Source organism: Dipodomys spectabilis, unplaced genomic scaffold (assembly GCF_019054845.1).
Source record: "Dipodomys spectabilis isolate Male_0828 unplaced genomic scaffold, ASM1905484v1 ptg000075l, whole genome shotgun sequence".
Classification (NCBI taxonomy): domain Eukaryota; kingdom Metazoa; phylum Chordata; class Mammalia; order Rodentia; family Heteromyidae; genus Dipodomys; species Dipodomys spectabilis.
This window is the reverse complement of record NW_024870752.1, coordinates 4789350-4933528: the sequence shown is the minus strand read 5'-3', so window position 1 is coordinate 4933528 and position 144179 is coordinate 4789350.

The window sequence follows — 144179 nt, the reverse complement described above, 5'->3', positions numbered from 1 at the left end:
TATACAGAAGTTACATTTTATATAATATCAAAATATATTATCCTGCATGTTAATTGCAGTTGAAAAAAACAATGATGATATTATGTTAAAAACTCATCATATTCACAAAACAGGTTGAGACATGCATAATTAGATACCTGTAGGGTTACTCTAAGTATTCACAATGGCCCAAAAGTGTCACTGGCATGTTTCTGTCTTCTTTTTGGGGGCAAATAAATAAAATATTTCACATTTTTTTCAACTAGAAATATGTTGGATAGGTTCAAGTTATACTATTTCTCTCATCCCCCTTTTAATCAATCACTTGACTCACTGTACTGATATTGTAATTTTATCTCTTGTTTTGTCCACTAAGATTGATTAATTTTCTTTCAACTCTGTTATCCATGATGCTGACATTTTCAATTTCTTCTTCAACATAATCAGGTTTATATATCCTAAATTTGTATAACATGTATCTACTTGAGCATGTCAAACCAGTTTCAGTGTTTTCAAAATAAATTTAAATGAATTTAGTATGACATCCAATAACTTAATGACTGGAACATATCATTATATTCTTTCTTCATAATTCTTCAAACATAAACACAGAACTAAATAGAATGGATGGATAGATGACAGAGAGGGTAGATAGATAGGAAATATATAGATAAATGAAACTGTCATATCATTGTGGAGAATGAAAAATAGCATTTAACATAGCCATAGGCTGAAGGGTCAATGTTGATAACATATATAATACAGTATCAAGTTTACAGATTTCTAGGGAAGCCAATGATGTAATTCTGTATTCAAATTCAGAGGACTGGAAACTTCTGAGGTGAAGGTCACCTGCTAGAAATCATAGCAGTCAAAGTTCACAGTACAGATAGATAGGGTGAGGTTTGGCGTTCTGCTTACAGACATATAGAGGAGGCCATGGACACCAGGTTTCCAATGGCACACGTGGTATATGCAGGGTAGACTGACAATTCTCTGTGTATTTGCTCAGAAGGCATTTACTAGACAGGCTAGAGGCATTGTAATATTTTGACAAATAATCAGCATTTTCATATTAACATTCCCTTTGTAAATAAGAAAAATATTGAAACAAATATGCATTTCATGTATAATTTCCTGGTAACTGTTTTTACATGTTTGCAATATAGTTATGGATTGCTATCAAGAAGAATGTAAAATTGTATCAAGAAGGGATAGAAAAACTTGGATATCAGTAATGAGCAAAGAAATTAAATGACAAGATCATGTCTTTTTAAAAAATGTGACATATTCACAAAACTGCATAGTGGGAAAATTTAGTAATATAAGCCAATGTTGCTTCTGAAAATTAATTTTAAAAAGTAAGAACCTTCATAGAGTAAATATAAATAAGAACTATTTCTTTGGGGCTTGGACTTAGGGCCTTGTGGCGTATCTCATGTTTTGGTTTATATTTCTCAAAGCTGGAACTCTCCCACTTAAAGACACCTAAAATTCTGGCTATTTACTAGCTAGTTAGAGAAAAAATTCTTGAGATTTTTATCTTCTTGGAGTGGGTTAGAAGTTCAATCATCACATCTTACACTCTCATGTAGGTAGGATCTTTGATCTGACTCACCAATGCCTAATGAAACTACTTTTTATTGACAACATTAAGGAACATGGCTAAAAAGAGAATTATAATTTGACACCTGAATATCAATCTAAGTCTTCAAACATATTAAGGATACTACATAAATATTGCATTTAATTAAGTAACACTGGCAACAGAAACAGTTTAAGAAATCTCCCTGATGTATTCCATCCATATTATTATATTATCATTATTTTAATTCAATAATTTTATCCTATAATTAACATTCAGTTTTTAGATTCTAATACACAGTAATATACTCTTACAGTATATGTACTTATGACTGAGATAGCATTTATCTTAGCATAATTGATATGTTTAATTGAGAGATTGAGGTACCAGGGTATTTAGGGTAATTAAAAACGATACCCACATAGGCTGGGAAGGTGGCTCAGTGGTAGAGCGCTTGCCTTGCATGCCTGAGGCCCTGGCTTCGATTCCTCAGCACCACATAAGCAAAAAAAAGAAACAAGCCAAAAGTGGTGCTGTGGCTCAAGTGGTAGAGGGTTAGCCTTGAGCTGAAGAGCTGAGGGACAGCACCCAGGCCCAGAGTTCAGGCCCCACGACTGGACCCCCCCAAATATATATATATATATATATATATATATATATATATATATATATACATATATACATATATATACGTATATATATATACATATATATATATATACGTGTATATATATATATATATATATATAAACTGCATCTACAAGCATGGAGCCTTCTTGAAAATTGTGTTACTCAGATCTGGAGAAAAGTAGGAATAAGTTTTAAATGGTTGTCCATTGGTGAATATACCCCAATCTTTCACTTGGAAAGGATGTTTTAAAACTCGCTATCCAAGCTAGCATGAGACTGGTGACTCATGCTTGTAATCCTAGGTACTTAGGAATCTGATATCTGATGATCTAGGTTTGAAGCCAGCTCAGGCAGAAAAAGACAGTGAGATTGTGATCTCCAGTTAACCATCAAAAAGCCAGAAATGGTTCTGCATCTCAATTGATACAAGAGTAGGCTTAGGAAAAATTTCAAGCCTCTAAATTCATGTCCCATGCAATTTAGCAATATCTGGTTTGTGTTGTGTATTTGCAATGGTATACAACCTGTGAAGTAAAGTACATATTTTGAGTGCATAGTTGGTTGATTTGATCCATTAGACTTCTAGCATGTACTTCATAGAGAAGTAGTACAGAAACAAGGATGATAATGCCAAAGTCCTTTAGGCTATCTAAAAGTGTGACATAATTGCAGACACAATGCAAAACATAATAAAGTCCTAAATATTCAATTTCAAATATATTTTAATAGACTTTAATAGGTGTATTAGAAGGCTTCTGTATATTGTATATTTTCCAGAATATCATACAGTTTTCCTTTGTAAGGGAACATTTGTATATACATTAAGAGATCTAACACTGAACTATATTTTTCACAATAAATTTTGTTCTCATGATTTTCACCATATTAAAATACAGTAAACTATTTTCTAATTGTATTTATACATCTACAAACTATCTCCTTCTTAAAGTACTATATACAACAACAACAACAACAAACTTTAACATTTGTGACTACTTTTTCTGTGCAAGGCAAGTTTTGGCAGCGCAAACAACCTGCTATGCTTGCAGAAGCAGCAAAATGAGTCAAGAGAGGTGCAATAAAATTTCTGGCTGATTTGACATCTAGTAAGAAGGAACAAAGAAATGAAAATTATTTTAGATATCAAATGAGAATCAGCATGCTGGAAGCTGAAGAAAATATTTGCTGAGAACATGCAGTTCAATAGTTTTCTTCAACTCATTTGCTTCTGTTCAAATCTCTCTCTTGGCCATGAAGAACCCTTTTGGAGTAAATATTCATTCACTTTGTGAGAATGTTGTGTACTTAATTAACTTAAATTCTGTTTGAACTATTTTATAATATGTAGGTATTTCTATGCACATTATTTTTATGATATTCATAAGTATAGTAATCACATGTAAGAGATGAAAAGGGAAATGAAAAGGTTTTATTGATTCCACATGGTGTTCACTTCTTAGTAATATAATGAGATCATATTATTTCCTTTAAGAGTCACATCTGACTAGGAAAAGAGGTTAAAATTTCCTAAAATAACTTCCAAATCATTTCTTTCTTAATGTAATTGGTCCAGAAAATGTAATGCCCTGCTAGTTTATTGATCACAATTATAATGTGTCTTTTATTCTCCTGTGCTGTTGACTACCGTTCACTGGTACATTAACTCACACCATTTAAAACTCATTTTCTTTTCCCTTAACTCTATACTAATAAAATCTAACACAGTTATGAGTTCCTCCTTTAATATCTTTTCCTACTAAACACAATTACTAATATTGTCTAGTAGTTACGAGTATGGGCTTTGGGCTCAGACAAATCTATATTTGCATTCAAATGTCGTCATTTTTTAAATTAGCAAGGTTAGTAATTTAAATTTATTTGACTTTCAGAACATCAGAACCTCTCATTTTTATCATTGCACTGAGGGGATAGCATTCTATTTTAAGTAGTCTATGTGGGTGTCTGTGTAGGTGTATGTGGGTGTGTATTGTAGAATATACTTAGTATCATTCTGAATGTAGTATAACAATTGTTTTCTAGTTAACTTAGTAAACTTTTACTATTTATATTTGATACCGCTTGTACTAAATAGGCCTTGTGTAATGACAATCTTTATAGGATTTGAAGTTTTAATATGTATGTGTATATATAATGCTGTTTTATCTCAATATTACATTCTTTCTTTTTCTCTTTTCAGTTTCTTTCCTAGGAATCATATCAAGCCCTTTGTTCTGGTTTATTGATTGACAAGCATAGTGGAAACTTGATTTCTAAATGATTATTTTGTGAACTATTAATAAAAGTTTGTATGAAACACTTCCATCAAATCAAAAAAGTTTGATTTGAGTATCTTTAGTTTTTTTCTCACAAAGACAGACATTTAGAAATACACACAGAAGCAGTGAGCTACTCCATGCTGATAATGAATTCATATAAAATGAAAATAAGGTCTGAAAAATATCTTCTTCAAAAATTACATTGTCAGTTACTGATCATAAATATAACACTTGTCAACTATTAATAAATATTTTTTGTGAAACCATAAATCTACTGTTTAAGATTTTCTGTGTCTCCAAGTACCACAGACTAAACAGCTTGTAAAGAATATAACTTATTTAGCTCAGTGTTGTAGAAGATTGGAATACAAGCCTGAGAAGACAGATCTAGTAAATGAAATGGTAGATATTATTAGAGAGAGAGACAGACAGACAGAGAGACAAAGAGATGGAGTTAGAGAGACAAAAACAGACAGAGAAAGAGGCAGAGAAATAGAGAGAGATACAGAGAAATAGAGACAGAGATGGGGAGTCAGAGAGAGAACACAGGAAACAGAGAAATCAGAGGGGGGGACAGAGAGAAAGGCAGAGGCAGAAAAACAGAGATAGATGAGAACGAGTGACAGAGAGGGACAGAGAGAGAGACACAGAGAGAAAGAGAAAGAGAGTGGCAGAGGCAGACCAGAAACACTGCAGCAGTACCATAGCATCATTTCGGCACTTGTTTCTGCATTACTAAACTCACCTGCGTGGAATTATCCCATTAATAAAGGCTATTTCAGGACCTGATAGTGTTACTTCCACACACTCCTGAATTGAGCATTGCTTACACCACAAGAGCCTTGGGGAACAAGTTCAACCCCACACATGTACTTATTCTTTTATAATCTCTCAAATTTAGAACATACTGTGAGGATGAAAGTCTTGCCCTGTTTTTACTAAAAGAAACTGTCTTCTTTATCTAAATGTATAAATATAAATTTAAAAAATAGTTTCCATTAGAAATGGAAATTACCACTTATTTTATTTTTGGCTTCTAACTCTCTTTTATTTTTCTCACATTATGAGTTACCATTTGTTTAATTGCTAAAGAAAAAGAAGCTTTGCAATGTTTTTGAAGTTTTTAAGACAACTACAATTGCTTTGAACTAATTTTAATAGGAATATCATCAGATCTGCATATCTTAAAATATCTTTTATGTGTGTATATCCTTGTAGTCAGAAATATCTGTGACCTTTAGTCAGTATGCATTGGATTGCACAGGAATAACTTTTAAATGTGTCAATGTGTCATATTGTGATTGTTATGTATTTTATTCATATAAAAATAAGGTTTCTAAATTTTAATACCAATGCCCCAAATATCTGCTGGTTAATTTAAAACATAAAATGAAATATCTAATTAATGAAGGCATTTATTTCTTTAACTGACCTTATGCTCTATAGGTGGTCCATATTTGTTTATAAACAGCATAGTTTGACATAGAAAAATACAATTTATGTGTTTCTTACAAAACTGTGTTCACCACTGGCAAGCTGAGTTGGACTCAGCTGAATTTGCCTCCTAGAAAAAAAATCCATAATTCAGATTCTTCATTTTACATGAAGTAGCTTTTCAGTTGTGACTACGATCGTGATAGAGAAGGAAAAGTACGAACACGTTTCAAGTTGCTGCTTCCAATATATATGAAATATTCCACTGGGCAAAGCAAGATTCATGTTTGAATGTAGCTTCCAGCAAGGAAAACATTTCATTCCTCTCCCAGATAAAGATGGGGAATATAGACTTTGTTTGCCAGACTAATAATAAGTAGTGTGATTTGTTATAGGCTGATAATAATTCCAAAGATGTATTTGGAGAAAAATAATTATAAAATATTGTGATAGTTAAAAGAACAAAGGTATATGAATATTTTCTTCTAAAAAAATAGGAGTCAATATAATTCATTGACTTGGAATAAAAGAAAAATTGGTTAATCATTAATTAATCATTTTGAAAAAAACTATATATATTGTGGCTAGAGACACCAGCTATGAGTAAAATGGCCAGACTCTGAGTTCAGATATACATATTACTTTAAATTCTGAGTCCTGGAAGCAAAGAAAATGCTGAATTGATAATATCTTTAGTGAAATTAAAACTTTGATATATCTATTCAAATAAACTACTTTATGTTTATTATGCAGCAACAGGAACAATGTCCAAATAGAAAAGAATGATAATTTTAATATTTAATATTTTAAATAGAAGTATTAATAGATTATCATAGATAGAGTCATCAATTGGGTGATATTGGAGAAACATATCTCAGGTATCTGTTTGAGATTCTAATAGTGTAAATTTATCTTGTATTCATTTAAATAATTATATGGAGATACATAATAATGAATGAGTAAAGGATAACATTTAATGTTAGGGTATAAAAATGACTTATATATTGGCAGACAAATTGTTGAATATTTACATTTGCTTTTAAATATCTGTCAATAGCTCTGCTATTTTTTACTTTATAATGAATTTTTATTATTAATTATTACAATAATACATCCAAATCATCAGCTATTGGTCAGATATCACAACTCTCTGAGTATATCTCTTTAAAAATAAATGAATCAAATAATGATGTATGTTATTTTAATTAACTTTGAAATTAATTCTGCCGTATGTATACATTTAAATATCCATGCAGTCAAATCTTTTTTTCTATTAATTACACAGTTTTAAATATATCTATCACACTTAATTTCAGGGGAAAAATACACCTATTTTAATAAACACAAGTACTTTTTAAATAATTTTAATACATATTGGTAATTTGAGGATTTTCATTATGATATATTTATAGATCCCTTCTTCCATTCTTCCTTATCACCCCTCCTTTAAACATTTTAATAGGTTTCATGTTTCTAGTTTTATGTATGTGTTTAAAGTATTGAAAGCATCTTTCCTTAAATTACACTTCCACTTACTTTTCAAATGGTATACGTTCCTCAACAGAACCCATAGTGTATATTAATTGCAGAAACTGATATTACATGGTGTTGCAAAAATAAATATGCTTTAATCAGATTAATTATACCCATTATTCTGTTTTTATTTCTTGTTCCCACTTATCCTCTAATTCTCAACAGTTTTTGAGCTGATTCTATATGTTATCTTTCGGCACCAACACAATATATTTCAATATTACTATCTATCACTTTCTGTCTCCCCACCTTCCCACACATCCTCTCAAACATTTCTACAGTTACAATAATATCCCTTCAATTTATACTTCTAAGCATATGTGCATATATACACATGCATATACACATATAATATATGTAATGCATGCGTAATATGCATTGACATATTCATACACACTATACAATATTCTATATATAATATATGTAAAATTTATATATGTATATATTTGTATATATAAAGTACTGTATATTTGTGCATCTTTAGAGGAAATATGCAATTATCTTGAAAGTACAAATGCCAATAAGTATACAAAGATTCATGAAAATTGGATATTAAATTTAATATGTACCTTTTATATATTGGGTAATATTCAAGTATATAAAAATATATGAATTGAAACATGGTAGATTTATTTTTTTTTAATTTTTATTTTTTTATTGTGAAAAACTGTACAGAAGGGTTACAATTACATGGGCAAGATAATGAGTACATTTCTTATCAAGCATTGTAGCCTCTCCTTTGTTTCCCCTTCCCATCCCTTCCCATCCTCCCCCTGCCCTGAAACATGGTAGATTTATGAGACAACTCAAATAGTGTAATTTCTTAGAAATGGAAATGTAAACTAGTTCAACTATTCTGGAAAGCAGTATAGAGGCTCCTGAAAAGACTATGACCCAGCGATCCTACTATTGGCCATTTATCTAAATGACCACAAACCAGTCTACACTAAAGCCAACAGTGCAAACATGTTTATTATAGCAAAAATATGGAATCAACCCAGATGCTCCTCCGTGGATAAGCAGAGGAAGAAAATGTGGTATATCTACACAATAGACATCTATGCTTCCATCAGAATAAATGGTATTGCTCCATTCATAAGGAAATGGAAAGACTTGGAAAGTTGCATGTTTTCTCTAATTAGTAATAATTAGAATGTGCCTGTAAATCCTACAAGTAAACACAATGGATAGTAAAAGACTGAACAATAATTATATTGGTTACATGAAGGGAATGCACAGAAACAGTGAACAAAGGGTAGACAAATTCAAAAGCGATACTTACTCTATATAATATTGGAATTGGAAGGAGGGGACAGAAGGGGAAAATGGGAAGAAAACGAGGAAAGGGGTGACGCTGTTCAAAAAGAAATGTACTTATTACCTGAATTATGTAACTGTAACCCCTCTGTTCATCATCTTTACAATAAAAAAGAAACAAAAATATGCTAGAAATTTACACTATTTAATACTTCATCCTGAATATTGTTTCCAAATTGATATATGATTAGGAAAGTATTACACAAGAACTTATGTAAATTTTTTAGTACTCTAGCTATTTATGTATCTAAAACTGTTACATTGTTATAACTTTCATCCAATCGGTGAATTTCCTCTATGAAATTAATCATTCTTTGAAAAGATTGGAAGAGGTTATAATCAATTGTGTACAGGTGAATTGGTTTAGTACATGATGTCTGGAACGTATTCAATGTCAATTCCAAAGAATTAATAGCAAAAAATTTTTGTATAATTCATGAAATAGTGGAAATCTGGCTTTAAAACAAAGCATAATACACAAATTATGGAGACACCTTAAACTTGTTCCAGTATCAAGAGATGAACCCTGAGACTGTGACTGGACCTTTGGCTCTCACCCACAAGTTCACTGTTCAGGCCGCCAGATCTCAGTTTCCTGAGTATCCAGGATCACAGACATAAGCCACTGACATCTCTTTAATCATTTTAATAATGAACGCCAATATATTCTTTTTTTTCACTACTACAAAAGATGTTTCTGTGAGCTTTAGTTTTTGTTATACACATACCAAAGCAAATTTTAAGGAAAAATAAAAATGGAAGAAATGTCAAATTATCAAATATGCTCAAATGAACAATGAATGGTTTTTCATCTACTTTCTATACATTTAAATTTCTGTTCTCACCAACATTAGGCATTATTTGAAGTTGATAGAATATGCTAATATTTATTTTTTATTTTTATTATTTTATTTTATTGTCAGTCGTGGGTCTTGAACTCTGGGCCTGAGCGCTATACCTCAGCTCTTCAGCTCAAGGCTAGCGCTCTACCACTTGAGCTACAGCGCCACTTTCGGTTTTCTGGTGGTTTATTGGAGATAAGTTTCACGGACTTTCTTCCCCGGGCTGGCTTTGAACCGCGATCCTCAGATCTCAGCCTCCTCAGTAGCTAGGATAATAGGTGTGAGCCACCGGCACCGGCTCTTATGCTAATATTTAATGTGTATTTCTTTAATATTAGTGAGATTATGCATCTTTTTATAAATTCATTGGCTAATGTTCATAATTAGCTACTATTTATTTTACTAGGTTACTTCTATTTTCTTTATTTGTTTCATAAAAAACGTTTCTATATTCTGGATATCGAGTCTCTGTCATAAACATATGGCAAATGTTTCCACTCAGTCTGTTGTCTTTTAACAATATTTATTGTTTATTGGAACATTAACTGATAAAAATGAATTTAGCAAAGTATTTGTGATGTGCTTTTTACAACTTGTTGAGAATTTTTTCTCTTTCAGTCATAAATAAGTAAGTCATATAAGACAGAAAGTCATATTATTTATAGTTCTAAAGTTGCTTGTTAGGAAACTAATCTCAATACTTAACATGATTAGAAACACAAGGAGTTAAACCACCCTGTCAGAATGGATAATGCTAAAAGATCAAAGAAAGTAAGCGCTGGTAAAGATATGGAGAAAATGTAAATTAGTAAGTGCAAATTATCCATTATGAAAAACTATTCAGATGCTATGAAAAAAGTTAACAATTAATACTAGCATGTGTCTCAGTAATGCCACCAAAAGCCATGTAGTCAATGAATAGGAAGCCTGGATGCATCTGCAAACCTTCCTCATTTCAACATAACTCAGAATGGCCAGGATTTGGAGTCAATTAAATAGCTTATTATTAAATGAATGATTTTGGTATTTTTTTCTAAAGATGAAAAAGAAATCTATCATTTGTGACAGTATGAAAGAGTCTGGAAAGCATTGTATCATCTGAACTATCCTATTCATGGATACACCCTGAGAACATTTTAATACATAATATAAAATAAGAAATATAAATAAAAAATAAAATAAAATATAAAAAGAAATGACTTTAAAGAAACAGTTAAATGGTTGTTAACCAAGCCCAACATTTTGGGAAATAGTAAAGTGTTAGTCGAAAATTAAAAAAAAGAAAATTCTAGTTGGACAGAATAAGTTCAATAGATGGATGTGTATCATTTATTCACAAGAACAATACATTGGTAATAATATATTACACAATAGAATTTGCTTACAGAAGTGGGGCACTACTAGATCATTTCTGTGAGCCCAGCTACTGGGATCTGAAGATCATGGCTGAAAACCAGGCCTGGCAGGAATGTCTACAGTTAGTGCTAACTAACCAGCAAAAACCTGCAAGTATAGGTATGGAAAAAATTTTATAGTATCAGCATGGAGCAAGAAAGTCAATTGAGAGCGCAAGTCTCAGACTAAGTTCAAGCCACAGTGCCAGCATACATGCACAAAAAATTGCTAGGGGAATAGATTTTTAGTGATTTCACTTTGTAAAATATGGATTTGCATATGATAATAAAATAGGCTAAATAATTTTACTCTGTATTACACAATGTGTACATGTCAAACCATTACACTATGGTACATTGTACTTTGTTGTACACCACAATTATATTTAATTTTTGTTTAAATTAAAACATTTGATTTGAATTTAAATAGTTGTATAAAATTGTATCAGTTCAAAAAATAAAGAATATGATTTCAATGCATCTTGATCATGTCACCTCTTGTATCATTCTAACCACTCCTAATACTTCAATACCTGCAAGTTAGTTGGTTCTGTTTTCAAAAATGTACAATGACTAAACATTATTAAAAATCAAACATCAATACAGCATTACAGAGGAGTGATTTGAATCCTCAGTTCAACACGTGATCTAAAATATTTATGATTCAAATTAAGAAAGCTTTTGTATGGGACTGACAGGTATATATTACTATTGTCTATTATAAGCAAAAGGAGCACTAGAACCTTGGTAAATAAAAATATATACTTAACAACATGGTAGTTGATAGAATTTTAGTAAATTTACATACACAATTTGTTTGAAATAGGTATATCAGCATTTTAGTCATGTAACCTTGGAAGGCCTAAACACCACATCTGAATATTTATGTTTCCCAAGACTCTTTTGAATAGTGCAATAAGAGAGAATTAATTCTAGCAACTGTCTTTATAAACAATTTAAAAAGTCCTTTGTGATTTCATTTTTCTTTGAAAATCTTAAAAACAGTTAAAAGTTATTTGGAATTTAGGAATTAAAAGTTATCATTTAGAATATTGAAAATGCAAATGCTTATTAATGTTTTCAGTTGATTAGAAACTTGAATAAGTGAAATTATATCTCATTTAGAAAAATACTTGTCAATCGGAATAAAATAAAAACACAGGTATTAAAAGGAAATATCAGGTAGTGCAATTAAAAACATACAATTTTGAAGTTAAAAGTACTCAGTATCTTAAATAATCACAAACTATCTTAAATTTGTAGGAAATTATGCTACATTTTATTTAGATTATTTGATTAAGATTATCTAGAAGAAAAGAGAAAGTTTTTTTAACACTCATCTAGAAAAGTTAATACTTCAGTAAATTATTTTTTAATTTAACAGAAACATTTAATTACAAAGAATTAAATTTGCTTTACTTGAAATTACAACTGTTTGTATAAAAACTTGCATTGCCTATATGCTTCTTTTCTTCTCTTTTTGTTCATTTGTTTTTGCCTTGAATTCCGAAGCAAGTAATCATTTTTACTTAAAAGGAAACTGCTCTGTTTTTGTTTAATAAAATCAAAACCTTAAAGCTGTTTATGAAGTTGTTCATCACTGCCACAAATAATTCTATTTATATTTATTTGCCATAATTTCCAAATACTACAAGTAAGAAAGAGGTAATTTTCAACTTTCATATGACATCATTTGTAGCAGAAAGCAGATCATAAGAAAAGAAATCTCACAAATTTTTTTTAATTTAATTTTATTTTATTTGAGAACATACTGTACAGAGGGGTTACAATTACATGGGCAGGATAATGCATACATTTCTTACCAAGCATTGCAGCCTCCTCCTTTGTTTACCCTTCACCTCCCTTCCCAGCCTCCCCCCTCCCCCCCCACCCAATCATACCCCCCCTCCCTCCCCCCCACCGACATTGTAAAGCTGGTTTTGACATGACATTTTGTACTTCTCATTGTTGCAACAGGTCCACCTGAATCCTTAAACGACTTGTTTGTCCCCGTCTCCTCCACATGTTATACTGACATCAAATATAGTGAAAGCAGGGGTTACACTGTGGGGGAGGGACATACAAAGCAACAAACAAATAATCTTATAAATGCGTTAGAAACACATGCATGAAAGAAACAAAAACATTAAAATACATATTTGAGGGTTCATTTTCCTAACATCACATTCTCTGACTTTTTCCGCTTGACTCATACCTATACTAGATATTGCAAATAAGGGAAACCATGGGACCTATGTTTCTTTGGGCCTGGCTTACTTCACTTAATATAATGTTTTCCAAGCCTTTCCATTTCCTAACAAATGGGGCAATGTCATTCTTTCTGATGGAGGCGTAGAATTCCATTGTGTATATATACCACATTTTCTTGATCCATTCATCTACTGAGGGGCATCTGGGTTGGTTCCATATCTTAGCTATGGTAAAAAATGCTGCAATAAACATAGTTGTGCTGGTAGCTTTAGTGTGGTCTTGTTTGTAAACATTAGGGTAAATGGCCAAAAGTGGGATTGCTGGGTCATAGGGGAGTTCTATGTGAAGTCTTTTGAGGAACCTCCATACTGCTTTCCAAAGTGGTTGAACAAGATTACATTCCCACCAACTATGAAGTAAGGTTCCTTTCTGTCCACATCCCCTCCAGCATCTGTTGTTGTTAGAGTTCTTGATTTTTGCTGTTCTAACTGGAGTGAGGTGATATCTCAATGTTGTTTTGATTTGCATTTCTTTTATGGCTAGGGATGTTGAACATTTCTTCATGTGTCTATTGGCCATCCTTCTTTCTTCTTCAGAGAAGCTTCTCTTTAAGTCTTTCGCCCACTTACTTATTGGGCAGTTGTTTCTTTGAGGATTTGTTGTTGGGTGGTTTAATTTTTTGAGTTCCAAGTATATTTTAGATATGAGACCCTTGTCCGTTGTATGGCTAGTAAAGATCTTCTCCCAATCCGTGGGCTTTCTATTGATCTTGCTAGCTATGTCATTTGCCCTGCAGAAGCTCTGCAACCTTATGCAATCCCATTTGTCCAACCTTTCTTTGATTTGTTGTGTTTCTGGGTCTCTATACAGAAAATTTCGGCCTGAGCCAAGGAGACCTAGGGTTTCTCCTATTCCATCCTGTAATGTTTTCAGAGTGTCTGCTTTGAGCTGAAGGTCTTTGATCCATTTGGAGTTGATTCTGGTGCAGGGTGATATATAAAGATCTAGCTTTAGTTTTCTACATGTAGTTAACTAGTTTTGCCAGCACCATTTACTGAAGAGGCTGTCTGTCTTCCATTCTATTGTTTTAGCTCCCTTATCGAAGATTAGTGGCTATAGGTCTGTAGGTTCATTTCTTGGTTTTCAATTCTATTCCATTGGTCCTGAGGTCTGTTCTTATGCCAATACCAAGCTGTTTTGATTACTATGGCTTTATAGTAGAGTTTGAAATTTGGTATTGATATTCCTCCAGCAGTGTTCTTTCCGTTGAGGAGCGTTTTTGCTATTCGGGGTCTTTTATTGTTCCATATGAATTTTTGGATTGCCTCTTCTATTTCCTTGAAGAATGAGGGTGGAATTTTGATAGGTATTGCGTTGAATTTGTAGATAGCCTTGGGAAGTATTGCCATTTTCACGATGTTAATCTTTCCAATCCAGGAGCATGGGAGGTTTTGCCATTTTTTAAGTTCTGTGTTGATTTCCTTTTTCAAGATTTTAAAGTTTTCATCATAGAGGTCCTTCACTTCTTTAGTTAAGTTAATTCCTAGGTATTTTATTTTTTGTGGGGCTATTACAAATGGAGTTGCTTTCCTAATTTCAGCCACACTTTTCTCATTGTTGGCATACAGAAAAGCCATTGATTTTTGGGGGTTAATTTTATAACCTGCTACTTTGCCAAAGTTTTGAATCAGCTTGAGTAATTTGGGAGTGGAGTCTATGGGATTCTTTAAATACAAGATCATGTCATCTGCAAAGAGGGAGAGTTTTATTTCTTCGTTCCCTTTTTGAATCCCCTTTATGTCTGTATCTTGTCTTATTGCTGTAGCTAGGCATTCTAATACTAGATTGAAGAGAAGTGGAGAGAGTGGGCATCCTTGTCTTGTTCCTGAGTTAAGAGGAAATGGCTTTTGGTTTGTGATATACAGCCTTTATTGTATTGAGGAATGTTCCATGGATTCCTAATTTTTCCAAAACCTTCATCATAAAGGGGTGTTGGATCTTGTCGAATGCTTTTTCTGTGTCTATTGAGATAACCATGTGGTTCTTATTCTTGCTCCTGTTGATGTGATGAATAATATTAATTGATTTGCGTATATTGAACCAGCTTTACATCCCTGAGATGAATCCTGTTTGATCGTGGTGTATGATTTTTTGGATGAATTGTTGAAGTCGGTTGTCCAAAATTTTGTTGAGAAGTTTTGCATCAATGTTCATCAAAGAAATGGGTCTATAGTTCTCTTTCCTTGATGAGTCCCTGCCTGGTTTTGGGATGAGGGTTATGATGGCTTCATAGAATGTGTTCGGTAGTGAGCTTTCTCTTTCAATTTCATTGAAGAGTTGGAGGAAAATTGGTTTGAGCTCTGCTTTGAAGGCCTTGTAAAATTCCTCTGTAAAACCATCTGGTCCTGGACTTTTCTTAGCTGGGAGGTCTCTTATTGCTGTTTCTATTTCAATGCTTGATATGGGCCTGTTAAGACAGTTTAACTCATCTTGGTTTAGTTTTGGCATGTCAATATGTGCTAGGAAGAGGTCCATTTCTGTCAAGTTCTCAAACTTATTAGCATAAAGTTTTGAGAAGTATTCCCTTATAATGTTCTGAATCTTGGTTGTTTCCGTGGTGATGTTTCCATTCTCATCTCTGAGTTAATTAATTTGGGTGTGTTCTCTTCTTTTTCTGATAAGATTTGCTAAGGGTCTGTCAATTTTGTTAAGTTTTTCGAAGAACCAACTCTTTGTTTTGTTGATTCTTTCTATAGTTTTTTTGGATTCTAATTCAGTTAATTCTGATTTAAATGAACAATTAAAGACTTTGGATCTATATGGGATTTGAGGGAAAGTAGTGTTTCTTTGATAAATTTGGGTGCTCCATTGTTTGGCGAATAGATATTTAGAATTGTAATATCCTCCTGAAGGAGAGATCATTTAATTAGTATGTAGCGACCTTCTTTATCTCTTCTCACGAATTTTAATTTGAAGTCTATTTTATCTGATATTAGGATTGCAACTCCCGCCTGTTTATGGGGTCTGTTTGCTTGGTAGATTTTTTTCCAGCCTTTAACATTGAAAATGTGTTTGTTTTTACAGGCAAGATGTGACTCCTGCAGGCAGCAGATTGAAGGGTCTTGTTTTTTAATCCAACTAGACAGTCTATGTCGCTTAATTGGAGAGTTAAGTCCATTAACATTAAGAGATAGGACTGAGAGGTATTTGGGAGTTCCTGCCATGTTATCTACCTTCTTGGGGGCTGCGAAAACTGGGTTCTTCCTATGGTTCTTGGATTCTCAGTTTGGGTGCAGTTTCTTGGCCTTTGTTGCGGTCTTGTTGGTTTTCTATGTGTAGGACATCTTTAAGAATCTTTTGTAGGGCTGGTTTGGTGGAGATGTATTGTTTCAATTTTTCTTTGCTATGGAAAGTTTTTATTTGGCCTTCAGTTATGAAGGAGAGTATAGCTGATTACAGTATTCTTGGTTGATAGTTGTTTGTTTTTAGGGCATGGCATACATCATTCCAGGCTCTTCTTGCTTTGATTGTCTCTGCTGAGAAATCTGAGGTGATTCTAGTTGGTTTCCCTTTATAGGTGATTACCCTTTTCTCCTTGACAGCTTTAAGGATCTTTTCCTTGTTCTGAGTTGATCCTGTGTGGATTATAATGTGACGGTGGGATGTCCTATTCTGGTCTGGTCTATTTGGGGTTCTAAAGGCTTCTTGTATCTGAACAGGCCTATCTTTTTGCATGTTTGGGAAGTTCTCTGCTAGGATCCTGTTAAACAAATTTCCTAGACCATTAACTTCTGTTTCTAGGTGCTCCTCTACACCCATTATCCTTAGATTAGGCCTTCTGATGGTGTCTTCCAGGTGTGGGAAGATCTATCATATTTCTTGGACTTGTCTTGGATGGTTGTATGTTCTTTCTCTATAATATCTAGGCTGTCTTCAATCCCTGAGATTCGATCTTCTGCATGGTCTAACCTCCTGACAAGACTCTCTACTTTGTTTTTTATCTCTTTTCCTTCTAATTGGTCAGCTTTGATGGCTTCAAGTTCTTTGTTGAAGCTCTGTTTTACATCTTGTATGAATTTCTTTACTTCCTTAATTTGGTGTTCAGTGTTTGTCCTCAAATCACTTAGTTGATTGGTTATGGTTTCTTTGGACTCCCATTCCTTCTGTTGGGTTCCATTCAGCATTCCCTTTGTGGTCTCCCTGACTTCCTTCAGCTCTTTGTTAATGGATTCCATGAATGCCTTTAGTGATCTTTGTGTGTTCTCTACCTGGGCTCTCAATTCCTGTATTACTCTTTGATTAGCTTCCTCCCATTCGTGGGATTCCTGCAGTTCTCTTTGAGTGTTCTCAGCCTGCTCAAGCCATTCCTCCCTTTCTCTTTGAGTATTCTCAAGTTGTTCACGCAAATCCTGTATCAGTTTTTGAGTAGCTTCCTCACGCTTATGATATTCCTGTATAAACTTCTGGGATGCCTCCTCTCTCTCCCTATCATGCTCATACAGAGTCCTTTGTACATTGTCAAACTTCTCATTTATCATGTTTGCCAGCAGTGTTTGTAGAGCTATTTGGGAACTCTCCTCTGGATTATTCATTATCTGTTCTAACTCCTGATTATCAAGATTGGGAATTGAGATACCCAAATTTGCCATTTTTCTTGTGTTTTTCCGGCTTACTCTGCCCATTTGAGATGAAGATAGCACCAGTTTTGTGCTAGAACACTATCTTAAGGCAACCATCAACCAAAGTTTGCATTTGTACAGTCAATAGTCTACAGATACAATCTAGTTCAACAGATAGATCTATTCGACATCAAACAACTATATGTTAAAGGACTTCGAACTGCAGAGACGAATTTGGAAAACCAGAAATTATTAGGGTTAGGGAGAGATGTGGGTAAAAAATAGGAATAGATTGGTGTGGGGAGGCACAGGGAGAGTTAACTATGTCCTAATCACAATGCAGGAAATAGGTTGGGTAGGATGCAAGTAGAGAGAGAGAGAAAAAGAAGAAAGGGAAAGGGGAATGAAAAAAGACCAGAAAAAAAATAGAAACATAAAAATTAATGTTATTATAGAGATTAAAAGACCATCTATTTATAGAGGAATGTGAATATGTTGAGAGAAAGGGAGGGACATAGAGGAGATGTGAAAAACTTTAAAAAAATGCTTAAAATATTATATAGGTATAAAGAGGTAGTACTGCTATTAATGAATTTAAGTCTCAGGAGTTTTGAATTGAGTAATAAGTTTGTGGATTAAGTGTGTACACAATGGGGGATAGGGTCTACTAGTTAACTATGGGTTTATCTGAGGATGTGCAGGACAAGAGTTAAGTCACAAAAAGAAGAACAAAAGAGAGGAAAAGGTGGAAAGGGTAGGAAAGTGAGAAGAAAAGATCAGAAGTTCAGTAGAGCTAGAAAAAAAACAAAAAATAATTAAGAATGAAAGAAAAAGAGAAAGAAGACAAGAAAAGAAAGGATAACACACATTCATGTATTCCTAAAATAAAAATTATAAGAGGAGAAAAAAAAAAGTTACTGGAAAACAATTTTTTTTTTCAGAAGAGGCAAAAATTAAAGATTAATAAAAGTTTTAGAAAAGGAAAAAATTTTTTTTGTATATATAAGGTAACAAAAAACAAAAAAAAAAAAAAAAGAAAAGAAGAAGAAGAAGAAAAAAAAAAGTTCTTTGATTTTTTTTTTTTTGGGAGGGGTGGGAAGAATCCTGTATCTCCCTTTTGTCTGTAACCAGAGTCTTGTTGGAGTCTCTGGTCAGCTTGAGGTCCTGTGGCTTGATTGGTTTCTTAAGTCAGTTTGTTGGAACAGGCAGAAAAATGCTCTGCTTTACCCAAGATTTTGAGATCCCCCTCCCAGGTTAGTTTACTGGGAGGGTGATCTGCTTTGAGAATCACAAAAGAGGGGGATGCAGTGATGAGGCTAGGTTCTGGGTAGAGTTGAGGCTTTTCAACAAACAGTAGCTTTTCCCTGGGGCTATTTTGTGAAAAAAACTCACAGCACCCAGCCTGGAGCCATTCTCAGGGTTTCTGTTTTTCAATTGATTGTGGTGGCTGCTAGAGGGAGGGGCAGCCTCTGGCTCTGGTTACCCAGTGGAAATCTCACAAATTTTTATTACAGACATATATGCTTCTTTATTACAACACGCTAAGAAGTTCCTTTATTTTTAACTTGTAAGCATATGTAATAATACATACTTTATAAAAAAAAAAAAGTAGCTGGGTGCTGGTGGCTCACGCCTGTAATCCTAGCTACTCAGGAGGCTGAGATCTGAGGATTGCGGTTCAAAGCCAGCCCAGGCAGGAAAGTCCATGAGACTTATCTCCAATAAACCACTAGAAAAGCAGAAGTGGTGCTGTGGCTCATGTGGTAGAGCGTTTGCCTTGAGCTAAAGAGCACAGGGACAGAGCTGAAGCCCAGAGTTCAAGCCCTATGACAGACAAAACATATATATATATGGAGAGAGAGAGAGAAAATTGCATTGCTTTCATTTATATGACAATGTCTACAAATAAATGGTTTTAATGTACATCCTGGATTTAAATAACTTTTAATTTAATAAATGCTGTAAACATTAGAAATGTTTCTGAATTTCAATTAATATGAGTTTCCAAAAGGAATCTTCAGGTGAAAGATATTGAAATATTCTTTCAGAACTTTTGTCTTTGTTTCCAACAGCAAGGTTTGTGTCAACTAAGTGTAACTTTTATAAATTTCATGTCAAACTTTAAATAATATTTATTTTTTATTGTAAAGGTGGTATACAGAAGAGTTACAGTTACATGTCAGGTCATCAGTACATTTCTTTTTGAACAGTGTCATCCCTCTTTCCTCATTTTCTTCCATCCCTACCCACTTTTCCTATTTTCAACACAATGTCTAGTGAAACCTTTGAAAAGGACTGTAGTATTACCAAAGCAGCAGTGATTTGTCACTTGCTATAGTGCCTTATCTTCAGCACTTACAACTATTTCTATGTTTTATACGAATTCTGAAAAAAATTGAAAAATGCAGCATTGTAATTTATTTTAGAGATTTTCCACAAAATGCCCACACCAGGAATTTGAAGAGAATCATAATATTTTATACTGTTAGTAAGGCGCAAATTGATCTCATAGGAAACACTAGAAATTTCTTTAAGGCTAGAGTTGACATGTCACAACGTATATCTAATTGTCTTGGAAATAATTGCTGGTAATGGGTATCTAAGGTAAATTACTGGTGTTACTATTGTTTAGAGGTGCTATCAGCATTGTCCATAGTTGGAATGAATTGGAAAGGGTAATGGGTAGTATCAAGAATGTTTAAGCCTGAATTTTGGAGCCAGTGTTCGAATATTTCAAACACAAACTGATTCCCTGTAATATATATATATATATATATAAAATAAAAATATAGGTGTACCATAAAGCAAACTGTGGATTTAGGAAGGTAGTTTTTATATGTGGTAATGGAATCTTTCATATGGCAGAAGAACATCATTTTTCTTTCATTATAAATAATTCAAAACAAGTTTGACATTTGATATTACAGGTTGATTCAGTTTATTTTTCATGTAATCAGCAGGAATTCAAAAATATCATTAACTAGTTAACTTTTGTTAAACATTCCTGAAGATTTCAATGCTCGTATAGGTAACAATAGCATTTTAATTTCAGTATTGTTGGTATTTATCAAGTTTTTGGGGAAAATTTATTCTATATGACAAATAAAATGCCTAAATGTATCTTGATCTCAAAATATAGACCTATAGAACAATTGAATTGTTTCTGCTTCACAACATTAAAATAACTAACTGAAAGAGTTAGTTTATTATAAAAGCACCCTAAAAAGTTTTGAGTAAAGTTTTGAATGTTATTATTATATGTAGAAAATCATTTGAGACTTGTATGTCAGAAAATATAACAAGAGAATTGAACTAGCTACTACTAGTAATGCGAACAAGGGCACAGATAAAGAGAAAGTACATAGATCTTCCTTGAATATACATTTTATATTCCTCATTGGTCCCACATTTACCATTTTCAGTGAGAAGTCAGCAAGCAAAAATTGAATACATATTCTGAGAAACAGTTCAGTGAGAAGGCTAGGCTTGCCAATGAAATAGAATTAGCTCCATAAGATATATAAAAAAAGAAATACTTGACATATTAATAGAATAAGACATGTTTGAATAAAAGAGTATAAATGATATTGAGGTAACTGTTTAAAGGTTTCCCAAAAATTTCAACTATATTTTTATTGTCATATTGTTTCAAATTTTATTCTCTGTGGCAGCAGTTGACATGAGCTAAATTTTTCTTGCCTTTCATCTGACTTTAATTATACATCAAACAATGGGTACATTTTTTAAGGTAACATTTTTAAGACATTCTCATATATTTTAAGAAAGCATTCCATTTATCATTAGTATTTAATCAGTATTTGTAAGAATATGTCTAATTTCTAAACTTCCTATGAAAGGGGTATTTTTATCACTGACCACACACACACACACACACACACACACACACACCAAACGATACTCAAGTCCTATAGTAGGAATTAAAGAAAAAACTTTTTCAACATACCAAAGTTAAAACACTAATATATTAACAAAACCCTTGTAAAAACTCATAAAGTTTACCTACTTCAAGTTACCAGAATTAGCTTAGAACATATTCACTTAATTATTAAAACAAAATTCTGCTTAATCCGAAAGGTCAGATAACAGGACTGTCTAAAATTACTTAAACATTGGTTCTGAATTGGCTCTAAAAACTTTTATGGCTTAGGAAATGTAGCTTGAGGAATGGCCACAAAAGAATTTCCCATTTTCAAAGGGTGGTGCTACTCTGACACTTTCACTAATTGAATGTAAGGACAATTAACAGACTATTATGGGTGGTTTCTCTTTCACCTTGTAGATAAGCTCTAAGTTGTCTGTGAGAGATCAGTCACACCAGAATATCTTTCCTTCCACAGTGACTGGTTTCAGATTTGCTGGCCCCTGAGATTTAACCAGTATCTAAAGTTGACCTTTATCTCAATAAAGGTCATCCATAGTGAAATGAACAATGTTGGTAATCATTTACTTTTGAAATCATATCAGTTTGTCAAGGTTTAAAGCATAGGAACAACCCTGCATCGGCATACTTACAGACTATATAGAGTACCTTTCAGGATATTCAACCTTTTACTCATAAAGGCCTTTATTACACTCCAAGTCTCATGCCAAGTACATCAAAGGGATTATGGAACAATGCCTCCTTCAGCCATTTACTTGCAGTGCGGAAGGATCTCCCACTAATGAGTGGAACGTTTGGAAATTTATGCTAGAGAGACTGTATCTTATGTACCCCCCCTCACACTTTTTCAAATAATTCCAAAAATCATATGATTCATGATTATACTTACCTACATCGTTGAAGCCATATGATATGTAGGAAAAGAGAATATGGGATATAAAGTCTAAAGCTATTTATTGCTCTAATATTAAGATACAATTCCTTCTCTTTTTAAAAAATATTCTATGCAAATTGCACATGTGTGTCATAAAACAGGGTGTCAGAACTATGTATCCCATGTTCTACAAATTTGAAATTTCAAGTCTATTTTATGGCTATATAACATTTGCTCTTGGAGTCTTTAAAATACATACAATTTTTAGGGGAAAATCTCACTGTTAAAAAGTAAATGAATGACCGAACTCTCTGGTTAACTGAAAGCTAGGATATACATGTACTTCTCAATTGATCAAAAATGCTAAATGAAATTACAAGGTCCAGACATAAGTCTCATCCACCATGCTTATGTTTCAACACATTTTTTAACATTAACAACATACTAGTTCTAATAATGTCTTATCAAACAAAGAAGGATAGCTTGTTGTATTTTAAACCTGCACTTCAGGGTTATATATGACATATAGGAATATGAATACTGAAATAAAACTTCATAATAATTTGTACAAATCAATATGCAAGTTCACAGTCACAGTGGCCAACGAAAATATGAGATATAGAATCATGAGTGTGAATCTGAGATAAAACTCATAAAAATGCTCACACTGTAGAAAAATCATTAATGTCTTTTTGAGTTTTAAGAAAATGGCAAATTGCTAAAGTTAAAGTACACATCACTAGCTCTTAGGATTTAAATTCATTGAATAAAAGTTATTATAAATGTTGCTTGGGATAAACAGAGAATTTCTCACTCTATAAGAATGGACAGTACACACATACATACACACATACACATGCATTCCCCCGCCCCATGAATTGGTATTATACAAAGAGATTAGGATTATTTTATGTGAAATTTGAGTACCACATTTGAAAGAACTCTTGAAGTCATTATAGAGGAAAGCAGACAATTGATTATCAATAACTTATTAAATAAAGGTACTTTAATGGAATTTGTAACAACAAATCATAGCCTCAGTAAAGGTAAAGTAAAATTATACAATGATAGTTTGTCAAAGTGTTTATTTAAAAATAGAACCTTAATCTAGTTTTAATAAGTCTACAGTGACATGAGAGTAGACAGATAAACCACCAATAGAATTTAAGAACTGATATATCATTAGTAAATGTTTAAAAAGTTATTTTGCCTAAAGTCTATCTCTATTTTCATTAGGAATACTAAGATAAGCTTGGAAAACATGTTCAGGATTGTCTATTCTCTTTATATCATTTAATAACAGGAAAAGTGCAATATTTAAAATTGTTTCTTTCCTGAATTCTCCAATAAATATCAGTTAGGCAAAGTATTCTTTTAATATATACTTTTAGTATAAAAGTATACTTTTAATATATAATATGTTCTTTTAACATATTCTTTTAATTTCATTTGTAAGTCATTATATTTTAATGACCCATCTCTGCTGCCAGATTTCCAATATTTATAGAACAAGCAGCAAACACACACACACTACTAATGTTATGTATATAACTAGAACTATCTGTGTTTTACATGTTTATAATAACATTTATTAAGCAGCCACCATATTATAAGCACGTTATATGTATGATAAAATTATTTCTTATTCCTAGAATCTGTTATAAAAGATAAAATAGTAAAAATACATGTCATTATATGCAAGATATGCACCGATGGCTCATGCCTGTAATCCTAGCTACTCAGGAGGCTGAGATCTGAGGATCATGGTTCAAAACCAGCCTGGGCAAGGAAAGTCCATGAGATTCTTATCTCTAATAAACCACAAGAAAACCTATGTTTTTAACGAAAGTGACTATCAGGACAATAAGAATGCAAATTGTCCCTACATTAGGAATGAGACATCAGATAATATTGGAGAGATATTATCAGGTTAATGCATCAGCAAATGCTTAGAGGCATTATGTTCAGCCAGAGTTCTAATTCTTATTCATTAATGGTAAACCTTTCATTAAAAAAACACCAAAAGTCTGTCCTTTATTTGTTCCTGTCTAGAATGATGCATCTGTTTCTATGTTGCAGTACCAAATCTGAGAAATAATAGTAGCTTTTTAAGTATTCTAGACACTTTAAATCCTTTAAATTTTTTGAGTCTCCCAAGTGAGACTTCTTGTGGAATGTACATGAGCAATACACTTTCTAATGTTAGAAGCCACAATTTATTTATAAAACTAATCCAACAGGACTTTTTAAGCAAGACTAATTTTACCTTGTGAGACAATCTCAAGTTGTCAAGTGGCAGTATACATGGCTGAAAATATATGGAACATATATATATATATGTAAATTTTTTATTTTATACTTTTTATTTTATATCATGGAGAAAATATTTAGGCTTATGGCAATGACCGTTCTTTCTGCCCACTGAAGAAAGTAATTGGATGCAATCCTCATGCTGTAGAACTGGCCCTGAGGTTCAATATGCACAGCCCCAGAGTGGACATCATTAGGTGGCAATTTAGGCAATCTAATGGCACATCAGACCCAGATATTTACAGAACTTCTGAGAATCAAGGGCTTGTTTGGTTCAAAGTGTGGCTTCACAGAGTGTAATGTTTTCACCAAAGGGAGAGCCATCTCTTTATACAATCCTCATGGAATCTGTTTAACCAATTCAACTTCTGAAGATTCCTCTCTACTTAAAAGTTCATATGGAGCAGCAGGGTTATCATCACTGATGCAACTCCATTTCAGTCTTGAAGTACTCTGTGGATTACTGTAGAGATGCTCTTGACTCTTGGTTTCTTGAATGTGAATTTCTTTGAAGGATTCACAATAGCCTGACTCATTTACTGATTCAAATCTAGTCTGAAAGCTCTCAATGTTACATATTCAGAGTGGATGTATATCCCTATCATAGTTACTTGAAAAAAATGGTAATAAGAATTCCCAAAGATGGGAAAGGTTGGGAAGGGGAAACAAAGGAGGAGGCAACAATGCTTGATAGGAAATGTACTCATTACCTTGTCCATGTAATTGTAGCCCCTCAGTACGGTATTTTCACAATAAAAAAATCCCAAAGTTTCTATGGGTACATATGAATGCTGACTTTGAGCATAATGAGAAAATTGAATCAATGGAATAGTAGAGAGCAATTTAGAGGCCACTTGCATACATTGGTCAGTGTATGTTTTCTTAAAAATTTCTTGACAATACTCTCCTATTCCTCTTTTGAGATTTTTTTTATCATTAAACCTAAAAAGAGGCATTACTAACCATGCAACAGAAGATGTATCCTTGTACTCACCACCCTTTACTAGAAATTTGTTGTTTTACTTAATTATTCCTTCATTTATATTCTTAAAGAAACATATACTTTATACAATCTATCCCTCTTCCAAAACTATTAAAAATATGAATGGTCTCACATTTACCCTATATATAGTTAACTAGTAGTGATCTAGGAACCATGAAATCAATACTGGCATAATGTATTCAATTTCTGGGCAGAGACAAAGGTTCTGAGCATTATGGTATTTTAGTCATTCATCATGTTCTACATCCAGCCAGTCACAGGAGGGTGAAATAAATGTTCCTACAACATTCCTTGAATATAGAGTAAAATAATTCTTAAAGATGATCTGTGGTCTCAGTAAAGTTTCAAGATCTGGTAATGGCAGTAACTTTTTGTACCTGTGATTATGATGAAAATATTTTTCTTTCCTGGGACATGAAGGGATGACATATCAACCTTTCAAGGTTCCTTGCTATGGAATTTTTGTTAAAAAATTGTTTGAAACAAAAGTTTGCATTTCGTTCAGAAATAATGTTGTGCAAAATCTGCATCATTAAAATTGAAACTAGGAATTGGTAGTGGCTGAATACAGAAGCAGTAGGATTGTGTTCAAGACTGGACTTGGCTACAATATCAGACCCCATATGAAAAATAAATTAAAGGTAAGCAATGTGGGCATGGGTGAAATTGTAGAATACCCTCCCAGCAAGCCGAGGCCAAGAGTCTGAACACAATACTTTCTTCACAAATAGAGAAATATGTCACAGTATACAATCAATTTATATATTTGTGCAACTGAAAATTATTATATGATTTATGATAGCCTGTTCTGCCGCAGTGAGTATGTGTCAACAAAAGTTAACTTTTATAGGCTCATATTTACTATATGCGTATAGAAGAATCTTACCTTTATTCTCTTCTTGGAAAGTAGAAATTGTTAACCATTCATGATATATTATTTTTTAATAATTTTTTCTCTTTTAATTTTATTTCTTTTATTTATTCACTATTTTTTCCTGTGTAGGTGGTACTGAGGAATCGAACCTAGGGCTTCATGTATGCTAGGCAAGCACTCTATCACTAAGCCACGTTCCCAGCCCCACAATATATTATTAATAAAAGACTAGCTAGTTGAAAAGTGAGCAAGAAATGCATTCATTAATTTGAGGCAAGGTAAGTTCCTAAATGGTGATTTAGAATAAATCATATCTTCACACACAAAAGATCACTGAGCATTCATTTCTTATTATATCCTTAGGAATTTTGCTATGAATAAATAGAATATTTGCATGTAATTATTGTATATCTTTGAACATTTTCTCATATATTCAGTTGACAGATGTCTGAATATCAAGTTTGTGAGATTTTGTTCTAGCCTTGCATTTCTATTTTGCCTCCAACTTCAGAACAGAACAGCTTCATACTTTGAAGAAAGATAAAAGTTTTTAAAAAGCTCTGAGAGGTTTAAAGTGAAAAGCTAATGATGTTATTAAAATGATTTAATATTGCTTTCATGGCTAAGAATGTTTGGGAAGATACAGCTGATAGCTTTCTTGTAAAAGTAGAAAATACATTGATATTATAACAATGGATGATATTTAGTAACCATTTGCTTATGCTAAGACTTCACTTTGTAATTTTGTTTTAATTACTACATCATGCATTAGATCTTATTCCCCTCTCTTAAACATTAATACACTAAAACACAGAGAGATAATACAACCAAGTAAATGGTGTTTACCATATAGGCTAGAATATTTTTCACATAACCAGTACAGATATTATGAAAAAATTATATGCTTTGAGTCAACATTACATATTTTTCAATATAAATAAGATGATTGCTTTCATATGTTTAATTTACTCAGTAATTAGCTTTGATTAATTACTTGTCTTGGTGGTTCAGGGCATTAGATTAAGGCACTGGCATTTGGGCTCTATCATTTTAGCCACAGAATGAGTCATCAAGTTTGAGTTGATTTTTCAGATAGGGTTTTTCACGTTGACCCAAGCATACTAAAGTCAAAAATCCTCCTATCTCTTCCTCAGAAAGATATGAAACCAAAGGCATGGAGATCATCCTTGCTTCTTGTTTTTCTTTCTTTCTTTCTTTCTTTCTTTCTTTCTTTCTTTCTTTCTTTCTTTCTTTCTTTCTTTCTTTCTTTCTTTCTTTCTTTCTTTCTTTCTTTCTTCTTTCTTTCTTTCTTTCTCTCTTGCTTTCTTTAGTGTTGTTATTTGGTGATAATTTTGGATTGCACTTGCTTCAAATTTAGGTCCACCTATCTGGGACTACATATCCATATAGACAAATGTAATAATTATTACCATTTTAAGCATGATTTTCATTATACATAAACCAATATTCATTTTAATTTTTAATGTACAGAAAAATCCTATGACTTATGAAAAATAAATTCTTTCTAGAGAACATATTGAACAGATTTTATGTAATTTCATTATTGCAGAACTGAAAAAGTAATTAATGTATAAAGTCTGCAACTTTAATCTCTGTAATTTTCAAAGTAAATCACCAAAGCAGAGATGTTGGCTCATCCAAATAGGTATTTTCTCTCTATTTTCACAAGCTAAGGAAAGAGTAGAAAAATGAAACATATTGCAACAAGTAATTCTTTATTTTTGCATCAGCTATCATGATAGAAATACTAATTAGTTATTTCAAAATTGTTATTATAATAATAAAGCATAGGGAATTTTATGGAAATTTAGAAAAGGAGAGTTCTATGAATAGGAGCAGTCTATGATAGAAAATCTGCAAAATAGCAGAAATTTAAAATGATGGCAGGATGGCAGATTGTTCTAAAAGAAATTCTGTATTAATAAAAAGCAAAGGTGACTGAATGACTATAAATCTGTGATCTTAGGAGGCCCTCATGCTGTCACTATATCAATTGCAGTGTCTATATTTCTATTTCAGAAAAAAAACATATTTCGAGTTTCATTAATAATCAATTGGTTTTAATGGATTTGGGGGGGCTGAAATGTAAATTACATTTTAGCTCTTCAAATAGGCACATTTATAAACTTTCTATAGCTACAGAAACCTACGTTAGGTATTTTCTTCAATTTTTTTCAAAGGATTTACTTCATAAATGTACTATACTTGTAAGAGACGACCAAATTTACCAGTTTCTCTGAAATCAAAATAGGACTTAAATTTTTTCCTCCTTTTCTATGTTTCTTTTGAAATTATAATATTATATTTTTATGTCTGAGTTTACTCACATCAGACTGGATTGCTTGCTGTACCTACCCTAAATTTAATTGTTATCTATTTTACTTCTAATAAAATTTCATTATGAATTAATAATTTCAATTCTTCAACATGTTATTCTAGTTTTTATATTATTTAAAGTTATTTCCATATTCTTCATTTTGAATATTCAGTCAAAATAGAATCTTTGTATATATTGCTTCTTTAAGATCCTTGATGACATGAATTTGTTTAGGTTTTTTTATAATCAATATTCTGTGTTTTCTTTTAATCTTCTAGAGAGCACAACACAGCATAGCCCTGTATTAATTTGTTGTGTTTTAAGAATTATGTTAGAACTGATGTTAGCTTGACACTAAAGAATGAACAAATGACTTAAATGATTTAAAATAATCTTATGTAAAATAATCCCAAAAGCTTATGTAAAATAATCCCAAAACGTTATTTTCATGAAATAATTGTCTATAAATAAATGAATGTAACTTGGATAGAAAAGAATTAAATTACTCAAATATCTAGTGGTAAAACTTGGATACATGAGCAAAATGAATAATGGAATCTGTTATGTAAATTACTCCCAAATATCATTATTTATTTTGGATTTTTTCAACTAAAATCCTTCATTTTAAAGAACTGAGATTGGGTTCTTAATTTTTTTTTTATCATTTTGTAGTTCATTTCAAGGAGACAATGCATATCAAGCTCTTTATAAAAATTTGTCAAATATTTTCAAACATCAGGAATTACCCGAACAGAGTCCCAAGGTCACAACAAATTGGTGAGAGACTGGACAAATGGGACTACCTTAAAATAAAATGTTTCTGCACAGCTAAATCCATAGCAACTAAGCTAGAAAAACAACCAACTAACTGGGAAAAATATTTACCAGCAATATATCAGACGGGTTAATATCCAGTATATACAGGGAACTCAGTAAACTAATTCCTCCCAAAACTAACAAACCAATTACTAAATAGGCAAGGAAACTAAAGAGAGACTTCTCAGAAAAAGAGATAAAAATGGCAAAGAAAACACATGAGGAATTGCTCACCATCCCTAGTTGTGAAGGAAATGCAAATAAAGACAACCCTGAGATAACACCTTACCCCAGTCAGAATGGCCCACATCCTAAAGTCAGCCAACAACAAATGCTGGAGGGGATGCAGAAAAAGAGGAACCCTATTACACTGCTGGTGGGACTGTACACTTATCCAACCACTTTGGAAAGCAGTCTGGAGGGTCCTCAGAAAGCTAAATATTGACCTCCCTTATAACCCAGTCATACCACTTCTAGGCATCTATCCTGAACAACAAGAACCAGTATACAAGGACACATGCACCTCCATATTTATTGCAGCACTGTTCACAATAGCCAGGATATGGAAACAACCCAGATGTCTCACCACAGATGAATGGATCAAAAAATTGTGGTATCTATACACAATGGAATATTATGCAGCCATTAGAAAGGACAAAAAAATGGCATATGCAGGGAAATGGATGGAACTAGAAGAAATCATGTTGAACGAGGTAAACCAAGAGCAAAGAGACAAACCGCACATGGTCTCCCTGATAAGTGGATGTTAAATCCAAAATGTAAGATGATAGGACAAAATTAACAAGACTCAAGAAACAAAGGACTTCCACTCATCTGACGGAATCACTACTAAATAACCCCACGCTGCTGATCACATGTATGGTATGTATGTGCACACACGAGGGAAACCAGGAGGAGGACACAGAACTAGAGGGAATCAGGGAAAAACATACAACGGCAGGACCCATCAGCTGCACTGGACATTGATCAAAATGAACTAAGCAACTCAATGGCAGCGATGGGAGGGAGGGAACAAGTGGGGAAGAGGGGACAGCTGATACTATGCAAAACAAAAGAAATGTACAGATCACCCAATGTGGAAGAAATAACTATCGCAAAGCTCATAGAACCCATAAATTTAATATACCACGATAGACAATTTTCCCTGTGAAAGTTAGAATGTGTTTGTGACTTTAAGTAAGCATCACTATCCCACAATACCGTGAAATTTGAGAAATTATGTAACCACTTAATCACAATAAAGAATTTGAAAAAAAAAATCAAACTTGTTTTAATTGTCAAATACAACAGTATATATTTGGGTACCTCATACTATTTTGATATATCTATATATTTGAATATGATATCAAATCTTAGCACCTCCAGAAAAGAAATATAAAAACCAAAGTATATACATTTTATAAGATTTTTATAAATTTAAACATACAAATTCATATATTCTTTCAAATACTATATTCAGCAATTATTGCCAAAAATATTAATGCTGGAGGTTTCATATTATATGACTTCAAATAATACTGCTGATCCCTGGTAAATAAAATGGAATGTTGCTGTCATAAAACAGGCATACAGATGAATGGAATAGCATATAAGTTCCAGAAATAGAACTATTCAACTACAACATTCTGATATTTATCAAGGCATTAAAAACTCATGCTGTTGAAAAAAATACCTCTTTAACATACTATGTTAAGAAAACTGGACATCCACATTCAGAATACTAAAATGAAATCCCTATCTAGCCCTATATAAAAGTCAATTCAAAATGTAACAAAGATCTTATTATAAGTTCAGAAACTTTGAAAATGATAAAGGCAAACACGGATAAAATTTTTGAAGATATAAGAATTGGTAATACTTCTCTGCTTATATCCTTAGTTACTTAAAAACTAAAAGAATTGAAAAATAGAATTTCATCAATATAAAAACTGAATAAGCAAAAGATATAGTTTCTAGAATCAAAAGAGCTCCCTCAAAATGGAGAAAATTCTTTATCACTCATACTTTACCAAGAATATAAAAATAGTTCTCAATATTAAACAATTAAAATAGAAATCAAAGTTAAAAATAAAATCTAGGCCGGGCGCTGGTGGCTCACGCCTGTAATCCTAGCTACTCAGGAGGCTGAGATCTGAGGTTCGCGGTTCAAAGCCAGCCCGGGCAGGAGAGACCGTGAGACTCCTATCTCCAATAAACCACCAGAAAACCGGAAGTGGCGCTGTAGCTCAAGTGGTAGAGCGCTCGCCTTGAGCTGAAGAGCTGAGGGACAGCGCCCAGGCCCAGAGTTCAAGCCCCACGACCGACAAAAAAAATAAAAAAAAAAAAAAATAAATAAAATCTAATTAATAAATGAGCAGATAAACTGAATCTTTATCAAAAGAATAACTACAAATATCTAAATCATGCATGAAGAGACCAACACATTCTAGCCCACCTCTTCAAAATGGCTATATCTGGAAAATAATCATAAATGGCTGTAAGGATGTAGGGAAGAAGGTTGGGGAAGAATATAAATTAGTGCAACCATTATGGAAATCGATATGGAAGCTCATATTGAACAGATGACATTTAATCCTGCTATATCTCTCCTGATCATATATCTGAAGGAAGAATAACATACAATCTGATCAGTATTTTATACCACTAATATTCACAATAAACCAAACATGTATTTAGCCCATGTATGTATCAGCTGTTGCATGCATAAAGCATATATGATATTTATCCATAATGGTAAGAAGAACAAAACTATTCTATTTGCAAGAGGTGGATGAAGATAGAGATCCTCATGTTAACATAAATGAATAAATAAATAAATGTCACATTTCCCTCATGCAAAATCTAACCTCTAAAAATGAAGTACACATGCTGTAGGCTGAAGTATAAAGTACTGCCTAGGAAGCAGGAAGATCTATGTTCTTACACCACACTGTCAAAATATAGATAGATAGATAGGTAGGTAGGTAGGTAGATAGATAGATAGATAGATACATAGATAGATACGTAGATAGATAGAGGAAAGGAAAATATAACAGGTTTTGTTTGATAATGGTGAGTACCAGCAGCAGAGAGAGGCTGAAAGGAGATGTCTGGGGCGAACAAGTTTGAGAAAATTGTATTTTTATATAACATATTACAATAGAACATTAAACGCTTAATATATCTACACAAATTTCAAGTTAGAATTGGGACCATCTGAATTCAAAGACTCTTTTCTTCTAATTCTATGACCTTAGGCAATTCAGTTAACTTTTCTTTGGAGTTCATTTGCTTCATGTATAATATGATTATCTACTTCATGAAATTCTAAGACTTAATTACTTCAATTCATGGAAATGGCTTGGAACTCTGCCTGGAATATTGTAAGCTCTCCATAATACCATTGGATAATTTCAAGTTGTGAAGAGTTACTGTGGGAGGACAGTGTTTTATTGTATATTTTATTAATCAATACATAGGAATTTCTACCGTAGCACAGTCATCAACATCTCTCCCCTATGCCCTTGCAGTGGCTTTTACTCAGGTTTTGCTGAAGCTCTTGCCTTCCAGTACCACAAGTCATTTAGATATTTTTTTCAAGTGTTACCCTTTAAAAAACATGAATTGTATCATTTATTGCATCAAAATTATCCAACAGCTTCCATAATTCTACATTGGAATGCAATATCTTTATTATAATACCTAAAAGGCTATATGACTTGCATCCATCTGCATTTTGACCAAAATTAGGCAACCCTACTACTAAACGTTGTTACAACTACACAGTTTGTACTCCGTATTAGCCATATAAACAGATATTTGGGATCTTTACAGTTGATATAACTTAACTCTTCTTTTTAGCAAATCACACAATCATTACTTTTTAAGTTTTATTACAATTTACATAACAAAAGTCTCTTTAAAGAGGTCTTAGTGCAATCTTTATAAAAGTTTTGTTGCATCATTAACAGTCTCTACATTGATTTATTTTTACTAGTATGTAACACTTAAATGATCATTACTTGATTCCTTGTTTCCTTCCAGCAAGCCACAGCTTCTGAGGACATTTCCATAATATTCTGCTTGTTTCTGGCACCAAAAATAGTGACAGACAGATGGAGAACAATGCAAAGTATTTATGCATAAGAAAAACAATGAGTTATTTCTTGGCCAAAATTAAAACAATGCTTGGATTAGGTGGCAATGTCTACAAATAGGAAATGTTTATCATTGTGTTATAGTATCACAAATTTAAAGGTAGCATCTTACTACTGAAAATTAGAATTTCAAAAATTTCTGAAAACATAAAAATGCATCTAAAGATAGAGTATTTTACTTCACTTATAATAGAAATAGGAAGTAAGGACATCTGAGAAGCAGTGTTTTCTCAATTATTGCCAATGAAAAATAAATATATAACACTATTGTACACTATTGGTAAAGTGTGAAGAAAATAAATACCCATAACTCTGGGGAATTTTCAATGATCGAATTCAATAATCTTTTCTTAAGAAAGAAAATGTGCTTACACCTAGCAAATTTCTGCTCACACATTCTCTTCACATGCTGACTTAAAGATATCTCTCAAAAATACTTTTACACAATGTTGAATTAAGATATAAGCTGACAGATATAAGCTATATCTGTAAAACTGCAGAATGGTCATAGGCCAAATGCATATCCCTAAAGAATGGTTCCAATATGCCTCAAGTAGAGTAGAGCCAGAAATATATAGAGGGATAATTCCTTTAATAACATTGAAATGTTTCTTATTGGTAATATTTATATGGGTCTGGCTCTCCTTTGTGTGGATGACACTTTGGGGCCTTTTTTCAAGCAGCACCTTTTATAGCAGAGAAATTCAATGACAAGGAGATTATGTCCAGGTAATAATCAATATTATTCTTCCAAAAATTGTTAAAATATTACATAATTCTGAAGTCTTCTCAAGAATTCATAATACTATCTAGGCAGCTATCTCCAGATCCCACTCAATATTCATAACAATTGCATCATGTTGAAGACTAATTTAAAAAAAAGACTAACGGAGGAAAGACAGCAAGAACAAATGCATATCTACAATTTTTTTTGTCATACAGATGCCGGATATGTGAAAAATAATAGAATTCACTTAATATGTGAAAAATAATAGAATTCCAAAACAGGTTTTTGTTGACTTGTAACTGGAGATTCAGACAATATCCCATAGCATCAAGTTTGATACTGAGATGTTCCTACTTGATGAATTGCAGAAAGAATATATTCTACTTCTAATAGATGTAGGCAGAAAAAAGTCTGTTTTCAGTTGTAAAGCAGCCATAGTCAAAACCTTAACTCATAATGTTTGAAGAAAACCAACCACAAAACATTTCCTGAAATTCCAATTCACCTTATTTTTTAGGGGGGTGGGGTCGGTTATGGGTCTTGATCTCTGGGCCTGGGACTGTCCCTCAGCAATTCAGCTCAAGGCCAGTGCTCTACCACTTGTGCCACGTGGGACTTCCTACTTTTTCTGCTTATGTGGTGCTGAGGAATCGAACTCAGGGCCTCATGCATGCAAGGTAAGCACCCTACCACTGAGCTACCCTCCTAGCCCAATTCACCCTATTTTGGTTCATCCTTTGTTTCTAACTTCTACAGCAGCTAAGTTTCTTTATTAAAAGTTGTTTTCAATAATGATTATTTATAGAATGTGTTGATTATGATCTTGCAACCTTTTCTTCCGTGTACTATGTTGGTTCTACACTGTGTTTTTTGTTTTGTTTTGTTACCAGTTGTACGGCTTGAACTCAAGACCGGCACTCTGTCCCCCTCACTCTTTCCCTCAGTCTCCTATTCTATCACTTTGAGTCATAGTTCTACTTCCCCTTTTTCAGTGATTAATAGGAAACAAGTGTCTCACAGGGACTTTTCTGCCCTGGCTGGCTTTGAACTGCGATCCTCAGATCTCAGCCTCCTGAGTAGCTAGGATTACAGGTGTGAGCCAACAGTGCCAGGCCTAAAATGTTTTCCTAGGCTACCCGTGGTGTTCCTGTAATATGATGACACTTCACTTTTAGGTTTTTACACATTTTCGTGTGTGACCTTCATAAAGAAAAGACATGTATTCAAATGTTTTTTTTTTGCTTTCATGCGATTGTTTCTAACACATTTATAAGATTATTTTTTTTGTTGCTTTGTATGTCCCTCCCCTACAGTATAACCCCTGCTTTCACTGTATTTGATGTTGTTATAATTTGTGGAGGGGAAGGGAGAAAAACAAATAGTTTAAATGTGGATACGGGTGGACCCATTGCAACAATGAGACGTACAAGTCGTTATGTCGAAAAGGAACTTTACAACTTTGGTGGGAGGGGCGGGGAGGAGGGGAGGACAGGATGGGAAGGGGAAACAAAGGAGGAGGCAACAATGCTTGATATGAAATGTACTCATTATCTCGCCCATGTAATTGTAACCTCTCTGTACAGTATTTTCACAATAAAAAAAGAAAACATTGAAAGTTCTTTGCTTGCTCAGTTGTTAATTAAAAACTTCCCATGATTGACATGTGGGTGAATGCTGAGCAAGGGTGGAAAACTAGATATACAAAGGAATGTGTGTCCTCAATATGTTATTTGAGATGCACATTGACAGGTCTAATTTGATAAGCAAATTACTTATACCTAATAATAGATATCTGGATATGTTGCATGATAATATTTTCATTTCCATGAAAATACCCTCGCCCCAAAATCTTTAAAATTTGAGGATGCTTACACAAAAATGTAAACATAATTGTTGTGTGAGAAAGCAAAATTAAATAATGGAAATTGTAAGAACACAAGTTACTTTTGAAAATATTTATATATCTTGTTTAAAAGGTAAGCAAAGTTTTTCATATTTATTAAAATGTCAAATGAATTTGATTCTTTGGGGAGAGTAGGCACCAAGCATAGAAGGTAGTGTTGAAATTTGATATTTAAAAATAACAATGTTATTTTTAACACTTCATCTGAGTGTTGAGTACAGTTATTTGTTATTTTATTAAAAGTTGCATGTATTCTTTTCACTGTGTAAAAATTATAAAAAGAAGAAAAGGACAAGGCATCCTTAGAAAGACTATCTAACAATTCTCAAAGAGAAGTTATAAATATTTAAGAGCTAATACATATTTAAGGGTTAACAAAAGAACAAAGAGACATCAAACATACTGCTTAAGAAGTTCTCATGGTTCTTACATTTGCTACCCACAGTGAGAATAACTTTTAACTAAAAGTTTATTTTAAGTCTCCCTTTCTGGTTTTGAGCCTCTCAGTTAAAGAAAAATTTTCCATGAAAAGGAATTACACAATCCTCAGAATGAATCAAATATAAGATTCAAGACCCACTCATTAACCTCTCTAGACATAGTAGGAGTAGCTGTGATTCTGGAAGGCAATTCACAATTAAACGTTTGAGATCCAAATCAGTTTTCATAGAGATCTGGGCTACACAAATGAATGACAGAGGATTGCATTAATTAAAGAATTTTGGGAAAACTCAAGGACCTTCCTTTCAGGAAGGTTGAGTTGAGGTTAAGGTGTTAACACACACCAGAAATAATGGGTATTCTTTGTGTGTATTCATTGTGGTTTGACAAGATGGTTCCTCTTCTTGAATTGGTTTTACAGGAATACAGATAAATCATGACAATATTCTTCCACATTCCAAATACTGAAAAGAAGATATTATATTGATTCAAAGAGTAAGTCTTTAATCTTCTGTTTGGTAGTATAAGAATATTTTTGCCAACAATTCATTCAAAGAATAAGTCATGTGGTTATACTAAATTTAGGTTTGCATCAGAATCTAATACCAACCTATCCCCTGAATTAAAATAATGGACAATATATAGTCATGCACAAAATGCAACCACAAGCAAATATATTTTAAACATTTTATTTATGTGTGTCTCACACATGAACAAATCTTTATTTGTATGATTAATGTAAACATAATAGAGAGTTAATATCATGAGGAACCTTAATAGTAACTTTTAGAAAGCAAATTGATCCTAAAACATGGTGCAAAAGCAATTTTTTTGTGGTTATTGTTGGTTGTAGGGTTTGAACTCAAAGCCTGGTGCTGTTTTGCTCAAGGTTAGCATTAGAACACTTTGAGCTACAACTCCATTTTGGGATTCAAAAGTCTCACAGACTTCCCTGCCTTGGTTGGCTTCAAACCTCAATCCTCAGATCTCAGCCTCCTGAGTAGCTTCGACTATAGGTGTGAGTCTCTGGCTCCTGGATGAAAAAGCAAATATTCCTCTTTGAAACTTTTCTACATGTCTACAGGTGTAGATCAATATTAAAATGCTTCCCTACTATGAGCAAGGCCCTGTGTTAGATGCCAGGCTGTTTGAAAAATATAAATATCCATCCTAAACACTGGGCAATCTAATAAAAAGCACATGAGGACCACTATTATTACAGAATATACATTTGAAAACCAGTTTTGAATAAAGTACTTTTGGATAAACATACCTGGGAAATAAACATTTTATATGCCAATTTTTGCAAAACTATGTATGATTAGATAAAAAGTATAATTATACGTAGACTTATTATTTCATCTTTAATACATCTGACATCGTGTGTGTATGTGTTTGTGCATGTGTGTGTTTTAATAAATGATGGCACAGTATTTCCTACTTAAGGACCATAGTCATTCAAAGCACTCTCCAGTGTAAAACCTTATCATGCATTAGTAGTTAAATGACTATAATAGTGCACAGAAGACAAATTAATGTAGCATCTGTCCATCTTTATAGCAATCATTAAGTTAAAACTTAATTGTTGGCTAGTTTCATTATCTATTGAGGATAATGTCTGCAAGATTTTTACAATCCAGTTAATCATGAGTTCAATGTGCAGATTATATGTGAAGTGCTTTTATGTGATCTTAAATAAAATAATTTCAGTATTTCAAAGATCAATGTTTCTTAATAAAGCATACTGTACTTTAAGTCCATCTCCTCAATCAATAGATCTGTAATATAAAAGTGTTGAGTTTCATTTAAAAAGAGTACTTTTCTCTGTGGATAAGAAAAGAGATATTGAAAAAGATATTTGGAATTTTTGGGCTGGGAAGGTGGCTCAGTGGTAAAGTGCTTGCCTTGCATGCATGAAGTCCTGAGTTTGATTCCTCAGCACCACATAAGCAGAAAAAAAAAAAAAAAAAAAACAGAAGTGGCGCTGTGGCTCAAGTGGTAGAATGTTAGCCTTGAGTTGAAGAGCTGAGGGAGAGCACCCATGCCCAGAGTTCAGGCCTCATGAAAAAGAAGAAAATTAAAAAAAAAAGGATATTTTGAATTTTATACAATGACATTCCTTTTTATAATTCAGAAGTGAACCAGAAGTGAAATTAGGTCCTATTAGATAAAAATGTCAACTATATTCAAGAAAATTAAACATGACTATTATTTAGTTGAGGGTTTCTTTTTGTAGGGGGGTCAGGAGGGGAGGTCATGGGGCTTAATCTCTGGGCTTGGGCACTGTACCTGTGTTCTTCAGATTAAAGTGAGCTCTCTATCTCTTGAGCTACAGAGCCAGTTCTGGTTTTCTGGTGGTTAATTGGAGATAAGCGTTTCATGCACTTTCCTGCCTAGGCAGGTTTGAACTGTGATCCTCAGATCTCAGCCTCCTGGAGTAACTAGAATTACAGGTGTGAGCCACCAGCACCCAGCAGGGTTATTTTTTAATTGGTGAGAAATGTGCTTTTTAATTTTTTTCTAAAAGTAATTATGACCACATTGATGCAATGTTAAAACATAATTACAGAACTCACTTAATCAGTGTCCTGAAAAAGCCAAATGACAGAAGTAGGAAGATCATTAATACTAAGGGCATAGGACACCAGTTGAACAAGCCCGGTACAGACATTGAGTAGAAAAATTGGAGCCAATAATATGGACTGACTGAGGCAGCTAGAGTTCACAAAATTGAATAGTGGAGAAATTTAAGTGTCATTATGGCATTATCTTTTGCTATTAAAAATATATCTTTATCAGCATATGAATGTGAGAAAACAAATTCTAGCTGGAATAGGAACCACCAAAATGAAATAGTGGCAGTGGTTCTAATATCCTACAATGCCCAGGAAATGCCTGTTTCTCATAGCCAGAGGAAATGCTTTATTACAAATATTCTCAAGAAGCTCAAAATATTAAGAAAATTACAAAGAATACCATATCAAGATTCATAGAATTTAGATGCCAAAATCTATTTAGAGAAAATACTAAAAGTAGTCAAAGTAAGACATCTCAATGCTTATAGAAAGAGAATGATACAGATCATCTTGAAGCTTAAGGCCCTTTACGAAAATTAAAACTTAATTCTTGCATACAAATGAACATATATTCTGGAAATTGATAGGATATGTACTTAAAATTCCCCAGGGAATTATATTGATCAGAAATACTGTATGTGGGGGCTGGGAAGGTGGCTCAGTGGTAGATCACTTGCTTTGCATGCATGAGGCCCTTGGTTTGATTCCTCAGCACCACATAAGAAAAAAAGCCGAAAGTAGCGCTGTGGCTCAAGTGGTAGAGCACTAACCTTGAGCAGAAGAACTGAGGGAAAGCGCCCAGGCCCAGAGTTCAGGCCCCACGACTGGACCCCCCAAAAAAACAAATACTGTGTGTGGTAATAAACCCCCTTTAGTGATAATTTGAGCAATAAAAATATGAGAATGATGATTTTATTAGCTAGAAATTCTCACAAACAAGCAATTAGTAAGAGGCAGGATCCCCAGAATACATTCTTTCAAGTTGGAGTTGTTAGCCTTTCTTATTTGCATTATTTATTGGGTTCTGAATGAGATCTTTTAAAATCAAAATCACAAGACAATGGGACATGATGATCCCTAGAACTGATATGTTAATTCATGTATGAGCTGTTGAAAACGTATGACAAGCTTTTCAATTTAATAAAAATTGTGATCATCTTAATAATGATACTTTCAAAATTCATTTTCACTTTATAGAAAAAGTGATTTGGTATTAGTAAGCATCATTTGACTTAGAACGAGGCTTAAGACAGTGGACTTATAAAAATGTCAAAATCTTGAAAGTCCTCTAAAAACTTTATGGATTTGTAATTGGTAAGTGTCTTGAGTATATTTTTATAGAGTTCCTAGAATAGCTAATGCACATCAGAGTAGTACAGCTTCCTTTACACCAGAACCAGCTGAAATAGCATCAATTTAGAGGGAGGATATTTTGCAAGTTGAAAACATGTTGCTGTGCATTTTCATATGGCAGGCAAAAACACAGATAAAGTAATGATTGTTCACTGCTTCTTTCATTCCACTGGAAGACGGAATATTTTTATTCTCTTTGCTGAATATCTTCAAAAGAACACATTCATAAAATCAACAGCTGTATACCATGTATATTGTTCTTCACTTGTAAAGACCCTATCAAGCAGAATACAACAGTTAGAAACACTACCTGGTCTTAAATCACTGACAATCATCTACTTTGATCTGTCTAGATTTAGGGTGAAGACATAATAACCCAAGAATGAGAGAATAACATCATTAAGGATCTCAGTAGTAGTTCCTTCTATAGAAAAAGGGTTTTCAAATAAGGGAAACCATGGGACCTATGTTTCTTTAGGCTTGGCTTACTTCACTTAATATAATTTTTTCCAAGTCTTTCCATTTCCTAACAAATGGGGCAATGTCATTCTTTCTGATGGAGGCATAGAATTCCATTGTGTATATATACCACATTTTCTTGATCCATTGCCCATGTAATTGTAACCCCTCTGTACAGTATTTTCACATAAAAAAAAGAAAAAAAAAGGGTTTTCAACACCAACATAATCAAAAGGCACTGTTCCAGAACTGAGTTCCTTGGTGATAATAAACAAAATAAGATTAAAAAAACGGAAACAAGAGGTTATGCTTAATGAAATGAAACCTGTTGAATCTAATTATTGCAATAAGATGAGCTGTAAAACTGATAGTTGAAAGGACTCACCCACAGAAAGCAAGTGAGATATATAATGTGACAGGGAGTTCCCAGTGTCAGAGAAATGGAAACTCAGAAAGGGTATTGCTCTCTGGAACTACCAGAGCCAATTTAGAATGGATGTAGGCAGCTAACAAGTAAATTGCCATAATATCTTTTTTCATACGTAATTCTATTATCAGTAAAGAAACTATTAGAAACGTCTCATTTGAGAGCAAGACTGGCTTTCGATGAGGAAAGCTGGTGAATTATTACTGCACAGATATGCAGTAATAATTCTGTCATTAATTTTTAAAAGCTCTTTAGTCTTTTGCTCAGATAAATTTATGCCAATAATTTAAGGAGGGGAAGGGAAAAAAACAAATCATTTAAATAGGGATATAGGTGGATCCATTGCAACAAAGAGATGTACAAGTCCTTATGTCGAAAAACGAACTTTACAACTTTGGTGGGGGGGGGGGGGGCGGAGAGGATCGGGTGGGGGCTGTGGGGGGTGGGAAGGAATGGGAAGGGGGAAAAAAAAGAGGAGGCAACAATGTTTGATAAGAAATGTACTCATTATCTCGCCCATGTAATTGTAATCCCTGTGTATGGGATTTTCACAATTAAAAAAACATTATATCAAGGTGTGTGTGGGGGGGGAAACTAAAACATTAAACAATACCATTTCACATGGGTGTCCAAATAGATCATGATACCTGAAGTTTCAACTCATAATCATGTCTCTTTGCTAAAGTGGGTCTTCATGAGGCCAGGTAATATATTGGAATGTAATTCCAGGACTGATTCACATTGAGTGGGCTGTATCCATGAGAACATTTGGAGCTCATTATTTCAACACCTGAAATAACGTTGGTACAGACATACCTGGGATTTGCTCCAGGTTCAATTACGTGAACTACAAAATAGTAGAGAATATCTAAATGAATACTATTGATACAGATTCTACTTGAAGTGGAAATGAATATATAAGAAAGAAATACAAAATAAATAAAATAAAATATACTATTTGTAGAGGAAGAGAATTTCTTTAGGGGAAAAAAATCTATAGCCTAACAATGACAGAATGCAATGCAGACAAATAGACAGATATTTCTCTATCCTGATTCACAGAACCCAAAAAGTTGATGCAAACACTATTAACCAATAATTGACTGGTAATTCATACCTAGAATTAAGTACTATTTAGCCTTAAGAAAGGAAAGAAATTCTGATATAGTATAATGTAGATGAATGAGAATATTAGGCTAAATGAACAAACAAAAAAACACAACAAAAAAATTACTGAAAGACAAATACTGCATTAGAGACATATATCAAAATGTGACTCATAAAATAGCCTATAACCCTTGAAAATATTCTAAAATTAAGTATGTCATTTTTCAGCTTTCATAGCTCTTACAATTTTCAAGAGCAATAATATATTTCAACTTAACAAAATATTTAAATTTGCCTGTAAAACTGAAGTAGAGACTAGTATTTCTGTCAAAAATAGAATGCTGAGTAGTATTGCTATGTCTAAAAGCTAGATATTGCAGGATATTATGACTTAACTACTCCATTAAATGGTGATATTGTTTTATTAAAAAATTTGCATAGATTCCCAAAATGTTTTTCTTTTCTCTCTTTTTTTTTCTGCTTATGTGGTGGTGAGGAATCAAACCCAGGGCCCCATGCATGCAAGGCAAGCACTCTACTACTGAGCCACCTTCCCAGCCCCCGGCAAAATGCTTTTCTATACTCTCCATTACATAGCTATATCACTCATTCTGTTTGCCCTGATATACTAAAATTCTCATTTCCATTTTTAGGTCCAACTTTTTCGGAAATTAAAAATTAAAAATCTTGCAGAAAATCATTGTGATTTTTCTATGCTCAAAGCCACAAATAAGATTTAACCAGGAATAAATCTCAATAACTCCATATGGAATAAAAATAATTTAAGAAAATCAATTTAGAGAACTCTTCCAGGGTTCTCTAAAAGATCATGTAGAATTTAATGACTCATGACTCTTTAGATCCACATTGATTGGCATGGAATTAAAAGTTACAAAGATTGACATCAATAATTTTCTCTGTTTACTGTAATTCATTATCTAGTGTCCCCATTATTTGCCAACTTTAAAATTGAAGAAACAAATTTCAAAATGGTTCATCCAATTTATTTATATTTAATGTATGTTTAAAATAATGCCACCAGATGATAAAAAAATCAAAGCCCATATGATGCCTTCATCACTAACAAAGACTAAGTTATACATTCATAATGCTTCACTTAATATGTCTTCTGGATAAATTTTAAAAGTCTTAGCTAAAGAATTTGGCTAAAAATATTTTATTTTTTCCTTTATGCTTATAAAATCATTGAACTGTAAACTGTTTCAGAGGCACCTAAATTTATAAAATGAAGTCATTGAACTTAAAATTAATTTTACTTTAATAGCATCTTCAATGTTCTAAAGTGATAGATGGAGACAAACATTTCCCTACCAATCTAATTACAAGTAAAATTGTCCATAGAGCTTATAATTTCAAATTACAGTTTGAAATTTGATAGAAAGAAGCCTCAGCTTTATTTGCTTTATATTACACATAGTAAGGACAATCTCTTATTTCCATTCTGTACTTGCTAAATTGTGAAATGTCAAATAAGTCATAATATGACAGCTGTGAAACATAAATGGCCTTATTGTCAAAGTGATTTTTTTTTCTGGCAGTTGATAAAGAAACTGCTAATATAGGTCAGCAACATTTTGCCACAATGTTTCAAGTGATAATGCATATGCTAAACACTGAAATGAGGTTGTCTTAAGGTTAATAAAATGTCTTCTAAAGACAGTTTATAGGGTTTTCATATTCTTAAAACCCAGGTTATTAAAAATGTGAGTAAATAAAGGTTTCATTCAGTACTGTGGGCAGCTATATATCATCCTGGAGATTAGGATCAGTGAAGGCTTCATTGTGACAACCTTGAACACCCTGGCTTTTGATAGCCTAGGCAGTACAGAAATGCTTGGCACTTCCTAATGTAGCAGAACTACAACTGATTCTGCTAAATGGAGATACAGCATATCTCTGTCCACTGTCTTTTCCTGTCATTGCCACTCTCTTATCTAGTTTAATTTCCTACTTTTATATTTGTGTGTCAAAATGATTTTATCTCCAATAAAAATATGTTGCAAATATAATAAGGTTATGTTTGCTGTCTAGGAGAGAGGTTAGGCTGGCTACTCTGATACAAATTTGAGCCATTTCAATATTTCCTAGTATATTGCCAATGTCATTACAAATTTGTATCATTTGCAGTAATCAGGAATAACTTTTATCCAGCAGACTCATCTTAATAATAAGATATACATGTCTTTATGTTTAGAATATAAACATGGTGTGCATCTTGATATTTCTAAGTTGTATATGTGATATTTTCTAATAATATTCTGCAAAAGTAAACTCAAAGAAACACTCAGTGGTGAATTTTTTCAGTATATTTTAAGGCCTTTCTTTATCAATAAATTATTTATGATACAAGGTAAATCAAACTTGTATATGGGCCAATTTAGGAAAAATGAAATATATAATTATATGTTTTTTAATTTTGAAAATTATTGAGCTTAAATAAAACACAAATGACATTTTTTAAAAAAATGTAAGTAAACTACTGCATAAATCAGATTTTCACAGTGTAGAGTAGAACAATGGAAGAACTTTGTATTTGAATAGATACCAAAAAATATTAGAGAACAGCAATGCCATAACTTATAAAAATAATATGTAGGAATAGGTCACATTAAATAAAATTACAATGGACAATATAAACTTAAATATGCTTTATTTTCTTATAACTTTTTAATTAACTTAGTAAGTATAATGAAAATTAACCCAAAAGGTGCTTTATACATACATATACAGATATCATCAAAGCCAGATAATTAATATGCAAATTATTGTTTTCTCCATATCTGTCAATTTTATGACCTGCAATTTGTGTAATTTACAATGTGAAGACATTGGCCTAGAAAAATGAGTTTTTATCTTTGGACAAAATATTTCAGTATGTCTTGATAATATAGCAACATTATTTTAATTTGAAAAAAAATGTAAACCCTAAATATCCATCAATGAAATTTTTATTAAGTATGTTTTATTTGGTGTGTGATTATTGAAAACCTCTTTATTATCTTAAGTAGTTAAAATGTGAAACAATAAAATACTGTCATTTATACTAAAAAAAAAAATCTAAAACATAGCATAACAAGGGAGGATTGAAAATATAATTGAAAGTGTACAATCTAGTATCCAAGAAAAGGCCTTAGAGAACAGGAAATATTAAATAATACTTCAAACATTGCACATAAGAATAGATCACAAAAAATTGTAATGGAAATGAGTGTAGACTACTGTGCTGCCTTACACACATACTGGCAAATTGGAAACTCCAATTTGCAGGTACTTCGGTAAAAATCAGGTTGCAATAGGCATGATGGATGAGGAAAAGGTTTGTATTTTAAATCCAACATTATATTCTCTATTGAATATGTCACTGTTTTTCCTTGGAAACAAATGTCTAACCTTCTCTACTTTTTAAAGAATTTCACCTACCTTTTCAACTTAAAATGTCAGAAGATATTTGGAGTTACTTCCATTGTTTCTTCTTTCTTCTTTTATATTCTCACATATTTTCATGCAGCATGAGTACTGGTGTTCCTTTTGCTATACAAATTTTGGCTATTGTGTATTAGATTTTTATCGTGAAAGATATCATTCATCTTATATCCATCTTTCTCTTATTCCTCATTATTGGGGACACCATGCATAAGAAATGCATATTTATCACAACCAGTTATTTAAATCAACAGCAGCACATTATGTTTTAATCAAAATGATATGGGGTTTATATAAGATTATTATGTTTATGTTATTGAGTGTGTCTTTTTGCAATTTAATTAACATACCCCGGTAAAATATTTGCACTGTCTTCTTTTATTTGCATTTTCATTTGTATACACCAATCTCTGCTTCAAACTTTCTCAAGTATCTTGATGTTTCTAAAGTTGCTTTTGAAAGAATAAATTAATTTTAATTCATGAAACTTGATACAATATACTTTCTGTCACTATTGTGTAAATTTCAAAAAAAAAAATTCCATTGCTCTGAAGTAGCTAAATAAAACATAAAAAGGAGGATCTGTACAGGGAAACCCTAAAGCATCTGTATATGTTTGCTAGAAAAAAGTTTTTCATTCAAATGTGTTATTTGTATGTATGTATGTATGTATGTACGTATGTATGTGTAGTAGTCTACATTTACTTTTTTCATTAGAACAATTTAAGTTGGTTAATAGAGTAGTGTTTGATATATTGTTTTAATATGCAATATTTCTTCATTATCTTTACTTACATACTATGTTCTATTGTTTTTAATCAGATTTTGTTGCTGTTTTATAACATTTCTTAAATGATCTCCCAGGAAGTGATTCTCCACAGAGAAACTGGACAACTGCACTGTTCCTATCAGGCAGTACACAAACCTTTTCTACCCATTGGTCCCATTAGTCCTTTCTTTTCCAGGAGGATAAACCTACTGCTTATGGTAATAACTTTCTTGGTATGAACTTTACAGTTCTATGCTGGAATAGCTGGGAATTGTGCCAGATCTCAAGGTTGAGAAAGGAACATCTTGGGAATCCTGTATTTAAATCTGAAATACTTAATAATACTTTAATATATTTATGATATTAAATATGAAATTTACAAACATTGTTCATTAATAATTACTGTAAAACTTATCCTCTTCTTTGGAAGTATTTGGATACTTCAAACTCGATAACTCAACAGTTTTAGCATTTTGGTGGTATTTCTTATCTGAAGCTTTTTAAAGAAGAAAATTTATATTTTTCTAAGGAATTCTTGTGGAGAAGAAAAAACTGTTTAATGAGTAAATTGAAAAATGAATATTGATGAAATACCGTTATTATTTATTTACTTCCTAAATATTTAAAGATTGGCTACAACATAGAAGCATCTTACTTTCTAACATATTACAGTAATTTGGATGCTTATGTCTTGAGTTGGGATTAGTAAGGCATTCTGTTTTCCACTAAAGATATATTCTCTACCTATTTTGTTCTACTTCCCTGGAAAATCACTCTTAAGCACTTACTTCAATTTAGCTTCTATTGTCCTCTAGTTTGAGATTGTGTCACTTCTAAGGGAAGTCTCAGTTAGGCAAAAGGTGGTTTTGTTTAGGGCTTTTTTCTTGGGTCTTTGTTTAGTTATTGGCTCTCTTACTCCACAAGGGATCATCATTTCTGTAAGATGAATTCTATCCACCAGCTTCAGTATAATATGATTTATACTAACTGCTTTGCTCCAATAATTATTTCAAGTAATTATTGTTCCTTTGAAAAGTGTAATAACCACATCCTACCTCTGTTATTCTCAGTTCTCTTCTCAATAATCAGTTTCTTATTTTAGTTACACATTACAAACTTATGGGTTGCAACTTGAACTATTATTTTTGTTAGATTAAATTTATGAAGCTACTGAATAGTTCTAAGATCATAGGTTATATTTTTATATTGTATAATAGTGTCAAGTAAATAATGGATATATAGTTGGAACATAATATTCATAAGAAGGCAGTCTAGCTATTTTTTCTATCACATTTACAAAATTATTAGTCACAATAAATTCAAATAATTTTATAAATATTAACATATGTCCTCAAAAATCAGTCTAGGATACCAAAGTTGTAATATTCTCTACACACAAACATTTCCCATTTTGAGAACTCATGGATTATTAACTCAAACAATTCAGTAAATAGTGCTCTTGTTAAAGGATCATGTTTTCATATTGAATTTCAGGATTTGTATAGAATTTCAGGATTGAATTTAATAATTTTAGCAATATCAACAATAATAATGACACATTTTGGCAAAAATATTTTAGCACAGTCAATTTTTAAATTAATTACTCTTATTATTAAAAATAGAATAACTATGGCAGTAATGTTATTCCTGCCAACATATTCGACCACAGTGAAAGCTTTATTTCAGTTTGCTATCTCCATAACTTATTTTCTCTAAGGGACATTTTAATTCTTGAGAAATGAGTGCATGCTTCAAGGACAAATTTAAGGGCATCTCTATTACACATTTAATCTTGAGTAATAAAACGATGTCAAGGAAATAATAGAATTATGTCAAAGGAAACCTAAATTAGAATGGATTTGGATTTAGTGAATGTATGCCCAAAGGACACTAGATTTTTGCTCTATGCTTTTAAGAACCACTTACCTACATTTAACTTTGCTCTCTTGATCCCTTAAGTTGAAAGAAAAATGGCCAAATGGGAGACTGATACACTACTTGCAAATGTCAAAGATAACTTACTTATAATCAAATCAAATCTGAGCAAAAATTGCTAAGGTTCTTTGAAGGTATGTTTCACAACATTATATTCTACAGCTTCAGAAAATTGAAAATTATATTTAAAATCTTAACTAATATATATACTATATATCTATATTCATATTTTTGAAAACAGAGAAGAGATTACATATATATTTAGGGATATTCCTCTGGATTGTATAAAGTGCTTTCAATCAACAATAAAAGTAAAAAATACAATCTAAAATGTGAGACATAGAAGATGAAGTGACAAATCAGACTTTAATGCAAGTAATTTTATTTTACTAGTAATTCTAAAACTACAATATCTAAGGAACTCAAGATAATTATCCCCATTTGTTTATCTTCTAGATTAATTTTGTTTCAAAAGAGTAGAAAAGATTTACCAGATTTTGTGAGTTTTCCCCATGCAACATGAAAATGTTTCACTCTATATAAATCTATTTTCTATTACTATGATGAAATTCCTAAGAAGAGACAAATGTTAATAAGATGTACAATACACTATGTTGAAAATGAATTTTATAACTTTGGGTGGGGGGAGGAGTTGGAGAGGTTAGGAGGGAAGGGATGGTAGGGAACAAACAAAGGAGGGGGTAACAATGTTGGAGAGGAAATAGACTCATTACCTGACAGTATCTTTACAATAAAGATATCGATTTTTTTAAAAAATACAACAGTATTTAGCTCAGAGTTCTGAGAAATCTAGGACATAATGCCACCATGAGCTTGTCTCTGGTGAAGGCTTCAGTCTAAATGGAAGCAAAATGCTGGGAACTCATGCAGGAAGATGAAATTATACTGTCCAAAGGCAAGCCAGTTCTTTTCATGGCCCTGGATCATATTGATATAATTAACTCTTTTTAAACTTTCCTTCCAACCTACAAGCACTACAACATTGTAGCCACAGATGACTTCCTTCAATACCTTGTTTTTCATAATTGACAGATATTGTTAAGGGAGAATAACCATAGTACCACTAGAAGATTACTTGTTCAAAGCAACGCCAACAACAGGGGAAAAGATTACTTGTTCAAAGCAATGCCAACAACAGGGGAAAATATTCACATTAAGATTTATTTATTTACCTCCTCCCCTTTCCTTTTCCTTACTTCTCTCACCTGTTCCTTTGTTTTTCTCTGTAGTTCTAGACTTTATTCCAGATCAGCTTCTTATTGAGAGTGAAAGTCTTATCTTTTGTCCCCTTCTTGCTAACTCCAACTCCACTCCCTTCTTCCCACAAGCCTTCATTATTTTTTCCTGGCATCTTCTAGCTCAGCTCATATTTCCACTCTGGAAGCCATTGTCATCTGAGTCAGTTACCTGCCACTAAAAAATTCTAGTAGGTGTCTATATGTTTAATTTAACATATGTATAAGTCAGGAAATATTCAAAGGTTGATGAGTAAAGAAGTGTTTCCTACCTGAAAAGATAATCATTATTTGATATTATGACTTCAAGGTCTAAGTGATTCTTCAGAAAGACTTGTTTATACAAAACACAATGCAATCCAGTTTGTATGTGAAAAGCTATAGCACTAGATAATACCAATTTTTACATATCAATTTTCTACAATAAGTATAGAACAAATTATATCTTCCACTCCGATTGGCATCTTATAGTATCTTCAATACCTTGTGGAAGTCTTCTTATATCTCATGAGAAGTGACTTACCATATGCAAACGACATTTATTACTTATTGTTAAAGAAGAATTTGCTGTGTCGCCTCATTTATACTGCCAAGCTCTTGCTTTATCCATTATGTTAGCTGAGTCATCAGGCTTGGTTAAGTAGCTTCCATAGAGTTTTAAAGCGAGTGTTTTAAAATAGACAACCAGATTTCCATCACCGTTTGCCCTTTACTCCTCCTTAGTTTCTTTTTCATTGGAAATTTAAAATTTATTCCACCACTTCTGCATAAAGTGGCACCTGTACCACATAAATTAGAAAACAGAGTCAGAAAGAACTTAATTGCCTTGCTCAGGGACATAGAGTAAATCAATGTAGAATCAGCTATAAATGGATTCTTTGGTCACAAATAACCACTTTCCTACAAGAATGCAATTAGTCAGCCTAAATAATAATAAAAATATAAAATCCAATGTGTTTTAAAACAATTGCAGAGCTTCAAGAATAGGCTATTGTAATAAAATGCCTTAGATTGTTTTATGTTTTATTAAAAATATTTACAGTATTTATCCAAAGCAAAGCAGTAAGTTATATTTCCACTGTAAACAAAGCATAAATTACAACATTCATTGTACATACTTATAAGAATTGAAAAATAAATGACAGGTCACTTGTAGCTCATGTCTGTAATCCTTGCTGCTGAGGAGGCTGAAGACCTTGGTACAAATCCAGCTGGGCAGGAAAATCTGTTAATCTTATCTCCAATGAACCACCAAAAAAACTGCAAGTGTGGCTCAAAGTAGCAGAGGGCTAGCTTGAGTTAAATGGCTCAGAGACAGTGCCCAGATCCAAGTTGAAGCCCTAGCACTGCCTAAATAAATAAATAAGCAAATAAATGACAGTCAATATCCTTCATAAAAGTTAATAAGTGAATTAGTTATTAAAATTTTGTATGACTGCTGAGTTAAGCTTATTTAACAATTTGTAGGTTCATATTTTATATAAAGATGAGTTTACTTTCATTTTAATATTTTTTCATCCTAGAGTTACTTTTACCAGCCACACTTCTGATAGACCTAGAAACAGAGATAAGTAATTATCAACTAATTGAGTGCAACAGAAGCATTCTCAAATTCTGCATGAAGAAAAAATACAAAAAAAGTATTTGCGTTATTCCTATCATCACCTTTTAACCTCTATACATTTGGTCAGTGACCTATAAAAAGACCTTTCTAGAATGTCAAGGGATGAGAACTCACTTAGGCATCTGTCCAAAATTCATGTGAAAGTCTATGAGAAGAATAATTTGTTCATCATAGATTGCATACTCAAGAAAAGAGTTGTCTTTCTCTGTGCTAATTTCTCTCCATGCTTCTGTTCTTCTTCCATCAATCATTTTTTCCAGACAAAATCTTTCCATTGCCTTGCACTATGTCAATACCAGGATGGGAACAAGATCTCAAGAGATTATGTGGAGGCTGACAATGGGCTGGTGTCATGTGACTAACATTGCTATAAATATTCAGTTACCAAAAGAAAAGACAAATAGTAAGGCATGTGGAAACTATGGCTGTTCATTTATCCTTTGTTCATTTGTCAACAAGCAATTGTGAGGCTATGCCAAACATTAAAAAAAAAACTTCACACACAAATTCTCAAAATATTTAAAGAAAAATTATATGACACCTGGAAACTCAAATGTTTTCTTATCATTGATACTCTAAAATGGACAGGTACAGTATAATCTTAGTTTTATATATATATATATATAAAATCTTAGTTTTATATTTATACATTAACTGACAAGATTATCTGCCTTTGTGATATTTACCATGCAGTTGCCAGTTGTTAACCCTGTGATTATATGAAAATTGGAAATATGTCACTTATTTCTGTATACTGCTGGTTATATCTTGTGAAAGTAACAATTCAAAGACTGTTTTGCCAATAATGTCTTGTTCTTTCTTGTACTGTCTTTTTTTATACAGGGTTGCCAATCTTTTATTTTATAATGAGAGTTAATTAAATGGTACAATGTGTAACTGTTCATTACTTCTGAATATCAGAGATGATTGTGGCTAGAGGTGTTGATCAAAGGATACAATACAACAATAAAATCCTTCTATACTCAGATCAGCCAAGAGTCAATCATGGCAGAAAGGGGTAATTACCAAAGCAGAAAAGCAACAGTTCTACTTAAGGCTTCAAGTTGTAATCAGAAAAATTGATCTAATTATGTTTGATTAGTATGGTTAGAAAAGATTGGATAGTTTATATAGTGATTTTTCCTCCCAGTTAATGGAAATTAACTTATATATCATGTGCCTATTTCGTCTGCATTAAACAGGGAAATAATCCATATCCCTTTGGCAAACACATATAACAGAGAACACAACTGCATATCTAGCCTTTGTTTGAAATATAGGAAAATATTGAATGAGATTGAATTCAATTTAGCTGAGTAATTATTATCAGGGAAGAACATTAGTCATGTTGTTTTAGATGACTATTAAGAGTTCTGAATTCATTTTCACATTTATAACATCAGAATTGTAGGGCTACTATGTATCTACAGCCTCAGACTTGGCACTCTTTTTCCCATACTATATAAGGAATATGTATTGTGCCCTCATTAAGGAAATTGTTTATATATCTACATATTTTATATGTGATGCCTATAATAATCCTTTTTACATTCTCTACTTGATCGACTAGATCGATAATTGGATGATTACTTGCAAATGTGACATTTCAATATACTCATAGGATTGATATAGAAACACAGTCTCTGCATGTGTGAAGTTGCAGCCAGCAATTCAGTGTACTAGAAAAGATAATAGACTTTCTGTAATCCAGCTGCTGTAGTGATGGACTTTTTGTGTATAATAAAAAAAAAGGATACCTTAAATACTTACATTTTTTTTAAGTTGCACAAGTAGCCTGAAACAATCAAGAAGCAGAGGACAAAACTAAATGGAATAGAACTGTAGTGCCCAGGAAAAGGTAATTCTATTTATAAACTCTACAGACTCAAAACAGAGGTAAGCGTAAAAATGAGAAGAAATTCTTTGTAAACACAGAATTTGTGTTACACTGATTTCATTAGGCTTTTCTCACTTTGGCATCACAAGCAAGTTACTGTCAATTTTGGGATATTCTATGTTGATTAGTTGAACAAAAGATAATATATGTAATTTAGTATAGCATATACTGAATAGGATATATATATATATAGTGTATATGCTTATATATTATTGAGCTCCAACCAGGATTATACACATTCTACTCATTTTTCAAAGCAGCATTTTTTGACCCACAGGAAAGTAACTGTATCTTCCCTGTAATATGACAAATGCATTTTAGATGCTTTTCAGAATAATGAAAATATAATCTAAAGCATTCCCTCTTTGAACCATGATCACTTTTTTCTCAATACTTTATGTATTTATAAACATCTTTCCCCCCATTTTCTACATATGTCATTAACTTAGCTGCCACATAGCAATGCTAGTTAACTGGAGTAGAGAGTATTCAAAAATGGGTAGACATATTTTTAGTTATTACAAATGAGAGAGAGTGCTCCTGTCCTCCAGTGTCTTCTGAATTATTCAGCTCCCTAATCAACTTGAGAAATTCTTTGGAATAGAAATACATAAAACAATTATACCTCATTTATTTTATACACTGTTTCTGTTAGAAATTTGTATTAACATGAGAAGAGCAACTGTAAACACTCCTGTACTTGTGCTTTTGGTATTTAGCAATAGGAAGAATAGAGATAAATTACAAATACTTCATTAGAACATAATTCAAAATGCTCTAGAAATATCTCATTAGAATATTATGACAGAAAAAAGATAATGATATTTAAATTGCAGTAATTGTAAACTTTTTGTTGCTAAACTTGTGAACATAGATAAATTTGTTATCTCAAAACAATAAATTTAAAGATTTTAATGTTGAGTAATAGTTAATATAGATGTACTAATCTTAAAATGTCTAGATTAAGTAAAGCCTTTAAATCACATACAATAAAATATTACAAAAGTTGTTCTATTTTTATCAAGAAACTTAAAAATTACATACATTACTAGTGTCCCAAGATTTAAAGCATACATATATTTTATAGTTACATTAAACATACCTACATTTTCAAACATTTATAACTGCTAAATGGAAAGCACTAAAAATACATTTGGTGTGCTTTTTCATAATAGGATAACTATAGACATTTGAAAGCATACTACACACTGATTTCCTTATATCATCATGATATTTTATTTAACTAAACATTCTCGGGAAATAAATCCTAGTTTATCTTAATTTTAATAATCTAGTTTTACAGCTTCCATTTTAGATTTACTTAGACTCATGCTAAAATAACATGTAAATGATCATATTCAAAATGGAAGTGAAATGTAATTTTTAAATCTTGCTTATTACTCAGAATATTAATTTTCCAATGTCTATATCAAATGATTTATTTCCTAAAGTCCTTGTTACCTGAACAAAAAACTTGGTTAACTAGGTTCATATTTTGAATCTTTGATTTATTTTAGCTTTAGTTATTCTATAATAGATTTTGAAGCATTTCTATATTTACTCTACATAATTTCTCACCTTGTGTTACTTATTGGTGTTTAAAACAACTTGTCTTGAGAAAGTATTTGGTAAATGCTTAATGATTTGAGTGTTTTAAGTAATTCTCTTTTAGCTTTGTTGAGAAATTTATGGCAAAATGAAAATAATTGGTTGGAATATTTCCAAAATATTTTCAAAATGAGTTCCAATATTTGTTTTGGGGAATTCTGTTTCATTTGGTATGTTTGTTTACTTTCTGTCTGATAACAGCAACAAAGTTATGTTAAACTCTGAACTGAAATTACTGTATGACAAATAGGATGATAGGAAAACACTAAGGTAGGTGCTATCTCACTAAAATTCAGTTACACTTTACTTGACTTGTGTTGTCAAACTTGAGTAAGATTGCCACAATAGGAAAAATAAAAGTCAGCATCTGTGACAGTATTTATATTCCACATAGGTTAGTCATTTTTTGGGTGGGTGGGGGGAGGTTCAGTCGTGGAGCCTGAACGCTGGGCCTGGGCGCTGTCCCTCAGCTCTTCAGTTCAAGGCTAGCGCTCTACTACTTTAGCCACAGTGCTACTTCTGGCTTTTTTCTTTTTGCTTATGTGATGCTGAGGAATTGAACCCAGGGCCTCATGCATGTAAGGCAAGCGCTCTACAACTGAGCCACCTTCTCATCCCAGGTTAGTCATTTTTTTTGCAAATTATGCAGATGTAAATGAGTGAGGACACCCCGAAGAATTTCTGAGAATTATATGCAAAATATTTATGGTTTAACCATTTCAACAAGTACAAATTTCTGCATGTTATAAAACATACACTTTATTTTAAATTTGGCAAAAATTGTGTCCTAGCTCATGTTTTCAATATGGTAGCTTTTTAAATATACACACTATTGCATTTTCAGAAAGGTTGAAAGCACTGATATAAAATTTGAAGAGAGTTCAGTTTCAAACATTATGCTTTTTTTTATTTTAGCTAAGATTCTGGCAGGCTTTCTATGCTCTGTGTTGAATATTTATGTAAAGGCTGTGCAATCTCTTGCCTTTGAGAAGCAAATGCTAAACGATTTCGGCTTTTTGAGACAAATCATTTGTGTCACAAATATTCAGTTCTACTGCTGTTGTGAGAAAGCAATAGTAGAGAAGATATAATTACATAAGTGGGCTCTATTACAATAACCTTTAAAAAAACAAAAGCAAGCAGCTCTAATTAAGATTAAGATCATGCCATGTATTTTTGTTTCTATGCAATAATTACTAAGCTTAGAAAAGTTTTATAATTTTTCTTTATGAAACATGCACTAGTCACGTAGCCTTTATGTAATATGTTATGAATTCATGTATTGAATATGTTTAATAAACAGGTAATCAATACTAGGCAAATATAAATAATATCAGGATTTAAGATTTTTTAAAGAGTAAATACTTATTCAGTAAGAATAAAATACTGTTATTTTCCCCAAATGTAGAGCTAGGTTTCAACAAATTTAATAAAATTAGACATAATATTTAATAAGGCAAAATTTAAATAGAAGACTAGTTAATACAAGATTAGAATGTTTTGATGTCTTGGAAGGGTAGGAAGGGATAGGGGTACTCAAGGTAGTTTAAATAATCTATCTAAAAATATACTAAAAGTAACATTTTTTGAGATGTGTCAGGTTCTGGTTTTCTTTTTTGTACATTATTTTATTGTAAAAATACTGTACAGAGGGGTTACAGTTACATGAACTATATCTTATCCAGAAAATAAAACTTTATACTTAAATGATGTTTCTGAGTTACACTTATTATTTAATATTAGGCTTTATTATATACCTGAAAAGACAGTCCACATTCAAAAGATTTCAAATAGAGAAATTAAGAAATCTGATGATTACAGTCATTTCACCAAAGTAAATGTAAAATATATTGCTCAAAATTTATTTTACCGTGTAATATTTTTACAAACATAATTATGACACCAATGTTTTCATGTTTTGGCTAAATGTTTTCTATAAGCAAAGTTAATATCAGAAAAAAGAAAAATAATTGAAGAGAAGATTTGTAATTTAGAAGCAAAATATTTTCTCTCATAATCTCAATTCATAAATATAGAATACTAAAATCAGAGATTACATTATTTTCTCTGAAGATTGATTATGCAAATATATCTTTGTAGGAATTAAAGTTTCTGGTCCAATACTGAAATTCCTGCAAATCATTACTTCTAATTTAACATTTAAGTAAATGCTAAAATATTTTCTGTCATCTACCAGATAATAAAATAAAAAAAAGAAAATTGTACAGATTATAATTTATATGCAGCATTTTCTGCCGAAAATATGAGAGCATGCTTCTTTATTAAATAAAGATAATTCTATTATCTGTGAGAAATCATGTGCTATTGCACCAAAGGAGTCAAGATATTTAAGACAAGTGAATTCATACAGCTACAATGGCACTAATTAGAAAAGCAAGAATAACTGAACAAAATTCACAAATGTATGAAATTTCAACAACTATTTTGACAAATATTTCTGTAATAAATAAACTTGTATCTGAACAGAACTACAGGAAGTAAGGATATTCAGCATGTAATAAGAACTGTCCCAGAGAGTTTCTTTAGAACGCCAAGTTTGGATGTCTTCATTGCTGATTATATTTGAATATTTAAATAAAAATACTATTCCTTCTACAGCTTTTCAGAGTACTTAAGATGAGGGAATATTGCAAATATTTGCAAAATGGTTTCGCCAGACCAATGATTTAGAATGCCAAAGTCAGATGAAGCTTTTACAAGAGGAGATTATGATAAACCCAAATAACAGGACCAAACTTAGGATGAATGAGAAGCAAAAAAATACCAGTGGCATCTGAGCTGACTACATTCATTGCTAAAAATGTCATCCAGCATGTTAGGATGATGAAGTAGTATTTATGTCAGGGATGAAAAGGAGAGTTCACATACACAAATCTATATGTCTTTTATACATATTCACAAAGCATGTAATCATGCCAATACATAAAAAGCAGTTAATCATTAATTAATCATTAAAAAAGCTTATGGTAGGATTAAACTGGACATAACATTGCAAACCCATAAGTAACATTTAGCTACATGCACTTAGGAGTGAGACAGATGACAATTTTCACTGTGTTTTTCAAAATAGTATTGCAAAGAATAAGCAGAGCAGTTAGCCCAAATATAGAATGGAAAGAACAATGATCAAAAAGAAACAAAAATAATTAGCTCAATTGAGGATATGCATTTTTAAAATAAATATTTTACAAGATTCATAGAACTAATAAATTATATAAATATCATTGCAAGATATAAAATCAACATGCAAAAACTGAAATAGCTTTGCATAGGGGAAAAGGTCAAGGAGAATAGATCATTTTTAAAAGCTACCAAGTCATTATTCCCTGAAAAATTTAATGACACTTTTCTAAAAAAGACCAAGATCAATCCTGAACAATATATCATAACAGAAAAAGATTCCAATTAGTTATACCAATCTTGAGCCAAATGAATAAAGCCAGCAATAGCACAATACTATCTTAAAACATAATGAAAAGCTACAACAATCAAAACAGTATGTTAGTAGCATGAAAAGAAAGGGATCAATGAAACAAGATAGCTAGAAATAAACCCACATTTTTGCAAGTCAATTGATTTTTGACAAAAATATACAAACATAAATTAAAACATAAATTAAACACAAGATAGCTCCTTGAAAAACAGTGGTTCTGAGAATACTTTGGACAGAGAAAGTAAAATTATCCCTATTGTCACAGGATTCAAAAAATTACCTCAAAGTGGATGAGTGACATAAATATAAACCTTGAAACTATAAATCCTTCTGGTGCTCTGCATTTTGGGCATGACCCCAAAGAGCAGTAAACAAAAACAAAATGAGAGAAAATTAATTCAAACAAAAATCTTCTGCAAACAAAGAAACAATTAGTTGTGTAAAGTGACAAATTAGAGGATGGGAGATTGTATTTGAAAGTCTCATAATTGAAAATTTGAAAAAAGAAATCTCAAAAACAAACAAGGGAGGGGATAATAATGTTTGACAAGAAATGTATTCATTACCTTAATTATGGAACTGTAACCCCTCTTAACATCACCTTTACAATAAAATAAAGTAACATTTAAAAAACTCTAGCAAGAGAAGTAATGCTGTAGTTCAAAATAGCAATTGATCTGAAGAAACTCATCAAATGATTAGACAAATACGATTAACACGTAGATGATATTGTAGAATAAAGTCTACATGATCTTTTTTTTGTTGGTTGTAGGGCTTGAACTCTGGGCCTGAGTGCTGTCCCTCAGCTCTTCAGCTCAAAAGCACTCTACCACTTGAGCCACAGTAGCACTTTAGTTTTTCTGAGTGGTGTATTGGAGATAAGAGTCTCTTGGACTTCCCTTCCATGGCATGGTTTGAACCACGATCCTCAGATCTCAGCCTCCTGAATAGCTAAGATTACTAGTATGAGCCACTGGTGCCTGGCTTGAAGTTCAAATTTTAATGGTATTTTAGATAAAACACCAAAACCAAGAGTCATGATAGAAAAAAAATTCAAACGATGTCCTTGCTAAAATGTTTAGTGTTTGTATGTGTGTGTGTGTGTTCTGATTTTTTTTAAATGTTTTTTATTGTGAAAATACTGTACAGAGGGGTTACAATTACATGAGCAAGGTAATGAGTGCATTTCTTATCAAGCAATTTTGCCTCTTCCTTTGTTTTCTCCCCTATAATTACCAATACATTTGTTCAAAGATTAATAAGGTACATGAGTGAAAGAAAATACACATGAAACAAAAATATTATTTATAATGAACATTTTTGATCAACACTGTGTGTGCAAAATATGGAAATCCTTAAAAATCCAAAAGTAAAAATAGGAAAACGAACAACTCCTCACTCTCCCCCTCCCTCCTCCCTTTCTACCCTCCCCCTCTTTCTTAAACTCTTCCTCCCTCTCTACCCTGGTAGCTCCAGTCCTCCCTTCCCCCCCCCCCCCCCAATTTCTCTTACACTTGATCTCACTATCCTCACTACCTAGACTATGAGGGTAAAGAAGGCATGGGAAGAACCTTCAGAAACCAGGTATTCAAATAAGTAGAATTCCATGGTATAACCCTTTGAACATCTAAGAAAATTGGTAAAGAAAGCTAACACAGGTATTGAATGAAGGGGGCTGAGGGTTAAAAGGAGGGCCTCAGACAAATTGAAAGAAGAATGATGAGAAAATGCAGGCATGATCCATACAGAACTAGGAAATGAGGAGGAGAGGAGAGGGTATAAATGGGCAGATGAGCAGGGAGAATGATGGACCCTGGGACTAAGATGAAAATGCATTGCAAACATATATATGAAGAAGGTGAATTGGAATCCTTTTACATAGCTATTTAAACAAACTGATACAAACAGAAAAAAACTAAATACTTCCTCCATTTTTCCTTCATTTTTGTTATTTTCCCAGGATATACAGTAATGAATACAAGCTATTAATCAAAACAGTAAACATTAAAATATATATATATATATATATATATATAATAGGGGAACTACCATGTTCTAAACTGATGTTTATATTATTCATAAAAAAGAGAAATAGTTAATAGATAAAAATTTGCACATATATGCATCTGTATATATGGATATATAGATTTATATGTGACTATAATGATATATGGATATATATGTAATTCATATATGTGTATATACATGTATACATATAGATATACACATATACACACACAGACACAAACAAATATATTCAATTGAATAAAACTTTGCTGGAGAAAAATAAACCACCAGCAAAGAATGGTATAGATAGATAGATAGATAGATAGATAGATAGATAGATAGATAGATAGATAGATAATGGAATTTTATACCTCCATCAGAAAGAATATCACCCCATTTGTTTGGAAATGGAAAGACTTGGAAAAATTATACTAAGTGAAGTAATCCAGGCCCAAAGAAGCAAGGGTGCCATGGTTTCCTTTATTTGCAATAGCTAGTATATCTGGGACAAGCAGAAAAGGTCAAAAGCTACATATGACCAGATAAGATGATGTTAAGTGAAATGAAGCCCAAGATAGGGACACAAGTAGTTTTTGCTTTCTTGCTATTGTTTCTTATGCATTTGTAATATACCATTTGAATTTTTTTGTTGCTTTGTATGTTCCTCCCCCACAATATAACCCCTGTTTTCAGTGTATTCGATTGAAATTGTTTATTTTGTTAGATAGTCAGCTACCTAGATCGGCGCTCTTTACAAAGCCATATGTTAATTTTTCTATGCTATTATAATCTTTAAATAGAAAATAATTATTGAGCAGAAGTTTAAGACTTTGAATAGATTCAGTGGATTTTACAATAGCTTTTATAGATAAATTTCTGATTCTCTAACTGAATCATTTCCTTGATTTAGTGTCAGTTGTTCCCTAATCTCAGCATTCTAAGAGCTACTTACAGAAATTTTAGCTTAAATTGAATTAAATATATTGTTGGTAGAGCACAGGGGCAGCAAAGATGGCACTGGGGGGAGTTGAGTGGGCAGAGCTCGAGTAGCATTACATTCAGTGCATAACCAGCCCATGGAAGCTTAGGTGCATGATAGGGTGTGACCTTGACAGTGATTGGTTCCTCTTCCTCCCCTGCCATGCCACCTGCTCTTTTTTGCTTTAAAAAGGGCTGCTCTGTTAATGAACGAGTTTTTTCCTGTTTTACTTGACTCCTTGCTGCGTTTGATTATCTCCTGGGCTGAGGGAATGGGCTATCCACCACACTTATCTTTCCTCAGACCCTGTCTTTCTTGGGACAGTCGAAGACCCGACAATTGTTAAAATAAATAACTTTAAAGATTCTTAAAAGCTATGTTTTCTTTCCCTCTACCTTTAAATGATATTTTTATTTCATAATATTTTGGATTTTTATTTTAATAATGGAGAACAAAAGTTCTAAAAAGATGCTGTCATTTTGTTCTGCTAGGTAGCTTTAATTTCCTTGTTTAAGAACGAGAAGATATTGCAGCTGTAAAAAAAGAGTCCTTCAGAAAAAATAATCTATCTTCAGTTGATATATTAAAACATGTCCTTGTGTTCAGAAGACACAAGTGATCCGACTAATAATCTTTTCAGGTATTTTTTCTATGCTTGACAGGAATGCATCCAATGTAATTTGCAAATATATCAAAATCTCATTTTCTAAAGCACACTTTTGCAGGTCCCATAGTGCAGCCTAAAAAGGAAACAAGCAACGGGGGCCATGCAAAAAAGCATCCTCACAAATGAGGTTTCTATTTAAAATACATAACAATAGTGCAATAAAATTATGTTTGTGTGAAAAATACAAGCCCAATCAAGAGTATAATCAAATGGAATTGTAGAAGCTGAGTTCAAACATTCTAACAAAGCCCATCACAATTATTTGCTTTCTAAACTCTAAAATTTAGAAGATAAAGTTGACAATATAGTTTAAACTTTCAAATGAAATACTTCTTGATCAATTAAACATTCAAATTTCATTCATAAAAATTAAATTGTAAAGTAAAAGTTAAAAACAAAGCTGTAGACTCAAATATGGGCTCTAGTAAAATAAAACATAACATTCTTAATTGTAACAATAAATATCAACTAAATAAATGTGGGTGAGTTGTCATTACTAAGGTTTTGATTATTTTCATTTGTAAGTCCATTTTATCACTTCTTATTTGCATGCCTTTTACATCCATTTGAGAGTTATTCTTGAAGAATCTGGACTTTTTCAGGAAGTATAAAGTTAAAGCAAGGTAGATAAATAATAATGTTGCTAAAATTATTGTTATTGATTAGAAATATTAATGTTAAAAATAAAACTCTTAAAGATGAAATATTTAATAGTGTAAAGGTGCTCACTATTAGATTATATTAAAGACATAGTTGTGTAGAAAAAGATAAATGGCAAACATGGGAAAAGTACTAATTAAAAATTTAAAGTACCAGAGTATATTAAAAAATAAATGGAGAAAATGAAATATGTTAGTATTGTTGATATTAACTACCAATAATTACATATGTTATGTTGGTATAAAACAAAATATACAACAATTAAGTATTTACTAAAGCAAAATAAAATTTACTAAAATTATTGGACACAACATATCCAAAATTGAGCCACAATTATCTTCAGACTATGCTATTGCTCCCATATAACTCAAAGAGGGGCAAAAGCATTTGACCCAAGAACTAATAATCCACAAAATTCTTCCTTAGTGCAATCATTAAGCATATTCCCAAGTCAGTAAAGCATGAACTCCTCTTAAGGAAATCTCAAATGAGTCTTTATATCCACATATTTCAAATAAAGGCTACTGTTGTGACTGCATAAGGCTTTGTACAATACATTTCATTTTCACTTCAATCATTTTATCCATCTCAGTAGCATTTAAGCAAATATAATAATCATATTTATTACGTTAAACTATTATGCTGGTTCATTTTGATTTTCTGTTGACACATCATTAAGTTTGTAGACAATCCCATCCATCATCAGCAAATTTATATTTTAAAACTTTCTAATATCAGTAAATATTTCTCTCATAAATTCAATGACTCTTAATATATGACAGTTCTGCTTATTTGATATATAAAAGGTATACAATATATGCAATGTTATCTTCTTTTTTAATAAAAACAGTTTAATAGAACATCTTCAATGTCTTCACTGAGCGCTTTTTATCTTTCTAATAACAAATATAGATGTTTCTATAGTTTATTTCTCTTTTACAATAGAAATATCTATTTACTATTCTACCTTTCACATGTATCCTTATGCTAAAGTTTTAATAACATAAAGATCCAGACATAGTTATTTAGATAAAATGTAGGTAATCGTTACATTGAAATTTCTCCATTGAGTATGCTCTATTAAATTTCCGTGTAAGTAGATCTTCAGTCTTTTTAATGCAAATTTTAATATTTTTTCTCTCTCTACTAGTTACTCTTCCTTCTCTGTCATCTTAAATCCCCCAGAGATTTTATTCTTCTCATTTTAATCATTCAACTTGATCAATCCTCTTTACTTCAATTTTACTTTCCATTGTTTCTTTCTCAGGTTTCAAGTAGTTAACTCTATTAAAAATTTCCAGGGATAGGAATGCTGGGAGGGATGGGGGAACGTGATGAAAGGGGGGATATTGATCAAGATGAATTATACTTATATATAAACTGATTTGATGTATAGTAACATCTATGTACAACTATTTAAATAGAATTAAAATACAATCAAAATATAGATCTCATATTGAATCCTGATTAGCATTGTCCCTTTCTTTCCATCCAATTATTTTCATTGTGTCTGTAAGTTACATCGTATATCAGGAATGGTTATCTGTCAATTAGACTATAGAAAAAGTCATCTTAGCTGAGCACTGGTTTCTCAAACCAGTAATCCTCGCTAGTTAGGAGGGTGAGATCTGAGGATCACCTTTCAAAGCCATCCTGGGGAAGGAAATGTCCATGAGAGTGTTATCTCCACTTAACCATCAGAAAACTGGAAGTGGCTCTGTGGCTCAAGTGGTAGAGTATTTGCTTTGAGCTAAAGACCTCAGGGACAGTGCCCAGACCCAGAATTCAAGCCCCATGCCTGCAAATAATAATAATAATAATAAAAATCATGGTACTCTCCCCCAGAGCGGACTGCCTCAGTGCTCTTTCAAATTTGATTTAATTATATATATATATCTATGTATGTATATTTCATTATTCATTCTACTCTAGAACAGGAATAGACACAAAATACCAATTAGTATTGTATTAAATGTTATATTAACATCAAGTCATATGAAGTAAATGTAAACCTAGATTATGTAGGAAAACTGTTTGCTTATATCTGTTTTTCACATATAGAAATTTAAATATATGAGATCAGTTAATTCTAAGCAAAATATTTAATATTTGCTCATATACATAATAAGGAGCATATTAATATTACTCAATATTTTACAAATATAAATACTATATCTATATTTATACATCTGTTGTATAGATATGTATAGTAAGTACATGATATGAAAATATTTACCTATGTATATTTTATGATACATGTGTATCTGATTTGTTTACTTAACTTTTCTGTTTTTGAAGTAGGCTCCCACTACATAGCTCACTGTCTGGCCTTGAAATCTTGATCTTCCCATATTAGCTTCTTGAAAGATTTCAGATGTTTTCTGCCTTAACTAGTTGGAAACATAATTAATGTTTTTAGAAATGCAACATTTTTCATAGAAATTTGTTTGTTTAAATATAAAGCATGTAAAAAAAAAGCAGGCACACTGTAGGTATAATTTTGGAATCATTGTATTAGGCCATCTTAAGTATATTCTTAGAAATGAGAGCATGCCCATCCGAGGTACCCTGCTAAAATCATAGGGTTCATGCTATGCATTCCAGTCAGTCTAATCCTTATCAACCACTTGATTCTTCTCACATAAAATAACATACATTGTAAGCAGGTGTTCTTGATCTTATTTAACATTTGCTTCATTTGAAATTCAGGCCTCTGTTAACAGTCTATGTGATTTGGTCTAGATTTACCTTGACACAAAATGGTATAAATTGTATTGGATGTTCCTACTTAATAGTATGTGTATACATCACTGTAAACTTTAATATCAGGTATATTATTTTGGTTTGTATCTGTAGTTCAAAATATATGTGTCTTATTAACCATATGATATTAGAAAAATCTTTTAAATCTAAGCTTCCCATTTATGAACTGAAAAGCATTCTTGAAACTTCACAGATCATGATAAATGTAACAAGTAGGGTCATATTAGAAAAAAGGGCAAAGTAGGAGCCTGTTAAATAATATTAAGAATTCTGAGCTCTTTTATTCCAATTATTTAATAATAAAATTAATTTAAAAGGTGTATCTATTAATATCCTGCTTCACAAAAATAAATAATATTAAGGAAAGCACATGCTACATATGACTAGAAGTAGACTATCATAATACTGGTCAAGGGATGATATTTATCATGAATACATAAAGTATATAAAATGAAACAGCAGTGAATCACCCTGAGCATAAAAAGATTATACTTAGATAATAGATAGATCCATACATATAAAGAGATTTATATTTATAGATATTTATATTTAGACATATTTATAGATATTTAAAATATATTTATATGCTTACATATTTAAATGACTTTTGAAAGTATATATTGCTCTTATAATAGTTTTATATAAAAATAATAATGTGAATTGAGAAAAAGCAGCTCATCTATTTTTGTTTAAATATCTATTCTTGTACTGAAAAAATTACTTTAGCTTCACCCTGCTTTGACACCCTTCAAAAATTCTATATCCTGTGTGCTGTTCCATCTATGATGAAGGCTTCAGCGTAAAGCTGATATCTGGGCTCATACTGCTGATAACTCTGTTTTCAATGAAAAGTTAGTTTGAGAGGAAAAAATATATATAACATTCTTGAAGCTTAAATTTTACTGGCAAAGAGTAGCCTGTTTTGTGGGAAAGCAGCAGGAGAGAACATTCAGGTAATAAGTGTAAAATGTCTTTTCTTCATACATCTAAATTTTTCAAAGAGATTACAAAAGACCTACTAGCTAGAAAGCTGTTTTTCCTTTTACATCTGTGGGTCAAAAATCCTAGATATCTACATTAGATTCTAACTTTTGTAGATGGACAATGTTACTATCTTAGTGTTCTGACATTTTTATATTTTTCTGAAATCCACCCACAATCTATGTAGGGTGCTTTGTTGATGATTAATTACACACATTCTTATTAATAGTCTTAAAGGAAGAAATTGAAAAGAATGTCAAATGATTCATCATCACATTATCAGCCAGCTGTCTATCACTTATGTTCAAGGACACTATTTTTGTCTCTTAACATTTGAAACTTTTAAAAGACAGCTGAAATTTTATTCCTGAATGTGTAGAAACATCTATAGTGATTAGTATATTATTACTCTATATTATCATCTATTCATCTCTGTGGCCATTTTAGGAAACCCATCAGTATCTATTCAGCATAAATTCTTGGCTACTTCTAACCTAGAAACTATTAGATATTCAGAAGACAGTATGTCTTTTTTTTTTTTTTATTTTATTTTATTTGAAAACATACTGTACAGAGGGGTTACAATTACATGGGCAGGAAAATGCATACATTTCTTACCAAGCATTGCAGCCTCCTCCTTTGTTTACCCTTCACCTCCCTTCCCAGCCTCCCCCCTCCCCCCCACCCAATCATACCCCCCCTCCCTCCCCCCCACCGACATTGTAAAGCTGGTTTTGACATGACATTTTGTACTTCTCATTGTTGCAACAGGTCCACCTGAATCCTTAAACGACTTGTTTGTCCCCGTCTCCTCCACATGTTATACTGACATCAAATATAGTGAAAGCGGGGGTTACACTGTAGGGGAGGGACATACAAAGCAACAAAGAAATAATACTATAAATGCGTTAGAAACACATGCATGAATGAAACAAAAACATTAAAATACATATTTGAGGGTTCGTTTTCCTAACATCACATTCTCTGACTTTTTCCGCTTGACTCATACCTATACTAGATATTGCAAATAAGGGAAACCATGGGACCTATGTTTCTTTGGGCCTGGCTTACTTCACTTAATATAATTTTTTCCAAGCCTTTCCATTTCCTAACAAATGGGGCAATGTCATTATTTCTGATGGAGGCATAGAATTCCATTGTGTATATATACCACATCTTCTGGATCCATTCATCTACTGAGGGGCATCTGGGTTGGTTCCATATCTTAGCTATGGTAAATAATGCTGCAATAAACATAGTTGTGCTGGTAGCTTTAGTGTGGCCTTGTTTGTGGTCATTTGGGTAAATGCCCAAAAGTGGGATTGCTGGGTCATTGGGGAGCTCTATATGGAGTCTTTTGAGGAACCTCCATACTGCTTTCCAAAGTGGTTGAACAAGTTTACATTCCCACCAACAATGAAGTAAGGTTCCTTTCTGTCCACATCCCCTCCAGCATCTGTTGTTGTTAGAGTTCTTGATTTTTGCTGTTCTAACTGGAGTGAGGTGATATCTCAATGTTGTTTTGATTTGCATTTCTTTTATGGCTAGGGATGTTGAACATTTCTTCATGTGTCTATTGGCCATCCTTCTTTCTTCTTCAGAGAAGCTTCTCTTTAGGTCTTTCGCCCACTTACTTATTGGGCAGTTGTTTCTTTGAGGATTTGTTGTTGGGTGGTTTAATTTTTTGAGTTCCAAGTATATTTTAGATATGAGACCCTTGTCCGTTGTATGGCTAGTAAAGATCTTCTCCCAATCCGTGGGCTTTCTATTGATCTTGCTAGCTATGTCATTTGCCCTGCAGAAGCTCTGCAACCTTATACAATCCCATTTGTCCAACCTTTCTTTGATTTGTTGTGTTTCCGGGTCTCTATTCAGAAAATTTCCGCCTGAGCCGAGGAGACCCAGGGTTTCTCCTATTCCATCCTGTAATGTTTTCAGAGTGTCTGCTTTGAGTTCAAGGTCTTTGATCCATTTGGAGTTGATTCTGGTGCAGGGTGATATATAAGGATCTAGCTTTAGTTTTCTACATGTAGTTAACCAGTTTTGCCAGCACCATTTACTGAAGAGGCTGTCTGTCTTCCATTCTATTGTTTTAGCTCCCTTATCGAAGATTAGATGGCTAGAGGTCTGTAGGTTCATTTCTGGGTTTTCAATTCTATTCCATTGGTCCTGAGGTCTGTTCTTATGCCAATACCAAGCTGTTTTGATTACTATGGCTTTATAGTAGAGTTTGAAATTTGGTATTGATATTCCTCCAGCAGTATTCTTTCCGTTGAGGAGCGTTTTTGCTATTCGGGGTCTTTTATTGTTCCATATGAATTTTTGGATTGCCTCTTCTATTTCCTTGAAGAATGAGGGTGGAATTTTAGTAGGTATTGCGTTGAATTTGTAGATAGCCTTGGGAAGTATTGCCATTTTCACAATGTTAATCTTTCCAATCCAGGAGCATGGGAGGTTTTGCCATTTTTTAAGTTCTGTGTTGATTTCCTTTTTCAAGATTTTAAAGTTTTCATCATAGAGGTCCTTCACTTCTTTAGTTAAGTTAATTCCTAGGTATTTTATTTTTTGTGGGGCTATTACAAATGGAGTTTCTTTCCTAATTTCAGCCACACTTTTCTCATTGTTGGCATACAGAAAAGCCATGGATTTTTGGGGGTTAATTTTATAACCTGCTACTTTGCCAAAGTTTTGAATCAGCTTAAGTAATTTAGGAGTGGAGTCTATGGGATTCTTTAAATACAAGATCATGTCATCTGCAAAGAGGGAGAGTTTTATTTCTTCTTTCCCTATTTGGATCCCCTTTATGTCTGCATCTTGTCTTATTGCTGTAGCTAGGCATTCTAACACTAGATTGAAGAGAAGTGGAGAGAGTGGGCATCCTTGTCTTGTTCCTGAGTTAAGAGGAAATGGCTTTAGTTTTTCACCATTGAGTATAATGCTGGCTGTAGGTTTGTCATATACAGCCTTTATTGTACTGAGGAATGTTCCATGGATTCCTAATTTTTCCAAAACCTTCATCATAAAGGGGTGTTGGATCTTGTCGAATGCTTTTTCTGCGTCTATTGAGATAACCATGTGGTTCTTATTCTTGCTCCTGTTGATGTGATGAATAATATTAATTGATTTGCGTATATTGAACCAGCTTTGCATCCCTGAAATGAATCCTGTTTGATCGTGGTGTATGATTTTTTGGATGAATTGTTGAAGTCGGTTGGCCAAAATTTTGTTGAGAAGTTTTGCATCAATGTTCATCAAAGAAATGGGTCTATAGTTCTCTTTCTTTGATGAGTCCCTGCCTGGTTTTGGGATGAGGGTTATGATGGCTTCATAGAATGTGTTCGGTAGCGAGCTTTCTCTTTCAATTTCATTGAAGAGTTGGAGGAGAATTGGTGTGAGCTCTGCTTTGAAGGCCTTGTAAAATTCCGCTGTAAAACCATCTGGTCCTGGACTTTTCTTAGCTGGGAGGCCTCTTATTGCTGTTTCTATTTCAATGCTTGATATGGGCCTGTTAAGATAGTTTAACTCATCTTGGTTTAGTTTTGGCATGTCAATATTTGCTAGGAAGAGGTCCATTTCTGTCAAGTTCTCAAACTTATTAGCATACAGTTTTGAGAAGTATTCCCTTATAATGTTCTGAATCTTGGTTGTTTCCGTGGTGATGTTTCCATTCTCATCTCTGAGTTTATTAATTTGGGTGTGTTCTCTTCTTTTTCTGATAAGATTTGCTAAGGGTCTGTCAATTTTGTTAAGTTTTTCGAAGAACCAACTCTTTGTTTTGTTGATTCTTTCTATAGTTTTTTTGGATTCTAATTCATTTAATTCTGATTTAATTTTGATTATTTCTTTCCGTCTACTGGATTGGGGTTTATCTTGCTGCTCTTTTTCAAGGAGGTTTAGATGCGTCATTAAATTGCTAGTTTCAGATCTCTCCAATTTGTTGATGTAGGAGCTCAGAGCTATAAACTTGCCTCTGAGTACTGCCTTTGCTGTGTCCCAGAGGAGCTGGTAATTTGTGTGTTCATTTTTGTTGAATAGCATGAACATTTGAATTTCCTTTCTAATCTCTTCCATGACCCACTCATGATTCAGCAGTGTGTTGTTCAGCCTCCATGTGATACCGGACTTTCTTTGGTAGCTTTTGGTGTTGAGTTCTAACTTTATTCCCTTGTGGTCAGAGAGAATGCAAGGTATAACTTCAATGTTTCTGAATTTAGACAAGTTTGCTTTGTGGCCTAAAATGTGGTCTATTTTAGAAAACGTTCCATTTGCTGCTGAGAAAAACGTGTATTCTGATGCTGCTGGGTGAAATGTTCGGTAAATGTCTGTTAAGTCTAGTTGATCTATGCAGCTGTTTAGATCTGTGGTTTCTCTGTTGAGTTTTTGCCGAGTTGATCTATCTAGTGGGGAGAGTGGTGTGTTAAAATCCCCAACTATTAATGTCTTTGGATCTATATGGGATTTGAGGGAAAGTAGTGTTTCTTTGATAAATTTGGGTGCTCCATTGTTTGGTGAATAGATATTTAGAATTGTAATATCCTCCTGAAGGAGAGATCCTTTAATTAGTATGTAGTGACCTTCTTTATCTCTTTTCACGAATTTTAATTTGAAGTCTATTTTATCTGATATTAGGATTGCAACTCCCGCCTGTTTATGCGGTCCGTTTGCTTGGTAGATTTTGTTCCAGCCTTTAACATTGAAAATGTGTTTGTTTTTACGGGCAAGATGTGACTCCTGCAGGCAGCAGATAGAAGGGTCTTGTTTTTTAATCCAACTAGACAGTCTATGTCGCTTAATTGGAGAGTTCAGTCCGTTAACATTAAGAGATAGGACTGAGAGGTATTTGGGAGTTCCTGCCATGTTATCTACCTTCTTGGGGGCTGCGAAAACTGGGTTCTTCCTATGGTTCTTGGATTCTCAGTTTGGGTGCAGTTTCTTGGCCTTTATTGAGGTCTTGTTGGTTTTCTATGTGTAGGACATCTTTAAGAATCTTTTGTAGGGCTTCTTTGGTGGAGATGTATTGTTTCAATTTTTCTTTGCTATGGAAGGTTTTTATTTGGCCTTCGGTTATGAAGGAGAGTTTAGCTGGGTACAGTATTCTTGGTTGATAGTTGTTTGTTTTTAGGGCATGGCATACATCGTTCCAGGCTCTTCTTGCTTTGATTGTCTCTGCTGAGAAATCTGAGGTGATTCTAATTGGTTTCCCTTTATAAGTGATTACCCTTTTCTCTCTGACAGCTTTAAGGGTCTTTTCCTTGTTCTGAGTTGATCCTGTGTGGATTATAATGTGGCTTTGGGATGTCCTATTCTGGTCTGGTCTATTTGGGGTTCTAAAGGCTTCTTGTATCTGGACAGGCCTATCTTTTTGCATGTTTGGGAAGTTCTCTGCTAGGATCCTGTTAAACAAATTTCCTAGACCATTAACTTCTGTTTCTAGGTGCTCCTCTACACCCATTATCCTTAGATTAGGCCTTCTGATGGTGTCTTCCAGGTGTTGGATAGATCTATCATATTTCTTGGACTTGTCTTGGATGGTTGTATGTTCTTTCTCTATAATATCTATGTTGTCTTCAATCCCTGAGATTCGATCTTCTGCATGGTCTAACCTGCTGTCAAGACTCTCTACTTTGTTTTTTATCTCTTTTCCTTCTAGTTGGTCAGCTTTGATGGCTTCAAGTTCTTTGTTGAAGCTCTGTTTTAGGTCTTGTATGAATTTCTTTACTTCCTTAATTTGGTGTTCAGTGTTTGTCCTCAAATCACTTAGTTGATTGGTTATGGTTTCTTTCGGCTCCCATTCCTTCTGTTGGGTTCCATTCAGCATTCCCTTTGTGGTCTCCCTGACTTCCTTCAGCTCTTTGTTAATGGATTCCATGAATGCCTTTAGTGATCTTTGTGTGTTCTCTACCTGGTCTCTCAATTCCTGTATTACTCTTTGATTAGCTTCCTCCCGTTCGTGGGATTCCTGCAGATCTCTTTGAGTGTTCTCAGCCTGCTCACGCCATTCCTCCCTTTCTCTTTGAGTATTCTCAAGTTGTTCACGCAAATCCTGTATCAGTTTTTGAGTAGCTTCCTCACGCTTATGATATTCCTGTATAAACTTCTGGGATGCCTCGTCTCTCTCCCTGTCACGCTCATACAGAGTCCTTTGTACATTGTCAAACTTTTCATTTATCATGTTTGCCAACAGTGTTTGTAGAGCTGTTTGGGAACTCTCCTCTGGATTATTCATTATCTTTTCTAACCCCTGATTATCAAGATTGGGAATTGAGATACCCGAATTTGCCATTTTTCTTGTGTTTTTCCAGCTTACTCTGCCCATTTGAGATGAAGATAGCACCAGTTTTGTGCTAGAACACTATCTTAAGGCAACCATCAACCAAAGTTTGCATTTGTACAGTCAATAGTCTACAGATACAATCTAGTTCAACAGATACATCTATTCGACATCAAACAACTATATGTTAAAGGACTTCGAACCGCAGAGAAGAATTTGGAAAACCAGAAATTATTAGGGTTAGGGAGAGATGTGGGTAAAAAATAGGAATAGATTGGTGTGGGGAGGCACAGGGAGAGTTAACTATGTCCTAATCACACTGCAGGAAATAGGTTGGGTAGGATGCAAGTAGAGAGAGAGAGAGAAAGAAGAAAGGGAAAGGGGAATGAAAAGAGACCAGAAAAAAAATAGAAACGTAAAAATTAATGTTATTTTAGAGATTAAAAGACCATCTATTTATAGAGGAATATGAATATGTTGAGAGAAAGGGAGGGACATAGAGGAGATGTGGAAAACTTTAAAAAAATGCTTAAAATATTATATAGGTATAAAGAGGTAGTACTGCTATTAATGAATTTAAGTCTCAGAGGTTTTGAATTGAGTTATAAGTTTGTGGGTTAAGTGTGTACACAATGGGGGGTAGGGTCTACTGGTTAACTATGGGTTTATCTGAGGATGTGCAGGACAAGAGTTAAGTCACATAAAGAAGAACAAAGAGGAAAAGATGGAAAGGATAGGAAAGTGAATAGAAAAGATCAGAAGTTCAGTAGAGCTAGACAAAAAACAAAAAGATAATTAAGAATGAAAGAAAAAGAGAAAGAAGACAAGAAAAGAAAGGAAAACACACATTCACGTATTCCTAAAATAAAAATTATAAGAGGAGAAAAGAAAAAAAAAAGTTAATGGAAAACAATTATTTTTTCAGAAGAGGCAAAAATTAAAGATTAATAAAAGTTTTAGAAAAGCAAAAAAAATTTTTTTATATATATAAGGTAACAAAAAACGAAGAAAAAAAAAACAAAACAAAAAAAAAGAAAAAAGAAAAGAAGAAGAAGAAGAAGAAAAAAAAAAAGGTCTTTGATTTTTTTTTTTTTGGGGGGGGGAGGGATGGGAAGAGTCCTGTATCTCCCTTTTGTCTGTAACCAGAGTGTGGTTGGAGTCTCTGGTCAGCTTGAGGTCCTGTGGCTTGATTGGTTTCTTAAGTCAGTTTGTTGGAACAGGCAGAAAAATGCTCTGCTTTACCCAAGATTTTGAGGTTCCCCCTCCCAGGTTAGTTTACTGGGAGGGTGATCTGCTTTGAGAATCACAAAAGAGGGGGATGCAGTGATGAGGCTAGGTTCTGGGTAGAGTTGAGGCTTTTCAACAAACAGTAGCTTTTCCCTGGGGCTATTTTGTGAAAAAAACTCACAGCACCCAGCCTGGAGCCATTCTCAGGGTTTCTGTTTTTCAATTGATTGTGGTGGCTGCTAGAGGGAGGGGCAGCCTCTGGCTCTGGTTACCCGGTGAGGAGAGCCACTCCAATGGCTGGCGCCTGAGCTGGGTGACTTTTCCCTGGATGGAACTGAGTCTGTGAGGTCACTTCGCCATTAAGTTCTTGTGACCTGCTAAATGACTCGTTTTATTCCAAGGCCTGAGCTGGAGCTAGCCACTCCTCCGAGCTTTGTCGGTATCCAAGATGGAGATCACCGGTGCTGGGGGGGGGGGGGGAGGGGTGGCCTTCCGTCCTCTGCTCCCTGGGAAGGAGTGAGGAAGTGGGGCTACTCACGCCGAGTCTTGGATCCTGGGTCGTCTCTGGTCTGCAAAGTGCAGGATGAAGTTGTCTGCTCCTTGTCGGTTCTTGCTGGTGTTGAGTAGAATCCGCTCGTCTGCTGCGTCTGGCTCCTTCATCCCGGACTGTGTCTCAGGTGTGCCCCCGCGGCGGCGGTGGTCGCTGCCACGACCCTGCCGCCGCAGCAGCAGCTGCTGGCAGGCGCTCAGATGTGTCTGCTTGGCTTCCCCTCTCTTGACTAACTCTCTGTCCTGTGATGGCACACTTGGTGTGATTCTCTGGCTTGGGACTGTTCACTGGAACTCTGAAACTGTTTTCTATGCAAGAGCTTGTTCAGATTCCAGCTTCTCCTCCGCCATCTTCCCGGAACCAAGTCAGAAGACAGTATGTCTTATTTAAAGAAGTTAACCCTCACAGTAAGACAATACCAGTCACCCAGAAACAGAAAATGATATTCAGTCTAGCCAGAGAGTGATAAGCAGAAAAATATTTAAAATAAATATATGCAAACTAAGCTAGAGAAAGAACAACAGAGGCTGGAATAGAAATTTGAGATGGCAGCTATAGAGGGGAATTTGGGAATGAAATAAAAAAATTAGATGTGGGTGGAAATAAGAATGCAGATAAGGATAGGTGTTTCAGATAGTATACTCACGAAGTCAGTGGGTTAGCAAAAAACTGATATAATAATTTAAAATATTTATTTGAGAAATGCTGTGTGCAAGTAAATCAAACAACTCTGAGAGGAATAAGCATTTTGTTCTAAAAACCAACTGGAAAATAATGACTTAATCATGAACTCATTATAAGCCCAAAAATATAAATTTAAAATCACACAACATGGGAATTGACATATCAGCATAAAGTTTATTTCCAACTTGCTAACATAAAATATGAAAAGTTTGTAACCAGGTGATATAAATATATAATGTCCATGCATGGATTTTTTATTTTGAGTATACTTGAGAATCCTTAAATGATTTGTTTGCAAAATGAATGATAAATTCATATTCAGATTGAATAGAAATGTTTGTATTCTAGGAAATCATTTTTTGTGTATTCATGCATATTCTCAGTAGATACGCATGGAATATTGGTAGTATAATAGTATCCTTTTGTTCTGATTTGGAACAGTGTAAAATGAGGAGGAAGGAGATACGCTAAATTTTCTTCTGAAGGCAACAACCAATTAGAGGAAGTAAATGATATGAAGGAAGAATTGAAGGATACTAAAAATAGTGAATAAAAATTAGATATTCCCATAAATTGTATAATATATGTTCAAAGAAATTCATTGTAAAGGAAAGAGATTTTTACAACTGTACTTAGGCATGCATTTTAGACTCTGCTCAATCTACAAGGTTATGACTAAACAAGCCTACTAACAATTCTGATTAAGTACTAACTTCTACCCTGTGAGTAAAATTTCTCAACACTTAGTTTATTGAGCACACCTACACAAAGAATTCAATTTTTACTGACAGAAAAAAAAATCATGGTAGAACTGTGTGTTATTGATAATAAATTTCAGATCTTACAGCAGTATTTTGAAAAGACATTTGAAATTTCATTTTCATATTCATTTTATATTTCCCACTCAAAGACTGGTTACCTGTTATTTTTCCATTCTGCAATTGATATTAAAAGCAACATTTTCCCACAGCCCTGAAAATATGCAACAGCAATAGTAGTAAAAATAGATTAAAAATAATATGAAGATCATTGAAAGGAACCACCTACTTAGTCCTCAAAATTATTTATAGAAAGTAACACATACTTAGTTAAAATTACCAGTAGATTCCTACATTACTCCAGGGAAATAAAATGGCTTGGTATCATAATACAAGAAATGCAAATGATATGTAAATTAGCATTGCATTTGTGCTTTCTTACTATTCAATTTTAGGAACAAAAATTAAACAGTATAAATATAGGATAGAGGTGGCATTCACAGTGGCACAACAAGCTAATCAAACAAAAGATTAGGGTACGAATGCACTCATTGCAAAATTCAGTTTAATAACATTAAGCTTGACAAGTTGGTGAACTGTGTAGAACATGAATGTACTTTTCTGTGATACCATCTTTACAATTCAGTGCGTGTACTATTACACCCATTGTCATTTTTTCCTATTTATAAGAAAATAAAGAAAATATGTTTATCTCCTTCACATCAGCAATTAAAACTGTATCAAACATAAAACAATAGCATGGAAAGTTTTATATTTCCCTATCCATATGTAAAGTTGTATTTAGAAATCAAAGGTTATCAAGCCAGGTGCGGGTGGCTTATGCCTGTAATCCTAGCTATGCAGAAGGTTGAGATCTGAGGATCACAGTTTAAAGCCAGCCAGGGCAGGAAAGTCCGTGAGACTCTTACCTCCAAAAAACCATCAGAAAAATGGAAGTGGCACTGTTGTTCAAGTGGTAGAGTATTAGCCTTAAGCTGAAGAGTTGAGGAACAGCACCCAGGCCCCACAGTTCACAAAAGAAACAAAGAAAAAAATAAGAAAAAGAAAGAAATAAAGAAGGAAAGAAAGAAAGAAAAGGAAGGAAGGAAGGAAGGAAGGAAAAAAGGAAGGAAGGAAGGAAGGAATAAAGGAAGGAATAAAGGAAGAAAGAAAGAAACTATTTTGGTTTTTTTAAAAAAACAAACAAACCTTGAGTATATTTATTTTTAAGCATTGAATGTTACCTTTCATGTAAGATTACTAAGCAAGTGTATGTTTTGTACTTTACATAATTAAAATAAAATGTATGTTAAGGAACTTATTACAGTTAATTATATCAATTTCTATACGTTCTCTCCTGCAGATAAACTATTTTAATACATCACATAAAATATAATTTTAAATTAGCATAGACTTCATATCTATATGTAGTATCCATTTAAAAAGATCATTTACATAATTAATATAGTATCCATTTACATATTATAGTTACATATAATATAGTATCCATTTACATATAAACAATTAAATTTATTTTTTTTAATATGTAGACTTGCCAGTAGCTGTGGCTGTGGTAGTGGCCGCGGTGGCAGCGACAGCGGCAGCAACTGCAGCCATCATACGAACAAAGAGAGCCCAAGACAAAGGTGCCAGACATATCGGGCGAGTCGATTCTACTCACCACCAGCAAGAAATGACAAGGAACAAAATCTTATTCTGCTGATCACAGACCAGGGATGAGAATCCAAGAACAATTGGAAGAATCCAGTTATTGCAGCCCCCAAGAAGGTGGATAACATGGCAGGAATTACCAAATAACTCTCAGTACTATCTCTCAACATTAATGGATTTAAATCTCCAATTAATCAACATAGACTATTTGGATCAAAAAGCAAGTTCCTTCCATCTTCTGCTTTCAAGAGTGACACCTTGCCCATAAAAACAAACATATTCTGAAAGTGAAAGGCTGGAATAAAACCTACCAAGCAAATGGCTCCCATAAACAGGCAGAAGTTGCAATACTCTTATCAGATAACATAGACTTCAAATTAAAATTAGTGAGAAGAGATAAAGAAGGTCACTACATACTAATTAAGGGATCTCTCTTTCAGTAGGATATTACAATTCTAAATCTCTATTCACCCAACAATGGAGACCCAAATTTATCCAAGAAACATTACTTTCCCTCAAATCTCATACAGATCCAAAGACATTAATTGATGGGGACTTTAACACACCCACTATCCCCACTAGATAGATCAACTCTGCAAAAACAGAGACACCACCGATCTAAACAACTGCATAGATCAACTAGATTTAACAGACATCTACCAAATATGTCACCCAGAAGCATCAGAATACACGTTTTTCTCAGCAGCACATGGAACATTTTCCAAAATAGACCACATTTTAGGTCACAAAACAAACATGTCAAAATTCAGACACATTGAAAAGATGCCCTGCTTTCTCTCAGACCACAAAGGAATAAAATTATAACTCAACACCAAAAGCCACCAAAGAAAGTCCTATAACACATGGAGGCTGAACAACACACTGTTGAATCAAGAGTGTGTCATGGAAGAGATTAGAAAGGAAATTCAAATGTTCAGGATATTCAACAAAAATGAACACATAAATTACCAGCTCCTCTGGAATACAGCAAAGGCAGTATGGAGGCAAGTTTATATCTCTGAGTTCCTACATCAACAAATTGGAGAAATCTGAAACCAACAATTTAATCAGCCATCTGAACCCCCTTGAAAAAGAGCAGCAAGCTAAACCCCAATCCACTAGATGGAAAGAAATTAAATAAAATTAAATCAGAATTAAACAAATTAGAATAAAAAACAAACAAACATAGAATCAACAAAACAAAGAGTTGATTCTTGAAAAAATTAACAGAATTGACAGACCCTTAGCAAATCTTATCAGAAAAAGAAGAGAACACACCCAAATAAACAAACACAGAGATGAGAATGGAAACAACACCACAGAAACAACCAAGATTCAGAATATTATAAGGGAATAATTCTCAAACTTTTATGGTAATGTTTGAGAACCTGGAAGAAATAGATGATTTCCTAGAAAATATCGACATGCTGAAACTAAACCAAGATGAATTAAACCAACTTAACAGACCCATATCAAGAATTGAAATAGAAATAGCAATAAGAGACCTCCCAACTAAGAAAAGCCCAGGACTGAATGGATTTACAGTGGAATTCTACAAGGCCTTCAAAGCAGAACTATACCAATACTCCTCCAAATCTTCAATGAAATTGAAAGAGAAAGTTCACTACTGAAGTCTTTCTATGAAGCCATCATAACTCTCATCCCATAACTAGGCAGGGTCTCATCAAAGAAAAAGAACTACAAACCCTTTCTTTGATTAACATCTATGCAAACAAAATTTTGTCCAATTAACTTCAATTCATCCAAAAAAATCATACATCACGATCAAACAGGATTCATTTCAGGGATGCAGAGCTGGTTCAATGTAAACACAAATTAATTAATATAATTCATCACATCAACAAGAGCAAGGATAAGAACCACATGGTCATCTCAATAGATGCAGAAAAAGCATTTGACAAGATCCAACACTCCTTAATGATGAAGGTTCTGAAAAAACTAGGAATCCCTGGAGCATTCTTCAATACAATAAAGGCTGTATATGACAAACCTACAGCCAGCATTATACTTAATGGCGGAAAACTTTAGCCATTTCCTCTTAACTCAGGAACCGTACAAGGATGTCCACTGTCTCCACTTCTCTTCAATTTAGTACTGGAATGCCTAGCTACAGCAATGAGACAAAATGCAAATATAAAGGGGATCCAAATAGGGAAAGATGAAGTAAAACTCTCCCTCTTTGCAGATGACATGATCATGTATTTAAGAAATCCCACGGACTCCACTCCCAAATTACTCAAGCTGATACTAAACTTTGGCAAAGTAGCAGGGTATAAAATAACCCTCAAAAATCAATGGCTTTTCTTTATGCCAACAATGAGAAGAGCACAGCTGAAATCAGGAAAGCAACTCTATTCATAATAGCCCATAGGAAATAAAATACCTAGGAATTAATATAACCAAAGAAGTCTTTTTTATTTTTTTTGGGTCCGGTCGTGGGCCTGGGCGCTGTCCCTCAGCTCTTCAGCTCAAGGCTAGTGCTCTACTACTTGAGCCACAGCACCACTCCCGGCTTTTTTCTTTTTGCTCATGTGGTGCTGAGGAATTGAACCCAGGGCCTCAGGCTTGCAAGGCAAACGCTCTACCACTGAGCCACCTTCCCAGCCCATAACCAAAGAAATGAAGGACCTCTATGATGAAAACTTTAAAAACCTGAAAAGGGAAATCAAAACAGAACTTAAAAAGTGGAAAAACCTCCCATGCTCCTGGATTGGAAGGCTATCTGCAAATTCAATGCGATACCTATCAATATTGTAACCTCATTCTTCACAGAAATAGAAGAGGCAATCCAAAAATTCATATGAAATAATAAAAGACCTTGAATAGCAAAAATGATCCTTAATAGTAAGAACAGTGCTGGAGAACTACAAAGCCATATTAATCAAAATAGGCACAAGAAGAGACCTCAGGACCAATGGAATAGAACTGAAAACCCAGATATGAACCCACAGACAGACAGCCACTTAATCTTTGATAAGGGAGCTACAAAAATAGAATGGAAGAAAGACAGTATCTTCAGTAAATGGTGCTGGCAAAATTGGTTAATCACCTGTAAAGCTAGATCCTTGCATGTCACCCTGCACCAGAATCAACTCCAAATGCATCAAAGATCTTGGAATCAAACTAGACACCCTGAAAACATCACAGGATCAAATAGAAGAAACCCTAGGTCTCCTTGCACATAGCTGCAGAGCTTCTGCATAGCAAAGGACATAGCTAGCAAGATCAATAGAAAGCCCACGGATTGGGAGAAGATCTTCACTAGTCATACAACAGAGAAGGGTCTCATATTTAAAAAATACTTGAAACTCAAAAAATTAAATCCCCCAGCAACAAATCTCAAAGAAACAACTGCCCAATAAATAAGTGGGCTAACGGCTTAAAGAGAAACTTCCCTAAGAGGAAATAAGAATGGCCAATAGACACTTGAAGAACCTCTCAAGCCATGAAAGAAATTCAAATCAAAACAACATTGAGATACCACCTCATCCCAGTTAGAATGGCTATAATCAAGAACTCTAATAACAACAGATGCTGGAGGGGATGTGGCCAGAAGGGAACCCTACTATATTGTTGGTGGGAATGTAAACTTGTTCAGCCACTTTGGAAAGTAGTATGGAGGTTCCCTAGAAGACTCTATATAATGGTCCCCTATGACCTAGTAATCCCACTTTTGGGCATGTACCAGAATGATCACAAAAAAGACCATTCTAAAGCTATCAGCACAACTATGTTTATTGCAGCATTATTTACCATAGCTAAGATATAGAACCAACCCAGATGCACCTCAGTAGATGAATGGATCAAGAATATGTGATATATATTCACTTTAGGTTTTCTGAGTGGTGTATTGGTGATAAGAATCTTTTGGACTTTCCTTCGCTAGCCTGGCTTTGAACCACGATCCTCAGACCTCAGCCTCCTGAATAGCTAGGAATACAGGTATGAGCCACTGGTGCCTGGCTTGAAGTTTATTGGTATGTTAGATAAAACACCAAAACCAAGAGTCATCTATACAATTGAATTCTATGCCTCAATCAGAATGAATGACAATGCCCCAATTTTAGGAAATGGAAAGACTTGGATAAAATTATATTAAGTGAAGTAAGCCAGCCCCAAAGAAACATAGGTCCCAAGGTTTCCCTTATTTGCCATAACTAGTATATGCCTGAGACAAGCAGAAAGCTCAGGTAAGTTGATGTTATATGAAATGAACCCCAAGATAGGGACACAAGTGGTTTTTTTCTTCCTTGAATTGTTTCTAATGTATTTATAAGGTACCATGTGATTTTTTTTGTTGTTGTTGCATTGTATGTCCCTCCCCCATGGTATAATACCTGTATTTGATGTTGGTATAATTTGAGGAGGGGAAGTAAAAAAACAAATTGTTTAAATAGGGATACAGATTGACGCATTTCAACAATGAGTTGTACAAGATGCTATGTCAAAAAACAAACTTTACAATTTAGGAAGGGGTTGGGGGATGTGTAACTGAGGAGGCAGTAGGGAAAAGATGGTAGGGGAATAAACAAAGGAGGAGGAAACAGTGCTGGTTAAGAAATGTACTTATTACCTTGCTTACGTAACTGTAACCCCTCTGTTCAATATTTTCACAATAAAGCAATTACAAAAAGGACAAGTATGTACAATCCTTGTTTTAAGTTACTAAGTATTAATAACATTCCTCAGTTAAGAATCCTTCACTTTTATGTATTTTTTGAAACACATGATTTCTGAAACACAGTAATGGTACTGAAGATATAGAGTGTTAAAATGTAAAAAGTCATGTGATTGAGAAGTCAAACCAGGAAGTCAAGGTCTGAATTCCAAGTGGTACAGTTAGGATTGACAGCAATCAAACTGGTGATAGAATATAGTTCTTTTCCTAGAGAAACACCCAAATTTAACTTGTACTTGAATAAAACGCAAGAGGACTAAGGCATTTCTAATTATGGTTTTCAGAAAGTCGTTGTAGAAGCTTGTCAATAAATTTATTATTATTGATATTATTATTAACATCCTGGTTCTGATCACCACAAAATAATATATTTACTTAAAGAAATTCAGGTATATTGAAAATCATCCCTCAAGTGAAATTCCATGATCATTACTATACTGACAATAGCATCACACTACTGTGTTAGTTTCACTATATTTCTTCTTTGAAGCTACTGAACTCACATACTATCATTGGTACAATCACAAGTAGGCACAAATACTACAAAGCATTTATTTATTTATATATTTTTTTAATAAAGAAGCAACTTTATTGAGAAGGTTCCTACACTGACCAGCCAGGGCCGCAGCACAGGCTCGGGTGCTGATACTGTGAATTCAAAGCATTTATATAATAGCTGTTTGTACTACTGCTCTGTAAAATACAGATATGAAATAATTCTAGACATAAATGAAGCAAAAAGTTAACTTCGTTCTTGTAGATATTTATTATATACACTTCAAAATTAACATGATCAAAAATGCCCTGAGAGAATAATTGCTTAGCTACTGTTTTTCACAGAAATGTCACTTGACACATCTTTGGAAAGCATGTCTGAGGCATTTTATAATTGATCTCACTCTGCCAAAAACTAAGAGAAGAACACTTTGAAACTTTCAACAGTTTCCTTGATGTATGTGTTTTGCAAATCTTTAACAGGGAAAAGGTTTATTTATGAAAAATAATATGAAAGGTTCACTCCTTTTTTTATTTTGTTTTGTTTTGGCTTTGCCATGCTGAAGCTCAAACCCAGAACTTTGTGTAAGCTAATGTTCGAGCATTCTACTGCTTTTCTACATCTTCAGCCTTAAAGATACTGTAAAATATCTTCTTGTCAATCTAACAAATATATGCAGATTGTGTCCGATCCAAATTTTCCCAGAAAATTGAAACAACTAGTATATAGGATGATGTATATATGTGTGTATTCATGTATATATGTAAATATGCATGTACACATGTGTGCATGTATGTATGTATATAGATATACATACATAGATGTATAGATAAAAAGAAACAGAAACAGAGAAACAGAAAAAGGGTGAAAAGGAGACAGAAAGGTAGGACAGAATAAATGGAATTTAGATTTGTGAATCATTTATTAAATTGTGGGTCTGGTCTATCTGAAAAGTTCACTTCAGTCAGGCCTTCTAGAGATTCAAGGGGAGTCAGATGTTAGAAGCTGGGTAGCTTATCCTATTGAGGACACTGTGATTTTCATGTCTGTTCCTTAACAAACCAGATGAGGTCCATGCATATTATAGACAGGAATCTGCTATATTAAGTTTACTGAATAATATATTAGTAACATCTAATAATATCTCCACAGCAACATTTGAGTGGTGTTTGACTAAAAAGTTAGTTCCAGAGCCTACCCATATTGGTATAACAAATTAATTATCACCTATAATAACAAAAATGCAATACATTATTAAATATACATTTCAATAACTAGAAAAAAGCCCTACAATCCTACATTACCTAAGAATGCTTGTCAATATAAATTTTTCATAAAATAATTTTATCTAGAATATAGTTATTTCTATTATTCACAGTAAAGTGTCATTCAAATATGACAATTAAACAGTAAAATTATCATTAAAATGATTCTATTATTTTCCTGTTCTTTTAGTCATCCTATCATTTTCTAATCAAATACTGCTGGATGAATGTTTCAAACATGGAAAATAAGCCATAATTAAGAGCTTGAATTATTACATTTCAATGTTAATTTCCATATCTCTTTACTTGTGAAAGATACTCATAAAATTGAATGAAAATATATCAAAATGCAGATATTTTGATCATGAGTGAAATGCTTGAAATAACTTATTATCAAAATGCTAAATTTGAATATTACTTTCAAAAGAAAACATTTTATATTTTGGCCCTAGCCATTGTAATTCATGGTTGTGTGGTTCCATTCAATTGTTGTATTTGCTGATCATGATAAAAATTATACTATAAATAAACAAATCAGTTATTTAACTTAAAGTATAGATTTTAGGAAAAAAATCAAGTTTTCTATATTAGATTGTGATTTCTTTATTCATCTGTGGAATTAATCATAAACAATTGACAAACAAAATGAGTATTAAAATCAAACAGCATTAAATTGGCAGACAACAAAGTAATTTTTTTAATAGTACTTACCCAGGATGAAAGAAAAGAAGGAAACATTTCAAGAACAAGTTAAACACAGGAAAATATTCAGAAAATATTCATAAAGTTTAAATGCCTTTCAAAGTTTACAATTTGGATGATGAAAGAAAATAGAAAAGAAAAAAAGGGAGGACAAGATTTATTTTATATATGCATAAACAAACACATAGATGATCTATTTGTTTACATATTAGTTTATCTAGCAGGTCATGTGACCATTGTCTTACAATGCCTTCTAAAAACTTCACTTCTCAATACTAATCAGCAACAGTAGCTCCTACATTTCAGTACAGTTCTGCTGACCTTTCACATTTCTTCTACTTATCTCATGTCTACTTTCATTCTAAAGTAAAAAAAAAATCTATGGTGAAATTAAATTCTATTTCTTATTTCCCTGATCACTTGTCAATATATAGCATGAACTGTTTTCAAAATAAACACTCCTTTCCAGATTCATTGACCTTAGAAGTATCATCAATTTTATGTAAAGTCCATATCATTAAAATACAGTTTTCCATAGACTACTTTGCACTTAATAGATATTTATAGTAGGTATGCTAAAAGTGATGCAGAGAATGATTGAATTAAATTAGATAACATATGAAAATTACAGAATGGAAAAATATATTATTTTTTGGGGGGGTTCTGGTCGTGGGGCCTGAACTCTGGGCCTGGGCACTGTCCCTCAGCTCTTCAGCTCAAGGCTAGCACTCTACCACTTGAGCCACAGCACCACTTCCGGCTTTTTTTCTTTTTGCTTATGTTTTGCTGGGGAATCAAACCCAGGGCCTCATGCATGCAAGGCAAGCACTCTACCACTGAGCCACCTTCCCAGCCCTGGAAAAATATTTTTATTTCATATGCTCTTCCTACATAATACTTTCAGGCCTTGGGCAAATAAATTGTTATTTCTTTTAATTAATCCATATTTTTCAACATTTTCAAAATTTACTTTGTAAATTTTTAGAATATGCTGTGATAGATTTCAATGATGAATCTGGCAATTTGATATTTTCAGCAAGACAATTATTTATCTTTCTTAGCTATCAAATCTAACATTGAAATTTAATATTATGGTCATAATTATTCAGACACACACTAAGAATGTTGAATTTTTATTCTATAATAATGAATTGCAAGTGATAGCTATTACAAATATAAAAGTGGTAGGTAGATAGTATTTCTATTATGTTGGTACTTATTTGTCAAAAGTTTTTTAATGACTACAAGTAACATTACTGTTTTATTCACACATATGAGTGCTATGAAGATGAACTTACTCTATGACAAGCATAGTTTTTAGGCAGTGATAAGTTGCAGCATGGGATTTTTTTTTCAGTTTCATACTTATTTTACATGTCACGTTAGAATAACAAGGAGGAAAAATTAATACATAAATTAAGGAAAATGTCTATAGAAACAGATCGAAAATAATTTTCACCTATTCACTATTAAAATTGGCAAAACTAGAGAACAATCTCATTTTGATTTGAAAATCAAACTCATGATAAAAATTATATTATAAGTAAACATAGTTATTTTAACTTAAAATACAGATATTTAAGAAAATTCAGGTTTCACTGTATTAAACTGTTATTTCTTTATTCATCCATGGAATTAAATGCAAACAATTGACAAACAAAATGAGGATTAAAAATCAAATAACATTAAATTGGTAGACAACATCAAATGTACACTATTTCTGATAATATAGCTTGAGATTTTTGACTATTTGTTTTCTTTTTTAAATTGAATTTTAGCCACAAATTTTGAGAGTGAAAAAGAAACTGTGTAATTAAAAAAATAAAAAGACTAGTGTGACTGTGTTTTTTTGTTTTTTTATTATACTAAAGGCTCAGTAATATAGCTCTACAAGTTAGTGAGCTAGTGAAGGACATTGTATATAGTTTTAGGCTTCTAAGACTTTTATATGTTACTAAGTAAAAAATCAATGCCAGGATGCCTAAAATCAGAGTATGATATACTGAAGCTTTATTTTCTTTATCCTTAACTAGATTTAATATATGTAGGACAATGCAAAGACATTTACTCTATATGTTTATGATTGTCGCTTATTGTAGTCTATAAGCTTTTGTAGCAAAGTGAAATGTCTTTATCTGTCAGAAAGAAAACATGATTTCTCCATTTCAAGGTTCAAATACACATTTTATGAGGCAAGCAGCAAGTACATTGAAGTATTTGAAAGGCACTTTAATTTGTGAAGGGAATAAGCATTTCATGTTGCTTTTATACTTTGTCATTTTTATACTGAGATGAAAAAAAAATGATAAAACCAAGAGCAATTTCATATGTTTAGTTTGAATTTGTTTTGTCAAGGTCAGAAAAGCCACCTATATCAATGTTTGCTTTTCAAATAATTACTTTAAGCAAATGGACAAATTATAAAGCAAATAGTTAATGAAAAATAAAATAATTAAAAAATGAAAAAATACCCGATGATAATATATCCCTGCTATAGTAAACATTCTGCTTGTAGGGTGGCACAGTTACATGAATTGTACACATGGAGCCCAGTGGGAGCTTCCATGTATTTCGTGACACATTGGTAAAATATTCCCACCAACATTTATATGTATTAATTAGTCATGAGTCTATATAAACTCATAGGATTAAGTTGGCTATCATTTTGTCCTCTCATTGCTCCAAAATTCATATATTACAATTTTTAATATAATTTAATTTTATTTCATTTTGTTTGCCACTACTGGGGTCTGAACTCAAGGCCTAATATTTCCTAAGAAGTGTGGAAGAAATTCCATACTGATTTCCATAGTGATTCAAAAAAGCAGCTTCATTTTTCATAAAAATAAAACAATTAAAAAAACCTTATGGAATCGCAAAAGTCCCTGGATAATAGAAGTAAGCCTGAATCAACATTCAAATAAACATATATACAATACCAGAATACCAAAATCAAGTGAAATGAACTCTAAGACATGGACACAAGAGGTTTTTCTGTTGTTTTTAATGTACTATGTGATTTTGTTTTGTTTCTTTTGTATGTTCTTCCCTTATGGTATATACCCTGTAATTACTGTTTAGGAAAACATATTAATATACCTCTTCATATCTTAAAGGAATAATTTCTCAGAGAAAATATGTATGATTGGACTTTACAGATATTCCCATCATTTAACATTTGGGCCTTTGAAGTCTGTGACATTAGAGTAACTCAATATTTCTGTACTTCCATTAGATGAGTATAAAATATTTCGAAGAAATCACATGCCATACGACTGTTACATGTAACATAATGCACACTGGTTTCTAAATGTATTTTTATTATGTAATAATATTCATATTATGTAGTTACATAATTAGCTTAACACCTTACTTATTTCAAGGAAATATGCTTCCAAAAGGCAAAAAAAAAAATCTGTTAGAATTTTGAGGCATACCTATGCAAGTTGAGAATTCACTCAGGGAATTGTATGAGCAGTATAAAGTTTATGAAGATTCAAAAGAATAGGCCAGAAAGAAGAATAGAAACTATAATATTCTGGCATTTTTTCCCTACTGGTTTTAGCAAAAAATGTAAAAGAAAGTAAATCATATACAATGTATTGGAAAGATTTATTTATTTATTTATTTGATGTCCCTGACTGACTTAGATTATTTCACCTTAAATGCTGTCCTTTTTGATGCTTAGCAACAGGCCTTCAAAAATTGACATGCTATTTCTAGATGATAACTAGATATAACTCCTGTCAGACTTCATTTCTTAGATGATATTTTATCCGGCAGTTCAAAACAAGTTTGTTATAACTCACCAATTACTTTTTGAAGCAGTTGGACTGAAATATTTAAGGATAATAAATTAATAATTGAAGTTAATTAACAACACATTGACTTTATTGTTTTAATGGCTTTTTCATGAATGTAATATTTTCAGTGTTGTGCACTACGGATTAGAGGATAACGTTTGATTAGCATTAATGTCAGTCATGTTTTCATATAATAAAGTAACTCCATCTGCAATAAAACACAAAAGGAGTAAAAAGAAGGCTGCAATTTAACTACATTTTAAAACTATACTTATACAATTTGTAATAAAACAAAAGCTCAATTGGCACTGTCACAGAATTAAGGTATTGACCAATTCCATTAATAAGTTAATACTAATAAGGACTATTATTGTTTTGTTAGGGTATTTAGGAAATTGGCACAGTCAGAATGACCATATAGGAAATGCCAAGCATTTTTACTCAAATGATCAAAGTAGTGATTAAGTGAAAATGTCATTAGTGTTGTCATATATATCAGTTGCTTTCCTAAGCATTTTATTCTCTCAACCACTCTACAATCAGCTTGTAGTCTAATAAAATATGATTTGAATATGTAAGCTATGTAATTTGAAATTCTGTGGTTTCACAGTAGGTCAAATGTATGATAATATAATTTTTACAAATCTAAATCACAGTCAAACATTTGTAATTAATTTTGTATGGTCTTTTTTTTAATTGTGAAAATACCGTGCAGAAGGGTTACAATTACATGAGCAATGTAATGAGTACATTTCTTATCAAGCATTGTTGCCTCCTGCTTTGTTTCAACTTACCATCCCTTCCCATCTCCCCCTCGCAAACCCCACATCGTGCCAAAGTTGTAAAGTTAGTTTTTTGACATAGCATCTTGTACATCTCTTTGTTGCAATGAGTCCACCTGTATCCCTATTTAAACAATTTGTTTTTTCCTTTCCTCTCCACATATTATACCAACATCAAATAAAGTGAAAACAGGGGTTATGCCGTGGGGGAGGGACATACAAAGCAACAAAGAAATCATCATATAAATATGTTAGAAACAATAGCAAGAAAGAGAAACTACTTGAGTCCTTATCTTGGGGTTCATTGCGCCTAACATCAACTTATCTGACCGTTTCTGCTTGTCTCAGACATACACTAGTTATTGCAAATAAGGGAAACCACGGGACCTATGTTTCTTTGAGCCAAGCTTACTTCCCTTCCAAGTCTTTCCATTTCCTAACAAATGGGGCAATGACATTCTTTCTGATGAAGGCATAGAATTCCATTGTGTATATATACCACATTTTCTTGATCCATTCATCTACTGAGGGACATCTGGGTTAGTTCCATATCTTAGCTATGGTAAATAGTGCTGCAATAAACATAGTTGTGCTGGTAGATTTAGTATGGTCTTGTTTGTGATCATTTGGGTAAATGCCCAAAAGTGGGATTGCTGGGTCCTAGGGAAGCTCTATGTGGAGTCTTTTGAAGAACCTCCATACTACTTTCCAAAGTGGTTGAAGAAGTTTACACTCCCATCAATAATGCAATAGGGTTTTCTTCTGGTCTTAAACTCATAAAATATATCTCATTTTTCATAAGCATATTTTGTTCTACAGCTCTACTGAGATATTTGCATATATTTTATTTGATTGAGTAGATTGTTTTTTCATAATTTAGTACCTATAATACAGGGAACTCTAAAGTGTTGACCTTCAATCTATGACTCATACTATATAATATCTGACCTATTCTGGAAATGAATATACTTCAAAAAATGTCAAAGTAAATAAAATCAATGAAAAAAATTGAACCTGTGAAATATTGTAAATATATATTCATGGAATTGATATAATATGTTTGCTCATAAAACTAACAAATGATATTGGAATGATTCAGAAATTTCATAAATGTTATTTACAGAGCTGTTTTGGAATCATTACTAAAAATTAACTGTGAGGTTAGTACAAATAACCATGTGAAAGATTTTACATATCCTGTATATTTCTATTTATTTATTTTTTTTTGTCGGTCGTGGGGTTTGAACTCTGGGCCTGGGCGTTGTCCCTCAGCTCTTCAGCTCAAGGCGAGCGCTCTACCACTTGAGCTACAGCGCCACTCCCCGTTTTCTGGTGGTTTATTAGAGATAAGAGTCTCATGGTCTCTCCTGCCCGGGCTGGCTTTTTACCGCGATCCTCAGATCTCAGCCTCCTGAGTAGCTAGGATTACAGGCATGAGCCACCAGCGCCCGGCTTCCTGTATATTTCTAAAAAATAAATATTACCTTTTTTAACTGCAAAAACTCAATGAAAAGTTCATTTTCAATAGAGTGTCCTGTCCATCCCCTCGTCACAATGGGTCAGCCTGCATCCCCGCTTAATCATTGTGCATATCCCTTCCCCTCCCCAAATTTCAAAAATGTATACACAAGGTGCAGAACATCAGCATCAAATCCAGTGAAACAGGGGTTATACCATGGGGAAAGAACATACAATAGAAACAAAAGAAGCACGTAAGAATCGTAAGTACATTAATAACACTAGCAAGAGAGAAAGTAAGAAAAAAAACTCTCTTGTATCCCTGTCTTGGGTACATTTTGATTAACATTATCTTATGTATGTACATAGCCTTTGATCTTCTCTGCTTGTCCTAGACATGTACTAGTCACTGCCAACAAGGGAAACCATGGGACCTAGAATTTACAAATTTTTGACACCATTAATGAGAGTTATGTATGAAATAATACTGAATGATATTTTTTAAAAAACATGATTTTGAGTATAATTTGAATATACCTTATATTTATTATAAGTCTTATCTAAGATCCTCATACAGCTAAATTAAATTTGTACCTTAATAGAAGACTTGTCATTTCCATCACAAGTTTCTTAGAATGCTTAAAGAAAATCTACTTGTAATTATATAACTATTTTGGAGAAAAGTTAGAGAAAATAAAGTTGCTCCACTGTTATAAAGTACTGTTGTACTATCCTGCCTGTTATGAATGCCATTTTTAACAGTTTGTCTATTCTGATTAAAATTTGTAAAATAATGTTTAAAATACATATAGTAGTTTCTCTTTAAGATTTGTAACCTGCCTGAAAACATTTTGTCTTCTGTCATTGTCACTTGTTTGATGCATAACAGGACTAAACACAGGTCTCTAGAGAGAAATATCTTGGTGCATTTCAGAAGAATAGAAAGACAAATATGCTTTCTGGGAAAGGAAACAATAGTGGAATTTTGGACACTGTCAAATAATGTAAACATTTACTGTGAATGCATTCAGTTTTGCAGAAAAAAAAATTCATTCTCTACTGGCCCTTTACTAAAATCCAAGATGTATCAGAGAGAAAACAAAAGTATCTGTAAATTTAATTTCTTACATGTATGGAGAATGACCAGTCGGCTTTGTTGAGAAATTATAACAAATGGACAAGTACAGGAATGTGTTTTTTTTTCAAAAGTTATAAAAAGTAGTTTGGTATGAACTCCATTTCATGAGCTGCTGAACTAAAAACATCCAGATATCTGTAGGGATGGGTGATATCACTTACATGATATGATAATCTTTACTTAACGGTCATAAATGTACTTATTACTAGAATTATTATGTATGAGATTTTTTTCGTTTATGACTAATGGTATAAATTACAGATATCATGCAATATTGACAAGATTATTTATCATTGGCTTTTAAAACTCTCATTTAACGCAGCACTAGGAGCTCGCCCTTCTAAGCTACTTAGGAAGAAACCTGAGGATCACAGTTCCAAGCCAGCTGGTACAGGAAAGTACAAGACATTCTTATCTCCAATTAATCAACAAAAAGCCAGAAGTATAGTTGTGGTTCAAGTGAAAGAGCACTAGTCTTGAAGAAAAAAAGCTCAAGGACAGCCCTGAGTCCCTGAGTTCAAGCCCAAGGATTATCACAAAGGAAAATCAAATCAATAGTAGATTTATTTCTTCCAAAATTTAAATGATTATACAACATAATTATTTTATAGTATAAAATACCCTAGAAAGATAATAAAACATAATTTCTTTTGTGAAGTGAAACTGAGCTCTCTCAAAAAAGAAACTCAAAACAGAAATCTTTACATATCCAGGTAACACTTGGATGAGATAATAGGGAATTAAAATGAAAAAATGATTTATTGAGATTACTAATTTATAAAAAAACAAATCTAAACACTCCTCCAGGGCAGCTGGCCTTAGATTAATTAAGGGCAGAAACTGAAAGTAAGACACTTCAGATAAGCCGTATGGTGAAAGAACAACATCTTGTTTTTATGTGATTGTTTTCTAAAAGTAAAACTGAACATTAATAGCAGCTAATGTTCTGGGAATAAAAAAATGTCATGGAGATATAAACTGATATGGGAATAAATAAAGAAAGAAGGAAGAAAGGAAGGAAGAAAGGAAGGGAGGAAGGAAGGAAGGAAGGAAGGAAGGAAGAAAAGAGAAGGATAAAAGAAGGGAAGCAAGGATAAATGTCCTTTTAGGTATTTGTTTAGATTAGTGCCAGATTCTAATAACTGATATGAGCTAAATAAGCATTACTAAATAAGCATTCATTCTGTATTCAAGTCCAGCCTGAAGAGAGTAAACTGCTCATAATTTTTAATATGTTTTTTATTGTAAAAATACTGTACTAAGGGGTTACAGTTACATGAGCAAGGTAATGAGTACATTTCCTATCAAGCATTATTACCTCCTCCTTTGTTTTTCCCCTACCATCCTTTCCCTCCCACTTCCACAACTGCTCACAATTTTGTACAGAGAAAATATAATACATAAAAATAGGTATATTCATGGACTATAGTACAAATGATTAGCTAATACAAGTAAGTAGAAGTCTGAAGAAATTAGAGTTGTCATTAATGAGCTGCTGTTTACTCCAGGGCTGAATGATTGTTTTCTAAAAATAAAACTAAATATCAATAGTAGCTAATGCTCTGGGAACAAAGAAATGTCATGGAGCTATAAACAGATTTGGGAATGCAAAAAAGAAAAAGGCATCAAGTGCCCCTCCCCCCCACCTTTGTGCTGTATATGCAGCATACCTTGAGTAGGAGTTGACTATGCAGTCAGCCAAACTATTCTTTTCTCTGAGTAGAATGGCCTGATAACACCTTATCCAGAAAGTTCCAGAAAACCAGAAACACTGGTGAGGTGTTACTAGTGAATGAAATTCACTTGTTTCTGTACACTACCATGTACTTCAAAATCCAGGTATTCTTAAAAATACTGGGGGCTCCGCAGCTAGGTGCTATGGGGCTACACAGAATGAAGGAGCCTGTCCACTAGCACAGTGGAAAAAAGAACCAGCTCATTTTATCCTATTATGTTTCTCCACTATCTTGCTTACTAATGACAAAAGGAAAAAAAAAATATTTAAAGAGGCCAGGTCTATTTTCACAGAAAAATATAAATAAATAAATTAAATAAGAAAATAAATAAGGAATAGACATAAAAAGGATCTGAGAGAAAAAAAATGATAATTGGTATAGAATTAAGCTGAATATAAATGGCATTAAATAGAGCTTTTTCAAGTTGCCTTAAGGATTTCATCTGCATGTAATTAAAAAGACATCTTTAAATTGGAACCATCTGAACTGTGGTACATTGAACCAAAACGTGGCTCCCCAAGACTTCTCATCCTTATCTGGTGAACATAAAGCGATATCAGAACTGTGGTTATGTTATGTTACATGGAAAATTGGATTTTGCAGAGGCAATTAAGGTAATAACTCAGTTGTCTTTGAGTTAATTAAATGAGAGTTTATCACCTAAGGCAAATTGCGTCATATGATGGCAGAAAGTTTTCCTGCTGGTGCAAAAGAGAGCAGAGGAGATTCAAAAAACGAGGCTTCTTGCTGAGGAAGATGGAGGGGGATATGGGAATAGAAATTCAAGAATTGGTGAGCCCACAGATTAAAAGACACATTAGTGCTGTGCATACTGCACACTGCATTGGTCAATAGTAAGAAGAATAAGTTTGGGAATGGAGATGATTCCAGAAGACAACAGAGAAGAGACCACGTTGACTAGCACACAGTAAGTATTACAACTCAGGACAGCTTCTCTAGACATTTGACTTACAGACTAAAGGTGAAAAGCATGTAGCAACATAAGGTACTAATTTTGTCCTATTTTCTTATGTACTAATAAAAATGGAATGAAGTTATCACATTGTAGATTACCTCAGCCTCAAATGTTGCTTTTTAACACCAGTCATGGATTTCCACCTGATATAGATATATGATCTTTCCAAACTCAGCCACCTGAGTAGCTAGGATTTCAAGTGTGCCCAACTCCCTCCATTTTCCTTTTAAGCAGTGTTAAATACATGTTTAAACACAGTCAGACATAGTTGACATCAGTGCTAATCACAGGATATATTTCTGCCTATTTTTATTTTTATTTATAAACTACTTCCTTTCTGGGTGGTACTAGAATTTAAGGTCAGGGTCTTATACTTGCCAAAAAAGGGCTCCACCTTAGCCATCATCTGTAGCCAATTTTGCATCAGTTATTTTAAAAATATATTTATGTCTCCTTTTTTTTCCTGCCTGGGGAGTATCACATTGAATGATTTCTTCTATACCTTTCACCTATCTGGGATTATAAATGTTTACCACATAACTGGCTTATTTGTAGAGATGGAGTATTGCTAACTTTCTGTAAGATTGTAATGGAAGCAGGCTTTATCACTCCCTTCTTTTTGTAGCTGGTAGAAAAAAATGTTAGCCACTATATCCTGATTACATACTTTATATTTAATTGAATAGACATTATTAATCATGTTATCCATTTGGATTTATTTTGCCATTTTGTATTTCCATATTATTAATTTGTTTATATTCTTGCATTTTCAATTCTTCTAAATATTTCAATATTGTTGGTATGCTTAAAGTATCATTTTCTTAGAGATTTGTGCAGTGGTAGATAAAGCACCAAAGATCAGGTAAAATACCAACAATTCATTTACCACTGGAAGCCAAATCATGTCATAGACAGTTGTAATTCAACATCAAAGTCCCAAACTTGATTACCTGCAGTGTATTCCTTTTCAATTTGGCCATTTAATAGGCTCATTTGAATGTATATGCAATATACTTTTCCTAGATTATGATAATCTATAGATCACAGGAAACAAAATATGAATGGAAATTCCAGATGGATTAAAAAACTTTATTAAGTACATGAATAAAACTATTGCTAACCTAATCAGATACTTTCTATACATCACCATAGGATGTTAAAGCAATTTGCAATAAATGTAGTATATTGCAACAACTAAGATGTACTCACTAATTCAATCACTGAACAGTAGTAGGTGGTCCTGCTGCAAAGAGAGAAATAATACAAAAAAGCAGAACTCTAAAGAACTAAGAGAATTTGATATTTCATTTATGTTTTTTATAATGGCATACATTTGAATTGTAATAACTTACATGACTTGGAAAAGAATAATAGTATAAACTCATGCTTAGAATTACCTTGGTCATAGTTAAGACCATCATGAAAAGATGAAGAAACAACAAACTCTGAAATCAAAACCAACAAGGAACTTACATGTACGTTCAAAGTATTCTATTTTTTATTCCTAAATTCTCTTTATTCTGATAAAAGTAGTGTAATGTCTTTTCTTTTTTTAATATATACTTTTATTGTAAAGATACTGTACAGAGGAGTTACAGTTATATGAGCAAGGTAATGAGTCCATTTCCTATCAAGCATTGTTATCCCCTCCTTTGTTTTTCCCCTACCATCCCTTTCCTCCCTACCTCCTCAACTCCTCCCTGCCCACCTCAAAATTGTAAAGTTCTTTTCAACATGTCTTATACATCTCATTGTTACAATGGGTCATCAGAGTACTCTAATTGTGTTATCCATTATTTTATCTTTTAATTATCTTTATATAAATTGATGTGTACTACAAAAATGCAACACTTAATCAGATGGGATAATACCTACTTTTGACATACTATTGACTTAAAAACAAACACACTAAAATTTCTATGCCTGGGTACCTAAGAGAGAAGGTAAGAAAATTTAAGCTTAGAGATAAACTATTCAGATATTATTTTAGTAGATTTTTTAGAACAAAACAAAAACATACCATCCAGTATTGTAAAGTATAGATAAGTGTATAGCTGAAATTTGAAGTAGCTAAAAATAGCATGGTTTAAATGCAGCAGGACATGTACTGTGATAGCAAATGCGGAAGAGTGATTAATGACCGAGCCTTTGCAATCAAATAGACCTCCTTCCAAATAATTCAAATTACCTCTGCTAGCTGTGTCACCTTGGACTAACTTTGCAAACCATCTTAGTATTGGTATCCTAATTTGTAAGATAGGAATATCATTATCTGTCCCTCATGTAATGGCAAAATTTAAATGTCAGAAAATGTGTGAACGCTTATCACAGAGAAAGCTTCTGATGATTAAGTGTTAGGGCAGGCAGCTCCCAGAGGTGGAATGCAGAAAAAAGCAGTACTATAAATTGTTCATCTCCTTCTAAACAGATTTTTTTTTGGCTACTTGAATCCCACAGCATGGGAATAAGCAGTCCTTAATAAAGTTGAACAAAAAGTGAGGCATTTGCAGATTATGTAACCTGAGAAATAATACCAAATCCCCAAGTCATACTCTAAAATTCCATTAACAATCACATCTATTACATAGAGTTGAACAGACTAGCCAAAGTTTGACTGCTGGCACTTTCATTTCATTTTGAGGCTTTACAAAGTAGCAAGACATATTATGAATATCAGCATTTATAAAAAAAATATGGAATTCTAGACTATTTAAAAGGTAGAAGGAACCAGATGATCTATCCACTTTGCTCATGGTCAGGCAATGAAACTGAATGCGCGCGCGCGCACACACACACACACACACACACACACGTATAAACACACATATATCTATATATTATATCCATATCTCCTGTTTCCAGACAACCACTTAAAGTCATCTTGGAGAACATAGGAAACATTGCATTTATTCATTCATTCTTTAAAAATATATTTGGTAGTGTACTCTGAATCACTGTGAAAAAATCCAGAATTTAGCAATAAATGAAACACTAACTTCTTTCATTTGTAGACTTGGGTCAAGACCTTTGGAGCAACTCATAACTCACAAAAACATCATGATATTGACATTAATGTATATATGTCTTACTGGCCTAATTTGGAACATATTAGCTTAGGTGAACACACAGAACATTTGACTGATGCCAACTGAAGCATAGAATATTTCAATTTATGTTCCCCAAGCATTCACTCAGAAACACGTGGTGCGTGGTTCCATACCAAGCAAGGATTTCAATAAGCTTAATAGTGGAGCCCATTATGAGAAGAAACTGCAATAGATTAATCATTTCCCACAGTATCCTGAATAAAGTAATCCTTAATTTAAAAAAGCCCAATGAATCTATATTCATTTAAGGGATATTTGTCATTTTATAATTCTGAAATTGTGGTTCAATGGACATTGAGAATTAACTTGAGCTTTCTTTTTAGTGATTCTTTATAAATTTATCTTACACAAACTACCTCTTACACAGAATTTTTACCTTTGTGTCTTGCAAATTTTATTGCTTTCAAAAGTGGAAATAGAAGCTTGTACACATAGCTCATGTTCACATTCCTAGATACTCTAGGAATGAGATCTGGAGGATTGTGGTCTGAAAACAGCTAAAACAAGTCCACAAGACTGCTTTCCCAAATATTCAGAAAAAAATGTTGTTTTGAAGATATGACTAAAGTGGTAGAACACGAGTAATGAGAAAACACATTCAGAAAATGTCAAGAGAAATGAATTTGTAACAATTTCAACTTTTGCTATTATTTATAACTGAAAATGTGAATATAATTAAAAGGACAAAATGTCATAATTCCTCATACATTCTTTAATTTACCTGTGAACTTTAGAAATTTCAGTGTCCATAATTCTCATGTCCTTACAATTCATAAAGATTAATTTTTCTTTACTTCTTGGCTTGAGTTATATTTATTTTCTATCATCTTATTAGCACAATATGTTATTGGATTCTGCACTGAGTCATTTGCTTAGATTCATAGAGTTTGCTACTCTTGGCTGTTTATTAATGTCATCATTTTCAATTATTTATTTAGCTTTTCCATAGCAAATTTTTTATGATTATGTCTGCCTTGGTATACTTCTAGAGGCCAATATTTTATTCAAATTGACAAAGATGATTCTTCTAAATGCATTATTCAACAGCATCAATGTTTATCTCTTCATATTCAGTAAATAATTCCATCTTTTCCTCAATCCATTTCTACTTATGAAGAAACTGGCAGTCATGAAACATATGTATTTATTCTGACACCAAAAATCTCCTATTTAGCTTTGTTTTTACAAAGTTTCTCTAGTATGTGTTCAATACCAAGTGATTTGTTCTTAGTTAGTCTAGAATGTACATTTCTCCATTTATTTTCAAATGAATATTGGTAATATGCTTTCAGATATACTATTCCCACAATGAACTAATACCTTCTTTTCTAACAATACTATCTAGATTATGACCTTTTTTAAGGTACTAAAGTAAGAATGAAGGAACTTGTACTGGATCAGATGCTCCCCTCTCTTGGGGACTTGTTTGTATTCTTGCAAGGATCCATCTTTGCTGCTTGCTTAGAAAATCCTAAACATGAAACTTTTAGTCAACCTCCTTAAAAATAATGCTGAAATATCATCACCCAACAGATTTTCTGTTGTTGTGACTGTTCAAATGACATCTAGAAAATGTTACTGTGACTATGAAAACCATGTTCCAAACATTGTTCAAATAGTGTTTTAAAAATCAATAATTAGTCTAATAGACAAATATGGAAGTTAATTCCCAGTCAGAGACAACTCATCTTTTCTCACTCATGGATGTTTAGATGAAAAATATGTATTTCTTGGCAAATTACAATCATTAAAAAATCAAGAAAGATCACACTTCTAATAAAAGATTAATTTAGAAACTAAAAACGTTCCCAAACAACAGTTGATAGTGATAGTGAGGTTTATTTGATATTTAATATTAATTATTATTCATTAAAATATGGACAAATCTCACCAGAGTGTAAATATAAGACCCTCACAATATTTTTCATATGACATTTTTTGGGAAAATACGTACATGAACGTTAATTTTGAATTTTAAAACCTAAATGTTAACTTTTACTTCTCATTTTATCATTCTTGGTTTCCTAACCAATAACCATTCTCTGTCATTTAAAGCCTAGCATGCTGTTACTTTGATAACAGATGATCACTTAGAATGCAATCAATGTCTACTAGAAAGAAAATAGTTCAAAGCATCACTTCAGATGAAACTTAGTACTGTGAATAAATTGTTGGCTTTGCACAAGTAGCAACTGAATTAAAATCTAATCTCAGCTACAAAACAATCAATATTATCAGCCTCTGGTAGCTTCACCAGTATCTTACATAGCTTCTATCACATTTCCTGTACCATTTCTCTTCCTGTTTTATCTGGAGATTGCCTTATTTTTCTGCCTAATTGATGTTAAACGCTTCACACAGAATAATAACATAGGTGAGGTTCAGGGATTATCTATCCCAAATGGTGATGGTACTTTAAAATTTTTTTTTTATTGTGAAAATACCGTACAGAGGGGTTACAATTACATGGGCAAGGTAATGACTTCATTTCTTATCAAGCATTGTTGCCTCCTTCTTTGTTTCCCCTACCCATTCTTCCTATCTCCTCCCGCCCCACCTGCCGCCCCTGTGCCGCGTCAAAGTTGTAAAGTTCGTTTTCCAATATAATGTCTTGTACATCTCATTGTTGCAATGGGTCCACCCTCACCTCCACAAATTATACCTACATCAAATACAATGAAAACAGGTGTTATACCGTTGGGGAGAGACATACAAAGCAACAAAGAAATATCTTATAAAAATGTTAAAAACAATAACAAGCAAGAACAAAAAAAATTTAAGTCCTTATCTTGGGGTTCATTTTGCCTAACATCAATTATATGACCGCTTCTGCTTGTCTCAGACATACACTAGTTATTGCAAATAAGGGAAAACATGGGACCTATGTTTCTTTGGACCTGGCTTTCTTCACTTACATCCCAGTTAGAATGGCTATAATCAAGGGGCTGGGAAGGTGGCTCAGTGGTAGAGCGCTTGCCTTGCATGCCTGGCACTGTGGCTCAATTGGTAGAGCGCTAGCCTTGAGCTGAAGAGCTGAGGGACAGTGCCTAGGCCCAGAGTTCAGGCCCCACGACCGGACCCCCCCCACAAAAAAAAGAATGGCTATAATCAAGAACTCTAATAACAACAGATGCTATAATCAAGAACTCTAATAACAACAGATGCTGGAGGGGATGTGGACAGACAGGAACCCAACTCCATTGTTGGTGGGAGTGTAAACTTGTTCAGCCACTCTGGATAGCAGTATGGAGGTTCCTCAAAAGACTCCACATAGAGCTCCCATATGACCAACAATCCCACTTCTGGGATTGTTTACAAACAATGTTTACAAACAAGACCACACTAAAGCTACAACTATGTGCCCCTCAGTAGATGAATGGATAAAGAAAATGTGGAATATATACACAATGGAATTCTATGCCGACATCAGAAAGAAGGACATTGACCCATTTATTAGGAAATGGAAAGTCTTGGTGATGGCCCTTTTCAAAGTCTCATGAATGTGCAGCTATGGATCCAAGAGAAGCATTTGCTCTGAATTATCAAAATCCAAGAAATTATTTGTCTGCAAGACACCTTGATCTTCATTTCATTTGTCCTTTTTTTTTTTTTTTTTTACTATTTTATTTCTTTTTCTCTCATCACAGCTTTTCTCCTCCTCGATTTTTCTTGCTGAAATGAAAAGTTAAATAAACATGGAAAAAGACTGGAGAAAAGTTTTAGCTTAAAGTAGAACTTCACGACTGCAATAATTCAGTTGTATTACTCATACAAATTGATGTCATAATCTCTTCTTATTTCTGAATGCATTGGCAATGGTAAGAAAGAAATCTTTTGATTGTACTATGGTTTATTTTCTAAACAGTGGATAAATTACCTATTGTTAAAACACCCTAGAAATATGGGTAAGAGAGAAATAGACTCATTACTTTGCTGTAACCCCTCTGTACAGTATCTTTACAATAATATATATATATTAAGAGTAACAAAAAAATCACACAGTACATTTTAAATATGTTAAAAGCAACAGCAAGTAAGAGAAACACTTGTGTCTCTAACTTTAGGTTCATTTCACTTAACATCATCTTTTTAATTTTTTAATTTTTTATTTTTTTAATGTGAAAATACTGTACAGAGGAGTTACAATTATATGGGCAAGACAATGAGTACATTTCTTATCAAGCATTGTAGCCTCCTCCTTTGTTTCCCCTTCCCATCCCTTCCCATCCTCCCCCCCCACACCCCCCCAATCCTCCCCCCCCCACACACACATGAAAGTTGTTAAGTTCGTTTTCGACATAACGACTTGTACATCTCATTGTTGCAATGGGTCCACCTGTATCCCTGTTTAAACGATTTGTTTTTCCCCTTCCCCTCCACAAATTATACCGACATCAAATACAGTGAAAGCAGGGGTTATACTGTGGGGGAGGGACATACATGGTTTCCCTTATTTGCAATATCTAATATATGTCTGAGTCAAGCAGAAAAGGTCAGATAAGGTTATGTTAGGGAAATGAACCCTAAGATATGTATTCAAATGTTCTTTTTTTCTTTCATGCGATTGTTTTTAATACATTTACAAGATTATTTCTTTGTTGCTTTAACATCATCTTATATGGTAATATGTACATAGCTTTTGTACATTGCATATATGTACATAGCTTTTGATTTTTTCTGCTTGTCCTAGACTTATGGTAGTTATTGCAAATAAGGAAAACCTAATCCCTGTTTTCACTGTATTTGATATTGGTGCTTGCATCTTGCATATGCATTTTTCTAATTTGGGGAGGGGAAAGGAAATAGCAATAAGCTGAAATAAGGATGCAGGTTGACCCATTGTAACAAAAAGATGTACAAGACACTATGTTGAAAACAAACTTTACAACTTGCAGGGGAAGGGAAGCAAGGAGTTGCTGAGGTGGGGAGGGAAGGGATGGTAGGGGAAAAACAAAGGAGGAAGTAACAATGCTCAAAAGGAAATGTACTCATTATCTTACTCATGTAACTGTAACCCCTCTATTTGTAGTTTTACAATAAAAACATATAAAAAGGAAAAAATATATAGAACACAAAATAGACAGATAAGATCATATTTGTGAAATGTATTTTATAATTTTTATATTCATTTTTAAGAATTTTCTACATAATGATCACTGCAATTGCATAAAAGAATAATTTTACCTACAGTTTCCTTTTCACTTGACAGCATAAATCCTAATACTTTCATTTTATATAAACTCACCTTATTCAAAGCAATGATTTTTATTCTCTATTAGAAAATATTTAAAACAATTTTATTATTGCTTTTCCACGAACATGCTGTATGTATACTCAGAATTCAGTAACCGTTGTTGGGTTTTATAAACTTTTGTTGTTTTTTTTGGCTTGAAATATCAGTCATGATGTGTAAGACAATGCACAGAGTGGAAATTGAATCTCATTATATTCTGATAGTCTTTATTTCAGCCAAAGAAAATCATAATTTTACTATAGATGTTTCACATTTTTCTGAGTTTTGTGTTTAAGATTTTATTGATTTGCTTATTATTTCAACATATTGTCTAGTAGAATTGGCCAGTATACAAAAATTTTATTCTATCTTTACCTAGATTTTTAAGCTACTCAAGAAATAATTTGTGTTTCTAGTTATGGTATGATTGCATAAATTTGTTTGGGAAAGTTAGAATGTTGTCATTGTCTACGTTTTTAAAAAATCTATACATTTATATTAAAATTATTAAAATGTCAGTGAAATTTTAATTTCTTACCATTTATATGACAATGTCTTTAAATAAAAAATATTTTAATTTAAAATGTTTAAAAAGTAAAGAGATTCCAAATAGCTTACTAAAGTCAATTTAATATATAAAAGAAGATAATGAGATCTCATGAAAAAAAAATCTGTGTTGCACTCAGCTACATGAATTTTGCTAAATTAGAAGCTTCAGAAATAATTTTGTGCTGGTGTCTGTTCTATTTTTTAAAAAATTAAAAAAGATAGTAGATATCTGATATGCAAGCTATAACTAAGAGTGTCACCAGACTGAGTAACCATGGAAATGCTATCACTTTTGTTATAAAATTATGTTGTGGAAATACAAAAGAGATTCAGAAACTCAAATTTAGTGAAGATAGTTACAGGTTAGAATTTCTAACATTTTAGAAATAATCCTAAAATAAGTGAATTATATAATCAGTTTCTCTCATTGAAGTAGGATAATTGTTTGGACATGAGAACACCTGCATGTATTACCTTGTCTGTAAATGTTAAATAGCATGTAAAATAAAAACTACCAAGAACAAATATCATATAGGGATGTACATGTTTTACATTTATGTTTGTAAATATATCTAATATATTTACGTTTATAAATATACCATAATTTCACCAAAAGGCACTGTTTCAAAAAAAAGGATTACAATATCAAGGAAGCAAGCAAGTGCACTATAGCTAAAGACAGGGCAGGAACTTACAAATTCGTAAAATGGCTTTGCCAAACACCTTGTGAGTGTCTACCAAAGCAGAAATATCCATTCATACACTATGAACTGTCTAGTGAACTCATTGATGTGTGAACAAATGAAATAGAAATGTGCATATCTATGTATGCATGATTATTAATGGAAAAGTAAAAAAACAAAAAGTCTATTAATATATGAAACACAAATACATTTATCTTTATGACTTTTTTATCATGATGGAAATCTTATCACAAATGCACAGAATGATTGAAAGGCCTTTATGAACACTAATGAAAGCAGCCATAGACATAGGATATAGGCTCATTGTGTGCAGTCTTGTATCCTTGTCTGATTTGTTACATAAAAACAATCCACACTAATATTAATCAGGACATGGCTTATTCATTTTCATAGTGGTTAGTAGCAGGAGAGAAAGCAATGCTTCTGCTACTGTTATGATTCTAAATGTTGACATCTCAGATTTGGTTTTGTTACATATGCATTTACTTCACATGATATTAGAAGTATAACATTTTTCATTTTAAAATATTATTTTACTTGGGGTTCCTTTTTTCCTTTTCCTATACCCTGCCTTTCCCATTACATATCTCCTTATATCTTGTTTCAGCTCCGTTATTCCAATTATCTTTTGCTTAATTGTCTGTTAATTGTTTGGATCTCCATGAAGATTCGCTTCTGGATGGACTCATTTCTTTGGCAGTTTCCCTCCTGTTTAGTCAACTAAATCATGTATAGAAGTGTATGCTTTAAGTTGAAATGAGATGGGGGAAGGAACAATAGAATAGGGGAGAATGTGGGAAAGAATGACTTTGGACGGGAAGCACAGGATCCTTCGATGGACACAGTAAATTGTAGCCCTTGTACAACCTTCTCAAGTTTAGAAAAATTAAATTAGGGCTGAGAAGGCGGCTCAGTGGTAGAGCACTTGCCTTGCATGCATGAGGACTTAGGTTCGATTCCTCAGCACCACATAAGAAGAAAAAGCTGGAAGTGGCCCTATGGCTCAAGTGGTAGAGCATTAGCCCTTAGCTGAGGGACAGTGCCCAGACCCAGAGTTCAGACCGCACAACCAACAAAAGAATAAAAAGTAAAATATATAAATTAAATGCAAAAAGCAGTTGAAAAAATGGAAATCATTTCAAATAGTGTATTTTTGAGAATTACGTTAAATGAATAGAAATATTCAAATATATATCCTGAATAAAATGAGTCAAAGTTGTTTTTTTCTACTTGACATTAATAAATACCTACTATCTCCTTTTCATGCTTTTACCCAAAGATGAGGAAGAAATGGTAGTAACTCCATCACTGCATGCCGTTTATATATCAAAAATATGACTGTGCTGCCCTACAATTGGGACTAGAATATTTTCAAAAGAATTAGAGTACCTGAAAATTAGTGAAATCATAGTCTACTATGTGGAGACACATATTGGACAAGTACCTAATACATTTTGAACATGGGAGGATATTGAAACTGTGGTATTAAACTAAATATAGAAATGCATAAAGCAAATATCTCCAGATCAGTTCTTTAAACACTTATACTCAACTGTTCAATTAAACTTAATAAGACAGTCATTGCATTAAGTGTTCAAGTTGACTTTTTATTGTCTTTAAGTAGTTGTACAAAGGAGTTTTACTTTGTCATGTCAGCTTGTGAATCTAGTACATCTTGGTATATGTCTTGTAAAAATTAACTGTTAGAATCTTCTCTAACGAAAGAGTGATCATGATGACTTAGAATAAATGTCATTTGACAAATACAGCTTTTTACTTACTTTACTTACTTGAGATGCTATCAAAAAAACAGAGGACTGTGTGGCTTACACCTGACCTATATTTCTCAGAGTTCTGCAGGCATGGTTTTCCAAGATTCAAGTGTCAACCCATTCAGTTCTTTGGCACATTGTGCCCCCAACCCTTCATGGTTTACAGTTGATTACCATGTTGTTGTGTGCTTATATGATCCCTTCTTAGTACATTATCAGAGAGAGAGAGAGAGAGAGAGAGAGAGAGAGAGAGAGAGAGAGAGAGAGGGAGGGAGGGAGAGGGAGGGAGGGAGAGGGAGGGAGGAGAGGGAGGGAGGAGAGGGAGAGAGACAGAGCACACTCTGGACTATTCATTTCCTATAATGACATTAATTGCCTCAAAGAAGTTCTCCTCTCATGCTTTTATCAGTGCCACACTACTTCCAAAAGATTTTAAATCATTAGGATAGCACACGGAGGGTTAACATGCTAATAGATACATTTCACAGGAACATAATCTTTCAGTCTGCAACATTTTCTGTGGTCCCACTCATTTGTGATGATTCCCTTGAGACACTGGGCTACATTAGGAGTGGACTAGAATTGAGAGGGATGTTTAGTTTCATTAAAATCTTATTATAAAAAAATATACTCTCTAAGCAAGTGTAAAACTAAATTGAGCAATTGAGACTTTGTAATGTGAAGAATATTGGTTTCTGCTGCAATGCAAATGAAACTAATAATTAGACAAAATGAAAATTTAATATGTACCTCACTCTCTAATTGTTTGGTGTCCTTTACACATACCACAACCCCACATTTTATAGACAAACGTTTCTGTTGATGCTTTGACATTCTCAGTATACATGTGCATACTTGTAGGTTTACTCTCTGGAAGTGTAAGATGGCACTATCTGTCTTTAAGTCTATATCAGAACCAGTGTTCTCACATAAAATGAAAATTTGTCCATACTTTGTATAATCAAATTCTCTAATTCTGTAGGTATAAAAGTATACCTTCCCAAATTATATGGGATAGAAATTAGATAGGTAAATACATCTAGTATTTAAATCAACTCTCTGATGCACTCACAAAGTCCCTGTGAAAATCAACTTAAAAAGTGAATATTTATTTTAGCTCACAGTTTCACAAGATTTACTTTGTGATCATATGGTCCAACAGCTTTTAGGACGATAAAAAATTATAAGACAATCTATCATGGTGAAAGTGTATGGTGGAGGAAGGCTGAACATTTCACAACAGCCCAGAAGCAAGCATAGACAGAGAAAGGACTGAGACTCAACTTACCCTTCAAGGTCACAACCTCGTGATTTCCTAATTCCAACATCTTCCTATTTGGTACTACAATTACTACCGCTCACTTGGATACTATGCCAAACACATGAGCCTTTGAAGGCTGTTTGAGATCTACATCATTTTTTCTTTTATTTGTTTATTTATTATTGTAGAAATGCTGTACAGAGGGGTTACAGTTACATGAGCAAGGTCATGAGTACAGGTAGTTAGAAAGATTTCAATATCCAATCCTTGCCTGGGTATGCATCCTGTTAGCATTTTGACAATTAGACCTTTCAGGACTATGACTACATCATGACACTGACTTCCCAATGTAAAATGTGAGATTATATCTCAAAAATCATCAGAGCTATAGGGTGGAAACATGGTTCAAGGGATAGAACACCTTCCAACTGGTCCTAAGTTCAAACGCAGTCCAAACAAAAACAAAGAAGAAAAAAATGAAGAAAAGAAAAAAGAAGAAAAGAAATAAACAGATTTATTAATCTAGAGTACCAATTATTCTATGTAGATCCACAAAAGATTGTAGTTGTTAACATTATATTCCTGACCTGAGAAATCAGAGAACATTTGTAAACAATTAGAATGGTTTATTTCAATCAAAGAAAGGAAGACACTAGTCAAGTAAAAGGACTAATTGATAAATTCCAAGCACAGTTCTATTGTTCAAATATGAAACATAAAATGCATTGATAAATTTAAGGGACAATTAATTTTGCTTCCCTCAATAAAATTGTGTCATAATTATGACAATATGTAACAAATTCTAGATCTTTCTGTCAGTGTCTCTGTCAAGCACTGCCATTGTCAGGCAAGGATTAATATGTCAAGGGAAACATGAGAATAAAATGGGCAGGAAGAATAGGGCAAGTATGCTGAGTCTGCACCCACTCCTTGTGTCTTTCACAATTGACTGAGCCACTGTTAAAAGTTTAATGCTGTCTCTCAAGGATACAATAATATAAAGGATTTTTTTTCGAAGTCATACTAAGTGTATTAATGTTATTGGATAGAGCTATTATTTTGGTCATATTCTACACTGATAAACACAAATGTTGATCAGAGCAGGAAAAATAGGTAAGGGTTACATTTTGTATTTTATGTTCAACTGCACTTACAGAATTTTTCATAGTTTAATCATTTATAAAATTGTAGCTTCTGGTGTGAAGCTAGTGGAAATGCATTGTAAGGCACCACTGTCTTTCAATCTGCAGTACCTGGGCTCCACCTCATCCATTGTTTAAACTTTGTAGGGCGATCTCTCAGATTCTAACAGCTCTGTGCAGTAAAATTTGAAAGATGCTGGAAAAGACCTGAAAGGAGAAGAAAAAGATTTGATGATGGAATGTTTTCAAAAGTAAATTCTATGAAAAACATCAAAGCCTTTAAGAGAGATCAAAAGACTAAGGTCAGCAAAAGAATATCTGTTTGTATTGAAGTATAATAGAAGTGTTAGCCTACCACATTTAAAGGTAAATTAACTGCTAAATATATATTATTACTTATCAAAAATAGGAGGATATTTTTTGATATGTTAATTTTATAAAATGGTAGGACTGAATAAGTAGGCAAATTTGTGATAAGGGACAGCATATTCAGGCATATGAGGCAAACTTGAGAGGAATTCGTGGTGTCAATTTTTATGCCTGACATCTCAACATATAAAGCATAACACACTGGACAGGACATTTATATGTAAGTCCATATTATATGCAAAGAAACAAGAAAAGAAGGGAAAATCCATGTTCTTATAATTAATGAATTGTATTTTTGTGGGAACTGTCATAAAGAAGTTAGATTTGTATAGATTTGCTTTCTATCAAAATTATATTACTAGGAACAATTGATAAGAATGTAAGAGATGGAGGTACAGAATAAGCAGCTTATGGTGCTGAAATGTTCTAATCTACTAGAACAAGAACTCAGCTTTTGTATTAAAATGAATACATTACCCTACAGTTCACATAGACAATGGATATCATTCATGTAATGCTAAATAGTATGGTGAGAGGTCATTCAAACCAATATAGCAAAGATAGATTGTATGGAATATTTTCATGACATTCTGTAGAGAACCCCTAAAATATATATTTGGACTGAAATTTGCTGTAAAGGATATAAACTGCTTTTTTTCTCACTATTGAGATTTCCCCTGCTAATTTTCCATTCTGCATGCAATGGATATAATCAAGTAATTATTTTCTTTGTGGAGAAAATTATAAGTACCAAGAGGTAAAATGCAGAGGAAGTTTTGTTCTTATTCATAGTAACTATGGTAATTGATGATTCTTTAAGTCATAATTTTACAACTGTCTTCTTTTGCTCCACAACTTAAGCTTATATTATGATAATTTTGGTTATCATCTAATGGTCCTTGCTTCACTATGTCTACAAGTGCATGCATACAATTACATGAAAATTTTCTTGGTATATAACCAATATTTCTCCTAACAGCAAAACAAATGATTTTAATGGTTCATGAAGAAATGCAGCACAATCTATGGAAAAATGGTATAAAATACTTCTCATATACTTGTAGTTTCTTGATTATTAGGACAATATTTGAATGAATGTTATAGTAAAATGCAAAACAATTTACATTGCTTGAAAAATGCAGCATTTTAATATACTATATTTTAATATAATTATATTCCTTGCCATATTACATAAGTACATCTTATTATATAAAGTAAATTTGTTTGGGAAAACTGTGTGGAACTTATACTGGTTTTATCTGTTGTTCTTTAAAAATGTGATTTCAAAGTCTATTCAGGGATTTCTTCTAGCAACTGCTTTAGTGTTATCCTGCTACGACTTGTGTGAAAGTAAAAATGCTGTTTTCTCCTAATTCCCCCATGGAGTCTATAGCACACAACACGAGTCCTATAATCTGCTGTAAAGCAATATTGTATAAATGATGTTTACCTGCATGCATTTTTTATGGGCATTTGGAGGCTTGAATTCTTCAGGGAACCATTTTTGCCCTTACCCTGGGATCTTTTGCCATCATGATTAAACAAAAGCTTCCGCACTAGCACAGCTAAGATAAAAGGAATTGTTTGGCCTCTAACACATCAGGTAGGTGATGATGGATCCCCATCTATTTCAGGAACAAACTTCAAACTAGCCACAGGTGACTTCCTTTTCCATGCTGAACGGCACAACAGACATTATGTTCCCCACAACAGCAATCTCCAGCTTATTATTTAGCTCCATGACAGAAAAACAAGTATAAGCTCAAAGATTTTAAAATACGACCACAAACCAAGAAAAGAAATACATACGGTTTCCTTGAAACTGAAAAATTATTTCTTTTTTATTTTATTGTGAAAATTATTTCTACAAAAAGGTAAAATTGGAAAAAAAAAGGTAAAATTGGATTTTTTAAAAATTTTGTGAAGACATTTGGATGGTTTAGTCACAAAAGACATAAAAATTAGACGGAGGTAGATAGATAGATAGATAGATAGATAGATAGATAGATGAGATACAAAGAATAATAATTTAACTGAGTGGGCACAATCTTACGAAATTGCTTCTCTAAACTACACTGATATCAATCAATTCCACATATGCTATAAGCTTGTTGTTGAAAATTCATTGCCTAGAAAGAGAATAAGTTAGTCACAATGGACTTTAAGATTTGAACAGGAAATAAGTATTTTGAAATCTTATTATAATCATCACGATAGAACAATTTTATAAAATCCAGCAGGGGCTCTCCATCCTTCAGGGTTGTTTATATTCTTTCAGGAATTTCCTTTGCCACAGCTTTGGCCAGGTTGTTAAAGAACCTGTTAAAAGTCACAGGACTGAAAACTTGTGATTTGTAATGAGCATCATTCTGTTTCTGTTTCTCAGTCATGATTTAAATCTTGGCAGACTGGATTGTTTATCTTTTGAATTCATTTTCAAATTCTTGTATTGCTTTTAAACATATGGAATTTAATCCTTGACTTCTGAATATTAAAACAATTATTCAATGTGATAATAAATGTGATGGGTTAGTGTGCCAATTTGAGAAATAATGTAATAAAGAAAAATTAAGAATATTTCTTTATTATAATTATGACCATAGATAATTAAATGCTTATATGTTTGTAATTCACAGCAGGCCCCATATCCTCCAAATGTACTTGAGAATCAGGACATTAATTTTGTTACTTTAATAAAACAATTAATACCCTATTAAAATGGCTTATTTTCAATTTTATACATATTTAACAAACATTAGAAAATTATATGCAAGAGGTTTTTGTTGTTTATAATGTACTATGTGGGGGGTTTTTGTTTGTTTGTTTATTTCCCCCTATGATTTATCCTCTGTTATCACTGTATTTGATTTTGGTATCTTGTGTATTGTATATACAATTATCTGAATTAGGGAAATGAAGGGAACAACAAAATGGTGAGACAAAAGACAAATAGTGAACCAATGCAACAGCGATACTCACAAGACAATAGGTTGGAAATGAACTATACAACTTGGAGAGGGGGGATTGGGTGGAGGGGCTGGGAGAAAAATGAGGGATCGGGTAACAAGTTTGACAAGAAATGTACTCACTACCTTACATATGTAACTGTAACCCCTCTGTATATCACTTGGCAATAACATTAAATTTAAAAATATACAGAAGATTGACAAGAAGTTGGATCCTCTGTCACAAAATTCATTTAAACTTGTCAAATTTGAAATTCAAGCAAGATATTCATTCACTCAGTGTATACCTATTCTGGTAACAGTGAACATATACAGTGAAACAATTTAGCACAAACATTAAGAAGGACAGAGATCATTTTTAATAGATATTGTTATGTTGCTTCTCTCTCTCTCTCTTTTTTTTTTTTTTTTGGTTGGTCGTGGGGCCTGATCTCTGGGCCTGGACACTGTCCCTCGGCTCTTCAGCTCAAGGCTAGTACTCTACCATTTGAGCCACAGTGTCACTTCCGGCTTTTTCTGCTTAAGTGATGCTGAGAAATTGAACCCAGGGCCTCATACATGCAAGGCAAGAACTCTACCACTGAAACACCTTCCCAACCCATATTGCCTCTCTTAAGGATTTTATGTTAAATGAATTACTCAACCCTTACACACACACACACACACACACACACACACACACACACACACACACACACACACACACACACCACACCACACCACACCCACCACATAATGTAGTAATTTAAATATAAAGACTATTTGAATAAAAACATTGTAAAATAATACATGTCTTAGAACAATATTTAAGAAGATATTTATTTACCATGACATTCATTCAATCAATCAATCAAATAACTATATGTTTATCCATAGTATGGTCTATGATTATGGAAAGATAACAAAAAGAGTGTAAGACAAATAATTATGAATTAAAATTAATCCTTAAAAGCAGTTTATGGAGACTTCATTGCACTGTTGATTATTAAATAATACTTCACTTACATTTTCTATTAAATCATCAGAATGTCTGTATCACAAATATTGAGCCAAGCCCACATAGTTAAAGGAACTGATATTAGATTCACATATACATTTTAATTATCTATGTAGGGAATGTGCTTACTTTAGTTTTTAATAACTAAATTGCAAGTGAGAATACAAATTGTAATGAGATAAAAGTAATATTAAAGTAATTTTATTCTTGTAATTACCAGATGAAAATAACCATGAAAATATTTTGAAAAGTCTTATAGATCCTATGACAAACTATGAAGATTAATGAGTTTATCAAATCTGCAGCAGGAAATATTAAAGCAGTAAAAGTCTATTTAGTTCTATTTGCAACCAGTAGAAATTAAAATTAACATTCCCCTGGGCTGTGATCAAGGATATGAGATACATTGGAATATATATGAAAAATTATATCTTCAATCGGTAATCCATGTTTACTGTTATTCATTATTATATTATGAGAGCATCATTTTATCATTGCATATGTTCCAAACTAAATTAGTATGAATTAAAATATTAGAATAGTGAGAGCCATAGAATGTGGCTTCACAGCAGTGTCAATTTTATGAAATACTCTGAGATGGGAGAACGCTCAGCATATGCTGTGTTCTCATAAACAAAGCTATTCCAGAGGAAATTGCCACTTTAGGAGAGAGCATAAATACTCCCAGATTCTAAGTGTCAAGTCTAAAATCCAGGTAAAACTGTAAACATTGCCAAATTGAAGGTGAAGAACAACAGCATGTACCTAGAAGAAATTGTGTCCACTAATTAAAATACATGAACAAGAAAAAATGCAATATTAGAGATTCCAGGTACTTATTCTGAGCATCTGTCTTTTGGGGGGATCAAAGTATGCACACCACCTCAACAGCACACTGCTTTGATAGTCTCCCCACTTTGCACATGAGCTCACTGTAGCTGCATGACATTTGAACTGCATTCTTTGCATATTATTCTTATTTTACTCTAACAATATATAAAGGTGTACCTAGCTAGACTAGTGCAGTTCATAAATTGTCATTATTTTATTAACTATCTTTATTACTTCTGTATGAGAAAAACTGAAGATTCATCCCATGTATATAACTTGGATGTTTTTTAGTGATTGTTGAGATGCAGGTTTTACTTCCTCATTTTTATTAGGAAGTGGTTATAGAAAGGGTCGCATCTCCGGAAGTCAGGGTATGAGGAAAATACATCTTGATCACTGTCACTCCTTTCATTGTTCTCACACATCTTCCCCCAACCCCCAGTTCCTATCCTCAAGTTAAGATACTTCAATTTTTATATTATTGAATATAATGACTATATTTACTCATCTCTCTCACTCTATATTTCTCCCCTTGGAACTGCCCACCAAAAGATGAAGTTTTTAAAGAATTTGAGATAGCCCAAAAATAATTTTCCATAAAAATCTAAGCACAGATTAATTTATGTATTAATGTATATAAGTATTATTAATTTGTTATTTAATTTATTATCTATAAGGCCAATTAGATTTCAAAATACAAATGATTTTAGGGTTAGAAGACATTTTAGGCATAAATTAATCATTTTAACAGGTAGAAAATTTAAGCTTAGTGAGAATGGGCATATTAATATTCAATTATTTTTATTATTTAAGTTATAGACAATATATCAGACTAGAAATTAATTACTCTGAGCAAGAGTCAAAGTAAAGGATTGGTGCAATAAAGGTGAATTTAAAGAAGACTCAAAATCAAGAAGAAATAAGAGATGTGGCTCCATTGGTATAGCAATCACCTTGAGCAAAACAGTCAAGTTAAATCTAAGGCCCTGATTTCTAATACCAGTGCTGACAAAATAAACAAAAAGCAAACAAATAACTCAAAGAATGTAATTATTATAATACAAACTGTAGTTGTAATTTGAAATTAGAAAAAGGTTTGAATATATAAATGTGGACACATAAAAATGATCATACAAATGTGGAAAGTTTTTTTAAAATACAAAATATTTTACCTCAAGCATTCAATTTAAATTTAACAAGGCAAAAATATATTCCTGAATTAGGAATATATCTTTTAAGGTAGCATAAAACATTTGAAATACATATTCTAATGTGCATTTCCTTCCAGACTCTTAGATTTCTTGTCAATTAAACGAGAAGTCCTTTCAATTACATTTATAAATCCTTATGTCTATAGTTGTAAGTCACTTTTTCTTAAGGTGCCACAAGAATCTTTCATGTGCTTGACATCTATTGATCTCATCTACTTAATGGTTTTCTTTTACTCTATAAATCTCTGTCCTGGTCTGATTTCAAAATGGTAATGGCTCTCTCAATTTTCTTTTATCTTAAAAAGAATTGACAATGACATTTTATCATTCAAGTTGAACAATGATATAATTAGGCATCCTTTCAGATCTTTTCAAGAAGCTTTTTCTGCAGTTATACATACACAAATATATATGAAGAAATATAAACATAAAAACAAAAACATAGAATAAAAATAAATGTATCAACATCCATTTAGTTTTATTATCCATATAACCTCACTTTACAAATTACTTTCTTCTGCTGTTTCATGAATCCTGACTTCCGATATTATGACATGAGAATATTATATTCTCTTATTGTAGAGGAAGTAGAGAGTGACTTTTATAATAAATATTGATGACTGTATTCTTTAGCTAATCCAAAACATTTTTCTATCCAGCTTCTGAGTTTACAAAAGAATGGAAGGCTTGGAGAAGCAGGAGAAATTTCTCTTGTCATTAGATTAAGAACTATAAGTAAGCAATAACTAGGCAAAATGTGGCAACGGTGAAGGAGGATTATTTTAAGTTTATTTGAAAGTTTATATGATAAAAATCACATAGATGACTAGAAAATATTAAGACTCCTAAAACTTACCCAATCAACCTTGCAAACCCTATAAATTGACTCTTCCCTTCTATGCCACTAGCACTCAGGGCTTATTAGGCAGGTGCTCTACCACATGAAACACTCTGTCAGCCCACCAAATGCACTTTGTGTGATTTGTCATAAGAAAATGATGTATCTGTCTCATGGGCTGCTTTATTAAGCATTTTATCTTTTATGATTCTTTTTACATGACCCTTCAAGGAAATAGGTTTTTCTCCTTTCTTTTCCTATCTCACAGTTTTCCTCTATCTTCATTTTCAGGAATCAACATACTCTCCTACATTTCTAATGCCCCCAAATGGTAAAATGATTACTAGAGGAAATAAAATATATATAGAGAAAGAAATAATTATTAGCCTTCATATTTAAAATACTACTTCCATTTCATATCTCTTTCAATGAGAAATTTGAGAAGAGTGACCAAGACTAGGGCCTAACACAGGAGTTTGGAACAAAACCAGCACAAAATAGGTCAACTAGTAAGAATGACTTAATAATAAGGCAAACATACAGCCCTAAACTGAATACACGTGTGGTACTTTTCTATTTTACTTTTAAAGGAAATATTGGTTTATTTTCTTTCACTCCAGGTAATAATATTGTACAACAACAAACTTTTAGCAACTTAGGAGATAAAATCCTTATGATTATAAATGCTGAATCTCAAAAGTTAATGACAGGATAAGTCTTCAAGATAACTGATGTAATTTAATAACAATGTGACAAGAAATAAATTGGTTTTCTGCAGATAGGAATGAGGGCATTAAAAATAGCATGATTTTCTTATTTTATGATTTAAATATCACTCTATGCCAAAAATAATTACATCATAATTTGGATTGATATAGATCTGACATAAATGTAAGATATATCTGAAGGATATCGCTGAACTTTTGAAATTATTTTATTATGGATTCTCTAGCTCAAATATAAGCCTTATATTGGATCCACCATGTACAGCATTAAAGTTGGTATTTTAACAACATAAAAGCTTATTTACATTTTATTCTCTACTAATAAAAATTTGAAAACCTACCAAGGTCAAGTTTTCGCCTTTTTTTCCCCAGGAGATGAATGCTTTAATGAAAGTTGCTTTCATCTCAGTTGTGCATGCATGCTTACTCTTTATTTAAATGCAAGGTGCTGAATAATATCAACTTGTTTCCAAAAAGCCTCCATAATGATTCTCCATTCTAAATATTGTGCAAGATATTGTAAACAGAAAGAATGAATGTCTTAAAAGAGGATATGTTTAGCCGGTCCGTGTTATCCTAGATATTCAAGAGACTGAAATCTGAGAATCACAGTTCAAAGCCAGCCAGGGCAGGACAGTTGGTGAGACCATGTGTGTCCAATTTACCACCCGAAAACCGGAAGTGGCTCTGTGGCTCAAATGATAGAGAGTTTGCCTTGAGCTGAAGAGCTGAGAGACAGTGCCCAGGTCCAGAGTTCAAGCCCCAAGACCACACACACACACACACACAAAAGGATATGTTTGAAAGTGCAACTTAATAGTATTTTTTTAATTGTGAAAATACCATGCAGAGTGGTTACAATTACATGGGCAAGGTAATGAGTACATTTCTTATCAAGTGTTGTTGCCTCCTCCTTTGTTTCAAAGGGAAGCATAAATTAATGAATATTTCCTTAAATTATAATGCTAACTGTAAGCCTTCAGGTTAATAATCATTGGTAAAAGTTAAATGAAATACATATTTTGATTTTAATGTAGAGTAGTATTGATATATATACATTATTAATTATGCAAGTTTTAAAACGATAAGTTATTTAATGTCGACTTCTGAATATATTGGTGTGGTGTTAAATGTCCTAATAATAATCTTAAAAAATATTGTGAGGGAAAAGAGTTATAGTTATGTAAGTAAGTCAGTGATTACATTTCTTGTCTAACTTTTACCCTTTCCCTCACTTTTCTTTCATTTTTCCTTCCCCCCCACCCCCTCCCAAGTTGTACAGATCATTTCCAACATATTGTCTTGTGTCTTGTGATAATCATTATTGCATAAGTTCTCCTTTTGTCCTTTGTCTCTACATTACTACCCAAAACAATTTAAGATTAAAGACTGAAGGAGATTGTGAGAATATAATTGAAACATTGTCCTCAAGTCACTTTTGTGTTTTGATGAATATAAAGATCATTTTATATCCACTGCCTCTTCTATATATCTCTTCCTTATCTACCCCAAAATTCACACCCCATCTAAAGGTAAAAACGATAGTAGAGAAAATTTATTGTAAGATTTTAGAAACCATTGACATAAGTATAAAATTCCATTTTCATTGACTTTCTTTAAAAAATGATATTTTCTCATTTTATTTCTGTACTTGTTCTTCATAATTTTTGTAACAGTATTAAAATTATATATAAAAATTGCATTTATTCTCCCTTTATTTTATAAATTGTACTTATTACTGCTTAGGTTATTGTTATTTTTGCACTGGCATACAAGGAAAGTCTGTTCACATTGGTTTGAAATAACAAAATGTGTATGTTTTTAGCAGTTATGTTAGATGAAGCTTCTATTCCAACTGGATTATATTCCTACTGAATTAGAAAATACTATTATCTGCTGTTATTTAAACACTTGTATTATTAGATTTCTCAGTAATACTTTAACAGTATGGAAGTTTGGCTACATGATATAATCATTATGTTGTGTCTTCAAACTTCTGCTTACATCTGAAAGAAATTTTTTCTCAGTCAGGTGCTGCCCTCTAAGGATGATCTATAATCCTTTGCACTGAGAATCACTTTTAAGAAATGTGATTTGCTTTCATTAAGTAACAGATTATTTCTATTTAAAATAGTCTCAATTTTTCAATTTTAACAACACTATATCTTATAGAGGCTCTCTGAATAAAAATCAGTACTGATTTATTATTTTAAATATTCTTCTAATAGTTAAATTTAAGACATTCATGTATTTCTTGAATTAATATAATAACCAAAAATCTTTTTGAAAAAAGAATAGTGGGTTGTAATTTGGTGAATCATTGTCAGTTGTGGGGCTCGAATGCAGGTCCTGGGTGCTCTCAGTAAGTTCTTTGCTCAGGGCTAGTGCTCTTCCACTTGGAGCCACAGCACTATTTCTAGATTTCTGGTGGTTAATTGGAGATAAAAGTCTCATGAATTTTCCTGCCTCGCTTGGCTTTGAACTGTGACTCTCAGATTTTGGCCTCCTGTGTAACTAGGATTACAGGTGTGAGCCACTGGTGCTTCTTAATAGAGATTTTTCATTTCATAAATTTGATGCACAAAATATAGATAGATAGCTAGATAAGCTATATGTTTGAAATTTCGTGATATAAATGAGAAATGCATAGGTTTATATGGTCATATGTAAAGTAAGTAAACATTCCAGGTAGAAGAATTATCCCAGTCATATAAATAAATATAGATATAGATAGATAATGGTATAGTTCTCTATATATGTATAAATATCTATATATAGAGATTTTAATATGGATATAGAGACATATCTAAATCTATTTAGCTACGTAAATATAGATAGATATTTATAGTTTTTTGTTTGTTTATTTGTTTGTTTCTGTTGTGGGGCTTGGGTTCTCTCTCTGTGCTCTTCAGCTCAAGGTAAACATTCTATCGCTTGAGCCACAGAGCTACTTCCGATTTTCTAGTGACTTATTGAGATGAGAATCTTATGGCCTTTCTTGCCTGGGCTGGCTTTGAACCGTGATTCTCAGATCTCAGCCACTTGAGTAGCTAGGATTACAGGCAAGAGCCACTTGCACCTATCGTGATATATATAGTTTTATATGGATATTTATCAATGTATTGTCTCTATATAGTATATGTATATTTATCTTCTATTTATGCTTGTGAGGTGTGTGTGTGTGTGTGTGTGTGTGTGTGTGTGTGTGTGTGGTGTGCCATCTGGAGCTTGAACTCAGGGCCTGTAACCTGTTCCTGAGGGATTTTGCTTGTCTAGTGTTCTACCACTTGAGCCACAGCTCCACTTTTGTTTTTTGTTTGTTTTCCTTTTTTGTTCTTGTGCTTTTTTTTGGTAGCTAATTGGAGATAAGAGTCTTATTGACTTTCCTTCCAAGGGATAACTTTGAATGGCCATCCTTAGATCTTAGCCTCTTGAGTAACTAGGATTACAACACTGATCAAATTGCAGCCAGTTCTTATGTTCATTTTGTAAGAAATCTAGGTCATCAGTTCTAATTATGTAAGGTATTACTGAGTGAAACTGATATGTTCTGATTTCACAAATAAATTTTCTGCAGGGAGGCTGTGAATAATTTACAGCAAATAAATCTCATTATATAAAATATATATTAATGGAGACCTCTAGAAAAAATAATTTATATATGTCATACAAAGATATAATCATCTACAATTCATTCTTTTAAGGTATAACTAGCAGAGAACATTTTCATTTTAGATGATCATATTTTGTGTTTTTTGAATTTAAAGAATATTACTTTGATTATTTTATAACTTTAGCATGGATTTTATGAGAACTAATTAGAGTAGGTAATACTTATTCCATAAAATGACTCCTCAAATGTCACAGATTCTGGTGCCTCTTTGGTTACTGTCAAAACATGTTATGTTGTAGAAAGGTGATTTCAGATTGATTTGGAATCAAATTTGATTCAAAGAAAGAATGTGCAGGCATGTACTGAAATGTGTGAAGCCTATCTAAAGTAACAGTAAAATAACATGGATTTGCAGTAACTCTAATTCTCCTTTGTGATGTGTGATGTATTTCAGTTACATATTCTCAATTGTATGATTTTAATCATTTAGCACATATATTACATTAGACAATGACATAGAGAAACACCATAATAAACTTATTTAACATATTCAATAATATTCAAATATAATCATCCATAATCAATCTTCTATATCTATAGTAAACCAGTAGAAATTAAATTGGAAACTTGTTAAAAAACAGAAATATTTCTAATACATAAAAGCCAAATAATTCAGTGTTTATGCTTTAATTTTATTATTATACCTTCACAAATATAGGTAAATATGGTAATTTATAATAGTAGTATATGACAAGCAAGAAATACATAATATGTATTTTTGTGGGAGGGGGTCCGGTTGTGGGCCTGAACTCTGGGCCTGGGTGCTGTCCCTCAGCTCTTCACCTCAAGGCTAGCACTCTACCACTTGAGCCACAGCACCATTTCTGGCTTTTTTTTTCTGCTTATGTGGTGCTGAGGAATCGAACTCAAGTCCTTATGCATGCAAGGCAAGCGCTCTAGCACTGAGCCACCTTCCCAGCCCACATGATATGTATTTTGAAATATAATGTTATTGTTAGTATTAAGGTGATGTACAGAAAGATAACCATTTGATAAGTCATACAATGGGTATAATTCCTTTTTACACATTGTAACCCTTTCTCTCATTTTCCCTCTGATAAAGCATATTTTTCTTATAAACAAGCAAATAAACACAAACAAAAATACCAAATGCCTAGGACTAGTTTTAATTTTTAATTGATACAAATTTATCTAAAATGGTTAATTTATATTAATTGTGTATGATTGGGAAACAAGATAATATATTTGTATGTGTGTGTGTGTCTATGTATGCATGTGTGTATGTATGTGTGTATGTATGTATGTATTTAGTGCCAGTAATGGAACTCAAACTAATTTTAGAATGTGTAGTACACTATGAATATGTTACTTTCTTTTATTTTGCCAATAATGTAAGAAATAGTTATTACAGTTATCTACTTTAAGTATTGAGAGCAATGCACGTAATATCTAGGTATCTCCTTCTTACTTTAAAAGATGTTAAAATAAAAAATTCAGTTTAAAAATACCATGCTTTTACTTTCTAAAGCTCTATACATAAGAAAATAATTATCTTCTCATTTTAAAAAGCATGTTTTATTGTGTAAACAGTTATTTTTCTATTATGCAGAAATCAGCAAGTCAAGAAATTTTATACATGTCAGTCTACTGTAGGTCTGTTTCAGGTATTCTTGATGATAAGATGATATTCTCTTAATTAAAATTCTTAACCTAGAAACATTTTCTTAGCAAAGGAAAGTGTGCCATTACTCTTCCCACACTATGAAGAAGATTAAACAGCTGTTGTATGAAAGCATTAGGAATAAGATTACTTTAAGGTCTGGAAAAGAACCTCAGACAGCTTGTAATAGATTGGTTCTAAACCTAAGTAGTCAGGAAGCTAAAAATAAACTCAAGATTGATTTAGTTGTAGAACTAACTGTGAGATAAGAGCAAGACAATAATATTAACTTTTCTAAAGCTTAGAAAAAGGTCATGGGTGTTCTGTACATTACTGAATATTGATCACTTTTTTCTATTTATAAAAAGACTATCTCAAAAGAAAAAAAAATCATAATAAAAATACATGAAAGTAAGATTTTACAAAGAGCAATAGTTTCCTATACATTGTTTTTTAATCTCAACTTTATTGAATGCATCAAATGGATTAAAATTTTGACATAGATTTCAGTTGTAATATTACATAGTTTGAGTTTTAAAATTCCCCAATGAGAAAAACTGTTATTTATTCACAATCCAAAAATATGAAGAATGATTATTGTGAGTATATTTAATTTATATGAATTTTGATATCTCCTTTTTAGTAAATTTGCAAATAATTACACTGAGACAACAGAATGGAAATGAAGAGCAAAGAAAAAAACAGAAAAGTATCTTCTCTTAGAATTTAAGTGTGCTTAGAGATAGTTGATATCAAATTATGTAATATATGTAATATTGCACAGTGATGCGATATATGGGTAAAAATCTTAAAAGCAATTGTTGGTAGCCACTATGAGGGTGATTGCAATTTTAAATATTTTCAAAAGAAAAATTCTAAGAAGTAGTGGTAAAACAGGTAATCAGCAATTAAAAAATCAGTGTGAAAAGATATTCCTAGGACCCATATGTAATTATATATAATACATAATAATATGATATTTAATATTCATATTATATATTATGTATGATGTTAGTATTATATATCAGTTCTTTCCTGAGACTGATTGATACTGAATGATTATGAGGAAAATTATTGAGGGTGAAATTATTCCAAAAATAATTTATAGCAGAAGCCTAAACATTAAAAAATCATTTCTAACATTGAGGCAGACATTTGAAATGAATTTCATTAAGTGTAAAATATATCAGTAAATTGGTGTTTTGAAATAATCTGGGGTTGTTCAGAGTTGAGATACAGAACTCTCTTGAGTCATATTATGGCCCTTAGGCATATGTGAATATCTAAACTTAGCTTTATTTAATTTAAGCTACATTGAGAAACTTTTCAATGATATTAAAATAATTCAAGTATCTATAGCCATATATAGTGCTGACTCCTCCATAGATAGCAGTCATAGTGGACAATTGATGACCAAAGTACCACCAGAAAGTGTTCTTAGTGATAGAAAAGTGATACACTTAATGGCAATAGAAAGGGTCAGACTACATGCAGTGGTTCTACAGAAGAGATTTTAAAATGTGCCAAATAGGGTTCAAGATCTTCCCTTAATGTAAATGAAAAAGAATAGATTTTCCATAGACTGAGGGTATGAGGATAATAGAAGGTAAAGATGTAAGTGTAGAATATTTATTCTTAACGACTTTAGATATATAAAATATGAAATATTAGTTACATATTCCAAAGATATCAAATATATAAGCACACACATATATATATTCCTGGCATTCAGGAGTATTTTCGGTATCAAATCCCCCAAGGAATCCAGTTTCATTAAATGATATGGGGAATTAAAAGTAACTAGTAATACAGCTAGACATGAGAAGTCAATGAGAGAAAATACAATGTTCTTTAAACAAACCCAAAAAAAAAACCATATTAGAGGAATCCATGCACCCATGTACTGTACTAAATTCTGCAGAGAAGTTAATACAAGGATTGAAACATAAACTTTTATTTGAGAAGCATTAGTGATATTTCAAGAACAGTTTTCCAATAGTATTTGCAGGAAATGGCTCTGTCAGTCTACGAAAGAGAAGAGAAAGGTCTTGGAGGAAGATCAAGCACAGTCTTTTTAGATAACTTACTATAAATAGAAACAGACTAGCAGCTAGAGAACATATGATTAAGATCCCGGTGCCAGTGGCTCACACCTACATTCCTAGCTACTCTGGAGGCTGACATCAGTGGATCTTGGTTGAAAGTCCAAGAGACACATATCTCCAATTAAGTACCAGAAAGCTGGAAGTGGCCCTGTGGCTCAAGTAGATCACTAGCCTTGAGCATAGAGGCTCAGGGGCATTCACCTGGACCCTAGTTTAAGCCCCACAACTGATCTCCCCCCAAAAAAGAAAATTACAATTGAAAAATTCACAGCAAACGGGAGACGTTAGGGATAATCAAATGGAATGTCTTCAAAAATTACTGCTAATGGAAAAACTGTAAAAGAATAGTTATAGATAACATAAAAGTGAGCGTACTAGCTAGTTCTAATCTGGAATATAGTATGCTTAATGAAGAAATTTGATCTATAAATAAGGTTCATGAACCTGAAAAACATACACAAAGGAGCTGCAAAAAATGATGACTATTTTTATTACTGGACAACAAAGGCCTAAGTCCAAATGTCTAGAAGTTTTTCCAAATGTCTAGAAGTTTTCCAATGATCATGTTAACATACTTGACATGAGTAAACTCTGCACTTAACATAGTAATATGATATATTTCTGTTGTGTTTTTTAACCATAATAAAATTATTCAATGTATTTACTAAGGCTGATAGTAATAGGAAGAGTATTAGAAATTTAGAGAGAGGAAATGGTTTGAAAAAATCATACATGAGAATGCAATCATGAATCATGAGGGAATGATAGGATTTCTAGGTATATTTATGTATTCATTTTAAGTCTGATATATATAATACATATATACAGACATACATATATTCAACTATTTTCCTCACTAATTCTGATCAACCATGCAGGAGCAAACTGTGTAGGAGTGTGTTATTGAAAACTTTATTAGTTAGACCTGTAGAAATATAACATGCAATCAAAAAAATAAAGGTAATTGGATGAAGTAGGGTGGAATATGTACAATGATGGTAGCAAAGTGTACATTTTTAAAGAATGAGTATATCCGGTAGTAAACTCCATTGGTAGGATTTAAATAATACTTATCCTTTATGAGAATCTACTAGGTGGCATAGTAAACTGTAAATGCAAGAAATCATAGCTGAAGATTACAACACATAAATGTGGAACAAATTAGCTGAAATATTGTTTTGTGTGGTTCTTGGTATGAAAATTTGCAGAACTAGGTCCTTAACAAGAAGAGGTCAATGAACTTAAGAAACCAGCCTTTAGAAACTAGGGTCAACTAATGGAAATCACCAGTAGTTCTAAGAGAAGTAAGGTGGAGAAAATTATCAGGAGTGGAAATAAAGGCTCCACAAGTGAGCAATATGCTTTCCAGCAGATAACTCAGATAATAGCCTTAGTGGGTGGTAGGCCAGACTATGTAAGATTCACACATAAGCATTTCCAAGAGGAAATTAATTAATTTCCAAGAGGAAATTAATGTAAGAAAACTAATGAATATTCAATCTTGCTTCTCCCTATTTTGATCTAATAAGAACAGGCATAGTGGAGCAAAGCATGCTTTATTAACAACCAGCAGGAGAGGAAGACATTTAAAAGAGAGTCAAACATCAGTCTGCCAGGAGAGGGAGGAATACGTTTCATAAAATTTGTTCTATGTAAATGAGATTTAATAGTAGGAGATAGTATATGATGGTCATAAAAGGAAATTTAAGATCCTGATGAACACCAGGAGCCAGTGGCTCAGGCCTGTAATCCTAGCTACTCAGGAGGCTGAGATCTGAGGATTGTGGTTGAAAGTCCAGGCAGGAAAGTCCATGAGTCTCCTATTTCCAGTAGACAACCAGAAAATCGGAAGTGATGCTCTGGCTCAAGCGGTAGAGCACTAGTCTAAACCTGAAGAGCTGAGGGACAGCACCTGGACTCAGATTTCAGGCCCCACGACCAAAAAAACAAACGAACAAACAAACAATCTTGAAGGAGGACTTCTCTATAGTCCCTTCTCCATAAGAAGAGTTTCTGATACTTTCTTTCATGGCTTTTCTTTCACTTTCCAAGGCAGTTTCCCTTATCTTGGGGGAGCTGGGTGAAGACTGTGATATTGTTTAGTGAGCCACAAAAGATAAGATTACTAGCTCCACACTTATAATCCTATCTACTAAGGAGGGTGAGACTGAGGGTCCTGATTCAAACCTAACTGGAGCAGGGAAGCCCATGAGATTCTTATCTCCATTTTACCACCTAAAAAACGAAGGTGGCACTAAGGCTCAACGTCATAGAGTGCTAACCTGGAACAAAAGAACTAAGGAACAGAGCCCAAGCCCAGAGTTCAAGCTCCAGGACCAGTCATAAAACAACAAAAATCAAAAGAGATCATCAATGAAACAAACCTTCAGAAATCGAGGAAAATACTGTTACTTAACAGCGAGATTCTCTGTGTAATTATTTCAATGTAAAATGTTTTAAAAGTATGCAAGGAATATGTGTATCTTAGTGAATAACTGGAACCATGGAGAGTAATGTTTTCTCTGTATGTACATGCCCAAATAAAATTTCACTGATAAATTTATCACAGGACAAGATTAGCAACAACAATTGAGAGGACCTGTCACAGGAGTAGAACGGTTGATTCCTTTGCAATCCCAGAAAGCAAAGCCAGGACTGGACGGTCAGTACTGCCTATGAATCATGTTTCTTTGCTCCTCACTCTTCCCTGAACCAGTTCACACCATACTCAACCCCTATGGTGATATATTTAAGTGTATATTATCTTTCAAAATCTTTTCCTATTGGGATCATTTGATATATTTATCATAAAATAATATAAAATGGATACAAAATATTTAAAATTATCGCTTCAGACAGTGGCTCGTAGACAAAGTAGAACTGAACATTTTTTGTAAAGTAAATGTTAGGAGATTAATTTCCTTCATTTGGGCTTTCAGATTTTTTTTTTTCCTGAGCATAATTTCCTAGGATGCACTTGTGTGCAGTGAAGCTGAGCTCATTGAGGAGAGGATCACTTTCTTCTCTGGAAGAAGATAGCAGATTGGAATTGGGGCTCATAACTGGCAATAATTTGGTGACAGCATGCCAGAGAACAAAATGCTGTGTTGGGGAAAGCCTGAAAATCTGCATGTCATTTACTTCATAGTGTTTGGCCAGCTGGTGGCTTGCCAGGGCAAAGGGGTTGAAATTCTGTAAATCATTGCAGAGAGCAACTGTTCAGATACATTCAGCTGAAACAGGCTCAAAGACCACAAGACATTGTGCATCAGTGAGTTTCCAAATGGTCTCAATTTCAAATGTTCTCTGACATTACCACTTCACATATTTCCACATTTTTTTCTCTAAAGCCATCCTTACTTTTATTTAATAATGTAATCACTTTCATAGACTTTTAGCAATATGTTTTTTCTGTGTTTGAATATTGATCTCTATTTCACCTAAATCCTTACCTGAAAGAGACAAATTTGACAAGATGCCAAGTAATTATTTTTAAATTTTACTTTTTACATTTCTAGCTCTAGTGTGCCTATTTTTTTCCTGATTTTCCTGAATTTCTAAAACATAAAAATATCCACTTGACAATTTCAGTAGCTGGATCTCCTTTGGCTCCATGTTGAAAATCTCTGACCTCTTCTCCATGGCTTCATTTTCTTACATCATTTCAAATTTTTACCTGGTTTATTTGTTTCACTCTCATACTTCCAATATGAAGAACTCTGAAAATAAATTGAGCTTCTGAAAATATTTGCTTTTGACCTGTCAAAGTAACTAGAGGAACATCTCTTTTGTCAATCAGGTGGTGATCTGGTTTGAGGCTGTTTTAGTATTTTCTGTGATTTGTTGGGAGAGCACTAAGGCTGCTGGTGTGTTGTTTACTCAAAGCTTCTCCCCCTTACTAGCCCTGAATTTGAATTTCCCCAGATTCATAATTATCAAATCTAACCTCAAAGTCCTGCTTCTTAGGTCTTTAAGTCTCTTCTTTCATTGTTAATAATTAATCATCTTGAATGTAAAAGTGAAATAATGCTTCAAATGAATAAAAGAGAGGCAGATGAATGGATGAAGGGGAAGAAAATCGATACATTAATGGATGATTTGGGAGGGATAGATAAAAGTGGTGCCATTAGTATGAAACCAGAATATCTACCTTCCAGTATATTCCCTCTGAATCACCTGGTAATTCTGTGGCTATGTAGTGATTCATGCTTAATGACATATGATGGGTTACTGGTGGAACATGTGATCTAGTGGTGTGCTTTGGTCGAACCTCAATATCATCAGGTGTCCAACTGTAATGGCTACAGCTGGAGATTCTTCTTTCACTAATTTGAAATGAACACACAAACAGCTAATTTTCAGCCTCTGATGTGTCCCATATACAAATCCCTGGTTCCAAAGTACCCCCTCTTTAAGTTTGCCCAAAGATCTTAAACAGGCATTTTGAGTTTTGTTTAAGCCTTCACCCTTCAAATTACATTTATCATCTATTTTACCTTCCCCTGCAACCATGGAACCCTAACTGCATATACAAGCATCTTTGTTGATCTGTTGACTCCTCTATTTCACAAAGAGAATTTTAATAGATCGAACCATAATTCAATATGTGCTAATTTCTAAATTTTACTATACTCAAAGGAGGCTAGGTGAAAGGGATGAAAAAAAGCTTCCTTGGAAAGAAATTAGATATCCCATTCACTAACATTCTATTTTTAGAAAATCCTCATTATCTTTTGATTTGAAAAGCTAGTTTCTTGAAGCTTAAAGAGGGTTGAAAATTATCTCCAGTCTCTGTCCCTTTAACAAGAAGCAGAATATTTATTTATTCTTCTCATCCTCAAGCTTTTTTTTTTTTCAAAGCTGACCTATCTGAAAGTGCTTTGGAGGATATATTACCTGTGTTCCTGCACTCTCTCCTACAAGTGGCTTCTGTGCTGATGTAATGAGCAGCAGTGATATCGGTCGCATTATTCAAATAGAAAGTGATAACGGAAGGTCTCAGTCTAAATTAAATTCAATTACTTACTTGGTGTAAAGCCATAAGCATCTCTAAATAATATTCTTTTGGACTTATTTTTTTCTATGAGAACTTTGTGATGAAGAACAGTTCTGAACTTACACATTTTTATAATTACTAATACAATGAAAGAAGTAAAAAAGAAAATAATCTCTATTTTGATAGGTATTGAAAATATTTTATCCTTACAATAACTAACTTCTTGTTTAGAATGAATCTTAATGTACAAACATAAGACTGGTGATATATGCTCTAGTGTTCTTGAGTAGATAATTACATTGACAATTTCTATTTAGAATTTAATGAAATTTAATGTTTTATAACAGTTGATTTTAGTTCAGAAATCTGGATGTATCAAGAACAAGGCTGGGAGAAAAACTAGTTGTATGGGCGACTATGTTCTCTTAAATATATCATGTAATGTTTTTAGCACATTTTTGTAATATATTTAAATTACATTCTTGAACTGTAAACTCAAAATGAATAGAATGGATTATCTCAAAATTAAAAAAAAAACAGTTATAAAACAAAACTCACACATGGTGTGTGGTGGCATGTGTGTATCTTTCTATTTCCACTTAGTAATTATGTCAGAATATATCAGCTATTAGTCTTTTTTCTGCATGAGACATAATAAACTATCACTCGGTTAATATATTCTAGCATGTTAGAAATTTCTTGTAACTAATGGATCCAAAGAACTGTTAGTGTCAGAAACGGAATACTTTATTGTCATCTTTCTAAATGTTACAAGCAATTAATTTCCACTCAAATACTAAAGTTACCTTCAAGGATAATAGAACCATGAGAGTATTCATACACAGTCCAACATGATGCAATAATAAATAACACCACTAAAATGGATTCAATGAAAGTGAAAATTTTAATGTTCTTACTTTCACTATTCTTATTTTTTAGATTTAATTTTAATAGATGAAATTATATATATATAATTATTTGAAAATGTAAATATGTGTTTGTATGTATTAACATATATGGAGGGGTGTATGTGCATGGGGATGTATAAACATATGTGTATATATATATATATATATATGTCTTAATGTTACTGCTCTTGAAATTATGTTGAATAGGAGAAAATTAATGATAAGCATCTTCAAATATCCTCACTTTCAAGAAATACTTCCAAGAAAGTTTTCTTGATTTGAAAACAATGCTTGGTTTTTTCTGATCTTCTTGTAGTTTCATTGGAAACCTGTCTCTCACATTCTAATACATTAGTTAAGAACTTGTTATTCTCTCCATAACCACATCTATGTCCCCCATACCTAGTCAGAGTAATTCATATGTGTTTTTTTTCAGGTTTACTACAATGCCACCACTTGAAATGAGAAAGAACTTACTTTTGGGCCCAAGCAAAATGAAACTAGAAAAAGAGCAGGAGGAGATATTAGGAAGAGCTATTGAAAAAGAAGTATATATCAGGAAACTCTTTTTTTTTTGTTCAGTATGTCACTTTTCACATCATACTTCTACAGAGGCAGTAAATACAAGTCAGTATCCTAGGGTACCATTAATGGGAGACAGTGCGTCTATACTTCAAAGATGGATAAAGCACAGCCTAGCTCTCAAAAAGAGAGAGTGAATGATCAGGAAAACAATATCATCTGTTAAAACATAGGCAAAACTGGGAACCACTGGCTCACATTTGTAATCCTAGCTACTCAAGAGGCTGAGGTCTGAGCATCAGTGATCAAAGCCAGTCCAGTGATTTGGAAAGTCCCTGTAAGACTCTTATCTCCAACTAACCACTAGAAAATTGGGAGTAGTGATGCGGTTCAAGTGGTAGAGCACTCACATTGAGCTGAAGATCTCAGGAACAGCACACAGACCTAAAGTCCAAGCCCCATGATAGACAAAAAGAAAGTAAGGAAATGTGGTACACAATGGAATTCTATGCTTTCATCAGAAAGAATGACATTGTCCCATTGGTAAGGAAATGGAAAGACTTGGAAAAAATTATAAGTGTTAAGCCGGACTCAAAGAAAAATAGATACTATGTTTCCCTCATTTGTAATAATTAGTACATGTTTGAGAATAGTCCTAGCAGATAAGAATAGCTCAATAGCTATGTACATATAACCATATTAGATTATGTTAAGTGAAATGAACTCCAAGACATGGACACATGAGGTGTTCCTTTGTTGTTGTTTTTTTCCAATGTACTATATGATTTATTTATTTATTTTATGGTTTTCCCCTCTATGGTTTATCCCATGTTGTCACTGTATTTGATTTTGTTGTCCTGAGTATTGTATATATGTTCATCTGAATTAATGAAGGAAAGGGGAACAACAAAATGGTGAGACAAAAGGACAAAGGGTGAACCAATACAAAAATGATACTTATAGGACAATATGTTGGAAATGAGCCCTACAACTTGGGAGGACGTGGGAGGAGCAAAAATGGGAGAAAAAATGAGGGAGGGGGTAAGAAGTTGTACAAGAAATGTACTCATTACCTTATGTATATAATTGTAATTTCTTTGTACATAACCTTGACAATAAAACTAACTTAGAAAACTCAAAATAAATTTAGAAAATATGGTGTATATATATTCATATATGTGAATTCTATGTCTCTACAGAAAGAATGTCACCTCCTCATTTGTTAGGAAATGGAAATACTTGGAAAAAAATTATATTAAGTGAATTAAGCCAGACCCAAAACACATAGATCCCATGGTTTCCCTTATTTGCAATAACTAGTATACGTCTAAGATAATCTTACGAGACAAGCAGAAAAGGTCAAAATCTATGTACATATGACCTTAAAAGATGATGCTAAGCAAAATGAACCACAAGATATGGACACAAGAGGTTTTTACTTTGTTGCTATTGGTTTAAATATATTATTTGATTTTTTTTTTGTTTATTCTGTATGTTTTCCCCCATGGTATAACCCCTGTTATTCTGTATTTAATTCTGGTGCCCTGCATCTTGTATATACATTTTTATAATTTGGAAAGGGGAAGGAAATAACAAAATGCTGAAAAAAGGATACAGGTTGACCCACTATAACAATGAGATATACAAGACACTATGTTGAAGATGAATGTTACAACTTTGCGGAGAAAGAGTTGGGAATGTTGGGAGGGAAGGGATGGTAGATGAAAAACAAAGGAGGGGATAACAATGCTTGATAGAACATGTCCTCATTATCTCACTCATGTAACTGTAATCCCCCTGTACAATACTTTTACAATAAAAGTAGTTAAAAAGAAATAGATTTACTGCTATGGAAGAGTTTGCATACTGTTGTGAGAAGGTTTATATTAGTTTTCTCCTAAAACAAGAGAAAATAAAGAAAGAAATAGAAATAGAAAGAAAAAAATGACATGTGGATCGACATATTTAACTTTGACTTAGGCGCTTTTGAAAGACCTGAAAACACTACTTAAATAGTCAAGAGTGGCATCAAGCTAAGCATCTAAAGAAGAACTTTGCTATGTCAGGGTGTCTCTGAGAATGAGGAATGCTTGTAATAGGAAGAGCAGGCATTAGAGGATGGGAAATGAAGACCCAGAGGCAATCACAAAAAGTCCATCTATATAAGAACTTCCCGGGTATTTTAAACGTTTTCAGGGTCCATGGTCCATGGATACTACTTTAGATTATTTTGAATAGAAAAGTGTGATTTTGAGTAATGTGCTCAGGAGTGGGGAAATAGAGCAGAAGCTTGGAGTCTATTCCTTTGATTATATGAGGCTCCTTATTCTGTGGTGCAGACATGAAAGAAGTAAAAGGGATTCAAACTTGGAAATATTTAAAATGTATAATTGGTACAAAAACATAACAGGGTAGCTTGCTGCTGGTGGTTCATGCCTGTGTTCCTAGCTACTCAAGAGGATTGCGGTTCAAATCCAGCCAGAGCTGGAAAATCTGTGAGACTCTTATCTCCAGTTAACCACCAAAAAGCTACAAGTGGAACTGTAACTCAAGTAGTAGAGAGCAATAGACTTGAGCAACAGAGCTCAGATCCTGCAATCAGGCTCTTAGTTCAAGCCTCAGAAGGGCATGATCTATTGGAATGGAAGTCGAATTTGAATAGGAGAAAGTTAAGCAGTTTTAATCTGGACAATGTGAAGATGGCAATATAATCATGGTTTATTACTGTAGAAACCAGAAAAATAATCCATCACAGTAACTTATTTTCTTTCCTTCTTTTTTTTTGGGTCCGGTCGTGGGGCCTGAACTCTGGGCCTGGGCGATGTCCCTCAGCTCTTCAGCTCAAGGCTAGCGCTCTACCACTTGAGCCATAACGCCACTTCCGGCTTTTTTCTTTTTTCTTATGTAGTGCTGAAGAATCGAACCCAGGGCCTCATGCATGCAAGGCAAGAGATCTACCACTGAGCCACCTTCCCAGCCCCTTATTTTCTTTCTTATACCTCTCTTTGATATTATTCCCCTTTATGTAGTCTTTCACTCATTTTTTTAATACCTAGATGGAAAAATATGGGAAGCTCTAGTTTTCAATTTCAGTTTTCTGGAGTGGAGACATGGCAAACACAAGATCTTCTCAATTGTTCCATTTAAAATGTTTGTCTTGAAAGGTCCCAATAATGCTGATACTTACAGTTACTTTGTTGTTGTTGTTCATATAAAATCAAGAAGACACCAATGAATATTTACAATGGATCAAAGCATAAATATTTCCATAGTAGACTCTTTGTCAGCATATTTCAGCTTGTAGAACAAAGTTCTGTATAATCCTGGCCTAGGGGAAAAATGAACAAAACAAAAATCAAAAAATAAAAACACCTGTCAGTTTCTATACTGATGGAAACCATTAACAAATCCATTCCTTAAGGAATTAGTATGATGATGTACTTGTGAGAAGAATACTGAAAAAATAGACCTGATATTTTTCTTTTTTTTTTTTCTTTTTTTTTTTCTTTTATTTTAATTGAGAACATACTGTACAGAGGGGTTACAATTACATGGGCAGGAAAATGCATACATTTCTTACCAAGCATTGCAGCCTCCTCCTTTGTTTACCCTTCACCTCCCTTCCAAGCCTCCCCCCTCCCCCCCACCCAATCATACTCCCCCCTCCCCCCCACCGACATTGTAAAGCTGGTTTTGACATGACATTTTGTACTTCTCATTGTTGCAACAGGTCCACCTGAATCCTTAAACGACTTGTTTGTCCCCGTCTCCTCCACATGTTATACTGACATCAAATATAGTGAAAGCGGGGGTTACACTGTGGGGGAGGGACATACAAAGCAACAAAGAAATAATATTATAAATGCATTAGAAACACATGCATGAATGAAACAAAAACATTAAAATACATATTTGAGGGTTCGTTTTCCTAACATCACATTCTCTGACTTTTTCCGCTTGACTCATACCTATACTAGATATTGCAAATAAGGGAAACCATGGGACCTATGTTTCTTTGGGCCTGGCTTACTTCACTTAATATAATTTTTTCCAAGCCTTTCCATTTCCTAACAAATGGGGCAATGTCATTCTTTCTGATGGAGGCATAGAATTCCATTGTGTATATATACCACATCTTCTTGATCCATTCATCTACTGAGGGGCATCTGGGTTGGTTCCATATCTTAGCTATGGTAAATAATGCTGCAATAAACATAGTTGTGCTGGTAGCTTTAGTGTGGCCTTGTTTGTGGTCATTTGGGTAAATGCCCAAAAGTGGGATTGCTGGGTCATTGGGGAGCTCTATATGGAGTCTTTTGAGGAACCTCCATACTGCTTTCCAAAGTGGTTGAACAAGTTTACATTCCCACCAACAATGAAGTAAGGTTCCTTTCTGTCCACATCCCCTCCAGCATCTGTTGTTGTTAGAGTTCTTGATTTTTGCTGTTCTAACTGGAGTGAGGTGATATCTCAATGTTGTTTTGATTTGCATTTCTTTTATGGCTAGGGATGTTGAACATTTCTTCATGTGTCTATTGGCCATCCTTCTTTCTTCTTCAGAGAAGCTTCTCTTTAGGTCTTTCGCCCACTTACTTATTGGGCAGTTGTTTCTTTGAGGATTTGTAGTAATCAAAACAGCTTGGTATTGGCATAAGAACAGACCTCAGGACCAATGGAATAGAATTGAAAACCCAGAAATGAACCTACAGATCTATAGCCATCTAATCTTCGATAAGGGAGCTAAAACAATAGAATGGAAGACAGACAGCCTCTTCAGTAAATAGTGCTGGCAAAACTGGTTAACTACATGTAGAAAACTAAAGCTAGATCCTTATATATCACCCTGCACCAGAATCAACTCCAAATGGATCAAAGACCTTGAACTCAAAGCAGACACTCTGAAAACATTACAGGATGGAATAGGAGAAACCCTGGGTCTCCTCGGCTCAGGCCGAAATTTTCTGAATAGAGACCCGGAAACACAACAAATCAAAGAAAGGTTGGACAAATGGGATTGTATAAGGTTGCAGAGCTTCTGCAGGGCAAATGACATAGCTAGCAAGATCAATAGAAAGCCTACGGATTGGGAGAAGATCTTTACTAGCCATACAACGGACAAGGGTCTCATATCTAAAATAGACCTGATATTTTTCATAGATGGATGATTAGAACTTTTGGTTCTCTTAGCACTTTAGAGAAGAGAGAATCACGGAGCATGAGGAAAAATTGGGCATTAACTTTTTAATTGTTCTCTAAAGTGCATATGTCCATATCTGTTATCAATGCTAGTTTTTATGGCTTTTTTCTCCTCTAAATTCTTAAAAGGAAAATTATCAGAAAATTATATTTTTTTAGATAAATAGCTCAATTTGCCTGCTCTTGCTTTGTTATCATTATCAGGATTTTTCTTAAATATATTCTATGGAAAACTGGAAAATGGTACTTGAAATTATGGAAACAAATAACAAATTCGAATATATTTTGAGTATCTTAATTTTTAATACTTTGAATAGTTGCATGAAAATGTATTACTTTTAATACTGTAAGTAGTAGAATAAAGATCATATGGAAAAAATAATGTATTCCTGCTCATAAATATGGTGAAATTCTTGTACTATTTTTTCAGATTTGCACATTTTATTGTAAATATAAAATAAATTAAGTTCAGCCAGATGATCTAGTTTAATAGGCATTAGAATGGTAGGGTAAAAAAAAAGAGAGACAGAAACATAGTCAGAGACACTATAAGCAGAGAGAGATTCATGCTAAATCTCATATTTTTTTCAAAGATAATTTCGGGTCTGCAAATAGTTGTTACTTTTATGCAAAGCATTACTGTAGGTGAGGTGTTGTAGAACAGATTTAAAATACCAGAGAATTTTTTTTAAGAAAGTGGGTTACACCAAAGTTTTCTGGAATCTTCTTATACTGGCTTAAAGGTTTAGATAATGTTGCTAGTCCACTTCATAATCTTCAGAGTACTTTAATGAAATCTAATCCGTTGATCACATGATTCTCCTTGAGACATTTGCCTTGAAATTCTTCATATGTAGTCTAAAACAAACACATTACGTTATTTCAAATATCCTCTTCCTTATTATGGTTTGAAATTTAGCCACAGTGGTCTAAATGGTTTTGATTAAAGTGTCTCCTCTATCTCTTCAATCATTCTGGTAAGACAATCAAGTTTTCTCTATCAAACTATTTTCCAAGTTTTGATCAAGTGTAAAAGTTGGCCTTGTATTATAATAATGTAATCATTTATGACTATCACCTCCTGTTTTTCTCAAAGTTTAACTTCTAATCACCATAACCAATTATGAATTACTCATATTTTGTTCCTAGCTTTATATGTAGACATAAGTCAGCAGAATTGGTTACAACAAAAATGTTTCAGAGAAAGTTAAGATATTGTTTATGAAAGACATTATAAATTTTAATGAATATAAACAAAACAGAATAAGTACTCTATTGTTCATTTTATTCATTTGCTCCTTCTTTTACAGTTTCACTCAACAAATAAGTGCTAGCCAGTATCTAAATTTAAGAATCTAAGTTAACTCAGGGTTTTGAAAGTTTTGTTATATATTGAAATCTGCTAACTTGTTTTAATTTAATACATGGATACACTTTTAATTTTAACATGAGCTTTTGATTTTTCAGTGCTATATTTTTATTAGCGGGTGTCAGTAATATACACTATGAGCTTTTGATTTTTCAGTGTTATATATTTATTAGCAGGTGTCAGTAATATACACTATGAGCTTTTGATTTTTCAGTGTTATATTTTTATTAGCAGGTGTCAGTAAAAACACTAAGTCTTATGGACATATATACATACATACTATATACTTTGGTCATGCCTATTGCCTCAATAATACTTTTTTACCTGATTCTTATAATTAATGTGAATTTGAATTGCTACATAATATAAGGCTTAAAAGTCAGATTGCGGTAGTTGCTATTATATTTTAATATTTTTTGCTTGTTTTTATTTTCATTAAATTTAATAAATCCTCTAAATGGTTTGTGCTATTCATGATAATGAGAAATATGAAGCTTGTGTCTCATGCCTATAATCTTACCTATTTATATCATAAAGCTAAGGTTGAAGGTTGTGGTTCCAAGAAGAAAAATGGGAGAGGCTGTTTTATCTAATTCATCAGTAAGAGCTGGAATGAAAGTGTGGTTCAAGTAGCAAAAGGCCGGCTCAGAGCAAACTAATTCAAGTGAAACCCTGAATTTGAGTTTCAGCACCAAAGCACACACATACACATGCAGAGAAACACAACCCAAAAATCCTGACCTAAGCAAGTTAACTGTAGCAGAGAAATCCACTCATTATATTAGAAATCAACTGCTAATCAACAAAGAATTCATATCTTCTATTATGAGATGTATGTTTCTTCAGTAAATACAGTAAGGTTAATAAAGTGCTGTGAAAATTCAAACTATATTCTTATAGAATTATAAAACCTCTAAACTTAAAAAAAAACTGAAGTCTTTGGAATGTGTTAAACAATGAGAGTATAAAAAGATATTTAAATTCATTTTAATAATCACTTTTGATTTATATATCCTATTACTTTTATAATTATAGTATAAATAAGTTTGATTTTATTATATTTTTAAAATGTATACAGTATTTAAGAGAGATAAATTCCTCTGACTGGAAATTTTAATATTATCTTTGGAAGATTGTTATATAGTTGTATGGTTGTATAATCAACATATAGGTGTTTGAAATAAGTAGTACAATCCCATCATAGTATTTCACTAAATAACATTTTGATATTTTTAATAAAATATTAACTCTTATGTTCATAAATACTTGAGGCCCAAAAGTCTAGTTAATTCATTATTAAATAAGTCTGTAACAGTAATGGATGTTTTTCTTAATATTTACTTTAAAGACCTCTGTACCTTAACTCACCTTCCTTAGTATTACTTAAGATTAATGTTTCAGAAACTCTGGGTGCTGCATACAGACCACAATTGATTTTTGAATATTGCATTTGTTCTCAAAAAAACAATTTTAGCTGAGTGTTTTTTATTCCAGTGTACTTTTTAGATGCTAGGTTTAATAGCAAAACAGTGCCATAGACTTTAATATGATGAAAATCCTGTAGACTAATCTCCTTAAGACCAAGTCTCATAATAGAGAGTCAATGAGTTGTGAACACATACACGAAAGCAACTATTGCCTTTTCCACTTCATATCAGCTAGAAATTAGTACTAGATTTTTCTAACTCTCAGACATTTCTCTATTTTTAAATTAAGTATGGGACAAAAAGCAGTTGCTTCCTGTTTTTCTTTTTTTTTCTTTCTTTCTCCTTTTTTTTTAATTGGTTAGCCCTTGAACTTAGGGCCTGGGTGCTGTCCTTGAGCTCTTTTGCTCAAGGCTAGCCCTCTACTAGAGCCACAGCACCCTTCTGGTTTTCTGGTGGTTAATTAGAGATAAGAGTCTCACAGACTCTCCTGCCCAAGCTGGCTCTGAACCATTATCCTCAGGTCTTAGCCTTCTGATTAGCCTTAGGATTACAAGTGTAAGACTCCAGCAGTTGGCTAAGATGGAAACATATACAATATATAATATCTCAAAATATCTTAACACAAAATACCACGAACAGTTTGTAGACATTGAATGAATTGAAGAGTCCTACATAACTAAAAGAAAAACTTAAAAAAGCCATTAACAGTCATAGAAGGATAATAGCTTTTCTTTTACCTGAGTTTCCCACAATGATGATTTTATATCAATACTGTCAGAAAGAATAAAGCATTTTAATATGCAAATGAATATATTTCATGTCTGCCTGTAACTACAAATCTGTTCTCCCATCTTTTGTTTTGCCTGTCTTGGTTTAGACAGATGATATGTCACCAACAGTGTTTCTCCTACAGGTAAAGTGTCCTCTCCTTGGTCTCAGATGTAATCATTTCCTCCAGATATGCAGGAGAAAAATTCCAATGCCCAGGTTTCTGAACAATCACACCTCTGACAAAATACAAAATAGATAATCCTACATGTGGCCTATTTTATAGTCCTACCTACTTAGAGACAAAGATAGAAAACTGCCCTGAGAGTAGACCAAGGAGGGAAAAAAACGCACAAACCTATCTAAACCAGAAAATAAAAAGAAAGAAAGAAAACTAAACTAAATCAAAGACAAAACATTTGAGATAACTCAAGTAGTAGAGTTTCTGTTAAGCAAGCACAAAGCCCTGAATACCGTCTTCAACATTACCAAGTAAAGTATCAATAACACCACCAATGGTAATAATAACACAATAATAGTAGCTTTCACAATGATCTGTAAGAATACTGTTACAAGAATGGACTATTAGAAAACCATTGGAAATTCTTCAGTTTCTGCTTTGTGCAGAACAGTGCCAGGACCGAACAGCTGAGGACAGATAAATGTTTTGGTTGCTTCTTGCATGAGCTCATTCTGCTGAAGCTTAAAAATGTTTTCATTATCCGACTTTGTAGATAGATCAGACTTGAACATAACTTTGGGACATGTATTCTTTTAACCATTCAGGATTAGATTAAATAGCATTATAAAAACATGCAATTTTAGATTTGGGATATTCTTATCAGTTAATATATGTGTGTTAAAGTACAAAAAGTCTGATAACACCAGCTGTATGGTACAGGAAATGGAGTGTTTGAATTTAGTCATCTACATAATGCCTTATTTCAATTGTAAAGTGCTAGTTCATTGTGCCAGGCATTCCCTTGGGAGGATAATTTAAAGTCCTCATTAGAATTCCACAATAGTCACCACTAGTGAAAAATGATAATTTTTAAATCATTTCATAGTCTAGGGGAGGAGACACTAGAAGACGATGCTTTACCCAGACTTTCTTTTTCTTATTTTTTAAATACACCTAGGTTTCTCTTACATTGACCAAATAGCTATTCTATAACAGCTTGAAACTATTATCATACTTTATGTTGTACATTAGGATGCTCAGTTACTCCTTAATATTATCCCCAATGAAACCTCCACAGGAAATCAAAAGTTAAGCATTGTATTTCTCCTGGCAATTACCAAGGCAGGCAAAGGATTTGGTATTTCACATTTGCATTAGATTTACCAAGAGTGTGAATACTGAAGCAATTCATGGCTCACATATACTACAGCGCTCGTTTTAGCCATTACAAAATAGTAAGTCCTAAGCGTAGAAAGCTACACTTTATTTATTCCCATTCATGTCTATAGCTGATACCGATGGCAGATTAGCTGAAGATTTTTGTGCCTGGAGCCATATGCACCTCAGGCAAGCATGAACAAATGCTAAGCCAACATCTCTTGAGACTAACCTAGATTTGTGTCGAGGTACTTAAATTTTTGTTTTCAGGATAGGCGGAAAATAATTTTACAATCCTTTGTTTCCTGGTGTTGAACTGATTTGCAAAAGGAGGGTGAATATATTTGAAGTTTTTGTTTTTGTTTTTTTGGGGGGCGTCTGGTTGTTGGCCTGAACCCTGGGCCTGGGAGCTGTCCCTCAGCTCTTCAGCTCAAAGCTAGTGCTCTACTACTTGAGCCACAGCACCACTTCTGGCTTCTTTTTTTCTGCTTATGTGGTGCTGAGGAATTGAACCCAGGGCCTCATGCATGCAAGGAAGCACTCTACCATTGAGCCACCTTCCAAGCCCAAGTTCTTTATACATATGTGTAAAAATAGAACAATGAAAAATGATAACATTGCTTTAAGACAAGAAAAGAGAAGATTAGGTAGATGAAAGGAAATGGTGGGTGAGTTTGCTCAGGGAGATTGTGTGCATGTATAAATGTCACAATAAAATCCTCCCATGAGAAATCAACATGTGCTAATGAAAAACAGTTTAAAAAATGAATTCTACACAATATGTACTTATCTAGAGGGCTAATTAAATATATTTGTTAAAATTTTAATATTGCTATCATAGTGTGTGTAAATTTTTATCATCATAAATATAATGTAATTTATTGAAGATTGCCCCGAAATAATACTGATTTCTATGTATATATGAAACATTTAAATATTATTCAATCTTTTGTTTGCTTTCTGAAATTGTAAAGCCTATGGTTAATTTGAAATCCTTTCATGAAATCCTTTTATGAAAGAACATACATAATATTGTCTTGGAAAACCCTGACTATTATAAGGATTATCCAGCAGAGGGCAGCACAATCAATACTATGACATTTTTATTAAAACATTCCTTAACTGAGGTCAGTAAGCTGGGGGGAAAAAAAATCAAACAAGGTTTTCATTTTATGAACCAGGCTTGACTTCAGTACATTATAAAAATACTATTAAAATATAAAAATAATTATAGTTATGCTCATTAAGTATATACTAGGTTTTGTATTTTAAATAGAATAATATTGCCTATTTCTAAAATGACTAAATAACCTATACATTTGTATACAATCTGATTTTATATTGCTAAAAATCTTTCTAAAAATTTTTGATTAGTGGATGGTATATTAAAATGAAACTTCGGTGGTTTTTCAAAACATTATTTATTCATTATAACTAATTCAGCAGTGATTCTCACTATACTCTATGTTGGAAATGAGGTAGGGGAGATAGAAAGTAGAAATACTGGGAGAAAATGAGGGAGGAGGTACACAGTTCAAAAAGAAATATACTTGTTAACTGTAAACTCACTGTACATCACATTTACAATAATTAAAAAGTATTAAAAATATTTTAAAAATTAAAAAGTATTATTTTAACTAAAAGAGAGTACAATCTTCAAAATCTTCAGAATTATTCTATGTACAGGAAATTTCATACTAAATGATGCTTATCATATTCAGATTCCTTATCTATGACTATTACTGTATTGGTTTTTAAATTTAAAAAAAACCTGTATATTCATAATAGAGTTTTCTCCAAAGGGCAATACTCTTATGAAACAAAATTTTAATTGATAATGGAATATGATAACTATTGGATGATTAAAGAAAATGTCTTTATTTTAATAATTTTAGTAACATAATGACTAAAAAAAGGAACACTGATGAGTAAAGTTTTACAAAATCCCCCAATGCATACAGAAGCTTACATATTTCTAAATTTATCTTATTTATGGATTAAAACAAATTGCCAGGCATGTTTAGGCACATTCCAAGGAACTGCAAGATTCCTCAATAAATCCTGTGGCTTTCTGGTTTGCTTGAGTTCTCAAAAGGCTCTACGAATGTTCTTCATTTATTATGTTTTTCTACTCATTTTATAGCTTATTTTCAAAATTATCTACAGGGCTTTGTGTATTATATATAATATTACACATTATATAATATATATATATATATATATATATGCTTCAGAGAAACTATGTATCTTCTTTAGGTGTGGGTATTTTGACCCACACTTTATCACATATTAACCACATCTTTAGGACTCATAAACCATCCACCCAAAACTCTTGATGAGGCAGATTTCCCCCCCCCCATTTTTATTATCAGTCTGTTTCCATGTCTGTCTTCCTCCACTCTTACCTTTGGTCAGGTGACACAAAGCATCTGAGGAGGAGCATTGATTGTCAGTTTAGGGACTTGAGATTGACAGCTTAACTGGCAAAGGCTATGAGACTCCTTGGGTCAGAAAGAGATCATTAGCAATAATTAAAGTGACATCTGTTGTTGATTCACCAAATAAATATATAGAGAAACAAAGTGAGCAGAGTAAGGATGGATGCGAGGAAGAACATGCTTTGAAGTCTATCTTCCTAACCAGATTGGCAGGTGTTAGAAAACTGCGCAATGTGGGTGGTTTCCACACCTAGTGCCCTTGGCGAGGTGCAAATGGAGAAAGGAAGTTGACTTGCACTTTCAGACTAGGATTCCTCAATCTGAAACATTTGAAACTAAAGAAGAATGTTTTTTGCTTTACCTTTAATTCAGGCCACACAGTCATGTATCTGGAAAGATAAGGGAGTTCTGTTCCTTCCTTCCTTCCTTCCTTCCTTCCTTCCTTCCTTCCTTCCTTCCTTCCTTCCTTCCTTCCTTCCTTCCTTCCTTCCTTCCTTCCTTTCTTTCTTTCTTTCTTTCTTTCTCTTTCTTTCTTCCTTCCTTCCTTTCTTTCTTTCTTTCTTCTTTTATTTTGGTGGGCCGTGGGGACTCGGGGCCTGAGCGCTGTCCCTCAGCTCTTCTGCTCAAGGCTCATGCTCTACCGCTAGAGATACATCACCACTTCAGGTTTTCTCGTGATTTAAAAACAAACCCTTAAATATGTATTTTAATGTTTTTTTTTCTTTCATGCATGTGTTTCTAACGCATTTATAAGATTATTTCTTTG